General features: G+C 41.2%; 6 protein-coding genes across 8 annotated transcripts in view; 3 read left to right on the top strand and 3 right to left on the bottom strand.

Moving 5' to 3' along the window:
• LOC145397761 (uncharacterized) overlaps positions 1 to 12,333 on the top strand; it is a 21,068-nt gene extending 8,735 nt beyond the window's left edge. Inside the window, exons 3-9 of the mRNA XM_080270787.1 lie at positions 2,382 to 2,458; positions 3,214 to 3,336; positions 5,425 to 5,578; positions 6,693 to 6,801; positions 8,785 to 8,941; positions 9,487 to 9,702; positions 12,262 to 12,333. Of these exons, the coding sequence (XP_080126913.1) occupies positions 2,382 to 2,458; positions 3,214 to 3,336; positions 5,425 to 5,578; positions 6,693 to 6,801; positions 8,785 to 8,941; positions 9,487 to 9,702; positions 12,262 to 12,321 (896 nt within the window). The 3' untranslated portion in view covers positions 12,322 to 12,333. The remainder of the gene's footprint in view (positions 1 to 2,381; positions 2,459 to 3,213; positions 3,337 to 5,424; positions 5,579 to 6,692; positions 6,802 to 8,784; positions 8,942 to 9,486; positions 9,703 to 12,261) is intronic.
• A 49,070-nt stretch (positions 12,334 to 61,403) lies between these two features.
• On the bottom strand, positions 61,404 to 86,972 carry LOC145397869 (uncharacterized). Its single transcript, XM_080270902.1, has 7 exons — positions 86,927 to 86,972; positions 85,849 to 85,979; positions 83,127 to 83,158; positions 69,893 to 77,584; positions 68,840 to 68,931; positions 65,555 to 67,338; positions 61,404 to 65,488 (listed from the first exon to the last, which is right to left on the bottom strand). The coding sequence occupies exons 1-7, from the start codon at positions 86,970 to 86,972 to the stop codon at positions 61,691 to 61,693; spliced, it is 13,575 nt and encodes a 4,524-aa protein (XP_080127028.1). The 3' UTR covers positions 61,404 to 61,690.
• Positions 86,973 to 91,958: 4,986 nt separating this feature from the next.
• On the top strand, positions 91,959 to 109,566 carry Smug (Single-strand-selective monofunctional uracil-DNA glycosylase). 3 transcript variants are annotated; one of them, XM_080270783.1, is made up of 6 exons: positions 91,959 to 91,986; positions 94,471 to 94,821; positions 96,821 to 96,940; positions 101,938 to 102,081; positions 107,068 to 107,220; positions 109,029 to 109,566. In XM_080270783.1, the coding sequence occupies exons 2-6, from the start codon at positions 94,501 to 94,503 to the stop codon at positions 109,149 to 109,151; spliced, it is 861 nt and encodes a 286-aa protein (XP_080126909.1). In that variant the 5' UTR covers positions 91,959 to 91,986; positions 94,471 to 94,500; the 3' UTR covers positions 109,152 to 109,566. The 3 variants fall into 3 exon arrangements, with proteins under 3 accessions (XP_080126909.1, XP_080126908.1, XP_080126910.1); XM_080270782.1 differs by having other exon boundaries at positions 91,963 to 92,026; XM_080270784.1 differs by lacking the exon at positions 109,029 to 109,566 and adding an exon at positions 107,542 to 107,627 and having other exon boundaries at positions 91,963 to 92,026.
• A 20-nt stretch (positions 109,567 to 109,586) lies between these two features.
• Positions 109,587 to 110,231, top strand: LOC145397760 (tRNA-specific adenosine-34 deaminase catalytic subunit ADAT2). The gene has a single exon (XM_080270785.1). It carries the CDS (start codon positions 109,587 to 109,589, stop codon positions 110,094 to 110,096), a length of 510 nt encoding a protein of 169 aa, XP_080126911.1. The 3' UTR covers positions 110,097 to 110,231.
• Positions 110,232 to 120,985: 10,754 nt separating this feature from the next.
• HemK2 (HemK methyltransferase 2) lies at positions 120,986 to 122,360 on the bottom strand. The gene has a single exon (XM_080270780.1). The coding sequence runs from the start codon at positions 122,358 to 122,360 to the stop codon at positions 121,704 to 121,706; it is 657 nt and encodes a 218-aa protein (XP_080126906.1). The 3' UTR covers positions 120,986 to 121,703.
• A 390-nt stretch (positions 122,361 to 122,750) lies between these two features.
• Positions 122,751 to 126,312, bottom strand: Snapin (SNAP associated protein). Its single transcript, XM_080270781.1, has 3 exons — positions 126,167 to 126,312; positions 124,651 to 124,816; positions 122,751 to 122,864 (listed from the first exon to the last, which is right to left on the bottom strand). The coding sequence occupies exons 1-3, from the start codon at positions 126,310 to 126,312 to the stop codon at positions 122,751 to 122,753; spliced, it is 426 nt and encodes a 141-aa protein (XP_080126907.1).
• Between the last annotated feature and the right edge of the window lie 17,867 nt (positions 126,313 to 144,179).

Here is a 144,179-nt window from a genome sequence, read left to right as displayed (position 1 = left end):
GAATTGTTCATACCCAGTCAGTAGTTTGCTAAAAGTTTGGGCTCCCCAAAATGATTAGACAGCATTTGTGCTAGAGCTACTACCCAAAAGGTTTTAGCATACAACTTTTACTTAAAATAAAAAACATTTCATTGGCTGACTCAATTTAAAATTGCTAGAAACCATGTAAAAGCAGTAACAGATCTCGCAAAATCAAACTTTCTTCGCAACCAAGCATCCAGACAATTAAATAATCCTAATGACAAAAGAATATTTTGGTCAACTCTCAGTTCTTTCAGTAGCTAATAACTTTAACAAGTCATCAGCCATTCCCCACTAAAATCTTCAGTTGGTAACATTATAAATGACCCACATGGTAAAGCAAACATCCTTACCAATACATTTGCAGGAAATTTTACCTTAGAGGAAGTCGGCCAGAACATCCCAGTACTAGAACTTAATTCTCCCGAAATTGTTGCATGTAAGATACATATTAGATACTTAAAATCCATCTTTGACAATATGCCAACCAACAAGGCTCCAGGTCCAAATGAAATTCCATCAGTCAATTGAACAACATAGAGAAACTCATGCACTGGCCCTTGATATTTCTAAAGCTTATGACGAGCGTTGCACCGTTCCCTGCTATCCAAACTCACTTGCTATGGTCTACCATCTTTTGGTCCTCTGATTTCCTCGTATCTCAGCGACAGAAAGATAAGAGTAAAAGTAGGCAGTGTATACAGTATTCCAGTTTCCACATAATTAATGCTGACATGCCGCAAGGATCAGTCTTGGCTTCAACGCTATTCCTGATTCATATTAATGATTTATCTATCCCCCATAATCCCATTCACTCATATGCAGATGACTCAACACTTCACAGTTTCTTTACACTTATCATAAACACAAATTCACAAAGTTGATTATCTCTTACAACTTAGTACAGCAACCTTCATAAATCAGGACTTACGGTATCTGAGATCACTGAATGGGGACAAAATAATAGCCTAAAAACTCATTTAACTCTATAAAAACCAATTATATACAGTTTACCAATAGACAGATATTGTCTGATTCCTGTATTACCTTTAGTGCTACTAATAATCCTGTCTCTAAAAGTATTGAAATTCTCAGTGTTTCACTTAACAGTGCCCTCAGCTGGACCCATAATGTTAGATCTCATGCTAAAGTGCTTCAGAGAAACTCGGATTATTGTACAGAGTCCATAACTTTTTCAGTATCGAGCGGTTAGTTATAATTTACAAGAGTCATATACTCTCAGTCGGAATATTGCTCACCCTTGTGGTGTGGATGTGGAGAGGTTGCACTAAAACAACTGGACAAAATTCAGAAGAAAGCTTTTAGAATTATTAATAACCCTACTATTACAAATGAACTACCTCCAAAGGATTATTGCCTCCCATGCATTATTTTACAGATACTTTTATGGCAAATGCTCAAATGAAGTTGCGTTCATTGTGCCACCTCTCCATGCCTTCCTTTGCATTATATGGGCTTCTGGTAGTGCACATGACTGGACTGTCATACTGCCACATTGCAGAACATCAGCCCATCAGAATTCTTTCATTCCCCAAACTGCATCAATTTGGAGCTCGCTTCCACGGACAGTGTGGTTTCCCCTCATACTTCAACCTATGGCTGTTGAAGTCCAACTGTTACCGTACAGATTTTTTACGAATGGAGGACACCTGCAGTCTGGTGTATGGATTATTATTATTGTTTAAATTCAGTTCCTCTGTTCTGTTATTGTAAAAAAAAAAAAAAAAAAAAAAAAAAATGGTAAGTCTTTAGCATTAGCTTTGCTCTTATTTCTTCATTTATGGAACTGAACAGCTCAGAAAATGTCTTTCACGATTTACATTTTCGTCAACACAGGAACTCCAGCTTTTTAAACACAATGTGTCCAGGCATCTCAAAATGACCAGCTCTTGATTTTGGCTCTTTTGTTCATTTTTTTTACATGAGCACTTTTTTTTTTTTTTTTCCATCTTTGGTTATTTCTTTTTGCATAGAGAAAGAAGTTAGTGCAAAATATTCATTTCTACATGAAGATACTGATATTTAATCTGAATGCATCTTTTATGAGTAAGCTTCCTATAAGATTATTACCGTAGTAATGGAAATGGCACAGGATTAATACTTGTGCTTTGGTGTAAAGTTATGCATCCAGTTATGAAGTTGTGACCTCAGGCCTATGTGGATGTGAATTCAGTGGACTACAGGAAACTGGCCTCTTTAACTGGGTGCTTGCAATTTTATATATATATATATTGTTTGTGTTGTGAAAGTGAGGTGCGTGATTTAAGTAGTGATATAGTTTGAGGACTTTGCATTATTATGGAGGAGATGTTGTTTATGTTTCCTTGCCATCTCAATAGCCTCATGTGCGACAGCATTTGGTGAGGAGGAATGGGACTGGGTGATCAATGCTGCTGGGGAGACAAAAACTGGACAGGTGAGTGCACTCATTCATAGCTGCTTTGGCTTTACTGTGAACTGGCTAGTTTTAATTTTATTTTGGATAATGCCAGTCAGTTTTACTATGCATATCATACACATAGGGCACTGGTAATACTGAAAACTTAAAGTTTACAATTTTGTTGAGATAAAGAACTCTGTATTTTATTACACCTTACAATAGGTGATTTTCATCAGCTCATGGGAAGTCACTGGAGCCATTGGGGTAACCTATTCAGCCTAGGGATGTCTCTTTCATATTGTGTTTTCAGTGCACAGTATACAGTTTTTATTGCACTCTTGTCAGTATGTTATATTTTTGCAGTTATTTTTTTCATTATTTATTGTTAATACAGTGTGCACAATAAGTTTATTTTTATTGTAGTTTGTTGAATTAGCTTATTCATTGATAAAGTTTACAATGTGTGCGCCCTAATTATGTACGGTATGCATATCAGAGTACAGTATATACGATATGAAAATTTCGACCTTCTAAAATGAAATTCTTAGTAGCCCAGAACTGTGTTTGCCTGCGGCAACAACGCAACATGCACTCCTTTAGAGCTTTGTGGGAAGGCCTGGTCTCGGCCGTGGCCTTCCTTAGGGACTCGGGGGGCTGTATGACCAGACTGCCCTGGGAACAACTACTACTACTACTACTACTACAGCAACTTCATGTTTGCTGTATGTGCAGAGTTGTATTTGTATCATAAAATGAGTAACAAGTGTAACCATGCTATCTCTGGGCCACAGGTGGATGCTGTATATCATGAAGGCATAGTTCGACTATCCACCAACTGTGCCAATGAAGCTGCCAAGCGCAAGGTCAAAATCTACGTGGAAATTTCTGATGGTCACATGGGATCTGATGAAAAGGTATAGGACACTTGATAAGGTGTATTTATATGCAAGTTGTTTTTGTTGTTGTGGCCCCCTGGTTCAAGTAGACATAATCCAAATTTAATGCAGCAGATTAGGAAATGATAGCAACAAAAATATTTGATAAAATTTTACCACTGAGATGCACTGTTTCTGACTTTTTTTCTACATTTTTATGATCATAGAAGATTGTGGTAGGTGGGGGCGTTCAGCATCCACTCGCTCGATGTAGTGCTGCTGTCGGGTGTCTGCCATTTCCTCTCCTCCATCCATCTTCACTTCCATCCTCTTCTGTCTTCCTTTCCTTCATTCTTTCCTCTTCCTTCTGCCCGTGGGTGACTCTACACTGAGTGACAAGCCAAATGGTTTCTTGTACACCAGGAAACTATTTATTATGCTGGATGGTAATCATGTAACCAAATTTTGGCGCCTGGTGGTTTGGTTATTGCGCTCCAATCGGATTGAGCCGGTGAAGGTTTATATCCAAGGGGTGGTTGGGGTTGATTGCTCATGTAATGCCACTCAGGGATGAGTGAGGCTGGTCACTCTCATCTTAAATGTCAGGACCAACTGCTTAGCCCCGGGCTCCTACGCTCCTCATGTGGCAATGTAGGAGTGGATGATGGATGGATGGATGGAGGAAAGAAGTATTAGTAGCTGATATACATAGCGATACTTAACTGTTAATTAGACAAGAATAAGTGAACAGAAAAAAAAAAAAATAGAATATGTAAGTCAAGTGCTTAGTTGTCTTTTTGTGTGATGACATATTTTTGGTAGGTGGGGGCGCTCACCATCCACTCTTTTGTAGTGCTGCTCTTGGGTGTCTGCCATTTCCTCTCCATCCTTCTTTCCTTCCATCCTCTTGTGTCTTCCTTTCCTTCATTCTTTTCTCGTTCTTCTGCCCAAGGGTGAATTTACACTCCCTCTTCCTTCTTTCTTTCCTTCATTCTTTTCTCTTTCTTCTGCATGTGGGTGACTAGACACTGAGTGACAAGCCAAATGGTTTCCTGTCCACCAGGAAACCATTTACTATGCTGGGTAGTAACCATATAACCAAATTTTGGTGCCTGATGGTTTAGTGGATAATTATGGAGCTCCAGTTGGATTGAGCCGGTGCAGGTTTATATCCAAGGGGTGATTGGGGTTTATTGCTCATGTAATGCCACTGAGGGATGAGTGAGGCTGGTCAGTCATCTTAAATGTCAGGACCATCTTGCCTAGCCCCGGGCTCGTACACTTCTCATGGGGCAACGTAGGATTGATGATGAATAAAAAAATGACATGTTTTTGCATTTCATTTGTGCTATAACGAGTTAATATAGCCTTGGGAAGGCCTTGCATGGTTAAAGGGTTATTGGTGGTTATATCTAACAAGGACAAATCTCGAATTATTTTTGAAGTATTGCCCAAATCTTTTTTCAAAATAGTGGGGATTCAACATCCCCTTGCTCTAAGTCACCTAAGTAATGCTTGACAGCAAGGATGGTTTGTGTGAAAGGAATAAACATAACCAATAAAAGATTTTTTTTTTTCCATACACAGTACCTTAGTGTTATAAATCAGGGTGCCCGAGCAACACCCCTGGATCTGCCTGTGTCTAAACCTTTTGGTCCAGTAAGTCTCTCACATGCTGAATAAAATTGTCTGGAGGTAACAAGCATAACTTATGACTCTGGGGATGACTTCATTATATTTTTACCATCCTCTAATTATTTTCACGTTCTTAGGATATGTATATACCAGTATATATATTGATAGATTTTTTTTAGTAAGGTTTAAGACATTAAGTACAGCTGTGATAAATCATTCAGTATGAGATTCCTTTCCCAAGTTGAATAAAATCATCTGAAGGACACACTAAAAAAAAAAGATGTACCGGGTAACCCGGATTCAGTCAGTTAACCAAACACACTAAAATGGGTGTCACCTAGATTCAGTTATTCAGCCAAAAGAGTAGTGTTTTAAAAGGATGTCACCCAGATTCAGTTAGGTAACCAGACGAACATACTGAAAAGGTGTCCCCCAGATTCAGTGAGTTATCCAACAGGAATGCAGGCCAAAGGGTGTTTTTCTCTGATTCAGGTTGGGCACAAGGAGAGTGACGACTGCAGTCCCTGGACTGTAACTGCGAAGTGTAAGCATCAGGTGGAGAAGGAACTTAAGGGTATCCCCGGGCTTAACTGGATAGTTGTGCGTCCTGCTATTGTCTACGGACCTTCCGACAAGACTGGACTGAGTGAGTAGTGTGAGTGTGTGTGTGTGTGTGTGTGTGTGTGTGTGTGTGTGTGTGTGTGTGTGTGTGTGTGTTTATGAGACCTGAGGCTTGGTAACCTAGGTTTTTTCTCCAAGGTCTTTACCCCTGATGGGTTACTGTACTGGGGTAAGGCACTGTAACTGGATGTTGCTCTAAAGGGTTTACACATGAGGGATGGTTTGGGTTTATTGCTCACATTATGCCCCTTGGTTGAGCAACTGGTCATTGTTGTTGTAAATGTCTGGACTGAGTACCCTAACCCATGACCCTTACACTTGGATGGAATGTATTGCCACCATGTTTGTAGATTTTTATTATAAATACACGTTATCGTGGCGAGATGCATGTATGTCAGTGCTGAGTCTGAGTAGGCAAAAGCATTTCTGCCTGTTATTTTTGTACTTTAATGGTAGAGTTAAAGTGGATAAATTGGTAAGACCACTGTATGTATTCTAAATATTTTTTGGATGTGTTCTTTATTTCTGAATATACTCAGACATTCACCTCTTGCATCCTGAGGGTTGATTTGGTATCAGTTATGATAAAATAAAAAGACATTGGACAAAGGACAACTGGCACTATTTAAAGGTATTTTGTGTTTCTTATTATTCCTTTGGGTAGATATTATATTTATAATCTTTAGCCATATTAACCTCTTTAACCCAAATGCTTGTACATCATTTTTTATTTTTATTATTTTTTGTCGTGTTTAGGAAATGTTTATTCCATGTAAGAGAGATTTTTCAGACTGGATGGTTTCAGTGTACAGTATTGTAGCCATCGGTAACCCCTCCACTACAGTGTTGTACTTTGTTCACTTTAGTATGGCATAATTTTGCCATCTCTCCATCTTGAAAACTGAGCCGTAATAAGAGATATAATATTGGAATATGATGTTCGTCATGAGTATGTTCCATGGACAGAATGCGGAGCTGAAATGATTCCTTATTCTGCCATTGAGTCATGAAAGTATGCTGCAGAAAAAAAAGAAAAGAAAAAAAGAAGGAAATAAAAATACACAAAATTTAATGAACAAACAGCAGGACGCTCTGAGTCTGACTGAAGGAATTCACGTGCATCTTCCCACCCTCTTTAGCTCCCCGTCTGGTGCTGGGAGCCGTGTACCGCCACCTGAATGAAACAATGAAGATGCTGTGGGATGAAAGCCTCCTCATCAATACTGTTCATGTCACCGATGTTGCAAGGTCAGTTTGCACTCTGTTACAAGGTGAGAACTTTTGTTTTGGTGCTGGAATGAGATAAGATTTTAAAACTGTTGGGAACTGACCAGTGCAGAATGGGTACCAAGTAGTATAAAATTTAACATAGGAATAATTGTTATAAAGCATGGTACTTCAGGAACAATCAAGCCAGCCACTAAAGAAGAGTTAAGGCATATTATAGTTTTGTTTCATTTTGTTTCATTTTTGAAGGTTCTAACATGCTTGCATGTGTCGGCCTTGGTCACCTAATGGCAGCTGTCCTTGCTGCTCAGTCTCTGGCAGCCTTCCTGTTCGGTCCCTTAACCCTGAGGTCATACGTTAATGACCTCATCCCAGGTCTTTTTTGGTCAGTCCCTCGCATTGCTACCCTTAATATTAACGCTTCTCACTCTCTGCACCCAATTATCATCCCTGACCCTCTCCACATGCCTAAACCACCTCAGTCTACCTCTCCTCATCACAACACCAGTACACTCCAATCCCATCCTACCTCTCAACTCTTTCATCGTAAACCTAGCCCCCCCCCCCCAGGCCGTGCACTCAGGGATGCACTGCACATCCACCTGGTCATTGTCATTTCATTACGTTTGAGCCTGCAAATATCCTCTTCCTTCACTGCTTTGGTCTCTCTACCATACAGCATTGCACTCCTAACACATGCCGCATACAAAGATCCCTTTACACGTAGGGAGAGCCCTCTCAGTGTCAGTTGAGGCAACAGCTCCCTGAACTTCTTCCAACCTCTGCTCACCCTAGCCGCAGAGCTAGCTCCAACCCCACCTCTAGCACATAACATGTCTCCCAAATGACAAAACTTCCACACACTCAAGAGACTCACCAGCAAGTTCAGTCCTTTCACACCTGACAATCTCCACCTGCTCTCCCTGACACACTACATACATAAATTCAGCATTATCTCACCGTCTACCTCTAATACCGCTACATCTCCTATGCATCCACCTATCACAAACACTGCACAAGATGGAATTACTTCCCATGCCCTCATGGCAAATTACACCTGGTCACTCTCCCTCTTCTTTGCCAGCACTGTCACCAACCCTTGATAGCATCACTTTTGTCTTACCTGCATGTACTGTTAAGCCCTTCTTCCCCATACCATCTCCCCACATCCTAACTCTTTATTCATATACAGTAGAACAAGAAATGCCCATAAGATATCTTGAATGGGAAACCTTAGAAAATAGTTTATAACACAGGTAGATATTGCAAATGAACATGAAAGTGACTGTTGTACTGTTTATGAAAAATAGTCACACCAGGTCCCTGCTATTTTGTTTTGTAAGAGCAGAAGGGTTTGTAATTAAATTATGTTGAATTACCTGATATCTTTATTGCTCTGCTTTGCCTTCTAGTCATTGACTGGCAGTGGTGTTATCTTAGTTATTCATATTCAGTAAATGCCACCAATTGATATCTCAAAAAATGGCCTTCCACATATCCATTTCTCAGAAATGGCCCTTCCCAGAGAGACACTAATACCCCCAGCCAGACTCCAGTTTAGTCATCACCCTTTCTTGCTTTTGTACCATTGCAAAATACACCTCACAAATAATTCACTCTCCCCACACTGTAATGCAGCCCATTACACCACTACATACCTGTACTTACTCACCTCATACACCTCGCTTTCCCAACACAAAATCCATCAACATAATCTCAGTAAAAGATCTCTGGGAATGATTGGTTGAAGTAGCTGTCTTCCTGCAGTCCACTGGCTTCATATCCTAATGAGAATTCCCACCTCTCTGTCTTGAATGCTGAATTGTAACAGGAGATTAACACTGATATTGGTAATGAAGAAGTGCTCTGGAATGGATAGTCACAGCATTATCAATTTTTGTTAGTGAGTTATGCAAAATAACCTGCAAAAGGTTAAGAATCAGGGCCAGGTTAAAATGAAAGAACTTTCTTATGCACATTGTTCCTTTCTCATTGAATTTGCAGGGCTGTTGTGTGGCTGTGTGAGAGGGGTCGCACTGGTGAGATCTTCAACCTCGTAGACGATGGCAACACTAAACAGGGCTGCATCACAAACATTGTCTCAGACATCTTCAACATCAACCATGACTATTGGGGCAACACTCTTTCAAAAATTGCAAAGGTAACATATAGTCCACAACTGGCTGTGTTTTCCCACTAATAACATATAGTCCACAACTGGCTGTGTTTTCCCACTAATGTGTTTATAGCCAGACTCCTAAATCCCATAATGGGTGACCAACATTAGGATTTGTTATCCTGATGTCATATTAATAAATAATTAGTGTTACAAGTTTATTTTAATGCTAAATATATCTTTTGTAATGAAAGGTTTATTGTATTAGTTAAAGTTCTGAATTGTGGTATAGGATATTTGCACTCTCTTCCTGCTTGCCATTATCATTGGTTGGTGAAATGAAGTTAATGGCATTTTACATTGGAAACTTTCATCCTGACTTGAGAAGAGGATAGGGATGCTTTGAACAGCAAAGTCTGCATGAAAAGCCCGTTGGCTTGTCCATTTCATTAGGCATGTTGTTCATAGTTCTCTGGGTTTCATGTGTTCTTTTTCGGTGTTTCTGGATACTGCCTCGCCCCATCCATAGATGGGAAAAAACAGGTTTTGATGATGATGATGATGATGATGATTTTTTCCCCCCCTCCAAGACTGATACAGCTGGGTTAGTGAATGAAGTGAACGAAAAGCACCTCATTCCTTGGGCTGGCGTGTGTGGTGCTGGAGGTCTGGACAACACCCCCCTCACCCCCTATATTGACCAGGATGCAGTGCACCACAACCATCTTCATCTGGATGGATCAAAGCTGCGGAAAGAGGGATTCACCTACTCCATACCCAGGCCCACCCAGGAAAACTTGATGGAGGTATACTGGCTATAGGGATGCTGGAGAGAGAGAGAAAAGGAATTTCTCAGTACTGTACTTGGGAAAGCTGTATTTTTATGGTATACAAGTTGTGAGATTTGGGTTTACTTAGTTTTAGCGATGTTTTTAGTATCGGACAATATATTATCTTTTATGTTGTATTTGTTAGTTGGTACTTTCTGCTGTGGTAGGTGGGGGCGCTCACCATCCAGTTACTCGGTGTAGTGCTGCTTTGGGTGTGTGCCCTTTCCTCTCTTCCTTCCTTCCTATTCTGTCTTTTTTCCTTTATTCTTCCCTCCTCCTTATGCCTACGGGTGACTTTACACTCCTTCTGTCTTTCTTTCCTTCATTCTTTCCTCTTCCTTCTGCACTTGGTGGTTTATTGAGTAATTAAGGTGCTCCAGTCAGATTGAGATGATGCATGTTTCTATCCAGGGAGTGGTTGGGGTTTATTGCTCATGTAATGCCTAGCCCTGGGTTCCTATGCTCCTCACGGGGCAACAAAAGATTAGATGATGGATGGATGATACTTTGTAAACTGTGTGGGACTGAAGGATGAAAGCTACTTTGTAAACTGTGTAGGACTGAAGGATGAAAGGTACTTTGTAAACTGTGTGGGACTGAAGGATGAAAGCTACTTTGTAAACTGTGTAGGACTGAAGGATGAAAGCTACTTTGTAAACTGTGTGGGACTGAAGGATGATAGGCACTTTGTAAACTGTGTGGGACTGAAGGATGAAGGGCACTTTGTAAACTGTGCGGGACTGAAGGATGAAAGTTTATAATTATTATAACAGTTGATCTGGTAGTGATGCAATCTTAGATATTCCAGTTGTGTGTTTTAAGGATTTTATATTTTGAACATCATCATCATCCGGATCTCCTTTCCCACCGTAGGGCAGGATGAGTAGCAGCAGTGTCCAGACAGCCCAAATTTGCCCAGTCCAATGGGCCATGTTTCCATTCACTCATCATTTAAGCCATCTGAATCCTGGCTCTATTGGTTACTCCAAAAACATTCACCACGTTCTGTAGATTCACATAAACGTATCTGATTGAGTCAGTCCGGACACTGCCATGTTAAAAGGAGTGCCAAATCCCTGATCATGCACTTCTCACGACATTCATCCAGACAGCTCAATCTCTTGTCAGTTCCCTAGCCTCACCGACTTCCAACCCTCCCTTCCTCACGCACTTATCCACCATATCTCTCCACCTTCTTCTTGCTCTACCTCGCCTCCTTCCTTCTTCAAATTCGCTCAGATATACCTTTTTCACCACTCTATTGTTATCCATTCTCTCCACATGACCATGCCATCTCAGGACACTCTCTTTGATTCTGGTGTCCACCGACTTCCTCACTCCATATCTTTCACGAGTTTCCTATCCGCCCTCTGTACTCCACATACATTCCTCTGCAGTCTCATCTCCACTGCTCTTACTCTTGGCTTTTCATTTTCATGCCACACCATAGTCTCACATCCATATGTTAAAATTGGCACTGACACTCCTTCATGTAAGCCTCGTTCAGCAGCAACACTCAAGCCTCTGTTTCTTGGCAAGGCCTTTATTGCACCAGCTACTTTTCTTCCTTGTGTCACTCTGCTTTCAATTTCTTTTCATATTTTCCTTTCTATCACTGCACCCAGGTATTTGAACTCTCTCACCAATTCCAGTCTACTCTCCATTCACTGTAACATCACACTGTAAATAATCACTTCAATGAGTAGATGGTGTTACAAGTAGATTCGTAAAATTTATATTGCCATAATTAGATTAAAAAAATTGTGTATTATCCATTTTGAAAATTGAGACCAACTGTCTAGCCCCGGGCTCCTACGCTCCTCATGGGGCAATGTAGGATTGGATAATGGATTTTTTTTTTTTTTTTTTTTTTTTTTTTTTTTTTTTTTTTTTTAAATTACGTGTCCGACTCTGGGCAAAGGCATCAAGGCCTATTTCTCAGGGGGGCAGTGACCTATTCCAAGGCGCAGTAGTCCTACACCTCCACATGTCACCACTTTGGCACTAACACCCACCACCCATATGGAATACATGCTAGGGCTGTCTTATACAGGATTGGTGTGTTTATCCCATTATGAGAGGAAAAAATTACTGTGGACATGCCTACACGCATGGAAATCCAGTTGACTTCTCATGAATTGCCCATAGTGAGCAGATGATATGATAAATTTCCCATTGGATATTTCAAAACAATGGTTGATCTTAGGAGTTACCTCAGTGGGAGGAAGCAAGCTGTTGGTGAAAGCATATGATACTGCGTTACTCAGTATCATGAAATATAATGTCACTTGGTGTAAAGTTAAGTATGGCTTGGAGGTGGTTTATGTTTATGCTGTAGGTGTGAGGTGGAAACAGGTTTCTTGGGGCCTGAATAATATGTGAATGAGTGACTGGCCCATTTCACATTGCATGCTTTTAATAGTTCTCCATTTTATTTAGTACTTTGTTTCCTTATTTTATGAACCCTGTCCTTCACCATAGCATCCTTTTGTGGGAAAGAGAGATCAGGGTGATGACCCATTATTCTTTTTTCAGGTTCTACAAGATTTTATAGCCATGAAGATCTTCCCTGCCACTGCTCTTCCCTCACATTAATTTGCAGTGGACACACAGCAGAACAGGTAACTTACTTTTCTTTGGTAAGTTACATTTTGTAGTGACATTTGTTATGTAGCAAACGAAGTCATCACCACCAGAATGACATGGTTGCTGATATTGGTTCGTTATGTGACCTAATACATTATGATGCAGCTCATCACTGAGATTTCTGCATTAAGTTTAGGAGTATATTTTAAAAATGTTGGTAACAGTCATGTTGTTTTATATATAATTTTATTTCTCTTCTCAGACAGTGGAACCAAGGAGTGTGTTTCAGCTACAGAATAGTTATTAAAAATACAGTAATTACTTTTAGATAATAATATGTACATTAAAGGTAATTAAAGCCTCATTTCAGTACTAAAGATATTGGAGTGTTATCTACTAGCAACAGTAGTAATAGTTATGTTTGAGAAAGTTTATGGTGGTAAGAAGTACAGTTATACAGTGATCTGTCTTTGAGAATTTTTAACTGTTTGAACTATCAGATTAAGGTATGTTACAAGTTCTAGTTTGTGTAGTTATGGTATGATTCAATTTTGAGATGATTACAATCTATTCCCTAAGAATATTAAGCTGTTTCAACTATTGGATTAAGGAATGCTGCAAGTAACCAGTTTGGGTAGTTGTGACATGGCTTGATATCCAGATGATTAATCCCTGTAATCTGGTGCTGTATATATTTTATTCTTGCTATCTCCTGATAACTGTGTTCAGCTTAGGTCAGATTTTATACTGTAGGATTTGATAGTATTGATTGACCTCTTCAATATGAGAGGCCTTATCATCACCACCATCCAGACTTTTTTTTTTTTTTTTCTATAAATCCAAGGATGGGGTTAGGTGAGGCATGTTAACATGGGGCAGCAAGAATAGATGAGAAAGAACATCACACAGGTTCAGGGAGTTAAATGATGAACTTTGGATCCAGCTTATTAAGTTATCTGGTCATTGCAGCATATGTGGCTTACCATGGGCTGTGAATTATTAATTGTATCACACATTTTCACATACCGGTATGTCTTTGTATTTCATTGTGAACAGAGATAGTGAAAAGTTCCTTGCACCAGCTGAAGCACACTAATTCACCTTTAGCCAGTGAGGTATTGCTTCTCTGCAAATGTAGATGCTTGTGTCCTAAGCTTGGTTATATTGCTAAGTATTTGGAGTTGGAGTCACAGACAGATGAACTTACAGTTCCCTGTCCTAACCATTATTATATTATATTGTCATTAATTATTATTATTATTATTATTTTTTTAATTATTATTTTTTTTTTAGAACAAAGAGACATGGAAAGAATCTATTCCTTCCTTTCTTTTATCTTGCAGCAGTAACAAGTCATGGTTATGACAGGATATTTTATTGTGTGTTTGTGACTCGCAGCCCTATGCAGAATTTGATCAATTAAAAGTTAATTGAAGATCTTTTTTGGTAATTTCTTGCCATTATATCAAAGCACAGTGTGTATCAAAGGTAGAAGCTTATATACAGTATTAGCTTGTGATATAAAGGCCAGAATTGATGGTAGGGTGTCATGCAGTACATCATTGTATTTCACTCTTGAGATGAATGCTTGACAGGTTTTGGAAACATACTGTACTTAGGCATGTCTTTGAGTCTTTATAGAATGGTTCATAGTCTGGATGTGGTTCATTAAGAGATGTGTCTCAAAACAGTTATGCATTAATGATATTATTATTAATGATAGTTTTTCATAATGTCTCCATTCTTGTTCAAAATATTACCTGGAAATCTTGGTATACTGATTGTATGTTACCTGATGGCCATGTTATAATTTATTTTCTTTTATTTTTTTAAGGATTTTGAGAAGTAAGAATTAAAAGAGTTTGTGTTCATCTTACCAGGCTCATGTTGGCAGTTGGCTGTGGTTTGTTTTATGGGTTTGTGTGTTGATATGAGAACTAAGAAGCTTCTCTTCATCTGATTCCTCAGAAAGTTGTGATTTTGAGAAATATGCTCATCTGAGGAGTAGAGTTTGGTTTCTACTACCTTGGGATCATTTCGTGATGAGAGAACGTGATTTGAAATTATATATTCATATGCAGAACAGAGTTTGTTTCATAGAAGTATGTGTATTTGATGAGAAGGTGATTTTGCAATAGTTCTTTTTGTATCGAAGTTTGTGTAATATGCATACACCTGAAGACTGGAGATGTGTGATTTATTGGATTTTCGCACTTCTTTTGTAAAGAACAGGATGTGATTTGATGTATATTATGTTCTTTGTTGAACAGAAAATTTGTTTTTGAAGAAGTGTGTTCATCTTGGAGTGAGGGAAGTGTGAGTTGTAGGAGTTGATGATTTGGTGAGTGAGGGATGTCATTTACTTGATATGTTCATTTATCAACTGGATAATGTGATTTGGAAGGAGTTTGTATTAATGTAAGAAATAGTAGCCTGGTGGTCTAGTAGTTTAAGGTGTTCCATGTAGATGTGGCCCATGAAGGTTGAAATCTGAGAGTTGGTTGGGGCCTATTGCTCACTTATTGCTATCCATGTGTAAGTGGTTGGTTACTCACCTTGATTGTTAGGATTGAGTAGCCTAACCCAGGACCTTACACCCCTGATAGGGCAATAAATGATAAAGAATAAAGTCAAACATACAATGTACAGTATGATGATCAGTCTCATTTGTGCCAATATGAATGAAGTCAGGAAATTGCTTGTGATTTTTGAGTCAGGCACTGGCTTTTTAACTTATTATTTAAGCTACACTTTTTCGCTGAGTTAAAGTTGCTTGATGTTCTGAGTGGTAAATAGAAGTGTTCAAGATCCTTACCAGTACTTTTACCCCATTGCATCGATGACATCTTTCAAGCTTTATACTTGCACTAGACATTCATCCTACAGAAATTTTCTTTCCTAGCGAGACATGAATTCACCCAGCCAAACAACACAGGAGCTCTCACCAGTCTCTACCTCAGTGCTAACATAAAATACAACTTTCAGACAATCCATTATTTTGTTTCATTTCGTTTTATTCATAAAGACACCAGCATGCATACATGTGTTGGCCTTCATCATCTGATGGCAGCTGTCCAGGCTGCTCAGTCTTTAGCAGCGTCTCTCTTCAGTTCCTTATCCCTAAGGTCGCACAGTGTGACCACATCCCAGGTCTTTGCTTCTTGCAACCTTACCTTCACCATTCACACATCACCCTCAGCACCTAGTTGTCAACTTCCATCCATCTGCACTCATATGTAAGCCTTCATACCCTCCACGTGCCCAAACTTCGTTTTAATGCAGCCAGCCCTTTCGTACCACAAGTGTCAACTCATGCCCCTTCACAGTCACTCTCACAGCACAGACAGTATTTCAACAGAACCCCAGCAATAGATCTCTGGGAGCACCTGGCTGATGTGGCTGGTTTTGAGCAGTTCTTCAGGCTGATGTCCAAATGAGCCTGGAGCCTTGCAACATAAACATATTGATTCTTGCTGAAACCAGATGATTTTACTTTGCAGAAAAAACTGTGTAGACTGGAGAAGGTCAGATGTGGTCTTCATTATCCCCCTCACTGAAAGAGGTCTGCAATCAGATGAATAAAATTGTTTGGAGATGGCAAGAATAAATCTCCCAAAGATGTCATCGTACTGATTTTTTGTTTATTTATTTATTTTTTAAAGTTTATTTTTAATGGATAATTTCTTAGCTCGTGTCAGGTGTGTTTCGTTGCTTCCTTGCTGTTTAGTTGTACTTAATTTTTTTAATGCTGTGGGGAATTATGACCAACATTATTTGAACTTTTAGAATAGCTCTCCATTTTTTAGTATCATATTATGAACAGGAGAATGTTGCTCAAATTAATAATGATGTTAACACATAGTGGTTTTCCATATGGTGTTCATGTGTGGATATATACATATATATACTATATATCGCTTGAGGCTTCCGATGAAGTGCTTCCTTAATAATGTGTTCCCTATTACTGGTTTAATTTTAAATGATGTGTTGTTATCTAGTCCTCATGGATCATTGATAAGCCATATCATCTATATTATTCTATTTTATGAACTTTCAATACCTGTAGCAACCCATTGTTAATAATATAAGATCCTTTTGAATTCACCCACCTCGTATCATAGGTTGATTAAGATACGGTATTTAGCTACTGATAGATTGGTTTTGGTGTAGTGCCACAGAAGCAGAGTGAAAAGAAAGAATATGGTGAATGGGGTATTATTTAATCAGATTACTGCATAATGAATTAATAATTGCTGTAAGGCTGCAGTCAGCTCATATGCAGGTCACAAAAAATTGTAAATAGATAAAGTAAATATTATATTTAATATGATACCATTTGCAAAGCCTGCAGTCATGTACCGCATTCATTAGTAATAGATCAGTAACAGAAATGTTCTTACATTCCTTGGAAAATTCAGTTGTTGAAGTTGGGAGTAGTTGTCAGTGAGAAAGTTGTGTTCCTTTGGCCCTACAGATCAGGTGACCCTCAGGACCTGTAATATGGCCTGAACATGTATGCCAGAACTGCCTGCCCATGTCAGATGTTTTCAAGCTACCTGCTGTAGTACATATGTAGTAGTGTCGTTAGTTTGCAGTAGCAAAGATGGTCTTCTTTTGGAGACAGTAATGTACATGAGAGGTACCCTTTTTTTTTTTTTTTTTTTTTTTTTCCCAGCCTTCCTCTCTCTTGTTCATGGTTTTTGCCAAATCATTATACCAGAAATGAGCACACTAGTAGCAGGTTGTTAGCCTCACTGAAAACAGAAGTCTTAGTTAGTAGTGATACAAAGTAACTTTAGGAATGATGCATTTTTAAGTGACTACATCAACTCATCTTTTTGGAAACATTTCCTTTTTTTGGAGGGAAGGGGGGCAGTTTAGGTAATATCTTCATGTTCCTATGTGTTCCTGAATGGTGATGGTATCCTATGTCACTCAGGTTGGCTTGACTTTAAACAGTGTGTACTGTATTGTCACATAAGGTTATCAGAGTGTCTTAATTTCATGGTGCTGTTAAATATTCAGATGGGAGAATTTGACCGTCATATGGAAATGCTGTGCATTCAGAAGGTGAACAATTATTCCCTATGTGGTTATATTTCTAAGAAAATGGAGTGGACATATGGTGGTCTAGTAGGCTTAGTCACTCCATCTGGATGTGGCCCATGAAGGTTTAAATCCAAGGAATGGTAAATTGTTGTTCAGCAGCAAGCAGTTGCTCACTCTTGCCTTAAATGGATGAACTTATCTAGCCCCAGCTACTTGCATTCCTGATAGAGCAGTAAAGGATTATGTGATGGACGGCCATATCAGACCTTGCAGAATATTCCTAGATTAAGTTGGTGCTACATATAAACAAAACATTCAGGCAGTAACACTATTTCTGTATCAACCTGTGTGAGCATACTGTAGGATGGAACATTCTCAACATACGATGTTTCCTATTGATTACACTTTTGCACCTGTTCAAAAAGACAGTAACATGATTTCTGTCTTAACCTGGTTGCAAATACTGTTGAATGGAATGTGATCAGCTGGAAAAGAGGAGGTTTCCTATATGAATATAGATTTTTACGCTCGGAAAAAGGCAGTGACAATTTATCTAAGCCAGAATGACAATACTGTAGGGTGGCATATGATCAGCTAGAAAAGATTGAGTTTCCTATAGGAATGTAGATTTAAATCTGTACAGAACATACATGGCCAGAGTGTAGAGTTCTGTTTATGCCTTTAAATGCCATCTGCATCTCTGCCGCCGTTACTAACACTCGCTTGTAAATTAACCTCTTCAGTTTGGTGGCATACTTTTTCATGGTAATGCTAGATAATTAATTTAACTTAAGGGCGAGTGTCTGGCACTGAAGGGGTTCGTGGAAGCTATATTTAACCTCGGAAGGCAGTGAAGGGGTTAACCTGTTCCTAGCCAGAGCCTTGGTCGGCTTTTTGGCCCCCCAGTGCCAGGGGTTTGGGAGGCTGTGTGGCCCCCAGTGCCAGCCTTTTTTTTTTTTTTTTTTTTTTTTTTTTTTTTTTTTTTAAGAATAGACCTGAAAAGTAGTTAATATATGCCTAGAGATAGTAAAAGTGCTCACTTCTGCTGTTTCCTCCAGAAAACAGGTGTTTTGGTCCAGCATGCCCAGATTTGCATCAGATGGCTACTTTACCATCAGCAGCTGATGTGGATAGGTAGTCCATTTTGGTGTGGAATAGGTGGATGCATTGAGTACTTGTAGTCTGGAAAGGCAACCTAGTTTATATAATGCGGCCACAGTCAAAACTATAATGATGTGAATTTGGGGTTCCGTGCCAATTGTCATCATCATCCAGTCCTATGCCACCCCATGAGGAGCGTAGGAGCCCGGGGCTAGGCAGGTTGATCCTGACATTAAAGGTGAATGTGACCAGCCTCACTCATTTCTGAGTGGCATTACATGAGCAATAAACCCCAACCATCCCTTGGATATAAACCTGCACTGGCTCAATCCGATTGTCTATCTATCTGTCTATCTATTGCCAGACGCCAAGACGCCTCAATCCCGTTTGGGGTGGCCACAAACAAATCGCCTCCAAGTCGCCCTGTCCCCCGCCATTTCACTGCCCTGCTCCCAACTCACACCCCCCTCTCTCATATACCTCTCCACCCCATCCCTCCATCTCATCCTCGGCCTCCCCCTCCCTCTTCCCCCCTCCACCTCACTCACATACACTCTCTTTGTCAGTCTTTCACCCTCCATCCTCTCCACATGGCCAAACCACCTCAGTGTGTTCCTCATAACGCTTCCTATCACATCCACATCCATACCACAACGCTCCTCTTAAATAACTCATTTCCATTGCTCTCACTCTTGACTTGTGTCCGATTGGAGAGCCATAATTACTCACTAAACCACCAGGTGCCATAATTTGTTTATATGGTTACCACCCAGCATAGTACAGTAGGTAGTAGGTACGCACAGTACGCGAGTTTATGGGCAGCTGGGGAGGTCACTTACTAGGACTTTGTGTACTGTGAATACATAAACTTATGGGAAAAATTACACATGGGCAGCACCCCTCTTCATTGGTAACCCTTGAGACTCCTTTCAGACCTAAGTATTGTTCTCTACAGGGAAACTGTCTAAGACATATTACCTAAGATAATGTAAACCAACAAGATTATGGCTTTACTAAATCAACAAGGATATGGCTTAACTGCACCAACAAGAATATGGCTGCTCACTTTAACCCAAGAGGACAACAGGCTTGATGGACGTAAGAAGGGGATCCGAGGCAGAGTGAGGCACCTAGCATGCACCTCCTGCGCCACCCACCACACCACCTTCCTCACCACTCTCGTCACCAACACTTTTGACACATTCACTAGCTAATGCACTCACTTCGTTCATAAACCCTTCAAAGTCTATTTCTGATACCTCAGACATCACATCATCCTCTTGATCCTACTAGGAAATAACTCTTCTGATGTTGAAGGGAGTGATTCCTCACTTTCTTTTGGTTGCAGATAATGGGTGATGAGGGTTTGCTTCCTTTTGTTGACCTCCTGGGTGTGCCTGTCTGTGTAGTAGTGGAAGGTTCTGTCCAGTGAAGTCATCACTTCCTTCACTCGCAACTGAGTGTTTGGTGTCTTTGAATTTTTCGCTGAATTTATCTAGGGCACACAGTACCCGGCTGATCTCCATCATTGACAAATCTCCACTCTCCATCACTGGTGGTGCTAGCTGTTCTGCTGCGGTCTCCTGCTCTCAGCCCCGGATTTGGGCCACTCTTCGCTGCTGTCTTGCCTATTACGAGTTCAAATTTGCATACTATTAAAAAATACACTAAAATTCGGTAAAAAATAGGTCCTCACGAACAATGAGATTTACGCACTGTGAGCTCGCGTACTATGCGTACCTACTGTATATGGTTTCCTGGTGTACAGGAAACCAATTGGCTTTTCACCCTGTGTAGAGTCACACATACAGTAGGCAGAAGGAAGAGGAAAGAAAGATTGGCGAGGGAGCGTAAAGTCGTCCATAGGCAGAAGAAAGAGGAAAGAATGAAGGAAAGAAAGACAGAAGTGGAAGGAAGGAAGAGAGGAAAGGGCAGACACCCAAAGCAGCACTACATTGAGTGAGTGGATGGTGAGGTTCTGTGCTAATTTTACGTAATTTCCACGTTAATTTTTTTTTATGTTGGTATAAGGCACTATAAACACACATGCTTCATGCAGTCACTTTAGTTGCAGTAAATCACAAATTTCATTTGTTATTTTCCCTACATTACTTGATTTCATGGTTTACACACCATCCACTCACTTGATGTAGTGCTACTTTGAGTGTCTGCCCTTTCCTCTCCTTGCATCCTCTTCTGTCTTTCTTTCCTTCATTCTTTCCTCTTCCTTCAGCCTATAGGTGACTCTACACTGAGTGACAAGCCAAATGGTTTCCTGTACTCCAGGAAACCATTTAGTACGCTGGGTGGTAACCATATAACCAGATTATGGCGCCTAGTGGTTTAGCAGGTAGTTTAGGCGCTCCAATTGGATTGAGCCCATGTAGGATTATGTCCAAGAGGTGGGGTAGGTTTATTGCAATGTAATACCACACAGGGATGAGTAAGGCTGGTCACTCTCATCTCTGATGTCAGGACCAACTAACCTAGCCCTGGGCTCCAATGCTCCATGGGGTAACATAAGATTGTTTGGTGGATGGATGGACTTCTTTTTGCTTACATTTACTTATACTGTATTACATTCATTATATACACTGTTTGTGCATCTCTGTCATTTGGTTCATCACTAGGAAATTTTCCAACTTCGACTAGAAGTCAGGAGTAAGCACAATATCCTTGGCTGCGCGGCATGACCCAGATTTCCGTCAGATGGCTACTTTCAGATACCGTTAGCAGCTGATGTGGATATGTAGTCCATTTTGGTGTAGAGTGGGTAGATGCATGGAGTACTTGTAGTATGGAAATGCAACGTGGTATACATAATGCAGCCACAGTCGAAACTATGATGATGGGAAGTTGGGGTTCCAAGCAAGTTTTACGCATTTTTCTCTTTTTACTTTTCCCCCCTTAGGCTGCCGCGGGCTCTGAGCTATGTCATGCCCATTCACCTCATGTTTGTTTATAGTTAGACACAAAAAATAAAAGAAAAAGCACATGGATCAGAAGTCAACACCTTTCTTCTTACCGATGAGCGTGTTTGTGAAGAGGTAGAGTTTTTTACGACGTCGTGGGAAGAGGTTGAAGAGAGGTAATTTTTGGCTGTTTTTTCGGGTCGCTCTGAGTCCTTGGCCGCCTCATCACTCACCCTGCACGGTCGCCACCAGCCTCCCACCCAATTCTTGGTTGCGCCGGCTCACTTTACTCACCAATTATGTACACTTTCCTTTCCATGGTTATTTCACTTGTTACTTCAAAATCATGACTTTACACAAATATATAGAAAAATATTACTGGTATCTGATCATATACCATGAAAAATAACGTAATAGTGAATTTTGCTAAACTTACGTAAATAATACTAAACTCAACATGATAATTATATTTTCTTTCATTTTCTTTGTTATTTCACCTAGCACTTCAAAAACATAACTTTTCAGTCATAGTTGAATAACATTATGTGATCATATACCGTGAAAAATAACATAATAGTGAATATTGCTAAACTTAACATAGGTAATACAAAACTCAACATGATAATTATATTTTCTTTCATTTTCTTGGTATTTCACTTGGCACTTCAAAATCATAACTTTTCAGTCGTAATTGAATGATATTATGTGATCATAAACCGTGAAAAACAATGTAATAGTGAATGATGCTGAATTTAGGTACATCATACTGAACTGGACTTGATATTTATGTAGCTTACACCAGTAACTTTCATTTTATGTATTTTCTAGGCACTTACACGTACTTATTTTACACCAGCAGTGCCCAGTGATGCTGGGTGACTCAGAAAACCACTGTGTGGCAACTCTGTGCTTGGGAGGGCTGATATATACTGCATTCCTGCCGAAATCAAAGGCACAGAATGTGAAATCAAGGAGCGCCTTCTGAGAGGTCTGTAGCAGGCTATCGATAGGTCTGCCTCAGAGGCTCTTAGCAGCCAAGGGGTTAAAGGTGTAAGGCATGGGAGGGGAGGAGGGGGTGGCCATTGTCCCATTTTCTGTCACACTAAGGGCAGACTGGAATAATTTTGTCCATATGTGTACAAGCTCAGTATTTTGGGCCGCTATGAGTTAGTCTGTCTAATACGGACTCGACATTTTGGGCCACTGTAGATTTGTCCGTATACATACGAACACAGCATGGAAGGGGTTAATGGAAGTTGTACAGTATATGATCTCTCAGTTCGTAAAGTCTCTCATGAGGTGGATAATTGTGTGGTGGTTGGAAGAATAGCATGAAAAATACAGTATGTCATCGGTGAAGGGATTGAATAACAAAGAGTCTTTGTAAGCTAGCTTCTCCTCAGATAGGGTATTCAGGGTTCTGCTAGCCCATTGAGACCAGGGGTGTCGTGCAATTGTTTCTTCTCATCTGAAGATCTTATTCAGTTAAGGATTGACTTCTTGAGCTGGAGTGGTTAGATGTAGCCTGGATAAACCCATGTGAGACTTTTTCTAAACTGAATGTTATTTTCTGGTATTAGCACGAGTAAACTAAAAAGGACATCACCCTCATTTAAAAGGTAAAAGCCTGTTTAAGTTTGGTCTTCAGCTGGTGTTATTGGATCAAAAGTCAGAGAAAGGCTAGCATATATGTGGGTGTCTCCCTCAGGCAAGATACAGTACCAAGTCATAGTTTCTGCTCACTTTGTATCTCTGCTGCAGGCTGTAGGGGAGTTATTATGAGTGTTTGACAGCGAACGAAACTTGTTCCACATATTTTTGGTAACTGAACAGTTAATGATATTTTAGCAAATTCACGTACTTTTATTATTTTACCTGTTGTAAGATTTCAGTAGGATTGTCACATTTTCAAGATGATTTGAATTGATGCCTTTTAAACATCAGATTATTTTTAGGCCATGTCTCTTCATTGATAATGTGACCAGTTTCGTTTAACCATCCTGAGCTAATCCTTCATGCCAGCCCTATGAGAACCCCGTTATTTATGGCTCAGCGTTCTGGGAAAATAAATAAAATAATAGTCTAGACAGCACAAGTAACAGGTGTCATAGTAAACCATTCCTTATGCAGTTTAGCCAAATTTTGAACTGCCTTCATAACACAAGGTTGTAGGAATTTGGGGTGAAGTCATATTTACAGTTTGCCTCCAGTCCACACAGTCATACACTAAGTGGATTTGGAGATTTTAAAAAACCTTTTCCCTTGTGATTTATTTGCCCTTTGCGTCTCAAATTCCTCAGGTATATTATTGATGCAATCTGCGTTGGTTTTACAACAACATAAATAATATGCCAGTGAAAGTTAGGGTGTAAATGGAAAATCCATTGCTAAGGAAGAGGTGTTATGAAGCTTCCAGTGCCAGTAGAATTTGCCCACGGAAGTGGTTAAGGAATGAGCAGAATTAGGCTTACTAGAATATGTGTTATAATTCATGGAAAACAATATATTCATGCAGGTGGATGGCCATTTGTGCTATTAATTATTTCTGAGAATGAAATATCAGTCTAAGAATTGTTTGTGTTCAGATTGCTAGTAATGTCATACCCATATAAATTATATCATTGGTAGCTATATTGTTTTTTTGAGAACAGTTTATTGAAGATGGGCAAATTTGTTTTGAGGGTAGTTGGTGGTCTAGTGTTCAAAATGTTTGATTTGAGTGCTAGCTTTCCATAGGTTCAATCCCCTGGAGGTGACTGAAGACCCTTTTCATCATATAATGCGACCTAGGGAAGTTGGTTGGTCTCCTATCCTTAAATGTACTGGACCATAGTAGTGAAGTTTTAGGCCCTTGCATCTCAAAGGAAGTAAAATGGGATTGGCTACTTTCTCTTTAAGACTGATAAGTTGTCTTGTGCTGGAAAACACATAGATGGTAGGCAAGTGTTTGAAGTTGGTTAGTTTGTGTATGGAGACAGACATGTATCTTCAGCCAGTAACCAGACAAAATGTAGGTCTGCTCTCCGTCGTATCCCATCACTAATTGAAGGGAATCATAACCAGGGTATCTAACTAAATGCAGACCTGTTGTTGCCGACTTGAAACCTTTTGAGACTGCATGAGTTACTGCCATCTCAACTGTTCCTTGTGCAGCCTTGTGGGAAAGGAAAAAAAAAAAAAGAATGAATAACAAGTCTTCTTTCAGTGTGAAACCCACCACTGGTGTTAGAGGTTGAGGAGAAACTAGCTCAAGAGTGTACCAATATGTTGCTTTGGACTTTGAAATTCCATCATATTATTAAAAAGATTACTTTAGGGTTGATATATGAGGTGTCTAATAGTACAAGGGTGTATCACCCATAATCAAATAATGGTAGTTTTGCCCTTATACTACTGGGCATCATTTATATAGCCAAACAGTTAATTGTTGTGACCTCTGTCATATATAAAAGTTTATTTGGGCGTATTCCTGTATTGTAGAGACAAAGAAAAATGTGTAATGTTTCCATGACAGTGTTGTGCATTATGTTATGTAACTGTCAGCTATGTTAATGTTTCCAGCTTTGCAGTGTTGTATTGCCAAAATGTTACTAACCTCCTAAATCTAGGGGACATCCTTTGAAGTATATTCTTTCTGCTACCTGACAGTTTTATTCAGCTTAGGAAAGATATCTCATAAAGAGGTTTAAGAATGTTGTGTCATATCCCTCAAGTTTGAAAAATAAGATGTAAACCGAGTAAGATTATCAGGAGACGGCAAGAATATTATGAAGATTTCCCAGGGTTCAGTTGGTTAAAACATATTTTCCTGATTTACAACAAAACAAGAGCAATGTTTCCCAGAAGCTGTTGTTTTCAGTATAAAACTTACCTGGTAGATTAGTTATGGTGAGTGTTATCCCTTCATTATTTATGTTTTATACCATTTAGAAAAGTCTGTTAAATAGTTTTGTAGATCATGTATTATGCAGTAGAGCTTGTGGTATTCCCACCTTAACCATCCCTTAGTCTCAGCTGTTTTCATGTACAGTACTACATAAACAGACATCATCATGCATCCACTTAAGTGATCCCCATTTTGAGGTTGGCTGTGGCACAGCTGATGTTTTCTGTGGACCAGAAAGTAAACAGTTTGCCAAAATCAACTAATTACTTTCCCACAGCTTTTGGAAGCTGTTGAGAAAAAAATAAATAAATAAGATGGTTAATAAGATTTGTAAAGCTATTTGAGTCATAGCTTAGACTTTGACTGTGTTGCCCATATCCTGTATTGCACGATATATTTCCTTCATTTGATAAACCAGGACAACAAAAACTTGTAAAACAGCATATTTACAGAAATTTATCTTGCTTTTGTAGATAAAAGGTACGTAGATATTGTTCTAGAATGTATAGGAACTGTGATCTGAAATTTATATTTTATTGACAAAAAAACAGGAACACCACCAAATTTGAGAATTGGAACATGTATTACTGTAGTCATTTGTTCTTTAAGTGAAATATGCTGCACCACGTGCCTAAGTGCCATGGATGATTAAGGTCTCGAGTTGGAGGATAGTATGTGTTAATCTGCCACAGTTTGGATCCAAGAGGCATCTTAAAGCTTTTCTGTTGTCTAAATTTTTTTAGGGATGTACAATGATTTCTGTGACTTTAGTTGTCTCTGCTGTTGTAGCTTGACCTTGGGGCCCTCATTATCATTGGGCTCTCTTGCATCCCCAAGGTGACAATAAAGGATTGGTGGTTACTGTTTAATAATGAGTACTTGTTGCCAGTTTCAGCTTAAACCTTGGTATTCATTTACAGGTACCTCTGTTATGGCAACATGATTTAGTTGACGCTTATTATGTTAACTTTTTTTTTTTTCCTGGGTGGAATTACTGTACTCAACTGTCCACAACACTTAGTTTTCTACAGGGCTGTAGGGACAGGTTTTTGAGGCTAAAAAAGACTTTACTGCAGTTGTAATATGCCATCATGCAGGATGGATAAAGGACATTCCAAGATAACTGAGCTGTGCTACTAGTGATATACGGTAACTATTTGCTATGGTGTGATATTGTGTGCCATACATACATACAGTGACAACATTCCTCTGTGTGATAATTTGTTGTGCCTTTATATTCCTAACAGTGAGAATATTATATACATATACTGTCTTAACCCACTGAGTGTGGGCTTTTTGCTTCTTTACTCTATTCCTGCCATTACCAGGCAATTTCCTTTAATTTATGAGAGGCATCGTGTATTGAATGTAGTTATTAATACCATGTCTAACACCTCCAGCCCCAAAAGTCTGGCAAGAATAGAATGAAGAAGACATCCCAAGACTGAATGGGTTAATAGTAAGAAAAACATTGCTGTATTGTACCTTTCCAATCTTGTATATGTCCACATTCATTGTACTTAAACAGTAGTAGATATTGGTATGTACTTAGGTACAGTAAGTCCTTGTTATAAGCAGAGTTTTTGATGTTCTGTTTTTGCCATTCAGTCTACATTAAATTACCAGACAATTACAGTTTTAAAGTTCCATTGCCCAGTTTCTGTGTAGAAAGTTGTTAGATATTCTGCATCATATCTTTCACTTATAATGAGGACGCCCTGTATTTCCTACATTCATTGTGGCTTTGGATATTGGTCATCTGAAAGGGTTATCATTGTTAAAGTTGGCAGAATTTTACAGATGTTTTAATTTTCATTGTGCATGCCACATAACTGTTTTGATGGAGTTGTTGTGTGTGTGTCAGGTTGTTCATAGTAACCCCCTTGTGTTTGACCTCATATTTAAGCCTGTGGATTCTAAGAAATGAGCTCAGATGACAGATTCATGGACAGTCCATTTTATTCCTTCAAATTCAATATGACCATGAATATATTTTCAAATTGTAAAATATTATTTCCATACATCCCTTAAAACATGAGTGATTCATCATTGATAATTTTCAAATGTGTGGACTACGGCTCATAATAGAATTGTGAACATGGATTAAACAGTAGCTGTATGACATGATGTGAGAGTAAGATTAGCTGTGATTTTTTTCTTTCTTTAACATGTCTCAATTTATTTTTTATACAGTATAGATATTGTGAAGTGAGCAACTGATGCATGTATGATGTTTGTTCCTTAGAGAATCACTGTAGTTTTGCAATGCTGTACAGAAATCACCAGTTACATTAACAATTCCCCTAAAATTAGAACGTACATGCGTCAGAAGATTAAAAAGTAAACAGTACAGGTAGAGGTTGAAGATAATGGAAATGAAAATGATTTAGTAGTATAGAGTGACCGTTGGCCAATATTTGTGTTGATCTGTGTACGGTAAAACCTCGATATAACGGACTTCTACGGTAAAACCTCGATATAACGGACTTCAATAGACCGGAATTCGTTTTTATCAGAATCGAGGAGCTACCAGACTAAATTCTTATGTATCAGAAAAAGTCCGATACAGCCAGAAGCAGTCCGGACTGCCTGACCACTTCAGCTATGTTCACCACAATAAGGTAAATAAAAAACATGTTTATCAGTGTGCAGTACAGTATTATTACAGTATATACAGTACATTATACCATTTGATTAATGTAGTGAAGTACAGCAGTGGTAGTCAAAACAGTTAAAAAACCGTTCATGCGATCCAGACTAATGTATGATATATAAGAAAAAGTCTGGGTTAGCAGGGGGAAGTCCAGAGGTCGCTTTTATGGGAATTTTGCATTTTTCGGAATGGCTTGGGCCCCAATTAGTCCGTTATAATGAGGTGATACTGTAATTTAATTCCTTTCTTTGATTCATCTGTACAGTATACTAAGCATTGTGAAATACTGGTAGTCACAAACTGTCTTTCCTAAGTGAACTTCATTGTCGTCCAAGGAAGTTTTTTCTTAAGCAATACCAAAATTGATTGTGTGGTATTTAAAAGTATCTTTGGTGCAGAAGTTTTACTGTTTGTGATATGGTCAGAATTGATTGTGCAGTGATTATTGTCATAACAGAAGTGTTTAAGGGAACCAGAATCTCTGTCGTACGCACAGCACTGGATTCATGTTCGTGCCATTGCACTGGAAGCTCAAGGTAGCTAGTGTGTGATGAAAAATTTAAAGGGTACCACAGTCATAGCTTAAAAAAGTTCAGGATGCAGGATACTAACCCTATTTGTGTATATATATATATATATATATATATATATATATATATATATATATATATACACATACTTATATATACACGGTCTGATTTATTTACACTCACCTTTGCCTTTAATGACTGAAATATATACAGGCACACTCCGGTTTAACGATGCAATTGGTTAAGTAAATACCCGTCACTAGGCTCGGTATCGTATCTCGGTATAGATTTAACATGCAAAGTACTGTATAGGGATGCGTTTTTAAGCTGTGGGTTTCCCCCCCAACCAAGTCCTCAACCCACCCAAATGAATAAAAAAAAAAAAGGTTTAAAGCCAATCTAAATGGCCTAACAGCTGTAATAGAAACTAACCTAAGCCTAAAACCAGTGCCTGTGTTGCTTGTACTCAGTCAAGGTCGCTGGAGAATGTGATCTAGGACTCGTATTCAAACTTGGTAGAGAAGAAGCAGCATCATTTTATACAATCCCACCATCAGATGGTCCCGGGAGAATTAAATAAACATCTGTTATGCATAATAATAATGTATGAATGACGTAGAATCGTCCAAAGTGCGAATTGTTATGACGGAGAAGCGTTGATATTTTGATGGGGAATTCTCTTGACAGGGAATGCGATCAGGATAGCCATTTCAACGGTCCCTCTTTATGTCGTTTTAGCTACTGTTCTGGGTGCTGAGCTCCTTTATTTTATTTTCCCTTATTTTCCAACATTTATTAAGAAATTCCTTTGTATTTTCAAAGTATTTTTCCTTGAACAGCCAGAATGTAAACACATGATTTATCGATGTCACAGTTTTCGTTAATGCATGCAACAGATACTCTCTTTAAGGTTTTCATAATTATCATTATTTATTTTAAATTATAGTATTGTTATGTATGCCATGGTAGGTCAGATGACAATTCAGTGGTCTGACACGAAATATTCTTTGTTGAGTGGCCTAGATGTCCGTACTGTTTTGTACCTCATGTGACATGCGAGAATCTATACCCCAAGATCTAAGTCTAAAAACAGTTTATGAATCAGCCTAAACACAGGTTGACGAATGAAGAAGTGAAGGAACGTTGTGGGGTAGATGTGGATGTGGTTGAAAAGATTAGGAGAAATACACTGAGGTGGTTTGGACATGTGGAGAGAATGGAGAATGAAAGACTGGCTAAGAGGGTGTATGTAGGTGAGGTGGAGGGAGGGAGAGGGAGGGGTAGACCGAGGATGAGGTGGAGGGATGGAGTTGAGAGGTATATGAGGGAGGGGGGGGTGAGTTGGGGGGAGGGGAGTCAAATGGTGGGTGACAGAGTGACTTGGAGGCGTTTTGTCTGCGGCCACCCTTTTGCGGGATTAGGGCGTCGGGCTATAGATAGATAGATAGACTAAACACATAATTTAAGTCAAAAATATCATTAGGATCAGGGAGGGGGAATAAAACCCCATCGCAAAACTGGGAGTAGGCCTGGGATAGGTGGGGTAGGGTGGTATTTCTATCCCCATCACTATTCCGGGGTATTGCATCTAGGAGTATCGTAAATTGGGGTTTGCCTGTAGTCTGTCCCAAAACCCCTTACACTGTTGTTGGGGTGAAACAGTATTGGAGGATGGATGTTACTATATATACTATTGTATAAGCTAACCAGATGTATTAGACATTTCCCTATACTTCCCTTGTGAATAATTATCCCTAGAAATACTAGACCTCCTACAGTCAGAACTGTGCTGTGGTGGAGTCCTGAATGCAGGCGTGCCCTCTGTCTGCCAGGACAAGCTTCCATTGTCGACGATCTACACTGGACCGTACCTGTAGTCTCTTACTACATATTTCATTGTGCATCTGCTGCCTTCTGCTGTACTGTCCATCAAGCCAAATGCAACAGTTGGATGTCCTTTGTTTCTAGCATTTCGGCGGACACTCCTGTTGCAGCACTTTGGTCTCGTATCCGTACAATCTCTGGTAAGCATATCTCGCCTTGGGCTCCTGTTCTTTCTTTAGATGATCATTCTGTAGCTGATACTTCCATGGTTGCTGAAGTTTTAGGGAGTTATTTTAGTCATGTAAGCACAGGGTCCCACCTTTTTGCAGATTTTCACTGTTGTAAATCTTTTTCTGAATCTCCCAATTTCTTTTGCTTTGTCTGCCGAGGAAGCTGTGAATGCACTTTTCTCTGGCTGTAAGTTGTCGTCCATGCTTCGGTCGTGTAAGGATTTCAGCGAGGATTGTGATGGTATTCATTATAGTATGTTGAAACAACTTTCTTCTGATGCCCCATCTTTACTATTAGCCCTTTACAATAGGATTTGGTCCGAATGTTTCTTTCCTCCTGCTTGGTGTGTGGCGATCATTCTCACATTTTTTAAACCTGGTAAAACTGGTCACCTTCCTCAAGACTATTATCCCATTGCTCTGACCATTTGTTTATGTAAACCTCTTCATCCTATGATCAATCGTTGACTTATGTGACACCATGAATCCCGTTGTCTTCTTTTCCCCTACAGGTCAGATATTGAAAAGCTTGTAACACTTTAGATCCTATCCTTTGTCTGGAGTATTTTATTTGTTCTGCTTTCCCTTTGCTGGTCTGTCACTCCCATATTTTTTTATTTGGAAAAGGGAGACGGTACTACATGGCAATATCATGTTCTGCGTTGCCTTCATTCCCTAGGTCTTCACGGTAACATTTGTGTTTTTCTTCAAATTTCCCTTCCCTCCACACCTTCCATGTCCACCTCGGTGCCCATCTCTACTGTGCCTTCCCCCAGCATGAAGGTGTTCCCCAGGGCTGCATCCTTGGTACTACCCTTTTTCTCATTGCTGTTAACTACTGTAATGTCTCTTCCTTGCCTTCCGCTGTTTCCACCTCTCTGTATGTCGATGAGTTTGCTATTTACGCTGCGGATTCAGATCTCCTTCATCTCCATTATCACCTTCAGTCTTCCGTTACAGCAGCCTCCATTTTGGCCACCACTCAAGGTTTTAGTTTTTCTGCCTTCAAGTCTTATGCAGTGTCGTTTACCCATTCTCGATGTATACCTCAGCCACCTCTTGACCTGTATGACACCCTTCTTCCTTATCAATCTTCTGCAGTCTTTCTTGGTCTTGTCTTTGACTCTTAGTTAAACTGGAATGAGCATGTTTCTTCCCATCATTCTTCCACTACGGGTGTCAAGTCTGTTCATCTGCCTCTGCCCTTACTCTTTCAAAACTTGATTCCCTTCATCATACTGGTCTTCGTTTAGCCATTGGTGCCTTTTGGTCAACCCCGGCTGCATCGAATTGGGCATCCCCTCCCCCCCTCCTCTCCTCTCCTCTCCTTGATCTCTCCGTACAGTTCAGTCTTATGCACGTCCGCTTCAGCTTCATTTTAATAAATTGCACCGACCTCTTCCCACTTTTTGCCGTTCGTTTCAGTCCGCCTGTCATCTCCTCCTTCCGTTCTTCCTCTGTGTCCCTAATCTTCTTCAGTCTATTGGTTTCACCTTTCCACCCATTCTTTCCCTTCGTCCTGTTTCCTTACCCCCGTGACTTCTACCTCCTCCAGTGGTCTGTTCTTTTCTCCCTTGTTCTTGCTGTCTTCTTTCTCCTGTCACTCTTTGCTCCCTTTATCTTGAACACATGTCTTCGCATTCTTCTGCTACTCCTATCTTTAGTGATGGTTCCAAATCTCTTCATGGTGTTGGTTTTGCTGTCGTTTCCCCTGATTTTTCTTTTTCCAGTTCCCTTCCTTCTGTTGCGGGTGTTCTCACAGTGGAAGTTTATGCTATTTTTTTTTTCCTCTGAAGTCTCTGTTTCATTCCTCTTCGACCTCTTTTGTTATCTTCTCAGAGTCTCACAGTGCGCTTTCTTCTCTACAGGCCCTTTCTTCTCATCCCCTTGTCACCCAGATTCAGGAGTGGCTCTTCCAGTTTTCTATGCAGAAGAAGTCAGTTCAATTTTGCTGGGTCCCTCGTCATGTTGGGCTTACCGGTAGTGAATGTGCAGACCTGCTGGCTCGTTCTGCTGCTTTGGCTCTCATGTCATCTCCTCGACCCATTCCTGCTCTTATTTTCTTATTCTCATTCACCTCTTCTGTGACCTCTGGCAAACTTCCTAGGACTCCCAGGTCACCAGCAAGCTTCATCTTGTTAAACCATCTGTTCTTCCTTGGTCTTTTTCCACTCACCCCAATCGCTGATGGGAGACTGTCCTTGCTCATCTTCGTTTGGGTCACACCTGCCTCACTCACGGTCACTTAATGAGTGATGACCTCCTGCCACCTTGTGCACAGTGTAACTGCCCCTTGTTATCCGGAACCTTTTTCTTGGCCGCCCATTCGTACTTCGTAACCGTCACTATGCTTTCCCCTTCCTTTCATTACTGCCCTGCCCCTTGTTGCTTGCAGATTTCCTTGGTGATTATTCTACTTTTTCTGCTCTGCATGTTTTGCATCTAATTTAATTGTCCTTTATTTTTTGCTACCTTAGTGCCACATAGCCTCCCTGGGCTTGGTGCTAGTTTTTGTCACTGTTCATTCATTGTGAATAATTAGTTTTTGGAGTAAATTCACTGTATAAGAGTGTTAAATGTTTAGTATTGTAGCTTTTACCATGGATAACCTGTGACAAGGTAAGTATAACCATGTTTTGTTAGTTTACAGTATGACTATAAGACCCTCACAGGCTTACACTTCAGTGATAGTAGTAACTTGGCCACTTTAAATTGTACTCATTGATTAATTACTGCACTAATTAGTGTCAGACAAGTTAAACAACAGACAAGGTAAGAACATTAACTACTCAAACATTAACAAAAATGTTGTAATACATTCTAACATCAGCACCTAGGTGAAATAACTGTACCTCACAACAGTAAAAAGTTGATACTCTATACACCATCATTCTGTTTGGCCCGTAATTGCTCTTACTGCTGTTATTACAGCAAAGTACACTATGTACAGTAATATATTATCTAATTGCAATCATTATATAAATAAAATTTACCAAACATAGCCCTCAGTAGGGAGGTTGTATGTAGAAATTAAATGGTAACCTAACAATGATCTATACTTTGTCATAACCCATGGTAACAACATTCACCACAGAAATTTTGTATTAGGAGCACAAAATAACCCCCAGTTTTGTGAGGTAAAACTTGGAGCCTCAAAGGTTGTCTTATACACTATTGTATATGGTACAATACAAGGTTGCTACATGCTATACTGAAGTAAAATTTAAGTCGAGTGAGTCTTGTTTTCAGTATTTTCCATCAAGTATTCCAGTAGGCGTCTTTTTTACACCATTACCAGTAGCAGTTGCTTGAAATTACATAATCATTTGTATTCTGGAGCATTTTGGATTTTTGAGCTGTGACTGTACAAGACAGTATTTCTTTGTTAATGAGTTTAAGTGCTTGCCATGAAAGAGAAGAATTCCATGTATTGATCGTTGTTATGAATGGGACCTACAGACACAGTATGTTGCTGACCTTTGAAGAGTCATGGTCTGATTCATTCATCACGATGACATCATGAATACCGTACTACATTCGTACTGCTACCAGATTTTTTACTCAGATTAGATGTAGCCTTCATTAACCCCTATAATACAAATGGTCTCTTCTGAGGTCAGTAAAACTATCAAGAGGTAGCAAGACTAAAATAAGTTAGATATCATTGTATTTAAGGTGTTAAAAGGTATCTCATGCTTGTCCTGTTACCTGTAAGTTGCACTTAGACCCAGGGATTATCCTGTGGCCGTACAAAATAACGTGGTCAGAGCAGTATAACATGATAAAACCGGGTCTGGGTAGGATATCCAGAATTGTGTTGTACTATAATCCTTTATTTTTTATTTATTTATTTTTTTTGTACATCTGATGATAGAGTGCTGGTAAATGATAAGATAGGGATGGCTCTGATTGGGGTATATTGAGTTAGTCTGTAACCATTTCAGTCCCAAAGGATAAGGTTTCTTAAGTATTGTCACATTCTGAATATGATTTGAATTCATCTGTTTTAAGCTTATTCAGATTATTCTTAGACCATATTTCCTCATGGAAAATTTCACCAGTTTCAAATAACCATCTTGAGCTAATCCTTTGGACTAGCCATTTGAGAGTCATATGATTCAGAATTCAGTGGTCTGATTAAACTGATGGGGAAAGAAAGAGTCCCAGAGGATTTCCTGTGCTGTAGCTAAGTAAAATCATCTTGTGGTAGGTAGAACAACAGAATACAGTATTATATATACATCTGAAGAGGTATATGTGTATCATTTGGTGATATGATAAGTATTTTTACATTGCCATAAGTAGTTAATATGATATTGTAAAACTAATGCAGTTTTGTATGTCATACTACAGCAGCACATTGTAAAGTTGTATTTTTATCCTTCATTATGAGGGTTATTCTTCATATTGCCTTGCTATTATCACAAAATTCTTGTGCTTGTGTGTTGTAATTTTATATGATGGTCACAGTAGTACTGAAGCAGCTTTCTCCCTTCCTTTTGCTACCTTTGCTTTTTATTCTTTCCTTCTTTTCTGTTTCTGTTGCATTGCTTGTAATGTATCTTGGCTTTGAATTTGTGCCATTTGGTCCTTGATACCTAGCACTGGCACTAGGAATCCATTAATCAATTCAGTTCCCTCCCTTTGCTTACCCATCTTGTTCGTCATTCTTCAGCCTCTGTTGGTGGGGTTTGTAACACATTCATCTAGCAGCCCTCCTACTTGTGGGTGCACATACTAAGAAGTTGCAGTAGTATTCCCTTTTTCATGTGTTCTCATATGTTTACACCCAGTCGAGGTCCCTTCAGTAACGTGAACACACTTTTTTAAACTTAAACAGCCACTCAAAAACAGTTTCCACATGCACATTTCACCCTGCACTCCAAAAACCCTACACCTAATTCTCAGCCTACACTCCAAAAGCCTTAAAACTAATCTCATGGTTCCTGTGTGTGAAGCTTTGGGTAGGTGGGAGGAGGGTCAATTCTTAGTCTTAGACAGTGGTATTCCTCGCTCCTACAGATTGTTTGCTCTGAAGAACTTTAAAAATAAGGCTTAACTGTGTATAGTAAAACTGCCCATCCGTGTCAGGAATGTGCAAGTGGACTGTTACAGTACATACGTTCATTTGTTTATAAAGGCTCCAACATGCTTGCATGCATAGGCCTTGGTCACCTAACAGTGACTCTCCACGCTGCTTGATCTCTGGCAGCCTCCCTGTTCAATTCTTTATCCACGACGTCATTTTCAGTGACCTCGTCCCAGGTCTTTTTCAGTGCACAACATACATGCAGTACATACAGTTACATACATACAAACATTTTTCCATCTCTTTCCTGTTGATGGTACTGTGCTGGAAAGATATTCGGTAGCCATCCATATAAACCTAGTAGGACAAGCTGCTGGTAAAGTACCAGTTGTTACCTAACCCATTTCTGTACTCTCCACTTCTTTACCACCTTGATGGACACCTGAGTCAAGAAACTTCCAGTTACTGTAATTGTTTGGTGATCACTTTTCTGAGCCAGGGTGAGAAGCTAAAATCCACAAAAGGTTTCCTGGCAGATTTAATTCACTAGTGATGCAGCTTTTGCAAGAATCCATGTAGGCATGGTGTTTATTATTGTAAAGTTATTTCCCAACTTTTCAAAAATGCGTATTCATCCACCAAAGTATTAACTGCATTTTCATAAAATACACAAGACCAGTGTACCTATACATAGGTTTATGTTTATTATTACAGAAAAACTTCATAATTCAGCATGACTGGGACTTTAACTTTGCCTTAAAGTATATATATATATATATATATATATAGATAGATAGATAGATAGATAGATAGATAGATATATATATCCATCCATCATCCAATCCTACATTGCCCCATGAGGAGCGTAGGAGCCCCGGGCTAAGCAGTTGGTCCCGACATTTAAGATGAGAGTGATATATATATATACTGTATGTATGTATGTATGTATACAGTAAGACCTCACTATAACGGACTAATTGGGGCCCAAACCATTCCAAAAAATGTGAAATTCCAATAAAAGCAACATCCAGACTTCCCCCTGCTAATCCAGACTTTTTCCGAAATATCAGACATTGGTACGGGTTGTATGAACAGTTCTTAAACTGTTTTGGCTACTGTTACAGTACTGTACTGTGTTATAACTTCACTACATTAATCAAATGGTATAATAATACTGTACTGAACACTTATAAACATGTCTTTTATATACCTTATTGTGTGGTGAACATAACTGAAGTGGTCAGGCAGTCCGATCTGCTTCTGGCTTTATCGGACTTTTTCCGATATATAGGAATTTAATCCGGTAGCTCCAAGAGTCCGATAAAATCGAATTCCAGACCTTTTAAGTCCGTTATATTGAGGTTTTACCATATACATATATATATATATATATATATATATATATATATATAATATACGAGTATATATCATATTTGAAGAATCCTCCTCCTATATATCTGCATAATTTCAAGATATGTTGGGTACACCAGATGGCAAGCACTTCCCTTAAACCTTTATTTTTGTAGTAGCAGTTCTAGTATTATTTCAAAGCTGTAGAGAATGATTTAATGGCAAAAAAGTTTTAAGTATTTGCAAATCACTGTTTTTGTTCTTGAAGACATTATCATGGTATCGGTGCTTATATCAATTTTTTGCTAATTGTCAGCCTAATATCATCTGTTTCCTTGGGGTTTATGCCACAATATTAGTACAGTATTTAAGTCAGTTTCTCTTTGTTATCTCTGTAATGAACTCTCCTCAAAAGCATTCTGTTTATTTATTTATTTTTATGCTGGCTAGAATTTTTCAGCATTGGTATTTTTGGTGTAAGATTTTTAATTCACAAACCAAAGATGATGTAAAAAGATATTTTCAGAGTTTCCTTCCAGTAAAACAATACACAAATGAAAATCAGAAATACTGAATCCAAGAAAATGAGGGTCTGTTGCCTTATTATCATTACATTATTATTGTTTGTCGACTTAGTGGGCAGTACTAAAATATGAGCTGGTTAGGCAAATTGCTGGAATTGTTTTAATTATCAGCACATCATACTATAATTTTTAAGGATGGAAGTGTGACCAGGTTATAATTGTCTTGATAATTATAATAAACAGGTTACACTTAGCTGTATTGTTTTACCAGCTGAACCAAGGGATATCTTCTTTGTTCATTCTTTTGATCTACTGACTATTTGGCTTGAGATAGACTTTTTGAACTGGAAGGGTTAGATATAGCACTGATGAGCCCCTTCAGTATGAGGGGTCTTTCTTAAGTTGAATAGAGTAATCTGGTACAGGCAAGAGTAAATTATAACGAGTCACCCAGATTCAGGGGCTCATATTCTTGTCAGTTAAGGAAGCTTCCTAACACCACTTCCACAGCAGTTTATTTTGGGATATGGCTGATTAATATCCTTATTTACATTATTTATGCAGAGTATGGCAGTACTGTATTACAATGATTTAAGTAACACAGAAGAGGACAGCAAGGTGTAATAAGCAAAATTAATTGCTTAGGAATAGGTGTTAAGGAGCCTCCTTACCTGACAAGAATACAAGCCAAAGAATTAAACACCTTTATCTGAGCATATCACTTTCATTATATTCTTCATGCATTCAGTGTAGCGCATCACCTTATTACTGGAGGTGTTAATAAAAGTTGTTATTAATCTTTTCTTGAGCTGAAGGAAATTTTGTCTTCAGATAGAACAAAAATGTAATAAGTATTATAGTGAAGGAGTTTATTCCCTTCAATTGGATGGCATGTTTGCTATTCTGTTCTTGCTACCACCTGATGATTTTATTCAGTTTAGAGCACCCATGTAATGAAAGATGCAATGGAGACTTTTCACATCTTCAATTTGGCAGTTATCTCCTAAGCTGAATAAAATTCTTTGGAGATACGGAGGATAATACAAAGATTATTTCAACATGATGAAGTGAAGATGCCGAAGAGTACAGTACTGTCCTGTAGGGATGTTTTGGCATCCAGTAAACCTATGATTATTATTATTATTATATGTCAGTGTGGACTTGAGTATAAAATGCCCCAGTTGGAGGCAACGGTGACATCTGTTTTTATGCTACCGTGATTTTTTAAATGTAATCAGTCATTCAGTCAGTCAGTCATTTAGAGTGACGGTTATGACACATATATAGGTCCACTCCCCAAGTTTTTTTTTTTTTAAGGATCATATAATGGCACCAAGGGGAGTAAGGGTGGTTATCAACATGTAAATCTTAGACGTAGGTCTGTACACTACACCTGAGGGGGGTAATGTGTGATTGGCTGTTACTGTTTTTTAATGCATCAGGTTTGTTCACAGCATATTGAATAATTATTGATTATTATAGCTGCATGCATACTGAAATTTGTATTTCTTGCATTCCTACAATAATTACCATAACCCACTGAGCCGAGGGATGTTGTTCAATTTACTCTTGCCATCTCTTGATGATTTTTTTCTGCTTTGGATAAACTTTTTGAACTGGAGAGATTAGATATAGCATTAATAATCCTCTTCAGTACAGGAGGCCTTTCCTAAGTTGGTTAAAATCATCTGTTACTAGCAGGAACAAACCAAAAGGGACATCGCCTGGATCAGGTGGTCAGTGTTTTAGAAAGTTTTCACAAACTAGTGCCATTGTTGATTTTTAATATGTAGTGAACAGTGGACGTATATCATTATGCACTTTTCATCGAATCTGCATGCAAGACAGGTTCACATTAAAAATATTAATGAAAAATGCAGTTGCAGAATTCTTTGCTCATTTTTTTGTCCAGGGTACATATTAGTTGCTTGAGAATTCTGTGTTGCATTTGTAACTTTTCAGTATTTTGTTGTTTTCAGTACAGTACTTGATATTGTGTGTCTAGTCTTAAGCATTAGTGTTGCAGTTTTAATAAACTTCAGATGATAATTCCAAAGATTCGTTTACTTAATGATGATGACTTTTAGTTAATCCACAATTTTTTAGAACCATAACAGTTTTTCTTCATATTTTAATTATGCCTACAATAACTAGGCACTAAATCCACTTTTCTCTTAATTTTTGGCCTGTGGGGTGGAGGTAAGAATTTGGAGGCTTGAATGATGAGTGGGTGGGTGTTTGACCCATTTTACTTGAGCACCCTGTTGGTAGTTTTTCTAACTTCACCGTTTCTATTTCTGGATTCTTCCCATCTCAAATAAGTGGGAAAGAGGGTTATGGTGATGTTGATTGTTTTTGGATCCTTCCCATTCCATGTACAGTTAGTGGGAAACAGGGTTATTTTGATGATGATGATGATAATGATTTTGATGATGACCTGTATTATCATCAGTTTCTGTACAATATTATAACCCTTTCACAGCCATAGATGCTTTTGGGCATTTTATTCAGGTTAAACCAAACTATTTTACTCATTAATGGAGAGAGGGACGGCATTGGTGATGGATGAAATATCTCAAATTTGTCGTATGCTGATGACGCAGTACTACTTGCAAATACTGGACAAGAACTTGGTGGACTAGTGCAGAGTTTTGCTGATGTCTGTGAGCGTCATGCCTAGAGAGTAAATATGGAAAAGAGTAAAGTGATGGTTATTGAGAGAGAAGGTGACTCCCAGTGTGATGTTTCAATGAATGAAGAGAGACTGGAATTGGTGAAAGGGTTCAGATACCTGGGTACAGTGATAGAAGAGAGGAAAATGTGCAAAAGAACTGGAAAGTAGAGTGATGTTAGGAAGGTAAGTAGCTGGTGCAATGAAGGGTTTAATAAGAAACTGAGGCTAGAGTTTTGCAGCTGCACGAGGCTTACATGAAGAAGTGTTAGTGCCATCTTTAATGTATGGATGTAAGACTATGGTGTGGCATGAAAATGAAAAGTCAAGAGTGAGAGCAGTGGAGATGGGACTGCTGAGGAATGTATGTGGAGTACAGAGAGTGGATAGGTTACAAAATAATGTGATTCGTGAAAGATGCGGAGTGTGGAAGTCTGTGGGCCGAAGAGAGTGTACTGAGATGGTGTGGTTATGTTGAGAGAGTGGATAACAATAGAGTGGCGAAAAAGGTATATCTGAGTGAATTTGAAGGAGGGAGGAGGCCAAGGAGAAGGTGGAGGGATGTGGTGGATGAGTGTGTGAGGAAGAGAGGTATGGAAGTCGGTAAGGCTAGCGAACTGATGAGATCGAGCTGGCTGGATGAATGTTGTGAGAAGAAGTGCATGATCAGGGATTTGGCACCCCTTTCTAATGTGACTGCATCCGGATTGACTATTGGATACGTTTATGTGAAGCTGCAGAATTTGGTGTATCAGATAGAGCCAGGATTCAGGGGGCTAGACTGATAAGTGAATGGAAGCGTAGCCCGTTGGATTGGGCAAACTTGGGTTGTCTGGACGTTGCTACTCCTCACTCTGCCCTAAGGTGTGAATGGAGGTCTGGATGATGATGACGATGATGATGATGATGACGGAAATTTCAAACAGTCGAATGACTAATTGAGAGTTTTAAATCCTCTGACTGTTAGAATTCCCCACATCTGAGCAAAATCATAAGTAGCCTGAATGAAACAACAGATCATCCATAAAAGGTAAATGAGTTGTTTTCATTTTTATCTGTATTGCCATCATTCATTCACTTGATTGTGTTGCTGTCTGCAGGTGACCGCACAGCCAAATGATTTTTTAAAGCCTAGGAAACCATTTACTGAGTTTGAGTGGTAACCATATAGCGACCAAATAGATGTTTGGTGGTCTGATGGGTTAAGGTGCTCCAACTGGATATGGCTCAGGGATTTTTGGAGTTCCTAGGACACACAGTATTGCACAGGTGTGAGTAACCATACTCTTTCTACCCTAACTTGGCCTAAAATTGCCATCTCTCCCTGTTGCATGCCAAGTCATAATAATAGATGAACATTAGAATAAAATGCTAGTTTCGAAGAAGTGGTATGGAAAAGATGCTAAGCCTTTGCGTAATCGTTTTCTGGGACTGAGCATTCACTTACAGTCATGATTTACATTTTAAAGATGTCCTTAGTAAAATCACATGATCTCATTCAAATATCATTGAATGAGATGCAGGAACTGAGAGAACAAAGTGCTGAGTGTATTACTGGAAGGTAGGATGCTGATCTGAAATGTAGAGGATATTAATCAGTTCAGTCCAGTGAATTATCTTTTTATTTATGTCAGGTCAGACAGTGATCTGCTACTGGTACCATGTAATCCAGTACTACCTGTTCCATGATCACCCCCCCATTTCCTCGCTCGTTGTTGTCGTGGGGGGGCTTCGGAGACGTTGATTGGGTTTTGATGGGTGGGGAAGCTGTGGTGAGGTCTCTACTCTACCCTCTCCCCTCTCCTTGGGTCCCTGTCGCTGCCTCAACTAATTTTGCGAGGTTCTTTTCCTTATCCTAGTGCTTCTTCCTCTTCCCCTGTCATCACCAAATAGTGGAGGCCTTAGGTGATGATACTAGTCTCCGGCCCTTCTGTCATCTCGGGTGAGACTACTCCCTCCCCACGTGTTTGCCGTGCATGGCGACCCGTATATTCCCTGCGCCCCTCTGTCTGGGAGTTGAATCCATCATGGGGCAGGGTGTAGTTCCCTGTGATGGGCAACACACTCCTTTGGTAGGGGGGTTGGGGTAAGACGGGCGGTCCAGTGTGGCCCCGCTGGGCAAATCGGCTGGCCGTGTGTTGACTCAGTCAACCTCGGCTAGGGTCAAGCAGGCACTGTTTGGTGGGCACCGCATTGGTCCGTGGCTGCCACCCCACACCAACCCATGTCCGTGTATACCTCTCCCGCTATCCCTGGGGCTGTTGGGTGAGTTGAACTCAACATCAGCCTCTCCTCGTTGGGCTCCGTGGTGGGTGGGGGGTGGGGTGGTGAAGTCTACCAATTCACATTACATGGAAATAATTACTTCTCACCCGATTATGGTGATGACCCAGGACCCCCTTTCGACTATGGCCTCGATCTCCTTCCCTCCTCCTACACACTCGATTGTATTAAACACCTCATCCTCCTCGCCTACTGTGTCTTCCACTCCTCCAGCTTCTGCTCCGTCTACTTCAGTCACCGCTTCTACTATCGTCACACTTCAGCCTTACCTTCTTCCTTCACTTCCTGCCTCTAATCCTTCCATGTCCTCTGTTTCCCTCTCCCGATCTCGTCCTTCTTCCTACATCGCTGCCCCTTCCCTCACCTCCTCAATTTTCGGTACGCAGACATGGTCCAAATTTTTCAACGTATACGACACGACCGACGACCTCTCACTCCACCTCTATCTCCTTCGACAAGTAGGCAGGGATGTCACCTTCTCGGCCCGTCCGAATGGTTCCCGCCTCCTTGTTCACAGTGCTGCCCAAGCCGAGAAGGTTACATCCCTGGTCAATAATGCAGGACAACCCATCTCCGTGTCCCCAGACATCCAGCTCAATTCTACCACAGGCACTGTACGTTCACCATCTTCGATGTCCTTTGGCCAGAGGGCTTTCCGGATTGTACTAATGATATTGAACTAATCCTATCGGAACAACATCACCCAATACGATCAATTCATTGCTATACAATTCCTCCTCATGGATGACACCAAGAGCCGGCTAATATTGTTAAAATAGTTTTTGCCTCTCGCGATCTGCCTCCCACAGTCATCATTGGAGGCACTGTTCTCCCAGTACGCGAATATATTCCATCGCCTCATCAGTGCACATCTTGGTGCTTTGGCCATCCAGCCAAGTACTGCTGATCATCAGCAGTCTGCGCCAACTGTGCACTGGCCAGTCATACCACCTCAGACTGCATTTCTATCATCCCGATGCTGCCCAAATTGTCAAGGTGACCATTCTGCCTCCTACCGACATTGTCCTGCCTACCTCTTTGAAGCAGAAATGTCTAGCGTCCGCTGGAAAACTTGCCTTTCCCTTCGTGAGGCTCGTCGCAGAGTTCGCAGTCTTGGTCATCACGCTAATGTTACTTATGCACGTGTAGCCCGTCCTCCTCCCATAATAACTTCTAATCCCAGAACTATTTCTTCTTTCCCTTCTGCATCTGTCCCCTCTTCATCTCCTCTCTCCTCTCGCCTTCCCACCTCTGACTCTATACCTACTCCTGTAACTGTTGTCTCCTCTTCCCTTCGTCCTAGCACTCCTATTTACACCTCTCCCTCCTCTCTACCTAAACCGCTTTCTACCTCAATCCCCCCCTTACAGACTCCTCTTGTTCCTGTCTCTAATTCTTTCTGTGTTTTAGATTCCTCTACTCCTACCTCCTCTTCATCCCTTTCCTTACCTATTCCCTCTCCTCGTCCTTCCCCTCATTCCCAACCTCGTCCCTCCTCTCACTCCAATTTTGTCTCTCATACCGGCCTTTTGAAGCCTCAGGCCCAACGTACCATCCGACCCCCATCCTCCTCTAGTGGTAAGCGCAGACTACCCATTGTGTCAGACTCTGAAACCTTTCCTGTCCATCATCCTGCTTCTCCGGCTCGTAATGTTTTTGCGACAAATACCCGCCCCTCTCGATCGATACACTCTCCCGCGTCAAAGTCTACATCTCAGCAGTCTCCTCAGCCACGTCCCCGGACTAATCCACAGCCGGCAAATTGTTGCACAACACCTTCTGGAGATGAAGACAGTGAAACGATCCCCAAGATTATGGATTACATTTTAACTTCTACGTCAGATTCAGCAGACAATGCTGTACCCTCTCCTTCCACCCACTCTGTTGAAGTTCATCCTGTGCCACCCGACCTCCCTCCTACTCCTCTCCCTCCTTCAACTCCCCCTTCTTCACCTTCTGTCTCCTCCTCCTCTTTACCCCCCTCCTCTTCTACTTCCTGTAATCCATCCCCTCTATCTCTCCCCATGACTCCAGGCTATCGTAACGACTCGATGATTTATTTTTCTGTAATATATTTTACTTCCAGTGTACTATATTTTACTCCCAATGTAATTTATTTTATTTCCTATGTATTTATATTTTACTTCCTGTGTGTTATATTTTATATTTAGTATTAATTTCCTTTTATCTTTCCTAGACACTATTTCTCTTGTAGGCTTTACTTTTATTTCGTGTTTTAAAGGTTTAGTAACATATATAGTCGTACGGCCCACCGCAAACTTCCTGACCAGATCTCGTTCTACCAGTTATTAGTTTTTATTTTACACAGTGGCTTCCATCATACAATGGAATGTCCGCAGTTTTACTACACATCGGCCAGACCTGCTGTTTTTAATTTCACAATATAACCCCCCGATTCTCTGCCTACAAGAGATACGCCTCACCACTCCCCCTGCCCCCATTCCGTCTTATTCATATCTGAGTCTACCACATTCCCAGTATGACACCTGTCTTCTAATACATGTTGACGTTCCTTTTCAAACCCTTTTGATTACGACTACTATCAAATGTACCTTCGCCAGAGTGTTTCTATCTCGGTGGATTACAGTGGCCTCACTATATCTCTCCCCTTCAGTGCCCATCATATTTACTGACCTCGATCAACTTTTATCTGACCTTCCCCCTCCTATCCTGCTTTTAGGTGATTTTAACCGTCGGAACCCCCTCTGGGGTAACTCTGTTTTAACTGCACGTGGGTGCTCCTTGGAGGATTTCCTCCTTGCCCATGATTTATACATTTTCAACATTGATTCCCCAACCCATTTTGATAACCGTACACATACCTATCAGATCCACCTTCCATTGACCTGTCCCTCTGCACCCCAACGCTTTCCTTGGACTTCACTTGGTCAGTCTTGAATGATTACTGTGCCACGGACCATTTTCCTTTTCTCCTAAACCCCACATCATACTATCTGGTCCCCGGCCCTCCTCGATGGCGTTTTGATAGGGCAGATTGGACAACCTTTACATCCCAAGCTGTTCCTCCCACTCCTCTTCCGCTCTACCATGATCCAACTGCTATGCTTTCCTGTTTCCGTGCCTTTCTCCTTACGGTTGCCCGAGCCTCTATTCCGCGTACCTCCCGTCCCATGTCATCGAAATGTGTGCCATGGTGGAATAACCAATGCAATTCAGCCCTCCGGGTCAAGAGGGCCAGGTGGAAGAGCTTCCGTAGGAAATAGGGCACTGTGTTGGAGGTCCAAGCATTTATACTTTTTCTGCAAGCTAATGCTCTCCTTCGCCTCACAATCCGTCGAGCAAAAAAGGACAGCTGGATGTCTTATGTCTCTACTATTGTCTCAGACACACCCATTCCACGGATATGGTCCCGCATCAGGAAAATAGCGGGTAAACGGTCACGAACCCCGACTCCAGTCCTCACCACCAATGATGGAGCCATAGGCGATGTTTTTCAGGTTGCCGATCTTCTGGGTCACCATTTTAGTCTGATTAGCAGTGGGTCCCATCTCCCCTCTACATTTTTAACAACCAAAAGACGTTCAGAACGGACGCCCTTACAGTTCACAGTGTCGTCAGAGGCTGCGTACAATGCCCCTTTCTCCAGCTCGGAACTCAGCGGCTCTAACTGCCTGCGGTTCTACCTGTGAGGGACCTGATGGCGTACACTACAACATGATAAAACATCTGTCCCAGCCGGCCCTTCAATTTCTGCTTAGAATATATAATACTATATGGTCCTCTGGAAACTTCCCTAATGAATGGAGACAGGCCTACCTCCTACCATTCCTTAAACCTGGCAAATCTGGGTCATCACCTGGAGATTATCGCCCTATTGCTCTTGTCAGCTGTCTATGCAAACTGATGGAACGTATGGTAAACTCTCGCCTAAGGTGGCATTTAGAATCACGTGTTGCAATCTCGCCATTACAATATGGGTACCGCAAGGGGCGGAGTACCCTAGATCCCCTGATGAGGCTAGCAACCTTCGTCCAACAAACCTTCACTAACTCAAAGATAGTCATAGCAGTGTTTTTTGATCTCGAAAAGGCCTATGATACGGTCTGAAGGTATAACATTCTCCGTGTTCTACAACACTCCGGAATTAATGGCAATATGAGGGTCTTCTTACAGAACTCTTTGTAACCGGACCTTCCGTGTACGCCTTCAGAATGTCTTATCTCGGTCTTATATACAGCATGAGGGTGTCCCGCAGGGATGTGTGCTTAGCACTACTATTTTTATCCTTGCAATAAATGATATCGTTTCATCTCTCCCACATGGTGTTCGTGCTTCATTGTATGTAGATGATTTTGCTATGTATGCCACTGGAGCGGATGTCTTGGCCTTACGAGTCCTGCTTCAATCAGCTATAGATGCCGCTGAAGGGTGGGCCACAGATCATGGCTTTAAATTTTCCCCCACGAAATCCTGTGCTATAACTTTTACGAGCCGTCATTCAATCCCTCAACCCCCTCTTACACTGTATGGTACCCCCCTGCCATATCGATTATCAGCCCCTTTCCTTGGCCTTGTCTTTGATTCTCGACTGACTTGGTCCCCGCATCTCACTTCCCTTAAGACCTCTGTTTCCCTCAGACTTCGGTTATTACAAACTCTTAGTCATATGTCCTGGGGTGCACACCGTACAACTCTGCTCCGTCTCCATACTGTCTTAGTTTTGTCGAAGATTGATTATGGCTGTCAGGTTTATGCATCTGCCTCATCTTCCTCCCTTCAGCGCCTAGATTCTGTTCACCATCATGGTTTACGTCTGGCGTTGGGTGCTTTTCGCTCCACCCCGGTTACGAGCCTGTATGTTGAGTCGGGTATACCCACTCTGTCCTCCAGACGTGACAAGCTAACTCTCCGTTACCACATTCGCCTTCTTCAACACCCATCTGCAGGTTTCCCTTCCTCTGTTATGCGCCGCTCCCCTCCTTTTCTGCCCTCATTAGCTTCATCTTTTCCTTGTAGGGTCTCCAACTTACTTGCGTCCCTTTCTTTCCTTGCTATTTATGTTCTCCCACTGAAAGATTCTATGTTTCCGCCTTGCCTTCTTCCTCGCCCTATTGTTTGTGATGCCCTGCTCTCCCGCCCAAAGTCCTCTTCCACCCCACATGAACTCTGTCATCTTTTTATGGATCATATGTGTTGTCACTCCTCAGCGACCCCAGTGTACACAGACGGCTCTAAGTCTTCTGTGGGCTCGGGTTTTGCTGTTCTTTTCCCAGACCATACCTATCAGATCCGCCTTCCACCAGTTGCCAGTATTTTCCCTGCCGAACTGCTGGCCATTTTACTGGCCCTTCGTGTTATATACCGTTCCAGTTTACACACTTTTGTTATTTTCACAGATTCACTTAGTGCACTACATGGTATTCAGTCTGTCCCGGCCAGCAACCCGCTGTTGTTGGAGATACAAGAATGGTTGTTCCGTATTACCACCAGATTGAAGTCTGTCTCCTTCTGTTGGGTCCCAACCCACGTTGGGATACCGGGTAACGAGAGGGTTGATTGCCTGGCACGTACAGCTGTCACCTCTCGCTCTGTCACACCTCGGCCTATCCCAGCAACTGATTATTTCCCGATTGTTACCCGTCTCCTTGGCCAGCGGTGGCAAGCAGAATGGACATCTACAACTGATAACAAACTCCGCTCCATCACACATACTGTCACTCCCTGGCAGTCGCCCTCCCATCGCAACAGGCGTTGGGAAACAGCCCTAGCCCGTCTGCGCCTTGGTCACACGCGGATCACACATGGCTTTCTAATGTCAGGAGGCACTCCTCCAACCTGTCAATGTTGCCAGGTTCCACTCACGGTCCACCATCTTTTGCTTGATTGCCTTCGGTTCCACGCCGTGCGCAGACGGACTCTTCCGTTCCTTTACTCCCTTGGACGTCCTCCTACCTTAGCCGATCTTCTTCGTGAATCCCCTGTGTTTTCCATCACACACCTCATGCGCTTCCTATCTCAAACCCGTATCTTGCATCACATTTAGTGTCTTCCCTGCCTTCCCCTCTACCTTTATTCCAACATAGCATACCCGTCATTTTTATACATCGGTTTTAGTGCCATATAGTCTTCTTGGGCTTGGTGCTAGTTCTTATTACTTACTTACTTACTGTTCCATGATCAAATAATCAGTGACTAAACTGGCAACCCTGCTGGTATTGCCTGGTGAGGAGAATGACTAGACATCCAGCAGGACAAAAAACACGACCTGTCAATGGACAGTTGAGCTTCTTAATAAGCCGACAGCCACCTAGCAGGGTAGGAGGAGCTTCTAGGGCAGGTGGTGGTGTGCCCAGGGAACCCACACCCCTTTTCATAGGCTAGTGGTGAGCCCGTCCCTGACTGGGAGATTAGGAAAGGGCTTGCACTCCATTATTGTTAAAGCTGCTACCACTATGAGTAATAAAATAAGGAAAAGGGGTCAGTCAGCTGGTCTTAAACCACCTCTGACCCTGGTTTTTCACTAGGGGGGTTCCTCCTCATGGGCTCATGAGGCAGGTCTCTTGTCCTGGCCTGGTAAGGGCCCAATTGAGCTTGTAGAAGCTATGAAGGTTGTTGGGTAATGCTTTTGGCACTTCAGCTGCCAGATGGAAGTGGGGGAGGAGGAACCCCTAGTCCCCATGCTATTTTTAATCAGCATTTCAGTGATGCAGAGGACAGGAGCCTGCGCATGGGTTTAATGTTTTTAGGGCACTTTGAGTGGGGAATGGAAACTCTGTAAGTGTCTCAGAGGGGAATTAACTGCCTTTGTTGTTGAGAGTTGGAATGACTGTGGGTCAGCATAAATGCACACTTCTGACGCAGGTGAGATCAGCAGTTATGATTATGGTTTCTGGTTGTAACAGTGGTGCCTGTTTAAAAGGGTGTTGCAGTGGTGTTTTGTACTTAGTCTCTTCTGTTAATAGAATTACTCAGGTTGATGAGCATGTGTATGTTAAAGAGACTGAAGCACACTTCCTGTTGTGTATGCTCTGAGGTGAGTGATCATCAGGAGGAAGAGGTGTTCTGCACCAAATTCATTTGTAGACCAGTGCCTCTTGTGGAATAAATACACTGTTGGTCTTTTTTGAGTGACTTCCATGCAGTTATTGGCAATGACAGAGAATGCTTTGAGGAATGTATAGATCCCCATGGCTCAGGAAGCTGGAATCTCTAGTTCTTCCCATAAGAAGTTTTCAAAATCCCATACGGTGAGCTTAGTTGGATCCTGGCTCCAGCAGCCAAATCATCGCCACTGGACTAGGTATTGCAGTGTCGTAGGGGTTGCTAAGGGAATTCACCACACTGTTGTAAGTACTTGGTTGAGGATCCTTAAAACAGCAGGGTTCTCAGGAGTGCTGAGCTCTGGGCTAGTGATTACAGACCTCTTGTTACTACTCTGAAGCTGCAAATTAAAACTAAGAGAATTAGCAGGTGCCAAGTAGCATGGTTCCATTTAGAGAAACTCTGGGATTAAGAGTGTGCTCATGAGTATGCAGTGGCACTCACAAGAGATGCTGGCTACAATGCTGCCAGGCTTGCTGGGGACTGGGAGGAGCATAAACTTCTTTCTCGTTTTGTTTCGTTTTTGAAGGTTCCAACATGCTTGCATGCGTTGGCCTTGGTCATCTAATGGTGGTTCTCCATGCTGCTCAATCTCTGGGAGCTTCTATATTTAATCCCTTAGCCCTGAGGTCACAGTGACCATGTCTCAGATCTTTTTTGGTCAACCTCTTGCTACCCTGTCCCTAACATTAACACTTTTCAGTTTTTGCACCCAAGTATCATCCCTCATCCTCTCCACATGCCCAAACCATTTCAGTCAACCCCTCCTCATCACCCAATGCACTCCAGCCCCATCTTACCTCTCAACTCTTTTATCGTAAACCTAGCCCCCCACCCAGGCCTCACACTCAGGGACGCACTGCACATCCACCTAATCATTGGCATTTCTCTACTTTTGAGCCTGTGAATATCCTCTTCCTTTACTGCCCAGGTCTCACTACCATACAGCATTACACTCCTAATACATGCTGCATAGAAAGATCCCTTAGCACTGAGGGAGGGCCCCCTCAATGTTAGGAGAGGCAACAGCTCCCTGGACTTCTTCCAACCACTCTCCACTCTAGTCAGAGAGCTAGCTCCAGCCCCACCACCACCATATAACATGCTTTCCAAATAACAAAACTCTTCCACACAAACACAAGAGACTCATGTCCTCTGCATGTTCAATCCTTTCACACCTGGCAATCTCCACATGCTCTCTCTGATACACTGCATACGTGAAATCAATGTTATCTCGCAGGCTGCCTCTACTACCACTACATCTCTTATGCACCTACGTATCACAAACACTGCACAAGATGGAATTACTTCCCATGCCCTAGCAGCAAATCACACATGGCCACTCACCCTCTTTGACATTACTGCCCCCAGCTCTAGATACCACCACTTTTGTTTTATCTGCATTTACTCATAAACCCTTGTACCCCATACCATCTCTCCATTTCCTAAATCTTTGCTCCACCTCCCTTACATTCTCTGCAATCAACACCAATTCATCAGCATACAAAAACTCCCATGGGAGTCCATTTCTGAAGTCATGTGACAGAGCTTCAAGTACCATAATATACAACAAGGGGCTCAATACTTTCCCCTGATGCACACTAACATTCTTGGAAAACTCCTCACTCAAAACTCCATTCACCCTTACCTGGGTGTGAGCACCCACATACATGGCCATAACCATCCTAACCAGCCACTCCTCAATCCCAAGATTTCTCATTGCCCACTTCAGCACCTCTGAAGGGACTCTGTCAAAGGCCCTCTCCAAATCAACAAAAATATTTCTGAGAAGGAACAAGGAGAGGTATACTGGGGAAATCACTGAACACGGAGAAAGTCAGTTTTATGCAAATGGCCTTCAACCTGTGCTCTGTAGAAATTCTGCTTCAGGCTCATCTCTCAGTTTAATTCAGTTTGTACAGTAGATAAATGGCCTGTGTCAGAGATGAGTGAGTACCTGTAAAGGGCATCATTGACAGAGTACTTTGAGCAGCCTTAAATGGCAAAGTTCCCTAGTGAAGAGTTTAAGCTGGTGTGCAACTTCTGGCTGCTGTCTCAACAATTGACCGATACTTTGTCTTTTCTTGATGAAATCAGGAATGCAGTGGCCAAATTAAAAAGTGTTAGGATGGCTGGTGGTCGTGACATCCCCACAGATCTGGTCAGTGTTGAGGGCATGGATTACTACTTGGTAGACTGGTGTTATTCCTCTTGACTGGTCAAGGGATTTGAATGTCAATGTCTTGAAAGGACTTGGTGACCAAAAGATTGCAGAACCTCCTCCACCATAGTTTACAGTCCACAATGTACCAGGCAAGATTTTTGCTCGTGGGCTTCATCTGAAAATATGGGGCCAGTTGCTTAAATTATATATATCTAAGCAATCAGGATTTTCATCCAAGAATTTTACAGTTGACTGTACACTATCACTTTTGAGTCCATGTGAAATACCAGTGTGAGTTTCGGAAAGGGCTGCATGCATTCTGTATCAATCTCAAGAAGACATTTGATCTAGTAAACTTAAAGGCTCTATGGAAGATACTGCAACTCCATAGGAACTCCACAGCGGTTATCCAGCTCAACGTTGGCCTGTACTTTGGGAGAGGCAGTGGCTGAATTAGTAGAGAGGTGACCTGCCATCCTAATGGACCCAGGTTCGAATCCCGGCAAGGGCAGGCAACAGTTTAAGGATTCGAATTTCATTAATGCAGACTTTACTGATCTGCCAGAAGGCCCGCCGACATGTCATACCCCCGCAAATACCAGTACATCAGTCCTGTATGTGACAACACTGGCATGCATTCAGTATGGACGGCCCTAGTATGTATTCAATATGGACGGGGGGTGTTAACGCTGAAGTTGTGACATGTGGAGGTGTATGGAATGTGGGAGGACTGCTGGACCTTTAGAATGGGCTGTGCAGCCTATGCCCTAAGTCAGACAAAAAAAAAAAAAAAAAAAAACAGCTGTCAAGTTTCATTCATTCATTCATTGCCAGACGCCATGTATCCCAGACGGGGTGGCCAATGGCTTAGAGTTAATTGTTTTACAGGGAGGGGCACTAATCCTCCACCAACCCCACTTGACACGTAGGGATGCCAACAGCATCTGGTGTTCCCAGGCGGTCACCCATCCAAGTACTAACCAGACCCAAGCTGTCGAGTACGGAGGGAAAAAACATCCATTTGCCATTCAGTTTTGAAGTAGGGCAGGGATGTGTGCTTGACCTTTCACCTTCACCACATGCATGGACTTGGTAATGGACTGGGCTGTAAGTCATGAGTCACTTTGGAGTATCAATAGGCAGTGCAGTATTATGGAAACTTGGCTTGCTGATTATGTAGTTATGCTTGTGGAGTCACTGGAGGTACTCCTGAATGCTCTGAGGGGCATTTTACAAGGTGTTATTAATGGGACAAAGTTTGGACCAAGATTGGTCCAGTTATTTGGTGGTTGGCCTGTTGGATGAACCAATACAGTCTGTTCAGTTGAGCCATGTGATGAGAACATAAGAGATTTGCATATTTCAGCAGCATAGTCCATAACAGTGATGGCCCAGAGGGTGAGATTTTCTGTCAAAACAGGTCTCGAGTGCTATGGACTCACTTGAGTATTTGGCATTGTCACTATTAATGCAGAAAGACAAAGACTGACATCTTCAAGACACTGATATTTCCTGTCGTATGTAATGGGTGAGACATGGACATTAAATGGTACCTTGGAGTGACTAATTTCTTCAGAAGTCCCTTCTCGGGATTCTGGGGCAGTACTGGTATGACTAAGGAGCAGTTACTTCATGAGACCGAGGTAAAACCTAATACCTGCGTTGTACGTGAATACCAGCTTTAGCTACAGCATATGGTCTCATGGCATGTCTCCTCCAGGTTCGATCCTGCTTATAAAGTAGTTTGTAAAAGACACCTGGGAGTGGAAGGGACCAAAAGGAAGGCTGCCGAGCTCACGACTGGTGCAAATCGAGTGTTCCTGTCAGGAGTTTCTTGGGAGGGGAAGAGTTGCTGCTTGTAGGGTTACATAGAGGAACCCATGTGGATGAAATTGCAGGGTGAGTGAGGCTATGGGTTCCCACAGCATCTGCTTTGATCAAGTGTGTGAGTATCTTCCAGACAATTTTATTTACTTTAGAACATACTTGTCAGACCGGAAGGGTTAGATGTAAACTTCATAAACCTTCAGCACAAGAGGTAATTCGTAATGAAAAAAATTGTCAGGAGGTAGCAAAAATAAACAAGAAAAGTCATTTGAGTAAAGAGGCAAAGTAATGTACCAGCACACTCAGAGGGGAGGTAGGTTGGTGGAAAATTGGAGCCAAGAGAAAAAGTTGAAACTAATCAGTGAAGAATGCAACTTCCCCCAACCTTTCAAATAAAATGTAGCAGGAAGTAGTTTGATTGGATCAATGGGAAGATGTGATTAATGGAGGCATCTTTAGGTCTGATGCTGTTGTTTCCCCTGCAGTTTGTCAGCTTCTGATCAGTTTCTGCACCATGGCCTCTGCCAATATCAATGGCATGGTATGGAAATCGGTATAAGTTCTTGCTGTGTCACCCTTTTCATACTCTGTATGACTAAAAAAAAAAAAAAATCTGCTGCTTCAAAAACTGGCTTTCACCCCAATGTACATTACCATTTTTATGGAAAAAGTTGACATTTGCAATCTATCCCTCTTATGATGAGGACTGCCATCATGAGCCTGCAATTTACAAGAACCACACCTACCCACCTACCATTACGTTGATCTTACCAGCACACTCACACTGACAAACATCTGACCAGTATGGCCAACTGAGAACACCACCATCCCCTTTGTAGACTAGAACACATTATAACTGGTGTTTCATAACTTCCTCTCACCATGATTTGGGGGATCTTAAAGTAGAGAATGGTTTCTGCCAGATACATTTGGAGTAAGAGTTATGGACAGGTCTTGCAAACGCTTGGAAGAATTGAGCAGAGTGGCCAGGTAAGTTGGTTAATGTTGTCTGGTCAAACTCATCAGTTCTAATGCCAGCTAAGACTATGTTTTCACCAGTTATTTGCCCACCTTCACAGCGGAACCAGAAAGTGCATGATGGAGCAAATTGGTGTGTGGTGCAAATGAGGAGCATCTCTAGGTGCCTAAACCTGTTTGGTGGTGGAGAAATTTAATGTTTTTGTTGTTTTGGTGAGAAGTAGGTTAGGTGGTAATAGGTACTGAGGGCAGGTTGGCAGTTATAGGCACAGATCGTAACAGTACAGTTGTCAAAGTGTACTGCTGTGGAAATTATGCATCCAGTGCATATTCTTAATCCTGCACTGGGGTACTGAAGGAGTCAGGTAAGGAAAATGGTTATTGTTGATAGTAGTTCAGCTCCTTTGATTACAGGGAAGTTAGGGGATTAGACACTATATCTGAGCTTGCATAGTATGTGTGTGCTTCCATTAAGTGGGGACCTTGTGGATGTAGTGGGGTGGGATTAGGAAAACATGCCCTGGGGTGGAGGGGTGTTATAAAAAACAATAGTAGACATGTTGGGGGAGGTGATGATATAGAATATAATTGAGAAATAGGCATGAAGGGATGCAAGGGCTCCAGCCGTGAGGTGCAGTATCTCTCTCCTGGTAATGGGAACTTCATTGTGTCCTGTTTTGCCTCAGATGTTAATGGGAAGTAGGATGTAAGTTTAGAAGGTGTGGGATGTGATCTTGAGTAAGACAGGGATGTGGGAAACGGGGCTCAACTGCAACCGGATGATTATGAGCTGCACAAACTGCATCTTACTCATCTTGCAAGCACTGCTTTTTAGGACAGTGAAAGCTTGGATGGTGGATGAATAGAAGCACAAAACAGACTGCTCCAGGCAGCTCAGCACTACAGGTATACAAGTGATACTATGTGAGAGATGGAAGATGTGTAAACTTAACCTGTCATGTCAGATATATTGCCATAGCACTTTATATAGCTAGGTGGACTGAGCCACCTTGCTCAGGTGAGAAGTGGCAATAGATGCTAACAGCATGGACAAGATGTTACAATTATCTGATGTCAGAACTGAAGTTATAACAGGGAGTCATCATCGGATTCCAGTAAGTGCCTTCCAGACATAGTACTATCTTAATAAAGGCATATGTGAGTTGTGGGATGTTATTACCTAGACCCCCAAAGAAAAGGATACTGCATGGAGAATGATCTATACTAAGTTGTTATATATATCTGTGGTCTTTAAAAAAAAATGGGAACTTTCTATACAACTAGTACAATAAATTGGGAAGAAGTTCCAACCTGAGGCTCATCTGGATGTCAACCCATTGGACTGCAGGCTAAACTTGCTTTTTTTCATGCAGTTCACCATCATCTTTTCACTGGATAGGGAGTGAGTTGAGAGAGGTTTGTATTAACTGAGCAGCTGGGTCATATCAGTGCCATCCTTCTCCAGCAATGTAGATTGGGAAAACTGTCAAAGCAGCATTACAGGCAGCAGCAGAACTTAAATAGGCAATTCTGTAAATTAATATGGACTTTAAAAAGTTGGAAAAATTGTTACAAAAGGCAACATATGACAAGGCCTTTGTATTTCAAAAGGCTTGTTTGTAACTAAGCTACCGGCACTGCCAGGGAGTGGGGTGGCTCAATGGTAGAGCCCTCATCACAAACCATGTGAGATACGTTACCAGTGCTTTAGGCACATTAACAATGCCAGTAACATGAAACCTCAACACTTTTATTTAGGGAAATCGCCTCTACCTAGACAACACACATCAGTGAGAAAAGTTAAGATATAGCTCTTTGCATATAAGATAAATGTTCTTTAAGGTGCTGGAGAAGGACACCTTCCCATGGTGACACTGATATAACCTGGTTTTGTTGCTTATTTCTATACATGTCCCAGGGGCGTGGTGGCTTAGAGGTAGAGCATCGAACTTGTGGCCGGGAGGTCACGAGTTTGAGACTCTCACGGGCCGCCATGCCGGGAGTGGTAGTGCGCTCCTGTAACCTAGCAGGGCTATATGGCCATAGTTGCCTAGCTTGGGGATTATATCCCTTTTTATTTTATTTGTATACTCATGTCCCTAAACCCTTCCCTGTTCCCTGAAAGGAGGATGGTGGACTGCAGAAAGGCAGTTTCAACTTGTACTCCACGAAGTTCAGGTCCAGATTACCCTGGAGCCATGCTGATAGTACTGTATGTTTTCAAACATTATACATGTAGTGCTACACACTACTAAACTGCCCCAAAGTCAACATCAGTATCTGCAGTGTTATCATTGTTATTTTAATTTCACACTATAAACCAAATGAGCCAGAAACCACCACCACAGCATACAAACAATACATACGTTCAGTGATGAATTATGCAAGCCCTGCTTGAGCTTCTAACCTTACCAAAACACAGTACAACACTCTACAGACCATACAGAACAAGGCCCTAAAAATAATCACAGGCTGCACAGCTACTACACCCACAGACCACCAACATCAAGAAACCAAAGTCCTCAAAGTCAAGGATCACCTAGACATGAGAGGCACCCAGTTTCTTGCTGCAGCCTCCACAAACCCACAACATCCACTATATTACATGGCAGCACATCCACCCACACCAAGGAACATCAAAAAAACACCCAGCACACGATACCATACACATATAACGTCATCTCCTCCCTTGGCCACCTCAGACCAGGTTCCAGAAGCATATCCACACCCAGATCACTCCCCGCTCCATTCAGCCACTTAAAGACAACAAGCAGCTGCATGCATGGCCTCCTGACATCCACCCTTCTGAATCCTATTTCCCTTGTGATGACAGGGTCCACCTGGCCAGGCTGAGATGTGGGCACCATCCAGCCCTCTTAAGCTACCAGAAGAGACTGGATGACTCCGTCGCTGATGCCTGCCCAGGATGCAACACAGCACCACATACTATTAAGCATATTATGGAAGACTGCATTGCACACAATCACCTACGCCAACAACACAACATACACTCTTTGAGAGCTCTGTGGGAAAGCCCAGTCTCGGCCATGGCCTTCCTAAGGGACTCGGGGCTGTTCGGCAGACTGCCTAGGGAACAACTACTGCTACTACTACTACAAAAGAGCCATGTGATAACAAAACCAAAACAAAATTATAAATCATGCATCTCCATTTATTCTTATATTACTGTTTAGTACAAAAATTCTTTTTTATAAATTATATGAAAAGACAAACTTACACACAGCACAAATCTTACAAACTAAGTGACGGAAAAAGAGTAGCCAACAACGATGGTTGGGTAGTTATGCCTAAATACAGTACAGTACAAGAAAGAGGAAGGAACAAACAAAAATATATAACTGTAAATATGTGCTGTTTCCTATGTCAAGCAGAAAAATCTGAGTGAAACATCTCCCATGAAAGCATAACTGATGCACAAAATACATCTTTAAGTTTTGGGCACAGCAAATAATGCAGCACCTGAACTGCATGGGAGCCCCTCATATACACTGTACATGTTAAATCTGACTTGTTTTGAGATCAAGAGACATTTAGATACATTATCTAAAATAATTCCTACATAATCCCCCTTCACTCCAGTGACATTTTAAAATTTTATTATTCATAACTCTAGACACTTTAATTCAGCTCAGGAAAGACTTTTTGAACTGGAGGGGTCAGGTATAGCCTTAAAATATCACTTTAACCTGTGCATTCTTTTCTTGGTTGAATTAAATTGTCTGGAGTTTTATGAATATAAAGACATCCCTGCACTGAAGAGGTTAAGAAACTGCTACTTCTATGCAGCTCTCCATGAAATACAATAATACAGGATCCCAAGTGACAGCAGTGCACAGGCCTAAATGCACAGGTAATGCTGCCATGGTTCAGAAGGCCAGTAAATGGAATAACAGTCAGTCCTCGTTACAAGTCAGGGATGTGTGCCAAAATATCACAATTTCCTTCTTGTGCTGTAAATGGGGGAATAGACAAACCAACTTTCTAGGTATCAATGAAAACCATTACTGAGGAAATAACAGCAAAAATAAACATACAAAAAGACTACACATTATGGGGATTTAATGTACTGTATACGCCATGCCATCCAACTTGTCCATTGACACATATTCTGTCCTAACAATAAAAGTGTTCACGCGGAGTGTAAAATCTGCCAGATGCCACCAGAAACTGTTTTGTTTTTGTGTCTATGGGCTAAGGGGGTCTTAGCTAAACTTCAGTGTTATTTTTCTGATCAATAATTATGATACTGGTTAAGCAAATAGCTTTAAAACTGTAGATCCCTCTTACTTATGCTATTTCACCCAAAATATCGGAAGAAAAAAAAAAAAAAAAAAAAAAAAAAAGTATATTTATATACTCTTCCCTCAGAAGGCTAGGACACTGCCAATAAGATAGTTTTTGGACTGTAAAAAGTAAAAAAGGCATATGAATATTGACATTTGCATATAATCTGACTTGCACAAAAAATGGCACATGTGGTCTATCCATAATTTTTAATGTTACGGCATATGGAAGCCCAGCACTGCCAGACATATGAAACAAGCATAAACAGATCAGCTGATGGAGCAGATCAGTGAGTGAAAACAGTTGGCTGTTTTGGTTTGCTCGGAAAACTTGTTTTACGGGAAGCAGCATCTAAATATCAACAAGTTTTTGAAGTGAATTAAGTTTCATTCATACTCATGGGGTATTTAATTTGTTTGTATAAATTATAACTAACTTCTGTTATTGGTTTAAGATGGAAAGCAGAGTGACACAAGGAAGAAAAGTAGCTGGTGCAAAAAAGGCCTTGATAAGAAACAGAGGCTAGAGTGTTGCAGTTGCACAAGGCTTACATGAAGGAGTGTTAGTGCCAACTTTAACATATGGATGTGACATTATGGTGTGACATGAAAATGAAAAATCAAAAGTAAGCACAATGGAGACGGGACTGCTGAGGAACGTATCTGGAATACAGAAGGTGGATAGGATACGAAATAATGTGATTCGTGAAAGATGTAGAGTAAGGAAGTCTATGGACACCAGAATCCAAGAGAGTGTACCGAGATGTTATGGTTATGTGGAGAGACTGGATTACAACAGAGTGGTGAAAAAGGTATATCTGAATGAATCTGAAGGAGGGAGGAGGCGAGTAGGCCAAGGAGAAGGTGGAGAGGCATGGTGGATAAGTGTATGAGGAAGAGAGGTTTGGAAGTCCGTGAGGCTAGGGAACTGACAAGAGATCGAGCTGGGTGGATGAACTTTATGAGAAGTGCATGATCAGGGATTTGGCACCCCTTTTCAACATGGCAGCGTCCAGACTGACTCTATTGGATACGTCTATGTAAGGCTACAGAACGTGGTGAATGTTTTGACGTATCTGATAGAGCCAGGATTCCGGGGGCTAGAATGACGAGTGAATGGAAGTGTGGCCCATTGGACTGGGCAAATATGGGCTGTCTGGACACTGATACTCCTCATCCTGCTCTAGGGTGGGAAAGGAGGTCCCGATGATAATGATATACATTTCTATGGATGTATAAACCAGGCTGCAACCGCTGTGGGATATTTTTGTAATTATTTTTTTTCATGCTGCACTGACACAATACTGTTAAAAAAAAAAAAAAATAGAATATATATTTTTACAATGTGTAAGATGCATGGAAAACAACATTCAATTATTGCCTGACATGTGATTTTTTTTCCATTTGAAAAAATAAAATATTGGTGACATCTGGCATTTCTCCAGGCATGCGAACGCTGCTATTGCCTCTAATTGGCTAAGACAATTTCATCCAGACCTCCTTTCCTAACCCAAAGTAGGGCAAGGTAAGGTCCAGAGAGACAGAAAATAACTTGACTGAAAGAGATACTAATATACTTTTGAAAATAACAATGACCTTCCATGAGTCTCAAATGGTGGGGGAGAGAGTGCAACTCTATGGACAAGTTGGCTAGCATGACAAAAAAGCAACTGGTATATCAACTTAAGAGGTGCTGGTAGCAATTTTTCATGAGTTTACTGTGGACTTGATCCCTTCAGCCTGAGTACATCATTTTTACGATATTCTTGCTGCTAGAAAACAATTTTAATTAGCTATATGGCACCCTTGTCACGAAGATATAAATGAAGGCTATATCACACCCTTCCAGTTCAAAAAGTCTCTCCTAAGGTGAATAAAACTGTCTAGAAGATGCAAACTTACAAGTGAAATTAATGGACTGAGATGGAAGTAGTTAACAGCAACCAGAAAAAGGGAGCGGGAGGGGGCTCCAGTCTGAAAAGTCTCTTAAGGTGAATGAAATAGTTTGGAAACTGCAAAAATACAGATGATGATGAAATGATGATTCTGATAGAAGGGAGTTTGGAAAAAAAAAAGGGAGGGGGGGAGGGTAGGCAAACATGAATAGTGGGGAACAAATTCATCGGACAAGATAGGAAAAAAGGGTGGGGGGAAAGGGGGAGGCAAACATGAAAAGTGGAGAACAGAAATTAATCAGACAAGACAGGAATGGGGCAGGGTGGGGGGGAGGGACTTGCAATGAGGCCTTCCTGTAATGCAACCGTGTGAATACCCTCCACAAGAGTGCAACCATAAATAACACACAAACCTAACAGCTCGAGAATTCCTAGGGGTGTATTGAGATTTATAGTCTATTACACACAACACAAAATAAAAAAAATTGAATGTAAATCTGTCCATTGAAAAAAAAAAAAGTTAAAAAATAAATATAAAAAATTTAATGAAAACCTGTGAAGTAATAACATTACGCCTTATAATTAATATCTACATACATTCCTATATCAATAAATTAAGGTAAATTAGAATGTACTCTATCAAGAACCACAATGTATCTCCAGGGACAGTATTTATATATATATAAAAAAATCATTATAGACCAACACTACAACAATCCTATACCATACATTAACATAAATCCTGTCAGTCTACAATAAATATTTTGATTCTGTCCAAAAATAATTTCTCAACATTTATCATCCTGACCTCTTTTTCAACTGCATAAAACAAGCATAGACAAAACAAAAATTAACAAGTTGACTTTTTTTTTTTTTTTTTTTTTCACAATGCATAATCATTGTGGTCCATGATCACTGACTAAAAATTCACTTACAAATACGAAATGCCCACATATCAGTCCAAAGTTTTTACCATTTGCATATGTTACACTTTTACACAAGATTTTTACATAAATGTAAAAGAAATCAGTTACAAAGGAGTCACAACCATTCAAGAAACTACTGGTTTCATTACACTATCATTTTCAGTTTCTTGTCCCTGCTTCAAAAGTTTCTCTCATTGACTTGAGCATACGATTTTTTTCAATAGCACTGTCAGAGTCAGAAATTTCTTTCAACATTTCTTCCAGCAAGCTCACAGCTTTTAGAGCTTCTTGTTGTGAACCACTGATGCTCACATTACCAGTAGTTTGATACCGCTTCACTAAATTTTCTATGACTGAAAACATCCAACTGCAATGAGGAGAAGTTATAACCTCTTTCAGTTTTGCTACACTATTGTTTGAGGAAGAAGTGATTGTAGAACTCACATTTGTGGGCAGCTGGAGGGCAGTGTCAGGATTTAACCTAATGTGGTCTTGGTACACCACAGCAGAACTCACCATTGACCTCACTGTATCAGTACTAAAATTATAATGGGCTAGCAATGCACATACTTCTAGAACAATTTGCTGTTGGCAGCAAAAAGAAAACTTTTGCAGTAGTTGATGCTTGTTGGATGCATCTTTGTCAACAGTTTCACATCCACAAACAGAACAAACCTGATTGTCACTGACAGGAGAAAAGACCTCCTTCAATTCACCGTTTACAGGTCTTCCATTTACATGAGATTCTCTCTTTGACTTTGGGCTGCCAGCTGCACTTAACGACATTACTCTCTGAATGTAATCTAAACTTTTCATGTTGTCTGGTAATTTCCCATCACTTACACCTGTAATTTCTTTATCATTATGACTTAGTAAAACTTGTACAAAATTATCCCTCAACAGTGAGGCATGTGGCATATCCCCTTCCCCAGCAACATTCTCCTTACTGCACCGTCGCCCCTTCATTAGAGCCCTGCGTGTAGGAGAGTCACCACCAACGGCAGGATTCTTGTTGGTGCCAAGCTGCGCCAGTGTAACAGGAGGTGGCCCTGCATTTTTGGTATTTTTTTTCAGTGTTTTACCTTCAAGTCTACTGGGACCCTTTTTGTACTTGCCCATTCGACACGATATGGTATGTTTACGTTGGGTGCCCTTCAGTGCAAATGTTACCTGACAGTGTGGGCATTCATAGAGGTGATCTTCAGCTTGCATAAGACTCATCTCTAAGGCAATAGTGACACAGTCTTGTTGATGATCCTCTAGAGAGGCAACAGACCCAAACACTAATCCACAATCCGAGCACCTAAGTTCATTTGCATCTTTGTCACTTTCCTTGGTGTTATTAACACTTTTCCGTTTCTTTGCACTGTCGGATACTGGTACCTTTTGGGGAGTTATACCTAAGTTTTGAGGAGTCTGGCAAACATCTTTCATTGAAATGATCTTCTGATCCTCTGTTACAGGTGTTCCTGATGTTGAAGCAGCTCTTTTTCTTTTACCTGGCTTTTTCTGTGACTCAAATGTTCCACCTGATTTAAATTTCTCTACTGGTTCAAGTTGAGAAGCAACTGTTGGTACTGCTCCAGCAGTCCCTGCTTCATGGTGTGTGCCTGACAAACTCTCTAAATTCTGTGTTAATGGCACTGGTGGACTGGATACAGTATCTCTTGCTTTTGCTGCACCTTTACCCAATTCTTGAGCTTTACTTCCTTTCCTTCTTGACTGTACAGGCTTTGCAGGTTTATTTTTCAACAATTGCAGATGCTGAACACTTTGGTCAGTTTGATGATCTATGTCCAATTTTCTGGTCGTCTCTGGGAGCAAGTGTTTGTCTGTGTGATGAATGTTTAGCCGCATAACCTGATTGGACAACTGTGACTGAACTTCTTGCAGCTTTTCAGCTAAGGATCGACGTCGTTGAATATTTGCAGGTGACTGCTGATGCGATGAAGCAACTACATTAGCACCTCTTTTGACTACATCCAAGACCCCTCCATCTCCCAGCTTTTGTGCATTTATAGATTCCGATTCTAGTACAAGGGACACACCACTGTTATGTTTACTTTTACCAATTTTTGACACTTTCGCCATACTCTTCAAGCTGTCATCAGTCTGTTTATTTACTTGCTTTGGTTGAGCAACTGCTTTTCTCCTTTTACTAGCAGTTACTGGTACCTTAATTTCTTCTTGATTACTTAACAATTCTGGTAAATCACTGTGAGTCACATGTTGGTCTTCATCTAAAATAGCAGGAGAATGATTATCACTTGATACTGGAGTTACTGAAGTCTTCGCAGATATTCTTCCTGGTGAACACTTCATTTTAGGAACCTCTGTTTCTGAATCAGCTGATGTGTTATCAAAATGGGAGTCTTTACCAGTCTTTGTGGGAATTTTTGTCTTTGGTTTCTGTGCAGGTGATTTATCATCCTGAATGTTCTTAGTAGGGGGTGAAACACACTCTTCACAACTTACTGACACTGATTCTTGACCTTTACAAATATCCATAATTCTCTCACTCTTTGAGGACTGAGGTTTGTGTAAATTCTTAGCACAATGCAAGTTTTTGTAGGCACTGGAACTTTTAGATGCTTTTTTCCTTTTATGAACTAGAATTGAGAGGGGAACATCATCATCCTCTTCCTCAATTCTACCTCCGACATTGTCATGGCTCTCTGTGTCACTTTTACATTCTGGTAATTCTTGAGGTCTGCTAACACTCTTCTTTTCATATTTCTTTTTCTTACCAGGCAAACTGGATTTTTTTACATCACTGTTTTTATTGGGTGCCTTTGAAGTTTGGTCACTCACAAAGTTCTTTTCACTATCAATTAACTCAACTGAAGATTCAGCCAGATGTGGGTTTGTTTGGACTGGCTTCCCTATGTTTTCATTTTCAGCTGAATATTTACCAATATCAGAAGACTGAATCTTCTTACTGGTACCCAAAACATCCATCAAGTCTTCAGAGTTTTTCTGTGTTTTATCAGTACTTAGCGTTAAGGTCTTTTTCATCTTAACTGGTATCTTCTCTCCTGAGGCACTGGTTACTAAATCAGAGTTATCAGGGATGTCAACATGTTTCCTATCAATATCCGCCACTGATGAAGGTTTTGTTTCTATTTCAATATCCTCCATCAATGGAGGTTTAGTTTTTCTTTCAATATCCTCCTCTGACGAAGGTTTCACTTTGCTCTTTGGAGTATCTGAGGAACTATCTGGTAACCTTTGCTTTGTGTCAGAATCTGTGTTGCTCTCACCCAAGTCCCCATCATCATCTGGTTCACTAGCCAGATCCTCCAGCTTGGTAATACTCCTCCTCTTCCTCTGTACATTCCCAACTATTTCATTCACTTGTGCTTGGAATACCGAGCTAAGTTCCAGTCTCTCAAGTAGCGACCACCCTCTCCTCTTCTTAGGCTTCTCAGGTTTCTCTGTGTCAGGAGGGTTGGTCTGGGCTTTTACTTTGGTGGCAATCTTTTTCTTGGAATGTTTTGGCTGTTTTTCAGTTCTTGATTGTACTTTACCTTGACTAACACTGCTTGCTATAATTTCAGAGGACTTTTTCTGGCTGGATCCCTTTTCTTCAGTGTCAGTGTTTGTATCACTACTCTTCACAGACTCCACTCTGGTGGCTTTTCTTGCTTTCGCAGTTCTATATTCTGAAAAACTGCCTTTAGTTCCTGCCATTTCCTTATTATTATTCGCAATATTATCTTTCCAATTATCTTCTATATCTTCTGCATTGTTTGCTTTAGTGCTGGTTACTCTTGGTGCAGTTCCGTCCTTACTTGCAACTCTTGAAGACTTTCTGCTCCCAGGAAGCCAAGTCAACTCTTTTCCAATGACAGATGTCTCACTTTCTGAAAATTCATCCTCATCCTCATCAAGATCCGAGGAGCTCTCGTTGGGAACATAAGCACAGTCATCTTGGTTTTCATAGTTTGCTATTTTCCGCTTCCGCTTAGCTGATACTGGCTCTCCTACTATCTCATCATCATCCTCTTTTTCTGTATAGTCCACCTTTCTCTTGGGGAGTTTTATGCTTTCCCTATCTTCCTCCTCCTCCTCCTCTTCTTCTTCTTCTTCTTCTTCATCATCATCATCATCTTTCTTCTTGGCAGAGAAGCATGTACGGAATGAGTACCGTGTGTTCATGGGCCTTCTCTTGTGTCTCAGTCCCATCCGCCCACCACATCGTCTCCCACTACGGTAATTTCGAATCACCTCTGGCTCATATTCCTCCTCTGAGTCTATCTCATCCTCATCCTCATCCTCATCGTCATCATCATCATCATCATCATCATCGTCATCATCATCATCATCGTCATCCTCGCTCTCCTCTTCCTCACTGGAAGAGTAGTACTGCTGGTGTTGCTGCTGTTGCTTCCTATATTTTGGTCCTTTAATCTTACTGCTATCCAATGCTAAACTTGACTCCATCTCTTTAGATTTTGCAGTACCCTTAGCCTCACTTTCTCTGGACTTGTGCAAACTTTCAGTCTCTTTTTCTTTGTTCTTTATGGGACCATGCAATTCACTTTCTTTGGATTTTGTCATACTCTGAGTTTTTAACTGCTTCACCTTTGCCTGGGCTGCAAGTTTTGATGCACGTTCTTTACTTTTTCCATCTTCCTGCCCTCCTGCAGTTGCTATTAAATCTCCTTCATCACCAGATGATTTTTGGTGCTTAATATCAGCATCTTTGCTTTTAGTTCTTTGCACCTGCTTTTGGCATACTGAAGACTTAAGGAGACCATTTTCTGGAAAGTCAGCTTTAATTTTACTTAGTTTTTTGGTTTCCTTCGTACTGTTCTTTTTAGCAGACATTTTTTTATAATTATTGGTAGGATTTTGTTGTATCTTTGAACCACTGACCTTCTTGGTTAAGTTTACAACAAACTCTTTACTTGAAATCTTTTTCTTTTCATCAATTGTCAACCCTTTCATGATACTTTTATTACCAAATAATACACTATTTACAGTCTGGACTGCTTTGTTAGACTTATTGCTAGCTGGCTTGGTTGGCGATGGCTGAATTATCACTTGGCTGCCATCATCTACTTGCAATGTATTTTTAATATTCATAGCTTTTTTGGGCTTCTTACTCTTAACAAGGACACCATTCACTTTCCGTTCAGTTTTAGGTTTGTCGTCTTTGGGTATGTCCCTGTTACCAGTCTCTTCTTTTGACTTCTTGTCTTTGGCATCCATATTAACATCTTTGTCCTTTACCTTCTTTATGTTTGTTTTGTGCACATCCTTACCAACTAAGCCTCCACCTTCTTTAACTGTGGGCATTTCCACTTTCTTCTTATATTTTTTCTTTGGTTTCAGCTTTCCACCTTGGTCACCTTTGAGTCTGGCAGTCTTTGAGACATCAGTGTCTTCAGCAGCCTTAGCTGATGTGCTTCCTTTAGCTGCCTGTGCCTCCTCACTTTTAGGTGGGTTCTGCTGTTCACTGCTTTCAGCAGTTTTATTATCCTTGACACTTTTCTTCTCTTGCTGTTGTTGCTGATCTTTACCAGCAGTCTCCTTCACCCTGTCACTGTGCCGTGTCTTCCTCAGCTTCCTGTTTTCCAGTACCTTTTTTCTCAGCTTCATTTTGACACTGCGACGGATGGTTGCTCCCACTCCCCCACCCACACCCGTGGCTCGGGATCCCGTGATGATGGCCTTGAGTCGGTTTTTTAGTTCTACGTTGTCAATTGAGCCCACTGCCAGTTCCAAACGTCTCTTCACCCCACACGTGTGGACAGCTGCTGCAGCTGAGCGGTCATTGAGAGGTGTATTGAGGCCAGATGATCCTGTCAAGGAATACAGGTATCAGCTGATCGAAGGATATGAGATGAATGAATTAAATGGTAAACAAACGTAAGAGGTTTTCAGGTTCAAATGCAGTCAGGTTTCACTGCTTTAGGCAAAGGGACTTAAAGGAAGCCAGACAAAATGCCAGTTCTGAGAACTGTTCAGTTGCAAATGCCTGGAAGTTATATGAAGGGAAAAGCAGTAAGCTGGCAGAAAAGTTATCATCATCATCACCATCATCGTCATCCAATCCTGTGTTGCCCGATGAGAAGCATAGGAGCCCAGGGCTAGGCAAGTTGGTCCTGTCATTTAAGATGAGAAAGACCAGCCTCACTCATCCATGAATGGCATTATGTGAGCAATAAACCCTAACCACCTCTTGGATATAACATTGCACAAGCTCAGTCCGACTGAAGCACCTAAATTAACCACTAAACCACCAGGCACCATAATTTGGTTATATGGTTACCACCCAGCATAGTAAATGGTTTCCTAGTGTACAGGAAACCATTTGGCTTGTCACTCTGTGTACAGTCATCTACAGGCAGAAGGAAGAAGAATGAATGAAGGAAAAAAAAGAGAAGGAGTGTAGAGTCACTGTATGCAAAAGGAAGGGGAAAGAATGAAGGAAAAAAGACAGAAGAGGGAGTGTTGAGTCGCCGTAGGCATAAGAAAGAGGAAAGAATGAAGGAAAGACAGAAGAGGACAGAAGGAAAGAAAGAAAGAAAGAAGAGAGGAAAGGGCAGTCATCCGAGAGCAGCACTACATCGAGTGAGTGGATGATAAGCACCCCCACCTACCACTCCAACTGCATAAATGAAAGACTGCAAATACCAGTTACCGGTACCTCTTGCATCTGAAAGCTGAACAGGAGAAAGCTTTCTTCTAATCCTGAGCATATATGTTTTCTTTCAAAAATTTGATTGACTTGCTTATATGAGCAAAACAATTTTTGTACTAATGTACTAATCATTAAGTTTTCATAATTTCTTTAGTCTGCCTGTGATACCTACACATAATAAAAGAATAAACTGTTCCCAATTACCAGTTAAAATAATATATATACTACTAACAATAATCATAATTAAAAAAAAGATGTCCTCAAGATGAAGAGAATTTGTGGAAATAGTTACTAATTCCCTCATCATGTGGGGTCTCACTGAACTCTGATAACAAAATATACCTAGACATCTTTGGGCTGTACAGGATGAATCAGTGATGCTGAAAGCTGCCTGTAAATACCTCATACTGCCTGGGGAAAGACAGGGGGAACACAAGCAGAGCCTTATCAGATATTATAACCTTATATACCATACTGTGCTAAAGTGTAGTATAGACTTCACTATGAGATAGGAATTACTTCCCTTGATTATCAGTCAAATCAATCCTCTTATCTAGCTATACTTTCCCACCAACTGAACTGAAAGGGACTGAGAGCTTTGTCAGGGTTGAAAAAAATGTACTAGCCTATATGACTAGATTGGCGGGAACACTACTTACGGTCACCATTCTTAGCCTTGAGTGGGGTGCTGGGATGGGAAATGTTGCCATAGCGGTTGTTGGGAACACCTTGACCTTTCCTTCTCTTGAACCTACACAGGAAAAAAAAAGAGTATATTTATATTTCACAAACATCTCTTGAACTGGAACAGAGAAAAGGTAAAATTCACCATCAATCATGCTGCACTTTTTTCTCACCTGAGGATAGGATGAGGTACAAACCAGAAGCAAGAAAAGGGGCAATATGATAATGAGAAAACTATCACTGACATGCCCTGTGAAATGGGCCAAATGCTCATGCATATTTTATTTAAGTCCCTGAAATCTTGGCTTCACCTCAGATACCTAATCATCAACACATATTTTCTTTACATAGTTTTCTTTTTTTACTAACATGCTTCACATTACCATCATCATCCAACCTTTTCTTCAAAATGTGTGTGTGTGTGTGTGTGTGTGTGTGTGTGTGTGTGTGTGTGTGTGTGGTGTGTGTGTGTGGTGTGTGTGTGTGTGGTGTGTGTGTGTGTGTGTGTGTGTGTTGGGGGGGGTGCGTGCGTGTGCACTTCCATACATAATACATCCCTTCAACTCAGTCCTTTGTCAGTTCCTTTGCATCAACAGTTTCCATACCTCACCCTCTAATACACACATATACAATAGCCATCCACCTTCTTCGTCTACCACACCTCCCTCCACCTTCAACCTCACTCAAATACACCTTTTTCATCACCTTATCTACATCCATTATCTCCAGCAATAAATGAAGGGACAAATTCTACTGTACTGAATGTCCTTTAAGAACTTTTCCTAATTAAACACATTATTGCAAATACTATGCATCAATGCCTAATTACTGGATGATAACTTTTCTAAACAGGAAAGTCTGATACAGTGAGGGATTACCGTTATGTTAATGCTATTTTAAATTTCTAACAGTACAGTATTATGGTATCCTTACATCACTAAGGTTTGAACCACCCATCACTAACCCACTTCACAAATTTAAAAAAAAAAAAAAAAAAAAAAAGTACAAGCCATGTAGTTTAGTCTTACCTAAATCCTTTCTTGCTCTTTTTCTTCATGGCTGACAGAAGACTCAGGCCACCACAATCAACTAAGTGAGCATGGAAGCTGCTGACATCATCGAAGCTCAGGTGACAGCTGGTGCACACCCTCTCACTGCTGGCAAAGTGTTCATTGTTGGTGCGTGCAGTGGTGGCGGGTGTGGCCTGCAAAGGGTTGCTGGGGAGGGGCAGAATGCACGGCTGGGAAGTTGGGGGTCGGTACTGAAGGCAGAAGCTGGGTGGCACCCCATTTTGTCCCTGGATCATTGTGTGGGCACACCAAACTGATGGATGCATCTCCCATTTATGGTCCATGATGTCTGCCAGATTGAGATAGCCAGCACCACATGAACAACAAATGTACGTGTGCTCCTTGGACCACTCCCCATCCACTTTTGCACTCACTTCCACTACCGGTAGCTTTATTTTCTCCTCCTCCTCTGGCTTATCCTCCTGATCTCTACTTGTTATTTGCATGCCTGATCTGGTGCGTGTTAAGATGGGTGTGTCCAACCCCTCATTCTCACCCAAACTCTCAGCATCGGGTCTGGCTTTTATCTTTCTGTTGGGTGTTTGTAGACTACAGAACTCGACTCCTTCCTTTCTGGTAGAACTCCTTGACCTGAGTATGGTAATCCCCAAAGCTGCCAGCAGATCATCCTCTCGTCGGCTGCGCGAGCTGCCACCAACATTCCTGCGACTTCTTTTGCTCATTTTCCTGAGAAGATCCATTTGCATAGACAAACTGAAATTTTTCTGGGTTTCATCACCATCATCAATTGGCAACTTAATTGCTTTCTTGCACTTCAAATACTTTCCAATATCCTTTGCAGGGTCAAGTTTTGCTTCTTCAGGGACAACAGCGTCCTCTAAATCACATTTCAGAGGCAACTTAAGATAACTACGGTCAAGATTTGGGTCTTTCACTTTGAACTTTGTACTCAGGTGGAAATATTTACCATCCAAGTAATTAAGACTGTTATCATAAATATTCCAAGACAAGCTTAGTTTTTCTTCACTAGAACGAGTTACAACGGTTGAGGATGATGTGGCACACATCGGCTCTTCTGCTTCAAGATCTGACTCAGGTTTATGAAGGTTTAGATGCATAACCATATCTTCCTCTGATACAGTAGTTCTGCAGTCTTTACAACAGTTTTCTACAAAATGCATAGCTTGTACATGGATTGAGACCCCTTTCTTACACCCAAAATAATAATTGCACTTGTAACAATAAAAGTTACTTTCGTGTATTAATGAGGACCATTTATAGGACTCAAATGAATACTTCCTCTGAATGCAGTCACATGAAACACAACCTTTTCTTACTTGAAAGACTTCTTCATGGGAATTTAAGTGAAATCTTACGGCATCAATGCTTTTCGATGCAAAACTGCAAGATCTACAAACAAAGAAACTGCCAGAGTACTTATCCTCAGTTTCCATAAATGGGTTATCAGTCAAATCCTGCACTCTTTTTAGCATATGATATTTATATACTTGTGTTACCTTTGCATGGACAAAAGTGGTGCATATATGACAATCAGTTAAATGTATATCTAATGTTTCATCAAACATTATATGGCATAAAGGGCAAGGTGTACCAAGTATTTCAATGTCAAGAAAACTGTGATCATCCTTATTCTGGTCCGTTTTCATACTGGTATCTGGCAAAACACTCTTATCAACAGTCTTTTCGGAAAAACTATTATCCAGCACAAGTGTTTCTGGTTTTATATTATCTGACCCTGTTGGCATGACTGGGACTGATACCTTTACACTGTTTACTTCCTTTGATTTGGTAGCAGGATCTGATTCTACAACTTCCCTCTGAATCTGCAAGTCCTCTTGTTTAATACTTTCATCACAAAGCATATCTTCCGGTGATAATTTTTCTTGGCTGCCTGCTGGGTCTGAAACTGAAGGCTTCAACTGCTGGATATCTGCTCTGTCTGGCTCCACAATGTTATTATCTGCCTTGTTTAACTCCACAGTACTGGTATCCGCCTTGTCCAACTCCATTATAGATGCCTCTTCTGCACCACATTCTACTCCTCCACTTGTTACACTTGGTGGCTGGCTCTCATCGCCTTGGTTCTCCCCATTACCACGTGGACTCTTCAGCTGCTGGGGAGAACTGCTGACCAAACACTCATCACTAGAAACTGCAGAGTCTTCTTTACCTGCAGGATGTGTAGAGTCTTCAGTACCTGTATCCATTTCTTCTGAGGTGGATCTGGCTATCAATTGGTCTGCTCCACTCTCAGCATTACCTGATGATGTGTTGGCTTCATTTTTTGTTTCTGACTTCTGAATAAAATCTGCAAAATGATTACAAACAGCAGCAGTGATTTCATTTGGACAGTTTTTCATCACAACTTCAGCTGTTGAGAGTCCAATTTCATCTGCTGCTTTATCATTAACCTGAGTATCATTGCCAGTGACTTCCCCTCTCAGAGAACTCTGTGGCAAGTTTTGACATTCAGGTGCACATGGGGTCTCTGTCATCTTACTGGAAGACAAATCATTACCTTCTCCTTTAGTGTTAATAGTTTGTAGCTGCTGGTCTTCTTTGTGAAGGAATTCAGTACAAGGATGGCTGGCAGCACGTGTATGTTTTGCTGGTATATGATCCTTTTCTGGAGTGTTGCATAATTGTTCAGGCATGTCTGAAGAGTCATCATCACTACCACCCTCTATGACCTTTTCTGCACTGCTGCCCTCCTGTGCCACTGGGCTTTTAGGAGTAATATTTTGGCCTTCCTTTTCAGACATTTCTATACTGTCCTTGGGAGGGTTGTAAATTTTGCCCATTGGGGATGTTAACACTTGAGTTTCGAGATATTCTGTTGGTTCCAAATCATGTTCTGGTGTATTATGAACATCAATGGTCTGAGTTGCTGGAGATGCAGGTAAAGTACATGAGTCATATATTTCGTCCTGTGCTTTAGTATGAGGTTTATCTGTTGATGTATGGGTATCTGAGCAGGTTGATGATCTGTCTTCACAAATTTCTGTGGATACAGCCGAGGACTGACTGACTTCTGAGGCCTCAGCAATATTATGACCACAGGAAGAATGCAGGTTACTGAGATCAGTCTGATCTGGTTCAGAGTTAGTTGACTCACATGTTTCAGTGTCTCTGTTAACAAGTTTTACATTATCAGGTTCTGCCTGGACAGTTTTGAAGGATACTGAACCTGAATCATTTACCTGATGATTTTCCGTAGGGTCTAACACAGACTGACTGCTTTCATTTGCTTCGTTATGATTCTGATCAACTTCAGTTGATGAATGAAGAGATGAACTTGGCAATTCAGCACCAACAGCTGCTGGTGAAGATACAGGAGCTCTAACTACAGTACCAGTAGTTGGCATATATGAAAATGTGTCCTGAAATTTCTTCTCTTGGCTCTCAACTGACTCCAGTTGGATATGTGATTTTATGGTTTCATTTTCTTGTGTCATGGAAGTCTGTACTGTCTCATGTGCCAATGAAGGAGGACTGTCATCAGAGTCTATGCCTGAAAATTCTGTTTTTTTGTGACTGTCAGCATCAGCATCTTGAACTGCAAGCTCACATTCTCCAGCAGAGTTCTGATCTGACTCACTTTCAGTTGACCCTGGACCTTCATTACACATCTCAGAATTTACCTGGGTACACTCTCTTGTGGTTTCATCAGTTATATTATCACTCTGAATACTGTCTACAGCCACACTAACAGAAAGAGATGTAAATATATTCCCCTCAGACCGAGATTCACTTCCATGAGAAGACTGTTCCTCAGGCTCTAAGTCCTGGCAACACATCTCTCCTGAGTCTTCAGGAGCATTTACAGAGGTAGATTCTCCGGAAGGAAAGGCATTGTCTGAGGTAGCATGACTCAGAGACAAAACATCATCCGCATCAGTCTTTTCTTCAGCAGCTTTGTTATCTTCCTTCATTAAAACACCCTGGACAATAGGTACTGTTTCACTAGGAAGGTGAGTGGCTGAACCTGGACTTTCTTCAAGGTCTGCCACTGATAAAGATATATAATCTTCACTGTGAGGCACTTTAGGGATATTACTCTCCTTATTGCTAATGCTAGTAAACCCTGACTCTGATGATAGTTTAGAAGTATCATCTATCACATGCTGATAATCAATGATGTCAGGCTTGAGGGTAGGCCTCTCACAAAGAGGAGGATTGTCTTGCAATTGATTATGTTGGTCAAAGTTAGAGTCATCACCCACTTTTGCATCTGTGATAGCACAGTTTTCAGTAATTAACTCAGTTGCATCTTTAGGCAACTGAGACTGAGGGCCAGCTTCATTCTCTTGCTGTACATTCTCTGCCTCTGATGATGAAAGGATGTGTGTCATGGATGAATTATCTTCTTCCATGTCTTTCTCTGCAATCTCCCGTGCAGTTCCATGAACACTGGTGGGAATCCTAGTTGGGGAACTGGCAGTATTTCCAAGTAATCCAACAGATTCAAATGTAATTTCTGCTAAGCATTCTGTACCAGTACTGGCATCAGTGTTATGACTGTCTGCATCAGAAGTACAAGAATAAACAGAATCATGAGACTTAGAATATTCTGATGAAATTTGCATATCTATACTGTTTTTATCATCTGGTGGGGGAATGATATCAAGTTTGTGCTTCACACTGGCCACAGCATCAGTGCTTACATCTGGATTATTACTTTCACAACTTTCTGAGGGTACATCAGTCATTTCTGGGTCAAAATATTTTAAAGAAAAATCAGTTAATCCAGACTGTTCCTGAGACTCAATCTCTACTTGAGTGTCATCAACAGACTGTGATGACAGCACATTTGCAGGCACAGCAGCTTGTGGGGACTTGGACAACATATCATGAGGTGCATCTTCCTCTCTCTCACTCTCTTCTGTATTGCAATCTCTGGTATGACTAGAAATATTACAAGATCCTGAGACTAAGGTTTGGCATACATGGTTACCAGTAGGTGATAACAAACAACAAGAATTTGTGCTTATGCTTCCTACAAGTAAATGTGCAGGTATGTCAGAGAGTGGATGTGACAAAGAGGAGTCAGATGAAGACAAGACATCTCCTGGTGGACATGATGAATCAGCACTTGACCCACTGGCAGATTTGTCTTCCTCAAAATCTGCTGATGCAGAAAATTCCTGAGTAAGTTCATTAGGCTCTGAAGTAACCTGAGACATCTGTGATAGCTGTGTTCTCAAACTTTCATTTTTATTATTATTACATTCATTTGTGTTAAGTTGTCCTACACTTTCATCAGGAACTTCAAGACACTCTTTACCAGATTTCTCAATGCAAGTGTGTTTTGTGGAATGACCTGTATGAGACATGGATGCTGTGGTGCTATTCGGTGTTTGTTTCAGCTGTTCTTTAACTACCGGTACACTTTGCCCATGCAAAGAGGTTCTATCTGCAACAGATTCTGTCTCTGAAATACTGCCCTGTGAAGCATTTTCAACATTTTCAGCACAAGAACTCACATCAGGCTTATCAATCTCAGTGTTACTTTGCTGAGTTAACTTTTCAGATAATGAGTCACTGCTATTGTTATCCTTTGCACAATCTCTATCTAACTTTTCACAAATACTTTCTATTTTTTCACTTAGCTTCGCCCTCTGTAATATGGAGTTAAAGCCATCAACAGAGTTGGAGTTGCTTGCCAGTGGAGAGTCAGGGAGACTGTCATCAGATACATCGGAGAGAATGGCAGCCACAGCATCCGAGATCTTGACCATCAACGTACCACAGGAAGTGTCGGAGGGAGTGTCAGAGAACATGGGGGTGTTGGAGCTGCTCTGGATCCCTGACACTGATGAGATCCCCGACGACAAGTACGGTGCACATAACAAGGAGTTCTCATCATCAGATATCGGCTCCAAGTACTGTACCAGCCCACAGTCTGTATTTACATAAGAAGTGGATGAACTGTTATCTTGGACAGTGTCTTTTATACTTTTGGTCAACTCACTTTTATCCTTGCCATAAATGCCACTATCAAACTTGCTATCTTCATCATGTTTACTCACAGGTTTACTACATGTTTGTGATACTTCATCAATTTCAACATCACTTATATCAGAACATGCACCTTTCTCATAGAGTACCTCAATGTCGCTATCCCTAGTTTCACATTCAATAATTTCTACACTATCTCTTCCTCCACTTTCAACCTCCATGGCTGGGTTGGAGATACCAGTATTGCTACTGTCATCGCTCATATCTTTAGCTTCTTGCCGGGTCAAATGACTGCTGGAATTTTCACTATTTTCTTCCACATTTTCAGATGAATCACTCTGTGCACCACTTACACATGTATGATCTTTTACTTTCTGCAGATCAGTGTTACCAGCATCTTCTTCTGAGGGTCTTTTCTTAACTTCACACAAACTGGCATCGAGCACTTCACTTTGAGCATCATCATTCTTACCAGTACCATCACTTTCACTCTCTAACCTTTGGCCTGTCTCAAAGACATCCTCAGGACTAGTATCTTTCTGCAGTTCAGATAAAGAAGTATTTGTAACTTGCTCCACTAAAGTGTCTACACCACTTTTGTTGCAAGTATTTGTTTTACTGGTTGCAGTTTCATTATGATTGCAGTCATTTGGAGATTTTACTGGCACATTAGTACTCACACAATGTTTACCATATGATGTCTGAGGTGATCTATTAACGTCTAAAGTTTTATCACAAGATTTTGAAGATTTGTCAAAACTACAGACAGTTTCTAGGCCTTTAGTAAGCACAGTATCCTTCATGGAAGAATCACTACTTGGATGAGCATTATAAATATTGGCAGTGTTATTATCACAAATACTAACTGCAACCTGTCTACTTTCAGAAGACCTCAACTTTGGATTACTACAAGAGGATGACTCTGAATGTGCATCATGTTGCATTTTTTCCTGTGTTGCTCTAAAACTTAGAGAATTTTGTATGGGAGAACTATGTAAGCCATGCAACTTATTAACCATCTCCTCAAGAGAGGGCTTTCTTTTGCCTTTTGGGTTTTTTGAACCACTGGGTGTGATAATGGTTGCACTCCTACTAGAATTAGTTCCAAGGTTTGAGCCAGTTATGGGTACCTTAGGACTCACCAATGACTCTGACACAGAGCTCAGTTCAGTAGGTTCTCTGATGATTCCTGTCTCACTCATATTTCCTGGGTTTTCTCTATGAACACTTGCAACAGGAGTTAGCTGTTCAAAATGCTTCCCACAAATATTTGGCAGTGAGGGCATGGTAAGGTGAGATAAGATGGGAGCAGAATCAGTAGAGGCACCCACTGCTGGCTTCCAGAAGCCAGATGGGTACTGTGATGGTAGCTGTAGCCCACCCTCTCCACTGCCTTCTCTCACTGGGAATACACCACTCCACTCCTTACTAGATGTGTGTGGTGCCTGTAACATCCCATTATACAGTCCAACTTGTGACAGAAGCCCATTCAGCTGGCTATGGGATGGGTGGATACTGTGTGCCATATGCCAAGGCCCAACAGGCTGGCTTGGGAACACTGCACTGGAGGTGGTAGCTAAGCAATCAACAGCCTGGGTCTGATGATGGGCAGGTGGCAGCCCCGCACTCGCTCCATCCCCAGTGGGCATGTTGCTCCCAGTGCGCGGGGAGCACGCCCCACCTGGCTTCATCCTGGATATCACTGCATTCCTGAAAAAACATGCCAGGTTACAATCCCTACACTAAATCTATGCCACAAGAAATTCTTGTCATTTCAAACACTTCTGTATCCCACTCAAATTACAAAGCTACGGTATCTTACAAATTAAACAATGATGTACAAAATAAAGTAGCAAATGGGAATACCGTATATCACTATCATCAATGTTTTCCAGCATTTTCCAAAGCACACTTGAGCCATGGAAGAGACCAACTGCATACTGCTATCTTCCCTCATCCTCTCCACATGTATAATCATCATCATCATCCGGACCTCCTTTCCCACTCTAGGGCAGGGTGAGGAGTAGCAATGTCCAGACACCACCTTAACTTACTCCTATGCATGACGTAACTAGAAATTTTTAAAAACAAGAAGCCTATCTCAAAACTTTCTATACTTACTCTGTATACCAAGTCATAAGTCTGGGATGCATTTCAAAATATCTGTACTGTAACTTTTCCATACACCTTCTATCTATCTATCTATCTATCTATTGCCAGATGCCTTAATCCTGTTAGGGATGGCTACAAATGAATTGCCTCTATGTTGCCCTGTCCTCTGCCATTTGGCTGTCCTTTCTCCAACTCACAACCCTCTTTCATATCTCTCCACTCCATCCCTTCATCTTATCCTTGATTTTCCCCTCCTACTCCCTCACATAAACTGTTCTAGTCACTCCCATTCTGCATCCTCTCCACACGGCAAAACATACACCTTACACTGTAAATTATGGAAACCCACAAATCAAGTTTACAGATAGCAACAGCGGTTTTATAAATATTTATTCTGAATTTACTTGTCAAATCAACGGCCAAAAACAAGTGTCAATAAAGGCAAAATATAACAAAGAGTGAGGCAGGGGTTTTCAAGAAATTTGTCAGGTACACAAATGATGCAGTGGTGTTGGAGGCAAACTGTGCGATGTGAGAAATTTTAAAAGTGCAATATGTAGGGGTATCCATGCTATAGACAGCAGAATGTTAGGTGGTCTCTTGGGAGACAGCCACTTGGAATGAATGGCAGTTGCGCTACCTGAGAGACATGAAAGGGAGGAGCAGAGGCTTCCTCCATGCTAAGATGAGGAGATAGAAGAAATTTAGAGAATTATTTCCTCTCCTGATCAAGACCTTCTTCATGGCATGGGTGCTCTCTACAAAATGTATGAGATGTGTTATGCTGTATGGCACTGAGACTTGCAAGACAAGAGACATAAGAATGTTGAGATGGATAAATAACATTACTGAGAACAGTGTGCTTCAAAAGAAGTTTAGCATATGAAATAGGAGAGACATAAGACAAACCACCAGGTTGAGAAGGTCTGAGAATCCTGCAACATGGGAGGAGGACTGGCTAAGAAGGGTCATATGTGTGAATGTGGAGAGAACAGTATCCTGAGGCTCATTAAAACATGAAATGTGGTCCAACAAAGAGACTAGGAAGCTGAGCAAGGATATAGCTTGAATCACAATATATGAAGACTACCATCAAATGAAACGACCTACACATACTTGCATGGTCAATGGTCTCTATCATAAATGCCACCAGGAAATTATATTATCCCTTTTAACCCTTCTATAATTTTTAACCCTTCCAGCACCATGCTGTCTTTTTCATTCTGCTTTTGCTGTCTACAGATGTCACCAGAGATGAGCCTGGGTTTGCAATTACCTGTACTAACTACAGAAGACTTTATTCAGCTTGAGATTCCCCCCTCCCCCCCCCAAATGAATGTGCTTGATGTAGCTTTCATTAACCCCCCTTCACTATTGGAAAATTATTCTGATCTGAATAAAACTGTCTGGTGGCTGCAATAACAAAATAAAAAATTACATCCTTAAGATGAAGTTAAACAGTACTTGGCACTTGTAAGTAATATACCTGTAACATTTTTTGGCAATTATCATTACAAAAACTATTACAGTACTCATAATTAGTCAAGTTGTCATACCAAATACTATGAAAACAGTACTTTATCATTTCATGTTTTAAAAGATATCATACATAAAATAAAGTGTCCTACAGATCTCTCCATCCCACACATAACCTATGAGAAAGACGGTTACTGGCAGGTGGTAGGTGGTGGCGACCATCATCCACTCACTTAATGTAGTGCTGCCTACTTCTTCCTTCATCTTTATCATTCTTTTTCTGTGTCTGCCCTCCTCTCTTCTTCTTTCTCCTATCTTTCCTGTCACTTTTTATTACTCTTCTTTCCTTTACACGTGGTTTTACATTAAGTGACAAGTCTAATGATTTCCTGTAAGCTGGGAAACCATTTACAATGCTGGGTGATAACCATTTAACCAACTCATTCCTGTTCCCTACATGTCAAAAAGTGAGTTGGTGGATGGTTAGTGCCCCTCCCTGTAAAACAACTACAGTAACTCAGAGACAAACAGCCTCCTCTTAGAGGATTATGACATCTGGCTGCAGATACAGAGACAGATAGAAGTCATTAAATCCTGACAAATTAAATATATATTATTATATATTTGTCACCAGCAACCCTCTAAGTAGCATCATATTCCAGCTCATGCCAGATGATTTTACACAGCTGAATGACTAACAGGAGTCTGAAAAGTTAACACTGTCACCACTAACCCTATTAATTGTCAAAATAACTAGTCCAGTATTTTATTTCCACTAATGCCACAATATTTTATTCAACTGAGGAGAAATTCTACAAACTGGAGAGCTTTCATACAGCATTAGCAAAAGCAGAGTGAAGGGCATCACCCAGACTGAAAAGGTTAACACACAGTTTGCTTCTACCTTTACTGTCTTCCTCTGCTGTGAGCTAAAGCCACTCAGTCTTCTCTGCAGGCAATAACGACAGACCCGATGAACATGTACTAATTCTCCTTCAAAATCATCATTCCAACCTTTAACACCTCCGAGGACATCACTTTTCTATTATTGTTGCTATCATCTGATAATTTTACTTAGTTTAGGACTGAATTTTTTTTAATGGGTGCCATTTCTCTTTTAGTCTTGGTTTCTCATGATAATTTTTGTCAGCTTTGGACAGGATTTTTTAAACTGAATAAGTTAGGTAGCTACTGTGCAGCTTTCATTAACCCCATCACTACCACAGGGTGCTTCCAAGCTGAAGAAAAGTCTGCTATCAGCAAAAATAAATTATAGGAGAGAAGTCAGGTGAGGTCTTTCACTAAGACCCTATCCTAGCAGATCGTGCACAGAAATGGCTCAAGACCACGACATATATAGAGTTCCCTTCAGAAGAAGGAATCTACATGTAACCATAGCAAATGGTCTCAAAACATAGCAACCAAATATGCTAGTTGTGCAGCCGTATTCATGGGTATCAGCAGTAAATGCCAAATGTAACAAAACCTAATTCAACTGTGACAGCCACATAAATGTGCTTTGGTCCTAGCCTTGGCATCATTTGGCCCTAACTTTGGAAGGAAGAAAAAGCAGAGTACCGGTATTGTACCATATGTGGCTTTTAGTTAAGTTAGGTCTTGTTAGGTTTGGTTTGAATGTTGTTAATGTGGCTCCTGGCTCATCCAAATGTGAACTCGAGTACTGCAGACTGAAGTTGCCAGTCTCTTACAGTCCACCACCCTCCTTTCAGAGGACAGGGAAGATGAAGGATATCTGTATAACTGGGCAGCTCTGTTCCTCATTAAGGTATATCAGTGACACTGTGTGAAAGCTTCTCTCTTCATTATCTTGGTATAAATCCATGAATAGGAATGACCATATACTCTTAATAATTATACTGTTTTCTGCATTGGAATGTGATACAGTAATTATCATAATGTTATACAGTAATTATTACAATAATAAGCAAAAGACTAATATGGTTAATGCTTTTCCAGGTGGGATCAATAAGCTCAAAACAGCTAAACTGTACAGTACAATACACATAATATAAACGACTATTTGTTTGGCTGGAGTATTTTGCAAAGAAAACCTCAGATGACAAGCATTAACTATTTTTGTTTTAATTAGCCTATAATAACATTCCTGCTGCTTTCATATGATTTTTTTTTTTTTTTCCTGTTTACAAGAGCACTCCTGTGGTGAAAGATAATGTGGTAATTAATTGCTTCACTACAATGATGCATTTTATTATATTCTTGCCATCTTCAAACAATTTTATTCTGTATGGGAGAGCACCTATGCACTGGAAGACATAAGGAAGCTAAACATACAAGTAACTCCTCCAGTTCAATGCCTCTCCTTGGCTGAAAAAGCTGCCTGAATAGCAAGTATAAAGCAGTAAAATACATCACTGGACTGACAGGGTTAAACACATCTGCCCAATACCTAAGACACTTCATTAACACCTTTAATACGATGACATTTTCTTTTTGTCTGCTATTAGATTGCATTACCTAGTTTTAGGAAGACCTTTTGTACCACGTGGAAAGAAGGCTGTAACCCCCTATTTGACGAATCTATCCTAATGTTAAGAATGTCATCTGCTGACAAAAAGAATAAAATATGAATTACATTACTGAACTGAAAGGAATAATCTGCATGTATGTACTCCCCACAAAACAACTTATTCCAGTATACAGTGGGAAGCAAGGCTAGTTCTACATTCACTCATATTTACCATCATTTACATATTTTTACAATTGTTAAAATGTCCTCTGCATACTCTCAGCAATTCATGTCATATTCTCAAATTGCATAACCATACAAACACCTTGCTGGTAAACATACAGTCTGTCTTCATACCAGTGTTGTTCATCATTCATATGGAAAAATTATAGTATGTTCATATTCTGAAACATTTAATGGGCAGATACTCCCTAATAAACTACTTTTCCTAATGTGTGCATAATTCTTGAATCCAAAGTTTACCATCACCCTACTTACAATGGTGGTAAGCCTAACTTGTTCTTCCTTTCACTGCCTCAAAGTCTGGTGTTACAAGGGCATGGATGCAGTGAAGGGCATGACAGTAGCTGGTAATGTTATGTGGTGGTGGTAAACAATCAATAATACCTCAGACAGGATCACAGCCAACAAGCCTAACAATTGGAGGGTGGTTGGTGTCCGCCCGCACCCCGTCTCATGTTAGTGCCAGTCCTCCACCACCAAGATGCTGCTACCTCTGCCCACACCACGACTCCAGGGGCTCCAACAGGCTACGGCCACGGCGTCCTGATACGGCTGGCTGACCTAAGATTCCCTACTACCCAGGAGGGATGTTAAACCCAGGCTGGCCAGGGGGCTCCCACGGTCACCAACTTCACCATTTTGGATTGACTTTTTTAATTCGGTCTGAAAACATATTTCTCGAGATACAGTGTCATTCCCTAAATGTACTTATATATGTTCGTCCTTATCAATGCAGCCAAAATACGACTTCCTTCCTGAAAACCTTCCAAAAAAATAGATATAATCGACGCCAGCAGCATGCAATGCGCGAATTTTTAACCCAGCCAATGTTTCCGATTCCTAAGATTTCACTTCGATATTTCATTCAGGTGGTAGTGACGCCCACACCACCTCCATCCACCCTTAATACCTTCACCAACCCATAAAACTCACCTTCTACTTGTTTCTGCTCTGCCATCAAAACTCTGGAGAGGTAAAAGATAGAAGAAGTTAATGTTTACTATCTGACGCCAACAAAGGACAAGCGTATGGGATGTTTAAATCGTACATTCGCTAACTGGAACCCGCAGCGCCAACCACCAATCCCAACGCAGGACTTTGAGTACTACACGCAAGACATCAGCTTTGATTGGTCGATTTTACGAGACATCTCCAGAGAAAGCATATGGAAATTGGTGACGTTCGAGAAAGATTCATAAAATGTAAAAGCACGATCTTCTGCTCGAGATAAACAGTGCCTGTGCATCCTTAGTTGTTGGAGATATTTTTGTCGTTAACATGATTATGATACCATTGTATCTCAGTGTTCTTACATAAGAGTTATGTTGCATAACAGTAAGTATTTCTTTATATACCACAGTATCTCCGCTAATGATCACATAATAAGATATTTCGCTTTTTTCTCCTCTCTCTCGAATATGATAAACAGTCAATATCTTAAGACAATATTGAACAGAAACACTACTAAAAACATGCCTGAAGAGCGATGCTTGCAACTTTCGATCTTATGAAGAAAACAGTATACAGGGAACATTTTTCGTCTACGAACAGGTAGGTACCGTTAAGATGGCCCTCAGTAACGCTTTGTACATCTGCTTTGCATTACATTTTCAGAAGATGCTGAGAAGAATACAGAAGAAACTGCTAAGCAACTTGACTGAAGATCAACACATCATGCGAAGACGCGATAATTTTTCACAGTGTATAGTTGCGTTTATTCTTTAATCGTACACTTACTGATCGTTTCTCTAGTCTACATTTATATTAACTCTCCATATAAAAGTGTAAAATACGATTTTATTCATCTTAGAACCAGTGATAAAGTTTAATAATAGAGATATGGGCAGATGCAAACGAACGTGTACGTGACCGAAGTCGTGTCCCCACACTGGGAGGAAAGCCGTCGAGGAAATCAATGCCATTTTCCGTGAAACCTCTCCCAAGGCGTTCATTAATAAAACGGCTAGACTTTTCCAGCCAATTCGAAAAACTTCATTTCCTGCATGAAACCACATAATTCTGCGAGATATTCAATAGTTTATCGTTTAAGATAGTTCATGTTTAGACTGCAAAACCTGCGAATGTGAGGGATGCCACGGAAGCACACGTAAGCTGATTGCGGGACGCGTGCATGACGGCTGTTTGTTATTAGGTACTCATGCAATTATTGCATGGAGCCCGCAGACACGATATGTTACACTATTCAAATGCCGCTCTCTTATACGATTATATTCTGAGAGGGCTTTATTGGCACTCATCATCCGGCCATCATCATCATCAGCCTGATTCAGACTACTGCAGGACAAAGGCCTCTCCTGTCTTTTCTCCTCTCAGACCTATTGCCTGTTAGCTTGTTCCACTCCATCTAGTCTCAGTATATCTCCGAATTTCTCCACGCCATCTTGTTCTCTTCTTCTTTCATTCCATCTCTGGGTTGCCACTCGGTTACCCTTGTCCATCAGTTATCTCAATGACCTAGCCACATCTGTTTCATCTTTTTGACTGTGGTGATTACGTCCTTGACTCTCACCTCTTCTCTTATCCAGGAAGCTCTGTATTTAACTCGCCGTATAACACCTAACATAATTATCCTTTCCATTCTTAACTGAGCGCTCATGAATATTCCAGATATTTTTGTCACAGTGTACTGATAAAGTACTCACTAATGATTGTTGACATATTTCTTAGAACGTAATGTATTCATTCAGATAACTATTTTTGTAAATGAGATGTAGGCCTATGAGTGATTATTCGAAATATTTTGGACACATTTCTTGCTATCTAAAGTCAGAGCCTTAGGGAGCCATGGGGCACAGCATCTTGCAAAGCGCCCCTAAGTGTAATGTTGGTAGTACCTGTCCTATACAGTACACATAGCAGTGTCTGTTCTTTCCATTTTAGGGACATGAAATTTCTAAGAACAACATGCACAGTCTTTTTGTGGGCTTACCACAGGAATATAACCCCAGTAGACCCCGTCCCTCCTTAATCCGGTTCTGCCTAAAGTATTTATTAAAATGGTTTGTCCTTGTGGAGGGAACGGAGAAGTTTGACTAGGAGAGTGTACGTGAGTAAGGTGGAGGGGGAGACCGATTATGGGGTAGAGATATAGATATGGAAGAATGTTAGCTGCAGGGAGGGCAGCATGATAGTGAAAATGCTGAAGGTGGGGACAGACGTCATGGGGTGCTTAGCCACAGTGCTCATCTCCGTAACATAGGCCATTGAGCCTGTAGCAGCGCTAACCCATTATCTTGGGATACAAAGGCATTACTTCATCCAGGTTACAATACAGTAGTTACCTCGCCTGGTTATTACCCTAGGAAACCCAGAAAAGGCGGATAGATACTTGAGTCATGTGACACGAACTGCCCACACCATGATTCTTTACATTATCGCTACCGAGACGGATCCTGAGCGGGATTAAGGTGTCGAGCTATATATAGATACAAGCTGTACTGATTAATTGCTTATTGCCATCAAGAAATAATATCAAGTCAAGAACTAATGTTCTCGACATGTCCCACTTGTTTCATTACTCTTGTCTGTCTAGCTGTGCAGACTCTTGGACCACAGGCAAGTAATTGCTTCTGTTGGGCCGTCCTTACAGGTGCAGTAGGAATCCGCCTCCCCTTTGTGGTAGACAGCCCCTCACCAGGGTCAGACCAGGGTCCTTCCCACTGGGAGGTAGGTATGACTCCAAGGAGGACGCCGCAGCTGCTTCACCCAGGATGCACACCGTCACAGTGTGTGGGCTCCTCGTCAGCCCCAACGAGATGAGTCTAGCTGTGTAGGCAAAATTTCTAAGTTTTCAGAAGAACTCGGCTTCTTAGGCGGACACTGCAAACTGTCATTGCAAAGTACACGCACGCATACATCATCCAGTCCTCTTTTGTTCCGTCAGAAGTGTAGGGGCCCGTGGCTAGGATACTCAGTCCTGTAATTTAAGACAAGGGTGACCACCCTTGCTCCTTCCTGAGTGGTATTACCTTGCCGTGGACCTAATTTTCCTACATGGATTTTCCCTTCAAGGGTCTATTTTCTCCATGAACCTGTTTTCTTCCGTGGACCTACATTAATCCCCATGGGGACACATCAGATCCCAACATGGACCTATTTTCTCATGTATATGAGGGAGGGGGGAGTGAGCTGGGGGGAGGACAGTCAAATGGTGGGTGAAAGAGCGACTTGGAGGCGTTTTGTCTGCGGCCACCCTTTGCGGGATTAGGTCGTCGGGCTATAGATAGATAGATAGACCTTGTCTACCCATTGGAGCTATGTTTCCATTTGGCCAGTTGCCTCCAACGATATATCCCCATGAATCTATTCCAACTGTCGACCAATTACTCCATAGACCTATTCCCCGGTGGACTCCTATTTCTCCCATCTTTCCTGTCACTTCTTATTGCTTTTCTTTCCTTTACAGGTAGCTCTACATTGAGTGACAAGCCAAATGGTTTCCTGTAAGCCAAGAAACCATTTACAACGCTGGGTGGTAACCATATAACCAAACCATACGTGCTCCCTACGTGTCATCAAGTGGGTTGGTGGAGGGTTAGTGCCCCTCCCCGTAAAACAAAATAACTCAAAGTCAAATGGCCACCCCTTACGGGATTATGGCGTCTGGCAATAGATAGATAGATAGATAGACCTATTCCCCGTTGAACTTGTTTTCCCCCATTCACCCACCCACCAACCAGCCAAGCCGCCCACATACCTACTCACTCACCCACTTGCAGTAAGACCGTCTCTTGGGTTGTCCTCTGGGAAACCATACATCCACCCACTCATCACAAAAAAATATATATATATAAAGGAAAAAACACCTACATGCTCAACCCACCTAACCACCCCACCCCGGCCACCCATCCACCCAACCTTTCCTACCCATCCCACTCTGACCATCCACCACGCCCTACCCGCTCACCCCATTCACTTTCGCCCATCAGACCCACCCACTCCAGCCATCCCGCCTGTCCACTCACCTTATCTACATACTGCATTGACCCTAACTTACCCACTCACCCACCAAGCTTGGACCACTGGATGACTTGCAACTTTTCACACACACACACACACACACACACACACACACACACACACACACACACTACAGAAAAGAGAGGGATGGGTGGACAGTATCTATTTAGACTTTAAGAAAGCATTTGAGAGTACCCCACCAATGACTTTTATGGAAACTGCACCATCAAGGAATAATCCAAGGTAATCTTTACTGTTGGATGAAGGATTTTCTTAGAAAATGGTAAATGAGAACGGTACTAAGGGGTAATTACTCATCATGGAGGGAGGTGACTAGCGGAGTTCCATAGGACTCAGTGCTGGCACCAATTATGTTGTGAGTATACATAAATGATATAGACAGGAACACTGGAAATGGAAGCCATCTAAATATGTTTGCTGATGATGTAAAAATACAGTGGAGAATTACAAACACAGACTTTTGCAGAGAGCTACAAGAAGAATAAGCTTCATGAATGGGGGAAGAGATGGCAACTGGATTTCAGTGTGGACAAGTGTCTTGAACTTAAGTTTGGCAAGAGTGGAAAAAGACCAGATTGGGATTATAAGCTAGGAAGTTCAACCCTACACATATCAAAAAAGGAGAAGGACCTAGGAGTGATTATCAATAACAGACTATATCCGCCCGACCACATAAATGAGAAGGGACGGAACGTGCATACACTGCCTGCTAATATGAGAATAGCATTCCCATATATAAATGAAGACATGCTGAGAAAGATAATAACATCATTCATCAGACCAACCCTGGAATATTATTCAGTAGTCTGGAATCATCTATCTATCCATCTATTGCCAGACGCTTCAATCCCGTTTGGGGTGGCCACAAACAAATCGCCTCCAAGTCGCCCTGTCTCCCGCCATTTCACTGCCCTGCTCCCAACTTACACCTCCCTCTCTCATATACCTCTCCACCCCATCCCTCCATCTCCTCCTCGGCTTCCCCCTCCCTCTTCCCCCCTCCACCTCACTCACATACACTCTCTTCATCAGTCTCTCACCCTCCATCCTTTCCACATGGCCAAACCACCTCAGTGTGTTCCTCATAACGCTTCCTATCACATCCACATCCACACCACAACGCTCCTTTATATCCTCATTCGTCAGCCTGTCTCTTCATGTGACTCCACAGGCTCCTCTTAAATAATTCATTTCCACTGCTCTCACTCTTGACTTGTGTCCTTCCAACAACGTCCAAGCTTCACTTCCATACGTTAGAGTTGGTATCACAATACTGTCATGTAGTAACTTCTTCACTTCCATGCTCACTTCCCTGTTTCTTATCACTGCTTTCAAAGAACCAGCAACCTTTCTTCTCTGCTGTACCCTTTCAAGCACTTCACCCTCCAAACCTTCATCCATACTCATCACACTACCCAAGTACTTAAACGTACTCACATTTTCCAATTCCTCACCATCCAACCTCGCTGTACATTCACTGACTTCACCTCTCTCAAAGACCATCACTTTACTCTTCCCTACATTCACCTTTAGATTCCGTTTCTTACACACTCTCCCAAACTCATCCACCAAGCCCTGCAGCTCCCCTTCGTCTTCACTCAACAACACAGTATCATCTGCAAACAACAGTACAGGGAGTTTCCACACACTATCCTCTCTCACCAGGGCCACTCCAACATCCACTACCCTACTTGTACCTCTTTTATTACCCCATCCATGTACAGATTGAACAACCATGGAGAAATGACACATCCCTGTTTCAACCCAACTTTCAAAGAGAAAAATTCACTTAGTTCACCATCCACACGCACTGCAGCCTTCGCACCATCGTACATACTCTTCACAGCATTCAACAACGTCCCATCTACTCCATATATTCTTAACACTTTCCACAATCCTTGTCTATCCACCCTGTCATATGCTTTCTCCAAATCCATGAAAGCCGCATACAACTTCTTTCCCTTCTCTAGAAACTTTTCCACAAAAGATCTAAGAATGAATATCTGATCTACACAACCTCTTCCCTTCCTAAAGACTCCCTGTTCTTCTCCAACTAATTTCTCTGTTCTTTCTCTAACTCTGTCAATAAGTATCCTACCATACACTTTTCCTATTTATACTAAGAAGACAAATGCCCCTATGATTACCACACACTTCTTTTTCCCCTTTTCCTTTGTACAAGGGAATAATTATACTTGACTTCCAATCCTCCGGGACTCTACCTTCCTCCCAGGCCAATCTGCACATCTTCCACATCCATTCTACTACTATCTCTCCCCCATGCTTCAGCATTTCACCACACACTCCATCAATTCCTGGGGCTTTCCCCGATTTAACTTTCTTCATTGCTTCCACAACTTCTATCCTACTGATTTCTTCCTGTCTTCTCACCTCCCTCCTTCTCCCAGCCATTCCCCAGCCACTTATACTCTCATTACTTCTATCCTCTATGTTCAACAATTCCTTAAAGTGTTCTCTCCATCTGCTCACTTTTTCTCCCTTCTCCACTAGTAATCTACCATTTTTATCTTTCACTCCCCTGCTAACTTCACTTCCACCCTGTCTTACTCTTTTCACCTCTTTCCTTTCTTTCTACATATAACTCTCTCTTCCGTCTCTCAACTTCTTCCACGCCCCTATTTCTCATCCATTCATTGTATGCTTTCTTCTTTTGTGCCACAGCCTGTCTCACCTCTTCAGTCCACCACGCTGTTCCTGTTCCTTGCACCCCTCTCCGTCTTCTCTTCCTTCCACACACCACATCACATTCTGCACATATTTCTTCTGTAAATATCCTACACACACCGTCCACGTCTCCCATCTGCTCCAATTCATATTTGCCCAATCGTTCCTCCACTTCTCTCTTATACTCTGCCTTTTTCTCATCGTCTTGTAACCTTTCCACTCTCCTTGCAACTACTCCTTCCTCTCGTCTTTCCCTTCTTCTATTCCTCCATCTTACTTGAATCCTAATTCTGGCCACCACCAAGTAGTGGTCAGAAAGTCCACTCCCCCAACCTCTATAAGCTCTTGCATCCATTACACATCTTCGCATCCTTTCATCCACACACACATAATCAATCATTGCCTTCCTTTCATTCAGTTCACCACCCACCCTTCTCATCACTCGCCATGTATACCTGTGGATCATTTTATGCCTGAAGAGGGTATTGGCTATCACCAACCCCCTCCCAGCACAAATGTCCACTAACGCACTCCCATTCTCATCTATCTCAGCAGGCACACCCCACTCACCAACTATTCCATCCACCTTCACATTCTCAACTTTACCATTCATATCACCGATCAAAAACACTCTCTCATTCCTTCCAAACTTTTCCATGCACACTTCTACATTTGTAGTACAAAGGGCCCCTACAAGATGGGTACCAGGCTTAAAGGATATAAGTTATGAAGAAAGACTAGAAAAACTGAATTTACCAACATTACAAGAGAGAAGGAAAAGAGGAAACATGATTAAGCTGTATACTGTAAGTGCATCTCAGGGAAGGAAAAATTATATAACCTATGGCAGCGTTTCTTAACCTTTTCCGACCTCAGCACCCCCCTTGTAATAAGGTCTCAGTCCAGCACCCCTCTACATCTGGTTACTGGGACTGCAGTTGCTACACTACTGCAGGGTTAAAGTAAAGTGAAGTACTGCCTGACATTTTATTTTATACTGTCTCAAAAAAAAAAAAAAAAAAAATCAGGGATGCCAATACTAAGCAAATCCAGTAAGAAAAAATATAATGCAGCATTTTCCAGCATCCCCTAAAACTGATTTCAGCACCCCAGGTTAAGAAACGCTGACCTATGGGGAGGCATCAGCAAGAGGACTCTCTAAAAAACTGCATACAAAGAGATGATAAAGACGTATGGAAATTCAGTTTCCCACATAGGGAAACTGATCAGGGGATTGCACTACCGAATGAAATAGTGTGTGCCAAAACTATTCAAAAATTTAAGGCTATGTATGATAAAAATGGTTTAATACACGGGACAGTACGAGTTTGACTCATTCCTGCAAAGATACAAGTAGGTAAGAACAATTAAGTAGGTACACACACACACACACACACACCGCTCGCTGGTGCAGTGGTAACGCTCTCGCTTGCCAACTGGTGGACGAGAGTTCGCGCCCCGCTCAGGTTGCGAAAAAGTTTCACTGACGAAGTGGGTGGTTACTGTCCCCCTTGAGCAAGGGGACGGGTGTGTGCGTGTGTGAAGGTCACAGCCTTGCCCTTAGATCGGACTATATGAGCTCTCAGCTCCCTTCCGGGAGGGTAAAAGCTGACGATCACGACCATCAAGTGATCCTGACCGACCCGGTGAATTACACACAGGGATAGCTGCTTTTACAGCATACTGTAGACTGTGGTGCTGGAGAGGGGTGCCTTTCAGCGATGGCACCGATATAATAGACGAAGGAGTTGACTGGTTGTACAAATATCCTTCAGCTCCCTCCTTGTCTCCCGAAAGGAGGATCTGCAGGGGAAGGGCATTTTCAGCCATATCTAGATGAGCTTTCAGCGGGGTGCTACAACATTGAAATTTAGCGGGCTGAGTCCTTTTGTTTGTCATTAATGGTTCAGCCCATGATAAACTTATACCATAGAAGTAAAAGAAAAAAAGATATGGGTTTGTTGTGGTTTACTGATATAATGCCTACAGAAGTAAAAACTAATCGAAATCATGACGACTGAAGCCAAAGTATATAGCCACCATCATGGCAAACACGAACGCAGAAATGTTTACACACAGACTGAATCAGCTGTCGACTCGGCAGCGTGTTGGTTTGGTTGTTATGGGAATGAGTGTTGTGGTGAACAGTGTGTGCTAGAGCATTGTGGATGTGTTCAACATTGTATATTTTTTGCATATACTCTTTGGGTTGAAAAAGAATACTAACATTAAAGTAATACTCGTAGCGTGCTTGTTGTCAGGGTGGTATGTTTTGGAGTGAATTTTGTGGTAGTGATGTGGGTAAATTTTTGGAAATACACCCGGCTAACGGACACTGAAACTAATATGGTCGTTGCTGAATTTAAGCATTTCTAAGCATTTTCTCTTATATAAGCATTCGTAGCAAATGCTTTTCTTCGTACAGAAAAAAGGAGATAAGGGGTGGTCTCCAGCTCCTATCCCCGTTTTCCATTGCATATAACTTAACCTAACCTAACCTAATTTAATCTAGTCTGGAGGTAGATTCGGTAACAGGTGGAGCTATGAGCTGAACAACCCCCATTCCCACTCCTTATCTACTTAGTAATAAAGAGTGCATTTGCCATGAATGTATATAGATGAAAAATTTATCAAATTTGTATAAACTAAATGATGAGCATATGAATTTCCCTCTACGTTAGTTAGGTGTATTTCCAAAATGCTGTAACGTGTTGTTGAATGCGTTCCTTCATTCTTACGTATCCTTTACATTTACCGTTGGATTTGATGAGCATGCTAACACAACCAATTGTCCTAGTGTGTTGGTTGTCAAGGTAGTGTGGGGCTGTGGTAAATGTATTTGTGTGTGGTGTGGTGGGAGAGTTCATTGTTTCAAGTCCCATACATCTATTTTTTTTCTTTCAAGGAATAGCCCATACCAGCATTAGATAGTGCAACCATACCTGATCATCCACAAAAGAGGATTATTTACAAAGGACGGAAAGGGAGGAGGATGAACCAGTGAATATTAACTTACTTGTGAGTGTGTTAATGTGGTAAGGATTAGAGTACAGGGTAGCCTGCATGAAAATGTGGCCACTGTCATTGCCATAATTGCTGTACTTGATTGAGATTTTACACTGGTGGAGACATAGATGATAGCTCTGGAAAAGCACTTGATATTAGCCTGATTTCATTGTTCGTTATCTCAGTTGGGTTCATGTTGTTTCATTTTGTTTTTGAAGGCTCCAGCATGCTTGCATACCTTGGCCTTGGTCACCAAATGGCAGCTGTTCATGCTTCTTGATCTCTGGCAGCTTCCCTATCTAGTCCCCCATCCCTGAGGTCACACTCATTGACCTCATTCCAGATCTTTTTCGGTCTGCATCCTGCTACCCTATCCCCAACATTAACACCTCTCATTTTCATCACCCAATTATCATCCTTCATCCTCTCCACATGCCCAGACCATTTCAGTCTACTGCTCCTTATCATAACACCAATACACTTCAGTCCCATTCTACCTCTTAACTCTGCCATCATAAACTAGGTCCCCCCCAGACCTCGCACTCAGGGACACAATGCACATCCACCTAATCGTTGCCATTTCTGTACGTTTGAGCCTGCGAATACCTTCTTCCTTTACTGCCCAGGTCTCACTACCATACAGCATTACACTCGTAACATCTGCTGCATAGAAGGATCCCTTAGCATGGAGGGAGAGCCCTCTCCTTGTCAGGAGAGGCAACAGCTTCCTGAACTTTTTCCAACCATTCCTCACTCTAGCCACAGAGCTAGCTCCAGCCTTACCTCCAGCATATAATATGTCTCCCAAATGACAAAACTCCTCCACACACTCAAGACACCCACCACCAAGTTCAGTCCTTTCACACTTGGCAATCTCCACATGCTCTCCCCAACACACTGCACACATGAAATCAACATTATCTTTCAGTCTACCATTAATACTACTACATCTCTTAGGCACCTACATATCATAAGCACTGCACAAGGTTGAATTATTTCCCACGCCCTTGTGGCAAATTACACATGGCCACTCCCCTTCTTCTTTGACAGTACCGGTACTGCCCCCAGCCCCAGATACCATCACTTTTGTTTTATCTGCATTTACTCGCAAGCCCATGTGCCCCATACCATCTCTCTATTTCCTAAATGTTTCCTCTGCCTCCCTTTCATTCTCTGCAATCTACACCAATTCATCAGCATACCGGTACGTCTCCTACGGGAGTCCTTTTCTGAAGTCAGGTGAGAGGGCTTCAGGTACCCTAATAAACAACAAGACTGGCCCCTGATGCACACCAGCATTCACAGAAAATTCCTCACTCAAATCCCTGTTCACCCATACCTGGGTGTGAGCACCCACATACATGGCCATAACCACCCGAACCAGTCACTCATCAATCCCAAGCTTCTCATTGTCCACTCCTCCACCTCTCTGGGGTGTGGTATAATTAGGAAAATTTACCCCCCCCCCTTTTTTTTTTCCCAGTTGCAGTCCGTACGGCTTTCATTACTTTTATGGTACCAGTATATATTTTAAAATTTTCATCATGATACAGGTACACTACTGGTACTGTATTTTTTCTTTAAGAAACCTGATAGTGAACACTAAAATTCCAAAATGGACCCAAACTTTAAGAAACGAAAATTGAATGACAAAAATCAGAGTGAAGACAGTGATCAGGAAAATGCTAGCAACAGTGCCCACATACCACCAGTAGCTGAAGATACCTCACTTGTCCTTAAGTACCTTGACATTGAGAAAAAGCAGTGTGAGGAATTACTGAAGTTGAAGTATGGCCAAGGGAAGCTCCTGGTGTACAACCCTATCGACTACGCCTCTGAGATACATACAGACTTTGTATCCAAGTTCTGCCGAGGCCCCAAGAAAGTGCTGTTGCTGGGAATGAACCCCGGTCCATGGGGGATGGGACAGACTGGGGTTAGTGGATGTGGTGGTCAGTTTTTAGGACGGAACATTCATGGATATCATAGTTTTTAACAGCTGTTATGTAAATAACTAGCCAAAGACAAACTTTTATTCTATTCATTTCTCTTGCTAATTAGTAATAACCACAGTAATTAAATTCAACCTAACCAAACCTGTCTGGATATTGAGACAAATTATATCCTGTGTGTAGAACTCAAATGTAAGCGGGCACAAATACTGAAGGGAAATAATATTAAGACGCAAGAAATTTATCAGAGAAAGTGATTAATGCATTGTATTATTGGTAGATCGATACGTTGCACAAAATAAAAACTACAAAAGAAATGAATGTACTGTCCTTAAAATTTTCCAATAAGGCTCCTATAGTTTCTCCATCTTAACCTCTGCACCACAGTGACATCCTTTCCATTGCAGGATGTCCTTCCACCTGCAGACAATTGTATTAAACTTAGATATGTAATGTACTGGATGGGTTGGGTAAACTGTCATCCTCATTAATTAGAGCACTTGAATACTAGAGGCATTTCCTGAGTAGAGTCATCAAGAAGTAGCTAGAATGAACTGGAAAAAATTCACATATTTAAAAGATTAACTCAGAGATTGTCATTCTTTTGCAGCTTATTAATTTCTCATAGCACATTTGCAGAAAAAGTCATTATGGTGGTTCTACATTCTTTCCATAGCACTTCTTCATTACTAGCGTCATAATTATATTTGTGATTTTTTTTATGTATAGCTTAGCATCCAAGATGGAGGGAGAGTACAAGTTAATGCTTATGATCTCCAGTCTTTCAAATGAAGTGAGTCCAGGCATCTCGAAGAGAACATGGTCCTCTGTTATCTTGTTTTTGTTTTTCTTGGAGGGAACAGTCTTGTGGGCTCCTGACTTTTGGTTCCTTCTTTCTTGCCTTAAAAAAAAAAGAAAAAGAAAGGGATGAGGGGACAGAGTAAACTGTTGTTCATGCCTTCAACCTAGGGCTGTATGTATGGTACAAGACAATTTTATTCTGCTTCAGAGGACCCTGTCCTCCCTCATATTGAAGGAGTTAATGAAGGCTGTATGTAGCCTCTAGCCTGAAAAATGTCACTAAAGCTAGATAAGATTGTATGAAGGCAGCATGAATAAAATATAAATATGTAATTGTATTGAAGAAATTAAAGGGAATGAGTACTCCTGACTTAACTACCACATTGCATGATTTAATTGTTTTGTTATTGCCATTACTTATTATTCCCTTGTTCATTGATGTTATGATTAGCTAATGTTATTTCTGTTTTTATGTTTTCATTATTTTTTTACTTTTTCAGCCATTGATATTAAGTATTTGTTTTGACAATGCCTCACAGAGGCAAAAATATGTCACAGTATTATAAAGTTGGAAAGTTAAAACAAATGAGTGAAATGTGCGTAAAGTTTGTGGCATTTCAGGTGGTAGAGGTGGGTACTACAGTATGAATAATGGCTAAACAGTTGCTTTCTGTGCTGGCCATCTGTATTTCAGGTTGTTTATAATCATCACCAATGTTCTGTTTTCTGTTAAGCATAACATTTGAAAAACGAGATCTTATCTACAGCATATTTCTACCTTTGAGTAAAGGAGCAAACAAAATAGTAGCCTGCAGCCTTGCAGTAGTGCAGTTTTCTTCAACTCTTTAGCCTAAAGGAGAGGGCCTTTGATGTTTTGGTGACTTGTACTACCAGGTGATTTTAGTCAGCTGAGGCTTGCGCTTGCCTCTAAAGGGTTAATGCAGTACTGGAGGGTATTTTAATGTAAACTTTTTCAAAGTTTATCTAGGAATGATGTAAAAATGTGCCATAATTATTTGAAAATTTTTATTTTTAAATTTGATGCTGCAGTTATTCGCTATTTATATACATCCCTGTACATTGTATTCTACTTATGTTTGATACTGAACTGTACATTTATACTTCTGTTACTTTTAGATTGTACTTGAGTAGCCTACTTTGATATTGGAATTCTCTTTTCAGGTACCATTTGGACATATTGATTATACAAAAGATTGGTTATGTGTCAAGGGAGAGGTGACAAGGCCTTCAAATGAGCACCCAAAGAGACCCATCACAGGACTGAAATGTCCAAGGAAAGAGGTACTGTATATATTGTACAGTGCTGGTGCTGTAGATTAACTGGAAGTGGTAGTGTGCCATTATTAATTGTACTGGATGCTCTCAAACATTGGTGCAGGTACTTCAGTTTGTACAGTATTTTAGATTCTCTCTCTCTCTCTCTCTAGTTGCATGTGATTTATTATTTTTTTAGTATGCACAGTACACTTAATATTCAGTACAGTACATTTGCTCTTGTCTGTTATCCTGTGTTGAACACAGTACTTTAATGCTGTTTGATTTCTTAAAATATTTCCTTTGTACCTCCTCTATTTAAGGTGATGTTTGTAAGGTGTAAAACTTTCTTGTTAATGGGTGCTACAAGTGCCGATAAGGTTTATATGATGTGAGCTCATGTCCCAGTTGAATTTTCTCCATATTCAGTACAGTATTATTAAATGTCATTTTCTTGAGTTTACTCCCTCTTATATGGTACTTTATTCCAGCTAACCTCAGTTATTTTATTCAGCTTTGAGTGAGTTGTAGGGGCCTGAGATTGTTAATGGTGATATCATAAATCCTCTCTTTGTCAGAATAACATTTGCATTTTACTCTAGGTAGTAGTAGTAGTAGTTGTTCCCAAGGCAGTCTGGCCGAACAGCCCCGAGTCCCTTAGGAAGGCCATGCCCGAGACCGGGATTTCCCACAGCGCTCTCAAAGAGTGTATGTTGTGTTGTTGGCGTAGGTGATTGTGTGCAATGCAGTCTTCCATAATGTGCTTAATAGTATGGGGTGCTGTGTTGCATCCTGGACAGGCATCAGCGGCTGAGTCATCCAGCCTCTTCTGGTAGCTTAAGAGGGCTGGATGGTGCCCACATCTCAGCCTGGCCAGGTGGACCCCATTCCCACGAGGAAGATAGGATTCAGAAGGGTGGATGTCAGGAGGCCGCGCATGCAGCTGTGAGTTATCTTTAAGTGACTGAATCGAGCAGCGAGTGATCTGAGTGTGGATACGCTTCTGGAAGCTGGTCTGAGATGGGCGAGGGGGGAGAGATGACGGTATTTGTGTATGGTTTTGTGTGCTGGGTGTTGCTTTGATGTTCCTTGGTGTGGATGGATGTGCTGCCATGTACTTTAGTGGATGTTGTGGGTTTGTGGAGGCTGCAGCAAGAAACTAGGTGCCTCTCATGTCTAGGTGATCCTTGACTTTGAGGACTTTGGTTTCTTGATGTAGGTGGTCTGTGGGTGTAGTAGCTGTGCAGCCTGTGATTATTTTTAGGGCCTTGCTCTGTATGGTCTGTAGAGTGTTGTAGTGTGTTTTGGTGAGGTTAGAAGCCCAGGCAGGGCTTGCATAATTCATTACTGAACATATGTATTGTTTGTATACTGTGGTGGTAGTTTCTTTGTTGTGTCCGAATGGTGTATGGGCAAGTAACCTCAGAGCTTTGAGTCTTGGTGTTATTTTATTTTTAATGTTTGTGATGTGTTGTTTAAATGACATTGATGTATTATATGTTACACCAAGGATTTTGGGGGGGAGGGGTAGGGGAGTGTTGTTCATGGTGAGGTACGGGATGTGACTGCGCTCTGCTGTCCAGTCTGTGAGAAGAGTCACTGTAGATTTGGCTGGGGCTACCTTGAGCCTGTTTGTGGTGAACCACTCGTGTAGTGTGTTGAGGTAAGGTTGAATGACGTGTGCAGCTGTGTCTGCATTTTGGTGCGTGCATGTAAGTGTTATATCATCTGCATAGGAAGCTATGTGTATCTGTGGTGCGTGGGGCGTGGGTATGTCGTGCTTGTATAGGTTAAAGAGTGTAGGGGACAAAACAGATCCCTGGGGGATGCCGCTTGTGAAGTCTCTGATGCCAGAAGGCTGACCGGCAAATGTTACTTGTGCACATCTGCCTGCTAAGTAGTTTGCCAGCCATCTTTTTGTGTTACTGTGCTTGTTTGTGTTGAGTATTTTGTTTGTGAGGTTGTGGCGGGGGATGGCATCAAAAGCTTTGCCAATGTCTAGTGTGGTCAGGAGTGCTCTGTGTGGTGGCCTAACCGAATTCATGCCATTGAAAACTCTCTGTGTAAGGTCTGTAAGAAGGGTGTTTGTGGAGTGTAGCAGCCCAAAACCATGTTGTGACTGCACTAGGGGAATGTGAGGTGTGACCAGTTGTAGTACCAGTCGTTCAGCGACTTTAGAGGGGGTGCAGAGGAGTGCGATGGGGTGATGTGAGGAGGGCAACGTGGGGCCCCTGTTGGGTTTAGGGACAGTGATGATATTGCCATGCTTCCAGATGTTGGGTATTATGTTGTGTGAGCAGCTGCAGCTTGACATGCTGGCGAGTGCCTGCATGTCTTGTGGTCCCAGGTGTTTAAGGTGAATGTTCCCCATGTTGTCTGGTCCACAGGCAGATGAGCGCTTGAGGTTGCCAATGATGTGCTTCGTCTGGTTGTAAGTGAAAGGTGCGTAGTCTGGGTCTGTGGGGAACTGTCCTTCACGTCGGACGACATGTCGGTCTTCGGGATGGGGGCCCAGATTGCTGACCTGTGAAAAGTGATTGATGAGAGTGCTTGCTTGTTGTTTGCTTGAGGGCACGGTGTCTGTTGCTGTGATGGCAGTGTGTGACTGTGTGGTGTTGCTGTTGGAAAGTGTGACGCTGTTCAGTGTTTTGTAGAGCTTGCCTTGTGGTCAAGTGCTTGGAGGTAATTTTTCCAGTTTAGTGTTTTGCTGTTCTGATATTTTATTGTTTATCTCAGTGTTGAGTTCTTGTATTTGTTCTATGGTGTCTTGTGTATGGGGTGTTGGGGAGTGTCACAGTGTGTCCCGTTGTCTGATGAGGCCTTGAATTTCTGTTGTGAAGTTGGGGTTGTGTCTCTTTCTATTGCCTCTAGGGATGTGTCTTTTGTCTGCATTTTGTATAATTGTATTGAAAGTGTGCAGAGCGGTGTTGATGTTTGTGATGGGTGTACTGTTTAGTGTTTTACTCTAGGTAATGTCAGATGGTTAGACTCAGATGAGAGTGAGTCGCCGGAGCCTGTATTAAATTTAGCCTAGCCCACAGATTAGCTTTGGCATGGCATTCCCAGTTGTATAATCATTTGGAGAAAGCATATGACAGGGAGGATGGACAAGGAATGTGGAAAGTATGAAGAACATATGAAGTAAATGGCAACTTGTTGAATGCTGTGAAGAGTATGTATGAGGGTGCCAAGGCTGCAGTGTGTGTAGACAGTGAACTGAGTGAATATTTCTATTTGAAAGTTGGATTGAAACAGGGATGTGTCATGTCTCCATGGTTGTTCAGTCTGTATATGGATAGGGTTATAAAAGAGATACAAGGTAGGGCAGTGGATGTTGGAGCAGCCATAATGAAAGAGGGCAGTGTTTGGAAACTCCCTGTACTGTTGTTTGCAGATGATTGTGTGTTGTTAAGTGAAGATGAAGGGGAGCTGCAAGGCCAGGTGAATTAATTTGGAAGAGTGTGTAAGAAACAGAATCTAAAGGTGAATGTAGGGAAGAGTAAAGTTATGGTCTTAGAGAGAAATGAAGTCAGTGAATGTACAGTGAGGTTGGGTGAGGAGGAAGTGGAAAATATGAATACATTTAAGTACTTGGGTAGTGTGATGAGAAAGGATGGAATTTTACAGGATGAAGTGCTTGAAAAGGTACAACAAGGAAGAAAGGTTGCTGGTTCTTTGAAAGCAGTGATAAGGAACAAGGAAGTGAGCATGAAAGTAAAAAAGTCGCTGCATGACAGTATTGTAATACCAGCCCTAATGTATGAAAGTGAAGCTTGGACCTTGTTAGAGGGACACAAGTCAAGAGTGAGAGCAGTAGAAATGAGTCATTTGAGAGGAGCATGTGGTCACGTGGAGAGACAGACTGACAAGCCAGGAGGTGAAGGAGCATTGTGGTTTGGATGTGGATGCGATAGAAAATGTTAGGAGAAATACGTTGAGGTGGTTTGGCCATGTGGAGAGGATGGAGAACGAGAGACTGGCGAGGAGAGTGCATGTGAATGAGGTGGAGGGGGAAAAAAGGGAAGGGAAGGCCAAGGATGAGATGGAGGGATGGAGTGGAGAGGTATTGTATATGAGAGAGAGGGTGTGAGCTCGGAGCAGGGCAGTGTGATGGCAGGGGACAGGGCAACATGGAGGCGATTTGTTTGTTGCCACCCCTTATGGGATTAAGACATCTGGCAATAGCTAAATACATAGATATTCATTTGAATGGTAATACAGTATCTCTATCATATACTTTACTGATATATCATAAATGAGATGGAAAGGGAGGTTATCACCAAAATACAATAAAATATTTGTACTATCTTTTAGACTGTCATAAATAGTGAAAGTCTGCTGTACAGTTTGTGAAGTGTGTGTTTCAGGGCTTAGGTCTACAGAAGGAGCTAACAAGCTTAGTTGCAGTCATTGGTGAGAGTTTGCTTAGTCTTCCTCTTTGTCTTCATCCCACTAAAAGCATTTCCATCACTTACCTCCTGGACCCAGCATAGATCTGTCAAATAGAATCATCTATCAGCAGAGAAACATTCAAATTTCTCTCAGGATAGGAAGATTTAGTAGCAGCAGAAAGTTAGAAGTAGAAGAGATGAAGTATAAGGCCGGTTTGTCCCCTCAACCATATAATGTAACATGATAGCAGATCACAATAGTCTCAGTACTGTACATACTCCTACACAGCAGTGTACATGAAAATTATGTCATACTTCCTCATAAGGAATTCACTTATTGAAGTTGGCCATGGTACAGCTGATGTGTTTTATGGACTAGCAGCAAAACCAATTGCCAGAACCATTTAATTACTTCCCAACAGTTGGGAATTAAAAAACAAAAATTAAATGTGTAGTTAGGTTTTTATAGCAGTCTGATGAGTCAGCTCAGACTTTGACTCTTGTTGTGGCTGAGTTTCACTGTTTAAGAGTGATAATTGTGTTCGTAGTTGCCAAGTTTGCAGCTACTGTGGCCCTCATGTTAGTCAGCTCAATGTTAAATTAGCACAACTTTTTTTATGATAAACTTTGTAGGTGAGTGGTGATCGCATGTGGTCGCTCTTGAAGCAGTTGAGTGGGACACCTGAGACTCTCTTCACGCACGTTTTCCTCCACAACTACTGTCCACTTTTCTTCCTTAAGGACTCTGCTAAAAATGTTACCCCTCCTGAGCTGAAGGTAAGATACACTCTAAACCCCATGAACCTGAATGATCTTTTTTCTGTTTATTCCTGCAACTACCGTACCAGATACTTATATTCAGTTTCAAAAAGGCCTAATGTATTGAAGGGGTTTATAAATGGAATGTCCAACTAGTGTAATTCAAGAAGTATACCTGTACAGGTAATATAAACTGAATAAAACCATCAGGAGATGTCAGGAATAAAATGAAAAAGACATCCCTGAGATCAGTGGGCTTTTAATAATTGTTTTCATATTAATTGTATTTTTGTTCAGTATTGACAGTGGGTACTATACTCCTGATGTACTCTTAAATGGTATTTGATCTGTTTTTTTATTTTCACATTATCGTTTTGGTATTTGTTCATTCACTTATGTACTCTACCATAATCTCATGATTTACAAGTCTCAAGTTTTATTAAGTTAGGATATGTACTGAATGCAGTCTGCTGTTAAGATACGGTACCGGTACACGCTTATTCCACGTGTTGAAGCAAGCTGAGAATTACTGGTCCCAGGTTTTGGATGTACTGTACTGTCCAGTCAGGGAAAGTTCTGCATTACCCACTTCGATGCACTGGTGTGAGACAGGTGAATGTGAAGCAGCAGCCAGACCTCATATGTCTGGTAACTATGAGTGTGAAGGAAGGAGAGGCGGGGGATTGTGGGCAGAGGAGGGTTTAGTGATAGATTGGGAATCATGTGTTATGTATGACTTGGAAGGTGTGTTGGAATTAATTTAGTTAGGATAGATGACAATATGAAAAAAAAAATGTGCCTGTAGAACTAGTGTTGTCAGGAAAGTTATGGAAGTTTGCTGGGTTCAGACAGAGGTTTGAATGCTTTTATTCTTTCTCGTCTTTAACATGGGACAATTCGCTGGGAGATATTCATAATGATATACTGGTGTATTTATATTTTGTGTTGAAAACAAAACCACTATTATATATGTATGTATCTGTCTGTTTATATATATGTTTGTATTTATGTATATATGTAAATTTGTGTAAATTTATTCATTTATCCTCTGTCGTCCTACTGTAAACATCCGCCTGCAAACATTTTCATTGTTATTCTGGTAATTATTCATGTCAAACTTAGAGTCAAGGGTAGTGTGTAATAATAATCCAAAAAATATTAATATGAGCAATTAACAGGTTTTTTTGTTTTCCTATAGACAGAATGACATGGGCTTAGTACTGTACCAACTTAAATTCAGTCCATTTTTTCCTACAGTCCATATCCCCTCTGGCCCTATTCCTCACAGAACCACAAATCTCACTGTCTACTGAAATGTCCCCATATTGTTTTCCTGGTTACCATCTCCTCACAAACTTCCGTAATAAGGGTGGCACCTGTTGTTATATCAAATCCCAATATGGAGTTGACACCATTTTAAACTTCACTTCACGCAGTTTTGATTACTCGTTGTATAAACTAAACTGTCAAAATATTACCAAATATATCTGTGTAGTTTATCGCTCCCCCAATGCTTCTTCTGAACCCAGTGTATTTGATTCCATTTCCACACAGTTGAGTAACCTTAATCTTGCCCTTAACACCGAAATTACCATCTTGGGTGATTTTAACATACATAATGTTGAATGGTTATTGCACTCTGCCAGGACTGATGATGCTGGTTTAGAGTGCGAGCTGTTTGCAGAATCGTTTAGTCTCACACAACTAGTAAACCAACCAACCAGAATACCAGATAATCTTGACCATAATGCCCATCTTTTGGATCTGTTCCTGACAATTAATCCAGATCAGTACAGGATAGAAGTATTGTCTCCACTTGGATCCTCTGACCACAATCTCATCAAAGCCTCATTAGTTAGCCCCCCCAAACTTCACCATTCTGAACCTGTCTGGGTGACCCGATGGTACTTTGATAGGGGAAACTGGGATGAATTTAGAAATTATCTTGCTGACATTCCATGGCAGTCTTTCTTCTCTAGTGATGTCAATTCTACCCAGTCCCACATTTGCGATTTAACACTAGCTGGTATGGATTTATTCATACCAAGTCAACAGTTCACTAAAAGATCGAACTCTCCAAAATGGTTTGATAGCAACTGTGCCAGAGCAACAGCCTAAAAGTCATCAGCTTATAACTGTTACTTGAAATCAAAAACATATGAATCACTCTCTCAATTTAAAATTGCTAGAAACCATGCAAAAGCTGTAATAAATCTTGCTACAGTATATCAGACTTTCTTCAAAAGCAAGCATCAAAACTACTTAACAGCCCTAATGACAATAGAATATTCTGGTCAACTCTCAGTTCTTTCAATAATAACTTTAACAAGTCATCATCCATTCCCCCACTAAAATCTCCAGATGGCAATATTACAAATGACCCGCGTGGGAAAGCAGATATCTTTGCCGGTACATTTGCCAGAAATTCTACCTTAGAGGAAGCCAGCCAGAATGTCCCAGCACTAGAACTTGACTCTCCTGACATTGTTCCACTTAAAATACAGACAAGGTACATGAAATCCATCCTAGACAATTTACCTACCAACAAAGCTCCAGGCTCAGATGGAATTCCGCCAGTTGTTTTGAAAAAGTGTTCCCCAGAACTTGCCTCTGTTCTTGCAGAATTATTCAGACTATGCATACGTACTTCTTCATTCCCTAATTCATGGAAAGAAGCCAATATCCACCCAATTCCAAAGAAACGAAGTTCCTTTGACCCCTCTGATTACAGACCAATAGCTGTCACATCTTCTCTTGGTAAGGTTTTTGAGACTGTAATTAATAAGCACATAGTTAAACATCTTGAATCCAGCAACTTAATTAGTGATAGACAAAATGGTTTTCACCAAGAAAGATCCACCATTGACATACTCAATCTCCTGACTCATACCATCCATCAATCAGTTGACCTACATGGTGAAACTCATGCAGTAGCCCTGGATAATTCTAAAGCTTTCGACTGAGTGTGGCACCATTCCCTGTTGTCCAAACTCCCTTGCTATGGACTAAACTCTTTTGTTCCTTTGATTTCCTTATATCTCAGCAATAGAAAAATAAGAGTAAAAGTAGATGATGTATATTCCACTTTCCACTCAGTTAACGCCAGCGTGCCGCAGGGATCAGTTCTGGCACCAACCCTATTCCTCGTTCTCATTAATGATCTCGTATCTGTCACCCATAAACCCATCCATTCATATGCGGATGACTCAACACTTCATAGTTCATTCACACTCAGACATCCATTTACAAAGTCTGATATCTCTAACTCTCAACTCAGTACAGCCATCTCTTTAAATCAAGACTTATCCTCGATCAGTGAATGGGGAGAAAATAACCTTGTCTCATTTAATGCTAGTGTAAACTAAATATATACAATTTAGTAATTGACAGGTATTGCCAGAATCGTATATTACCTTCAATGCTACAAATATTCCCATTTCCAAAAGTATTGACATTCTCGGCGTCTCGCTTAACAATGCCCTCAGCTGGACCTCTCATGTTAGATCACTTGCTAAAACCACCTCAAGGAAACTTGGATTGTTGTACAGAGTCCGTAACTTCTTCACTGACAAGCAGTTAGTTATAATTTATAAGTCATATGCACTCTCAGCTTGAATACTGCTCACCCTTGTGGAGTGGATGTGGAAAGGTTGCATTAAAACAAGTGGACAAAATTCAGAACAAAGCTGTTAGAATTATTAATAACCCTGCTATTACTAATAAACTGTCTCCCCTACAAGTAAGAAGGAATATTGCCTCCCTTGCGTTATTTTACAGATATTCGTATAGCAAATGCTCAGACGAAGTTGCGTCCATGGTGCCACCTCTCCATGCCTTCCCTCATGCTACATAGGCAGCTGGCAGTGCTCATGACTGGAATGTCACTTAGCCATACTGCAGAACTTTTGTCTATCAGAAGTCTTTCATTCCCTGAATTGCATCTCTGTGGAATTCACTTCCCCAGAGTTGTTTCCCTCCAAACTTCAACTTACTGCTGCTCAAGTCTAACTGTTATAGATATTTTATGAACGGAAGACACCGGTAATCTGGTACATGGATTTGTTTTTGTTTTTTTCATTCACTTGTTTTTCCTTCCTCTGTTCTGTTATTTAAAAAAAATATATATATATCTCAGTCTCTGTAACTATCATTCCAATCGAACATTACAAAAACGAAGCCAAAGAAGCATACCATTGACAGTAAACATGTATTGATATTGTGACATGTGCAACTCTCCAAACCCTCCCACCCCCGGCCACCCTCCCGCCCAGTCACAGTTACCGGACATGTGGGGTCTGGCTGCTGCTTCGTGACTATCCGTCGACCACCAATATTCCAAACAGTGGGTAGTATTGAACTTTCCCTGACTGTACAATACCCTAATTTGTGAGATTCATGGATTTGGTGGGATGCCCTGGTGTAGAATTACATTTAGTATGGTACTGTATAGAACTTCAAGCACTGTTACCTATTAGTAGTGAATAAGAGCTTTGCTGATTGTTGTACAGTTTTATTAATGTCTCTGAGCATCATGCTCTGAAAATAAATGCTGATAAGAGTATTGAGATGGGCTTGAGTGATGTATGAATGATTGTCTAGCCTGTTTCAGTGGATGTGCTGTTGATCTCAGTTGTTTATTTGTACTTTGTCTTTATCTGTGTGTGGATCCTATCCCACCCCATCCATAGATGGGGAAACACCAGTAGTTCAGAATGATGATGAAACTGTCAGCTTATATTTGAGCTGTGTAATATTGGTGTCAACAAGTGGGTTGGTGGAGGATTAGTGCCCCGCCCCTTAAAACCACCAACTCAAAGACAAACAGCCACCTCTTATGGGATTATGGCATCTGGCTACAGATAGACAGATAGAATTTTGGCCGTCCTTTCACTATATTGTTTGTTGTGGTGTTAGTGGCAATAAGGGATTGGATTTTATTTATTTATTTATTGTCAAACTACAGCTTTTTCTCTTTTCCCTTTATATGGTATTTTCTTGGCCTAGGCAAGTGAGCGCAATGAGATGGAGCATGTATGTGACCAGGCATTGGTGGAAACTGTGAGGCTTCTTGGTATACAACACATTGTGGGGGTGGGGAACTACGCCACACAGAGAGCTCAGGCTGCACTCAGCAGGGAAGGCATAGAGGATGTTGAGGTTGGTATATAATTTGTTACACTGCTAACAGCCGTGTAATACCTAAGACCAAACAACAAAGTGATATTATACTGTACTTGACACCTTTAGTCTGATGATAAATTTTTCATTTATTCTTACCATCCAGGCAATTTCATTCTGCTTTAGAGAGATTTTTCAAACTGGAGAGGGTAAATGATTAACTCTTTCCTAGAAACAGGCCCTTCCTAAGTTGTATAAAAGTATCTTGAAGTAACAGAAAAGAAAAAAGTAGCTAATTGAATTCAAGGAGTTAACCCTTATTAAGCATCTATACTTTTATTTATTTATTATTATCCCTAGGGTGGGAAAGGAGGTCCAGATGATGATGATGATGATGATGTGCACCAGGAATCCATTTGAATTGCTGGGTGGTAATCATATAACCAAATTATGGCGCCTGGTGGTTTAGTGGGCAATTAAGTGAAGCTGGTCACTCTCATCTTAAATGTCAGGACCAACTTGCCTAGTCCTGGGCTTCTACATTCCTCATGGGGCAACTCAGGATTAAATGATGATGATGACTTTTCAGTGATAGTGTGGTAAGTTAAATGGTTAGATTTTATTCAGCCAGACAGCCAGTTTTAGAGTGATTATGCCAGTACAGAGTTTGCAGTAGTACATTCTTACAGCAGTAAAAGTTGAGGTTGCCCCGTCAGTCCATAGATAAATTTTTCATCATATCATCATCATTATTAAGATTTTCTTACTTTTTTCAAATTAAACAGATCATTTTATTAAGCTTGGGAGAGACCTTTTGTGCAGAAGGGTTAGAAGCACTCTCCTCTAACCCTTTCAGCCAGAGGACATCTGTTTGATTCTGTATTTAAAACCAAATTCACCTTAGAAGACATATCTCATGCTGAGAGGATTAATGTAGCTTTACATTAATGCACTTTTTCACAGTCACAGACCTGCATAAAATTTTTCACTTATATGTTTCCATTGGCTGAATCAAATTGTCAGTTATTAGCCCGAAGTGTTTGCAACAGTACATTTACCATGGAGAATTTTAATGCATTGATTAATCATTGTTGCTCCTCCTAGTATTATTGTTTGTGGTGCTTTTTGATGGAGGCTCACATTGACATAAACCTCAATTACTGTATAGTGACATAAAATATTATTTTCTGTTGTATTCTTGCTATGTGTACATGATATTTAGTTTAGAATGTTTTCATACTGGAAGATTTAGGTGAACCACTCAGTATGAGGACGTTCTGATCTGCACAAAATCGTCAGATTGCATAGGATTCAATGAAAATGATGTCCTGTAGCTGAAGGGCTTAGCATTGTTAGAAAAATCCCAGGTGTCTGTACATTTGTTATGCTTGTGTAAATTAGTTCTTTATTATCATCATCATCCCAACCCTAAATCTCACTTATTAATTGGGTAGAGGACTGAGTCAGTCAGTATAAGGTTATTTTAGAAATTTTGTATAATGATGCATTTATAAAGTGCTACTAATACTTATATAAACAGATGAAAATAGGCGCAAGAAACTTGTGGGTAGTTTTGGTACCTTGTGGTGTATTGTATTTCCTCACGGCTCTTATAACAATTTTTTTTGTGTGATACCTGTACTTAGATATACAGGTATACCACTGTCCATTCATGTCGCTATCCTCTGAATTAAAGTATAAAGTTCTTATTGAGAAAAAGGTTATAAAATAGAAAATGAAAAGATTTTTGGAGGAAAGGGCTATAGGTTAAATTAGATTCATGATGATATGTACACCATATTATTTTCATTGCTACTTTGACCTCCACTTCTTGTCCTCCATTGCAGGTGAGCACACTGATGCACCCAAGTCCAGTAAACCCAGCAGCAAACAAAGGTTGGGCAGAAATTGCAATCAAGCAGTTGACAGAAAGTAAAGTAATAGAGTATTTCAAGCCGAGTTTGGCATAAAAAGGATAAGTCAACAATAATAAGAACAATAAGTGACAGGAAAGATTCCCTTCTGAGACAAAACATATAGATTATTATAAGATAAAATCAGGTTTTCAAAGTACTGCACTGGGAACGTTATGAAACTGGTAAATGCACAGTTAGTAAAGACAAAAGTATGGCCATTGCTTAGTGCAATAATGAACTGTAATTTTTAAAAGTAGGCTGTGTTAGTAGGTACAGCTTGGGTACAGAATTGTGTTTGGTTTATTGTTTTTGGAATTAAAAGAATTTTCACTTGTTACCTGTACTTTACTTTAGCTTGGCTTATAATTATGTGTGCTGTATATTCTAGTCATGGCATTCTGTAGATCATAATTATGTCGTGTTAGTCGTTCAGTGTTCTGTGGAAAATATTTGATATAATTCAAATGCTGGTATTATAATGACCCCAAGATGACAGGCTCTGCAGATGACTTTATGCAGGAGGCCTTGGATCAGGCAAATGAGGCATTGAGGTGTGGTGAGGTGCCAGTAGGGTGTGTGCTAGTGTACGAGGGTAATGTGGTTGCACGGGGGAGAAATTCTGTCAATGCCACCCGCAACGCAACACGACACGCTGAGATGAACTGCATTGATCAGGTGCTGGAGTGGTGCCATGAGCAAGGACTGGACTACAGGACTGTGTTTCAAAAAGTGCATGTATATGTAACAGTAGAGCCTTGTGGAATGTGTGCTGATGCACTGGGTCAGTTACAGGTGGATAAAGTTACATTTGGCTGCTCGAATGACCGCTTTGGCGGTTGTGGCTCAGTCATTGATGTGCCCAAGGTCTATGGCTACCTGATTAACTTCGTGAAAGGTATACGAGCAGAGGAAGCTGTTGAACTTCTTAAGGAATTTTACAAGGGAGAGAATCCTCATGCTCCTGCAGGAAAAGCAAAGAGGAAGACTCCAAAAGACTGATTACCAGATAGCATGTTGTATAAATGTAACTGTATTCTTATCTGATTTATTGCTTCCTCCCGGAGATGGATCAGTGCATTCCGTGTAAGGGTGCTCACCATCCACTCACTTGATGTAGTGCTGCTCTCGGGTGACTGCCCATTCCTCTAGTCTTTCCTTCTGTCCTTCCTTCCTCTTTTGTCATTCTCTCCTCTTCCTTCTGTATATGGGTGACCCTAAACTCAGTGACAAACCAAATGGTTTCCCGTTTACCAGGAAACCATTTGCTATGCTGGGTGGTAACCATATAACCAAATTATGGCACCTGGTGGTTTAGTGGATAATTAAGGCGCTCCAGCCAGATTGAATCTGTGCAGGTTTATAACCAAGGGATGGTTGGGGTTTATTGCTCATGTAATGCCACTCCGGGATGAGCGAGGCTGGTCACTCTCATCTTAAATGGGGCGCTGAGTGGAATAACCTCTCGTGTGCCAAATATAGAAAATGGAGAAAAACGCTGTTAAAGTTTGTTTACTTTCAAAATGCCATATCTTTTCAACCGATAAAGATATTCTGGTGATTTTTTTTTTCAAATGTAGCTGAAAACATCTGCTTGCATGTTAGAGTATGAAAATCACTGGCATTTTGAAAGAACAATATATTAACAGCATCTTTCTCCTCTTTCCTGACAACAATGAACTGCATTTTCCCAAAAATGTGTTATTGCAAGCTGACCTTACGATGTATGCATGTACTTTTTACAATATCCATTAATATAGCACAAAACCAGCACAAAAAAATAAAATATAGCAAAGAAAATCTATCCGTGGTGGCCTGTGGTGCTTGAGTGGTTATTACTAGCATTCTGGGACTTCCCCCACATGGAGGTAACAACAGATGCGTGTCTGAACATGAATACATAAGAAAAATCGACCTTAACACCATTGGAATAATTGAGCTTGATGTTGGTTTCCAAGGTTCAGGACCTGGGGAAGACAATGCTAAGCCACAACAATTTTCTGAGTGGATTATTTAGGCAAAAATGGACCTAATGTCCACCTAGCAGAGTATAAACACCTTCGTGTGCAGCACGGTCAGTCAGTACCCTCTATAAAATGGGATTTTTGCCCTTGTTGGGGTCATTTTTTCACATGATTCGTTATTGTACAAGTAGAAGAGGGTTTGGGGATTATGATGGTGTACTTAACTCCAAAATAGCTGCTGTGGTGGACAAGAGGTTTTTCCATTCAGCGCCTCAATAATGTCAGGAACAACTTGCCTAGACCCGGACTCCTACGTTCTTCATGGGGCAACACTGGATTGGATGATGATGATGATAAAGAAGCAGCGATTTAAGTTGTAATGTTTAGATTTACTTCTGTATTTTGGTGTTCTTTCTTTGCATTACTCAGTGTACTGGCTGTTGAACTCAGCTAGGAAATGCTTACTCATGGGTAGTTGTACTGGATGGATGCATAATAGCTAATGGTAAACTACAGTTTAACTACAGTTTAGGTAGTTTTTTAATGCTCATGAATTTGCAAGTGGTCCACAGTGAAAGTGGATATGAGAGCAGCTAGTAAGGTTGAAGATAGGTGTGGATGACAGAGAAGATAGCTTGATAAATGAAATTATGAGGAAGTTAGGGATGACACTGAGGCAACAGACAAATTGGCAAAGACTTGGTTAAATGTATGCAGATGCCTATAACATGGGATGCTTTCTTTGTTAAACATGGCAATTAGTGAAATAGCTTTTATCCCACAGTCTAATAACTGAATGCATGCTTGGACCTTTCAGTGAACATATTTTTCTGTACTTAACACTTTATATAATTTAGTTTGGCTAGCCTTAGTGTTTCCACAGCATGACGCAGAGGGTAAATGAAAAGTCTCAAAACAACAGGGGACCTTATAGTGTGGGCAAGAAATACTGGAGGGAGGTCTCAGTCAGGGACCATAAACAAGAATGACAAACATTTTTTTTTTTTTTTTTTTTTTTTCTGGAGAAATGAAGATTCACAGATGGGTGGAATGGGAGTTATGGTTATTGAACATTGGTTTAACCCCTACACCGCGGGCATGTTTACCAATGTTTTGCGTGTGCCGCGGGGTTATTCGGGCTCCGACAGACTCTCAAAAAATATTTGTCAAAAATCAGTTATTAGTCCTAGAATATTAAAATTATATATGCTTATGGCACATACCTTCAGCTTTCTCCTGGAATGTTTGTTGAGCCTTCGTCAGTTACCGTAGGACTTGTGGAGACCTCTGAAGTTGGGTAACGAAGTCTCCACTTTACACTTCCCGACAACCCATAATATGATTACCACAGCCAGATATTAACACTATAAACACTACTCTATGATTTTCAAGTAGTTTGAGATCCATACACCCAAAAAACAAACACTGTGAAAGCAGTGAAAATTAAGAGCATTGAGACTGAATGTCACTTTCACCTTCACTCTCATAACTCATAGTATTCAGACATGCTAGAGTGAAACTTTCACTTTCATTACTCCTAGGGTATATACTTGTATTCTTATAATACTACTCATTTACATTTCTATTTATGTTCTCTATTTTATTTACGTTATTTACATTTCTATTTTATTTACACTGTGTTATGCACTGTTACTTGAAGTAACTTATAAAACTATTTTCCACTGTTCACGTATATTTACATTCATTACTTTCACTTGCTGTTTACACATTAATTACACATTATTTACAATTCCACTTGCACTGTTTTACTCAATAGAAAGATCGTAGTCACTCTTTTATCAATTGTCAGCCCTTTACATCTTTCCACACTAGGTTTAGTAGGGGGTAAAGGTCACAGGGCCCTTTGCATGGGGGTGAAAAGTCCCTGAAGCTAGCAAGAGCGAACAGACGTACCTCCACGTTGGAAGATGAGAGTGAACTGATAAGGGTGGGCCGGGGTGGTGGCCTACCTAGGGAAATTCATTACTGCCAACGTTAGCCTCTTGACACAGCTAATTTATAGCAGTGAAATGATTGGCAGGAAATGTAGACAATACATTATAAATTAGGTAGTTCCAGGTGAATGTAAATATCACTTAGGCTTCTCCCTTCCCTCCTTATATGTATATTTATTACGAAAATAGATTATACTGCATATTTCAAGGGGAAATAAACAGCGAAAATTAGCGAACGAGTGCACGTGAGGTGTTGTCAGGTGATAATTAGCCAATTCCAGGTGTATGGCACTCTCATTTACCTTATTTCTTTCTTGTATATATTATTTGGTATAAGGATAGGGCATAGGGCTTATTTCAATGGATGAAATCAGTGAAAAATTCCAGGGAAGATTTACTTAGCGTAGCACGGCCGGGCAGGCAAGAGGATAGGGTAATGGAGGGGGGGTAGGGAGGGGAGTCAAGAATGGGGGGAAATGGCTAAATTGTCAACAATGGATGGGAGTACAGATGAGATTAGGAGTGCTGACTAGTGTTGGACATTGGCAGTGCTGATAGATGATACAAACCCCCACTTGGAAGCCCGGGTGAATTCAAAATAACACAGAATCACAAAAGCGACGCCCCACGGTATGATCCCTTGCTCCCAAGCGTCACAAAAGTGACGCCCCGCGGTTAAGGGGTTAAATAGGGTGTTGGAGGTGAGGAGAGATTGGATATGAGACTGCTGGTCATGAAGTATCAGTTGATAGATTAAATTTGGTTGGTTAGAAGTTGTGGAAGCAATGAAGAAAGTCAAATTAGGGAAAGCCCCAGGAATTGATGGAGTGTGTGGTGAAATGCTGAAGCATGGGGGAGAGATAGTAGTAGAATGGATGTGGAAGATGTGCAGATTGGCCTGGGAGGAAGGTAGAGTCCCGGAGGATTGGAAGTCAGGTATAATTATGCTCCTGTACAAAGGAAAAGGGGAAAAAGAAGTGTGTGTTAGTCATAGGGGCATTTGTCTTCTTAGTGTACTAGGAAAAGTGTATGGTAGGATACTTATTGACAGAGTTAGGGAAAGAACAGGAATTAGTTGGAGAAGAACAGGGAGGCTTTAGGAAAGGAAGAGGTTGTGTAGATCAGATATTCATTCTTAGATCTTTAGTGGAAAAGTTTCTAGAGAAGGGAAAGATGTTGTATGCGGCTTTCATGGATTTGGAGACAGCATATGACAGGGTGGATAGACAAGGATTGTGGAAAGTATTAAGAATATATGGAGTAGATGGGAAGTTGTTGAATGCTGTGAAGAGTATGTATGATGGTGCTAAGGCTGCAGTGTGTGTGGATGGTGAACTGAGTGAATTTTTCTCTTTGAAGGTTGGGTTGAAACAGGGATGTGTCATGTCTCCATGGTTGTTCAGTCTGTACATGGATGGGGTAATAAAAGAGGTACAAGGTAGGGTAGTGGATGTTGGAGTGGCCCTGGTGAGAGAGGGTAGTGTTTGGAAACTCCCTGTACTGTTGTTTGCAGATGATACTGTGTTGTTGAATGAAGATGAAGGGGAGCTGCAAGGCTTGGTGGATGAGTTTGGGAGAGTGTGTAAGAAACGGAACCTAAAGGTGAATGTAGGGAAGAGTAAAGTGATGGTCTTTGAGAGAGGTGAAGTCAGTGACTGTACAGTGAGGCTGGATGGTGAGGAAATGGAAAATGTGAGTACAGTAGAACCTCTTTGGTCCGGACCCCGTTAATCCGGATTTCTGTTAATCTGGACAAAATTTAAAAATAATAAACTCCAAAAAATATGTTGAAAATAATTCTAAAGTCATTCTCAGTATCGGTGCAGAAAGCGATCGTCACTTGTTTAGTCTCAGATCATGCTAGGTCGTAACATGGGCGCCTGTTTAAACACACGCTAGCATTCATTCCATCATCTAGTTCACCGACCATTTATATTTTTATGCCGTATTTCAAAAGTTAATCCTCCTTACCATGCCCCCTAATGCAAGTGTAGCTTCTGCAATGAATAAAGGTGTTAAAAGGAAGCATGTAACACTAAGTATTGCAGGTAAAGTGAAAATACTGGATAAACTAGAGGCTGGTGTTCCTGCAGGAAAACTCATGAATGAGATTACCCTGATGGTCCGGACAATCTGCTAATTCGGACAACCCTTCCCCCCGTATAGTCCGAACTAGAGAGGTTCTACTTTTAAGTACTTGGGTAATGTGATGAGTAAGGATGGAAGTTTGGATGGTGAAGTGCTTGAAAGGGTACAACAAGGAAGAGAGGTTGCTGGTTCCTTGAAAGCATTGATAAGAAATAGGGAAGTGTGCATGGAAGTGATAAAGTTACTACATGAGAGTATTGTGATACCAACTTTAACGTATGGAAGTGAAGCTTGGGCGTTGTTGGAAGGACACAAGTCAGGAGTGAGAGCAGTGGAAATGAGTTTTTTAAGAGGAGCCTGTGGAGTCATATGGATAGACTGACTGACAAATGAGGATATAAAGGAGCGTTGTGGTGTGGATGTGGATGTGATAGGAAGCGTTAGGAGGAACATACTGAGGTAGTTTGGCCATGTGGAGAGGATGGAGGGTGAGAGACTGACAAGGAGAGTGTGAGTGAGGTGGAGGGGGGGAGAGGGAGGGGGAAGCCGAGGATGAGATGGAGGGATGGAGTGGAGAGGTATATGAGAGAGGGGGGTGTGAGTTGGGTGCAGGGCAGTGAAATGGCGGGGAACAGGGCGACGTGGAGGCAATTTGTTTGTGGCCACCCCGTACAGGATTGAGGCATCTGGCAATGGATAGATAGAATGATATATGGAAGAACACATGACAAGGATTTGGCACCCCCTGTTTAACTTCATGAGTCTTTAGATTGTCTGCCATGGTAGTTGAAGTGCATTTGTAAAGAAAATCACCAGAAGTAAATAAAGCATAAACAATTAGACCTTTGAGGTGGAGCCAGGTTTCCAGGTGTGAATGAGTGTCTGGACCATTTCACTGGGCATGCTGTTGATGGTTCTCCTGCTTTCATATTTTTTGCTGTTTTTTTTTTCATAGTTGGAGAAGAAGGTTAGGATGGTGGTGGTGGTGATGATGATCACAGTTAGTTGAAACATTGCAGGTCTGCAGACCAAAATGTGGAAAGAGTGTGCAGATGGACCAGCATGACCTGGTATGGGAGAACCTTAGGGTTAGGGGGCCTGCCTGGGATGGTTTGGGAGACCATGCAGCTGGGAGGGCAGCCATTAAGTGAGAGAGAGGAAAAAGAAGTCAGTCAGTGCAAGTGTGATCCCTAGGAGGACTGCTCATTTCTAGGGGACAAGCTGCCTAGTCTAAGGCCAGAGTCGAAGGGGGGGGGAATGCTGTACAAAATTTTTGTTATGTCCAGGTAGGTTTGTATGTTATCCATGTTAGAGGCTTGGAAACCCAAGTGTTTCATTAACTACAGGTAAAGTAGACACCAATTTAAAGTGGAGTGATGTCACTGTTCCGTATATTTAATGTTGATTAGCAAGTATGAATCATTTGTGAAGCTTTTCAAGCATTGCTTATTTTGCAAGAATGATATCAGTATTGTTTTTATGTACCTGTATTCATCATCTTGACCTGTTGTACTTAACAAACTACAGTATTTTAAAGTTTGTGTTGTGATTTATTGGTTTTTAAAATACTTGTGTCAGGGTGATGGTCCTGTCTTTGTTTAGTGGTTTACATCCTCCAGAGTGTACTGATTTTCTTTTTTTTTTCCTGTCAAATCACACAAAATGCTATCAGGAGTGCAAGTCAGTCTGCCTTCATATTCTGAACTAACCTTAGGCCCGTTGTCCTGGAGAACTCGTGGGAATGGCTGTTACCTGTGTTCCAGCCTGCATCAAATCAACAAGTTCAAAGTTTGTGTTGCTACCACTTCACAAGTGTCAGGACAGGAAGAAAAATATCTTAGCAAGGGTCTGTGTAATATTTTAAAACAGTTTTTAATGTACCGGTATGTGCCTGTTTATCATTGTGTGTGTATGTTCCTGTTTTTTCCCCTGTGACTATTTATGATGGTGACTTAAGCTGTTAGAATGTTGTGTCTGCAGTATTAAATGTATGATTTATTGCTGATAGTGGATATAACACCACATACATTTTTTTTTTTTTTTTTTCCTACATCAGATCAGTGTATTGTGCAATGATAACTGTTGATTTATTACCAATGTCTTAGGTACACCTGATTAAAGATGAAAGATTACGTAAGAGGTGATGTAGGTCCCAGAGCAAGGAAAAGAAAAGGGTATAATAGCAGAAGAAATAATCAGCAGCATACATGATGAAATGCGCCACACACCCACTCATTCACCATTCAAGCCTGGGAACCATAGATCCATCTCTTACTTACACCTTTCCACAAATCACCTCATAATTACCCACAGTATATTGTTCACATTACAATAATTTTTTCAGATTGAAGGGGGTAGATACAGTATAGCCTTCATTACCCCCCTGCATTACTAGAGTTTATGCTTAAGCTGAGTAACATGATGTGGAGGTAGTAAGAATAAATGATATAAAAACATTGCTGTAGGACTGAAGAGGCTATTTTCATCAGTCTCAGGACATCTGTTTTATTCTTGCTGTCACTAGACAAATTTATGTAGCTTGAGAGAACAACCTAGTGCAAGGAGTATCGTGGCATAAGTTTATTGAGTATGGTTGGGAAGGTATATGGAAGAATTATTATAAAGTAAGAGAGATGTCAGAAGTCCTAGTGTGTGATGAACAGGGTGACTTTAGGAGTGGCAGAGGATGTGTGGAGCAAATATTTGCAGTGAGACAGATAGCAGAGAAGGCTTGTGAGAAGGACCGTAAGGTGTTTATGGCATTCATGGATCTGGAAAAAGCATATGACAAAGTGGACAGAAAAGAATTGTGGAAAGTTTTGCACTTGTACGGTGTAGATGGTAAGCTGCTAGGTGCGGTCAAGAGCAAAGGGAGAGGCTAAATGAGGTGAAATTAATCCCTTCAGTACGACGACGATCTCTGCAGTTTTGTCTTTGTTTCCTCTCCTCCATCCTTCTTTCCATCTATCCTCGTCTGTCTTTCTTTCCTCGTCCTTCTGCCTATGGGTGACTTTACACTCCTTCTGTCTTTCTTTCCTTCATTCTTTACTCTTCTTTCTGTCTACAGGTGACTACACTGAGTGATAAGCCAAATGGTTTCCTGTAAACCAGGAAACCATATGCTATGCTGGGTGGTAACAATATAACCAAATTATGGCACCTGGTGGTTTAGTAGGTAATTAATTAAGGTGCTCCAATTGGATTGAGCCGGTGCAGGTTTATATCCAAGGTATGGTTGGGGTTTTTTGCTCACGTGATGGCACTCAGGGATGAATGAGGCTGGTCACTCTCTTCTTAAATATTAGGACCAACTTGCCTAGCCCCGGGCTTCTACGCTCCTCATGGGGCAACGTAGGAGTGGATGAATGGATGGAAATAAGAGAGATATCAGAAGTCCTAGTGAGTGATGAACAGGGTGGCTTTAGGAGTGGCAGAGGATGTGTGGATCAAATATTTGCAATGAGACATAGCGGAGAAGGCTTGTGAGAAGGACCATAAGATGTTTATGGCATTCTTGGATCTGGAAAAAGCATACAACAAAGTGGACAGAGAAGGATTGTGGAAAGTTTTGTGCATGTATGATGTATATGGTAAGCTGCTAGGTGCCGTCAAGAGTTTTTATGATGGTAATGAAGCATGTGTAAGGGTTATTGGGCAACTAAGTGAATGGTTCACGATCGGTGTGGGCCTGTGACAAGGTTGTGTGATGTCCCCATGGTTGTTCAGTTTATATATATGGATGGGGTGATGAGAGAAGTAAAAACACGAGTAATGGAGAGGGGGATGGCGTTGGTAATGAATGGTGATGGATGGAATATCTCAAATTTGTTGTATGCTGATGATGCAGTACTGCTTGCAAATACCGGACAAGAACTTGGTAGGCAAGCGCAGAGTTTTGTTGATGTCTGTGAGCGTTGTGCCTTGAGAGTAAATGTAGAAAAGAGTAAAGTGATGGTTATTGAGAGTGAAGGTGACTCCCAGTGCATTGTTACAGTGAATGGAGAGAGACTGGAGTTGGTGAGAGAGTTCAAATACAAGGGTACAGTGATGGAACAGAGAGGAAAATGTGCTAAAGAAGTGGAAAGTAGAGTGACTCATGGAAGGAAAGTAGCTGGTGCAATGAAGGCCTTGATAAGAAACAGAGGCTCAAGTGTTGCAGCTGCACGAGGCTTACATGAAGGAGTGTTAGTGCCAGCTTTAATATATGGATGTGAGACTATGGTGTGACATGAAAATGAAAAGTCGAGTGAGAGCAATGGAGATGGGACTGCCGAGGAATGTATGTGTAATGCAGAGAGTGGATAGGACACGAAATACAGTAATGTGATTCGTGAAAGATGTGGAATGAGGAAGTCTATGGACACCAGAATCAAAGAGAGTGTACTGAGATGGTATGGTCATGAGGAGATAATGGATAACAATAGAGTGGTGAAAAAAGTATATCTGAGAGAATTTGAAGGAGGGAGGAGGCGAGGTAGGCCAAGAAGGTGGAGAGATATGGTGGATGTGTGGGGAAGATTGGTTTGGAAGATGGTGAGGCTAGAGAACTGACGAGATCGAGCTAGCTGGATGAATATTGTGAGAAGTGCATGAACGGGGATTTGGCACACCTTTTTAATGTGACAGCATCCGGATTGACTCTATCGGATACGTTATGTGAAGCTACGGAATGTGGTGAATGTTTTTGGCGTATCCGATATGGCCAGGATTCCGGGGGCTTGAATGATGAGTGAATGGAACCATGGCCCATTGGACTGGGCAGATATGGGCTGTCTGGACATTGCTACTCCTCACCCTCCCCTAGGGTGGGAAAGGAGGTCCGGATGATGATGAACAACCTAGTAGTGGAGGGATTAATGAAGGCAATATTTTAACTACACCAGTTGGAAAAGTCTATACTAAGCAGAATAAAATCATCTGGAAGTAGCAAGAATAAACTTTAACATAACTCATTAGATGCAGGATGTTAACGAGCCTTTGTTGTGAGGCGTTTCAAACTTTCCCGGTGGAGAATCTGACTCGTGGATCAAAATGGCTATAAAGTAAATCCTCCTTACATCTTTATTTCATTTTTACTCTGAAATACTCAGTTAAAAAAAAAAAAAAAAAAATTACCTACTTTACTATGAGGGAGGGCAAAGCCCTCACGAGTCTCTCGTCAAGTACTGTAGTGGCATTTCCTCACGTGAGCAGCTTGACCTGGCCCAGCCTGATTCAGCCTGACCGTACCGCATTTGAGAAGCTTATACCACAGCAGTGACAGGGCCGATCACTGCGTGGTTTGCACCATATGAAAGCCCAATTCTTTAAGATTCGTTTTTGACAGGTTTCATTACACCTAGGCGGTGCACGTGGCACGTGACAGGCACCAAGTGCATGTCGAAAATCTTCAGAAGAGGGCCACAGGCCATACAGTTTCATAAAAGCATGAAACTTGGTAGGTAGATAGCCATCAATATACTCTAGGCATCCTCGGGGTTTAAGGCGACTTATCAATGCTTTCAGATTTAAAAGGCCTCACTCGTACCTCGCCGACAAAGGCGTTTTACTGGTTAAAATAGCTATAAGTAATATGCCAGTTCCCTTTACAACAGGTTTAAGAGAAGAAATTGTGATATTTCTGAATGCATCCCATAATTATACTGAAGGCAGCACACAGTTAATCCATTTTAACATGGCAGAAATATTTGTCCTTTTGCAGCTTATTTTCCACAGCTTAGCAGCTGAAAAGACAATTCTACAGTTCTGCCTCCTTTCCTTTGTCCTTAAACTAACATGTTTAGTATCGTAAATCCATGCTATATACCGCACTGTCAGTGATGGGCTATGGCAACTTACAATATACAATCACCCTGAACCAATCCATACTGTTATTTGAATGAAACACATTTACAGATTTTAAAGGTGTATTATATTTTGACATTTTCAGTCAAGATCATGAGGTTAAAATCTGAAGAAGTATAATCATATTGAAGAAGTATAATCATATTATATGATGTACAATATAGGTATTATGTATATAATAATACTGTAGTAGCTAACAATTAATGCCGATGAAGTAGGAATGTTCTTAGCAACATATTTAGTACACTCAGAATAAGGAATATATTATCACAATACGGTAGCTCACTTGTACAGTCATCCATGAAAAGAATGTTGTTGATCCCAGCCCATCATGAACCCAGTCATTGTTCAACAGTTCATTTGAAGCAGTAGAGGCAGCATTAGCTGGTGACAGTGTAAGTAGGTGGATATGTTAGAAAGGGCCTGAGGATGAGGAGGGATAGGTGTTCAGCAGTGGAAGTGGGGGGCTAGAATCACTGACATGGGACTGTACATAATCACTGAGTATCAGTAAATTCTAAGCTTCTAGTTTTGAGCCATGACATTCTCAATTACCATTAAATCTCTAGAATCCATACTATCACCTGTATAAACAATTAGACATAATAGTGCAGATACTTCTATTTGGATCAGTTTGCATCTCTATTACTTACTTTCATAATCTTCAGCACACTTTAAAGGGTAAAAATATAAAAACTATTCTACACACGTTTTTTTCTAAAGCCATTAATATCATGGAACATGTCAGAAGATACCTACTATCTTTGGCGACAGAATCTTAACACAGTCAGCTTTTCTGGTCCAGTCTGTCGAGCTAATACAGTAGTAGAGGAAAATCCAAGCTTCTTCATAACATCACAAATGTCATCAGGGTCATTCTCCTTCAAGACAAGCAGGTAAAATAAACCTTTTGGTGATAATAAGTAGTCAACATCAGGAAACAGTCGATCCATCACTTCCCGTCCCCTCTCCCCTCCTGCCCAAGTGTACTCCAGATCTCCCTTTCCCACTTCTTCGGATGGAGTCACCACATATGGAGGATTACAAAGCAGAATATCTACAGTCCCCTTCAAGCGATCCAAGACTCCAGACACCAAATCCGTACAAGTGGTGTGGATCTCCACACCATTTAGTTTTCCAGTGTCCCTGGTGATTCGACAAGCTCTGGGGTTGATGTCTGTGGCCTCATAGTGACACTGTGGTCCCAAAGCAGAGGCAATGGCTGTAATAACCACCCCAGAACCTGAGCCAACTTCCAGACACACTGATGGTTGATTTGTGCGGATCACTTGTAGATCTTTTTCCAGGGCATCGATGAGCAAAAAACTGTCTTCCGATGGCTCGTATATATGATCTAAATCTTCACAGGTGATGTGTGAGAATAAAGGAGTCTTTATTTTATCATCATCATTCATATTGCAAATCTATTGTTTTCAGTACAGTAATGCAAAGAGAAATAGGTTAGTCATGTATCTGACATTACATTAGAATAAATGATTTATGTAAACTGCTTAATGCAAAAAGGAAGACAGGTAGACTTAAAAACAAATGACTAGATGGAAAATAAATGCACCACACAATCCTGAATGTTCTAATTAACAGAAGACAGAATTACTTAAACTTATTATCTGTGAACATTTATATCACGGGATAGTGAGCCTAACCAAGTTTCATACCTAACTGTCACTGAACTGAAATGAGGTAAAACTAAACATTATTCAGAGAAAATATTAATATTTTTCTAGCAAATTATATTAAACAGCTTCCATTACATGATTCCTTAGTCCTTAGCTGCAGCAAAGTTTTCAAGGTGCATGAAGTGAGGTAGAAGGTGTTGATGAAGGGGAGGTGGTCTCTAGTAATGATCTACGGCGTGCATTTTCTTTGTTAACTTGATTATGCAGCTTATTTAAACGTTCCTGTAAAAAAAGAGGAGCTAATTACATTCTCAAAGTTAAGTTTGGTTATGTGTTTATCCATCCATCCATCATCTAATCCTACATTGCCCCATGAGGAGCGTAGGAGCCCGGGGCTAGGAAAGTTGGTCCTGGCATTTAAGATGAGAGTGACCAGCCTCACTCATCCCTGAGTGGCATTACATGAGCAATAAACCCCAACCACTCCTTGGATATAAACCTTCACTGGCTCAATCTGATTGGAGCACCTTTATTACCCACTGAACCACCAGGAGCCAAAATTTGGTTATATGGTTACCACCCAGCACAGTAAATGGTTTCCTGGTGTACGGGAAACCATTTGGCTTGTCACTCAGTGTAGAGTCACCCACAGGCAGAAGGAAGAGGAAAGAATGAAGGAAAGAAAGACACAAGAGGGAGTGTAAAGTCACCTGCAGGCAGAAGAAGAAAGAAAGAATGAAGGAAAGAAAGACAGAAGAGGACGGATGGAAAGAAGGATGGAGGAGAGGATGGGGCAGACACCCGAGAGCAGCACTACATCAAGTGAGTGGATGGTGAGTGCCCCCACCTATAAAGTTAAAAAATAGCTCAGAAATTAGCTACTACAAATCTCTCAGCCTGATGACATATTTGGGTACCTTATATACCGTACCATACTACTGTGTATTTTACTCTTATTAGTGGCAAACAACTTTATCCAACTAAGGCTAAATAACCCTTCAGGCCAAAAAGTCAGAAACAATCTCCATTATTTTTGTGGTTTATTCTGCTGTTACCAAGCAATTTTATTAAGTTTAAAGGGGGCACAGTGGCTCAGAGGTAGAGCATTGAGCTCGTGGGCGGGGGATCGTGAGTTTGAGCCTTGCCCGGGACTGCCGTGTCGGGAGTGGTAGCGTGCTCCTGTAACCTAGCGGGACTATATGGCCTTAGTTGCCTAGCTCGGGGATTAAATCCCTTATTAAGTTTAAGAGATATTCTAGCAGAAAAGTTAGCTATATTTGATCCCTTCATTTCAGAAAGGAATACACTGAGGTGGTCTGGCCATGGGGAGAGGATGGAGGGTGAAAGACTGACGAAGAGAGTGTATGCGAGTGAGGTGGAGGGGGAGGCCGAGGATGAGATGCAGGGATGGGGTGGAGAGGTATATGAGAGAGAGGGGGTGTGAGTTGGGAGCAGGGCAGTGAAATGGCGGGGGACAGGGCGACGTGGAGGCGATTTGTTTGTGGCCACCCCGAACGGGATTGAGGCGTCAGGCAATGGATGGATAGATAGATTTCAGAAAGTTTAACCTACAGTGAATGAAACTATGTAGAACATGAATAGCAGCAGTAGGTGCAGCTTCAGGTTCCTCTGAATGAGAACCCAGTTGACTGCATGCTGAAGTTGTCCTTCTCCCCCCAGCCCACCATCCTCCACTCGGGGGACTGGGAGGGAGCTGAGGGATGTTTGCATAATCAGGCAGTAAAGTTACCCAGTTCTATCAGTGCCACCATGGAAAAGGTTCCTCTCAAGCAACCAGAAAGAATAAAAATATAATGTACTCCATCAGACTGATGGAGTACACTCCTTTACCTACATATCATCATCATCCAGACAAATTATGTGCACTACTGTTTTTAAAGCCATATATATTTCACTCGGTTCAAGATAGACTTTGGGCAGGTGGGTTAGGATGAACAATATATTACCAATTAATTACCTTGTACTGTATTTAAGTAAAGTTTGGATGAAGTATGCAGAATGTAACTTATGGATGACTCTGCCTTGTTGATGAACTCTCCCTACACACCTGAATGTTTTGAAGAACGTTATTTACGACAACAACTCTCCTCTTGGCATTCTGCAGCTTCTTAATGTACGAGTCCAGGTCAAGTGGGCATTTGGTCTGGTCGTGTATGCGGGACAACTCTGCTGCAAGTCCTTCCAGCTGCTGATGGAGTTCACTCTGACTCACTCTGAAAATAAAGTATACACTTTATTTTTATTATTATTACTTTTAGTATTTATATTAGCTATTATTTTTATTTTGGTATTATTAATTTTGTAATCACTCTGAAAACACTGTATAGTACTGGTAAGTCCTTATATCCATTCCACATTCACCATTCTGATAGCTACCCTCATTGAGCTAGTCCTTGTTTTTTTTTTTTTTTCCCCATTCACAATGACAGTGAACATACATAATCCTTTTCTTTTACTCTTCCTACTTCTCCCTCTCCTGGTCACTCTTTATTACTCCTCTTTCCACTTCAGAAGGTCCTACACTGGGTAACAAGCATAATACGGTAGTTTCCTGTACCTCAGGAAACCATTTACAATGCTGGGTGGTACCCATATAACCAAATTACTGAGTGAGGTGGAGCCTACTATGGTGCCCCTATTAACTGGATTGAAAGATACAAATGCAGTTTCCACCCAGGAACCAAACATCTACATTATTTCCCAAGCCTCAATGATGTGACGAAGTGCTGTCAGCCACAAGGGAACACCAGATCGCTGCATGGGACAGTCCTGCAAGGGCTGATCCTTGCCTGCGAGTGATGGGTCTGCTTGGCATGACAGACTGGGGCTGATCAACAATAATAAGTCTTGTTATGTCGTCATTTTTCCTATTCTTCAATCTGGTGATGCCTTGTATTAGTTGGTTTAATCTTGCAACCTGTAAAATGATTCTACTTAGCTTTAAGATTGATTTCACACTGGTTAGGCTGGATCTATCTATCTACCTATTGCCAGACGCATCAATCCCGTTTGGGGTGGCCAAATTATCTGGTAGTAGTAAAAATATCATAGCAAATACCATACAGATGCTAGGTTATGATCAAGATAAGTTTGGTTTGGTATGGTTATTATTGACTTGTGAAAGAAATATATAAAATGTTATGTCTTCTGGCAAGTTATTCATGTATCTTGTAAAAAAATGGTGAAATCCATGAATGTATGGTCCTGCAGGTTTAACAAGAATCCCCCCCCCTCCTTATTTATTTACTATTAAATGAAGCATATGCAACAAAAGCCATAAAGGCCCCCAGTTCAATGTTAAAAATGCGTTTTTAAAATCGTGTCCAATTATATGGGATGTTAAAACTATTTTTACCGCTAAAACTTGACATTCATCTCTCTACCGCAACTTAAGTTCAAGCTTAAAATCTGCGTCACACTCAGGGTTTTCACATCTGTACTGCCGTCACAGGATGATTTTGATCAGCACAGAAAAAAAAAAAAATCGAAAAACTATCTGGGGCAATCGTCTACCACGACGATAATCGTGTCTTTGCTGTTTAGCTTTGCAATCAATGCCTCACCTAGTGGCACGAACCCGGTCATCCAGTTGATCTAAACACGGTTTCAACAGTCCTACAATGCCATCCACTAAGGCATCTCTAGTAGGTGACACCAAGTCCTCAGTGCGGTCGTCCACAGACGTACAGGTACTCTCAGTGTCCGCCATCTTTGTTTGGGTTTCTTTGGTATACCAGAACTTGGATGATACGGTTCGCCATATAATCATTGTCATTCATGGAATTTTTATGTAATTCAGAATATTTAAAACATAATAAGCTCTAGTTGCAGCTATCATTAGGCTATCAAAAAGTACATTTTAAATCCAGCTAGGGCCGAAGCGTAGATAACACCAGTCGACAGGAAACGACTAAGGCTATCAAACAGTACATTTTAAATCATGCTAAAGCCGCAGCGTGGATAACTCCCGTCGAAGGGAACCGACTAATCACTAAAATTATCATCATCATCATCATCATCATCATGTGAGGGGCAAACGCCGTGGGGAGCATAGCTTCACTCACCCTCCGACTCCACCCTCAAAGCGCCCTTCGTGCAACCTCGCAAGCAGCGACTTTTCCCACTCTAAGCATCTCTGGACATGAATCATCAATCTGCTCCAGCCATGAGTTTCATTGTCTTACCCTTGGTCTCCTCCCCGGGTTAGCTCAGAGGTCACCAAGTCGGCAAGGTCAGACTCAGGAAAACGGGTACGTACCCACACAACTGAACGAATTGACTCAGTCAGCAGTCGCTTGTTATGTACCCGGTCATACCAGCGATATACCATGACCCTGCGGAGGCATTTAATACCAAAGGAGTCAATTCGCCGCTTCAAGTTACTGTTTGATGTCCATGTCTCACGGCCGTAGAGTAAGAGAGAGCACCAGTGCCTGGAAGATGCGAATTTCCGTCCTTCTACACAAATAACGGCAACGTCAAGTACCAGAGTTGAGTAAATCCATATCCCTGTAGGCCAGACTGATGCGACAAGAAATCTCATAATCTGACCTACTGTTGTCATAATACACACAACCAAAATAGGTGAATCTTTCCAAGATCTCCACATTCTCACTACATGTTTGGACAGACTGAACTGCTTCATTCAACAAGCCACCAGATGCCTGGACCTTGGTCTTGGCCCAAGAGATCTTTAATACCAGTGACTTCGCATTCTCGTGAAATTCCTTGTGGACACTTAGTAGTATATCCAGCGTCTCCGCTAGGATAACTGAATCACCAGCAAAATCAAGGTCAGTAACTCTGAAATTGCTAACTGATATTCCTCAGGGACTTCGACTCACTGCCCGGCCGGGAGCAAGTTCGCATCCCTGTCTTCGTCCAGTATCTACTGGGAAGAAGTCAGATGTTCCCCCTCCAGTTTTGACAACACTCTGGGGGCAGGGTGGCTCAGTGGTAGAGCGTCGGACTCGGGATCGGGGGCTCGCGAGTTCGAGCCACGCTCGGTAGCTGCCATGCCCGGTGCGGTAGCGCCCTCCAGTCACCTAGCAGAGCTATATGATCTAATAAGGTCTAGCTCGGAGGAACATTTCCCTTTCCCCTTTTGACAGCACTCTCAGTGTTTAAATATAGGCCAGCAACCAGTCCGATTATCCCTGAGGGGATCCCACGGAGTCGCTGGAGTTACCATATAATACCTCCCAATTTACTTAGTTAAACGCCTTCTTGAGATCCACATACGCTAGTGGTTTCCAACCTTTTCTAATTCTCGCCCCTCCTCACTGGATGACGTTCCCTGCGCCCCCCTTCCTCAAATACTGTATTTTACTGGCATAGTTGGCACATGTCAATAAATATCATAGATTCTTAATCTTTGAAATTGTTTATATATTCAGATAACTAGATTTCTTATTCATATCTGAAATATTTTCTCCATATTTAGAAATTACTGAATTCCATCATAAATCATAGTTTTCATATATAATTGCCCTCTTTATCAAGCTTCCCCCCCCCCCCCCTCAAGCAGCCCTTTGTGCCTCCCTAGCGGGGCGCGCCCCACGGGTTGGAAACCACTGACATACGTTGTGAACAGACCTTGTCGATGCTCAAGGCCAAGGCTCAAGGCGGCGTTCCACGAGAACCCAAAGTGCTAGGATGCGGTCAACTGTAGACTTCTTGGATGTGAATCCGGAGTGCTCAGGTCACTAAAACTAAGCAAGTATTCCCGGATTCGCACCAGGAGAGTGAAGGCAAGAACATTGCCTGGCACACTGAGCCCTGTAGTACCACTGTACCTATTTCAGTCACGTTGGTCTCCATCCCTTTCCAGACAGGGGTGACCAGCCCCTTGCCCAGTCAGGTGGAATGATACCAGTCCACCAGATGACTTCTTAGTCTGCCAGATGGCTTCTATGACTGCATATTATGCCATGATCATGGCTTCACCCCCAGCTTTGATCACTTTGGCTGAGATACCACAAACACCAGCTTCGCTACCACTTTTCAACCTCTTCACTACCTTCCTGATTTCCTCTAAAGCAGGCCAGGTATCATCAGTTGGTGGGAGAGCAGTCACTGGTTGTACACCAGCCAATGGAAGCTCTTGCTTAGGAGGTTCAGTCAAATACAGCTGTTCAAAGTACTCAGCCCAACGAGCCATGTACCAACTTGCCTCCGACACAGGCAGTCCTTATTTTTATAGGTGCTTTGTCTGTTTATGTAGGGTAGCCCTGTATATTATTTTAGAGAACGGGAAGTGGGTCATATGAAAATAAAATACAGTATTACACTTAGCTGGGTATTTTTCCTCTTTTTCTTGCGAAGTTATAATTATCTGCTTCCTAATGTTTTAGTAACTATTTGAGTTAATTACCAAATATCTCTTTATAAACTGTTGTCATTATCATTAAAGCTAGGAAGCAGTAGGAGAAGTACATTGTGTTGGCATGGTAATGTGGAGAGGATGGAGAATGAGAGACCGACTAATTTACAGGAAAGTGTATGTAAGTGAGGGTAGAGTGGGAATGGACGGGGGAGACCGAGGATAAGAAAGAGGAATGGAGTGAAGGTAGGCTATATGAAAGAGGGGGTGTGAGTTGGAGAAAAAGATAGCCAGATAGCAGAGGACACGGTGACGTGGAGGTAAATCGTTTGTGGCCACTCCATTACTGACGAAATACGGACAGACCGACTGACAGAGAGACAGACAGATGCTTTCAGTCGATATCATTCAGTTTACGCAATTTGTTCTTTAAAAGAACAGATTTGATAGACATGGGTACAGCCACTGTGGAGGTGGAGCTTGGAGTTCCTGGTCTTTCCCCCTTTCATCATGTACAGTCACTGAAGTGCCAAAATGCCAAAATGTAGACATTTATTTATTGAATTATATTTGTATATCCTCATTTGGCGAGTAATCATTGATCCCTTGGTTGTTTATTTTACTCTTTAAAACGCAACGTAGTTTTTTATGAAGCTACATACTGCTGTAATATTTTCCAAGCATCTGTACCTCAGAAATAAAGACAACCAAAATTCAGTCCCCCCCCCCATATCAAAATAACCCTGGCTGCGGCCCTGTATACAGCCTTCACATTTCTCTTCAGTGTGATTTTTTTTTTTTCTTGTGAGAAGTCGATTCGTGTGGTCATAGCAAGAGTTAAATGATAATATGGTGCTGGAATGAAAGAGTTAATGTATGGTTCTCGAATGATGTATGGATGATTATATGTGATTGTGATTTTGAGAGGGGTTGAAAGGGTCTTGTTTTGTCATCACCAGGGAAAGATTTAACACAAAAGTGGAGGAAAAAATTATATGAGGGTTAGCAGAAGTAGCTATAGCACGTTTCTTCTCATCTAGCAGATCCCTCAACCTTTTCAGCTTAATTGATGGCCAAGGGTAGTCAGATCAGAGGGTTAACTCAAGTAGCACTAAAGGGCTCAGTCTTACTTCATAACTTAGGCTTATCAAATTCCATGCAACTGCCACCTGGTATTTTAGCAGTGGGAGTGATAGTTCCCTCAGACGAAAACAAACAATAGCACCCGGATTGCAAACCTACCTGCTGAGTAACTTGACTGACTCCACGGTCGTATTCTTAAAACTGAAATCGCGACGGGGAAAGAAGACACCCAGTTTTCCATGACAGTACCTGAATCACATGAAAGCAGAAAGTGTCTTGTGTCTACTGTACTGTATGTGACTGTACTTTGTGATGTGAGACTCAGGTTAATCAAATTAATAATTAATCATTGGCATCCTATAAACAACTGCTTAGTACTGGGGTCTTGGCTTCTTTGAGATGCAAATTTTATGCATACGGAAGTTCGTTTTAAGGCGCGTACTTGGCATGATTCAATATAAATGAGGCACTCTCGTGGCAGTTAACTCTCCCCTCAATTGCGTTGCGTCACCGCCACCAGTAGTTATATTCTTTCCACTTCAACTTTCCCTAACCTTGCGATGTCATTCTTGAGTGCTGACTTTGATCGTCAGACTTTAAAGGTAGAAAGGGTAAAGGTAGACGCAGACGCTATGACGTGCTTACCCCGTAATTTGGGCATTTGAGCCTGTGGGAGGATAACAGGCTATACTGCATCATCCAGGTGGCCACAGTTACCTCCTCCGAGTGTTACCCTAGGTACTCATGGGACACCTGAGGCGAGTTGTACCAGATTCATGCACCGAGATTTGAATCCTGTCGCTATTGGGCCGGCAGATCAGTAGCCAACAGCACTACCCACTTTATGTTAGCTCATAGATGAAACAAATACGAAAGAAGACGCAGCTATGAGAAACCGAATGCATTCTCTTCCCCTTGACAAAAGCCTGGGTCACTTGAAACAGTCCCTCACATGCCTCTCAGCTGTAATGTGATCTGTGTCCTCACTCACCACGCGTTGATACTCTATTAAGCATCCTACACCACTTCAGCTTAATGGATTTCAAAAGTACACAAGCTGCTATTACTGATAGGCTACTGTTGTTAATGGTATTTTAACTACTACTACTACTACTACTACTACCATCCACTGAGGAATTATATTGTGAAGATCAAACCAACCTTCCTAATACAGTTCACCATTTGGAGTTGTAATGTGAAGGTTAACACTAACCCTCATATTACAATTCGTTGGCCCCAAGCACGCCAACGGCTGTGGTTACCAACCATATACTATTACTATTATTATTTTATTTTATATTTATTGATATTACAATGTAAATAAAAACATTAAACTATTGGAGTCGCTGGTCTATGCGACTCTCGACCACAGTAGCTTCGTAATCCATATCCGCCAGAGAGACAGGCCTGAGGGCTGATGATCTTATGCTCCTGAGACATAGCAGAGCAGACCTCACAAGGAAGAATGACAGTTGACATCTCATCCAGGCCATAACAGAACTCTGCGGTTGACGTTTCTTCTCAGAAAGAACCTCTGCCAGTCTCGAGTAGAATCTCACCGCCTCTGGACCCATCTCACCTGATGTTGTGAACACAAGGAGAGTGAATCGACCGTGGTCCACATGTTGGATCCTTTCTTGATAATTTCTGTTCTTTTCTTGTTCATTCCTTTTGTGTGCAGCTTCGAGAGACAGTTCGCGATGACATGCATGGGATTAAATATCCTGATGTCGAAGAACGCCCTCTGCCCTCGTGTCCAGAAACCTCGAGCACTGACATCGACTACTACTACTGCTACTACTACCCTACTACCACCACCACCACCACTACTACCACCACCACTACGACTACTACTACTACTACTACTACTACTACTACTGATAATAATAAGAGTAATAATAATACCACCACCACCAGCGCCACTTACTACTACTACTACTACTACTACTACTGCTGTTGCTGCTGCTGCTGCTACTGCTACTACTACTACTACTACTACTACTACTACTACTATTTCTTCTGCCGGTACATAATACTGCTATATCCATCGATCTACCAGCCAATCCTTTTTTGTCTCATCATGAGCGTAGGTGCCTGGGGCTAGGCAACTTCGTCCCTACGCTGAAGGTGAGGGTGACCAGCCTCACTCTGCCCTGAGAGGCATCATGTATGCAATAAACTCCAGCGTTCCCTCAGGCCGTATCCGGCTGGAGTGCCGTAACCAACTAGACCACCACCAACCACCGTAGTAAATGGATTTCCTGGACTAGCCTACATTAAACCATCTGGATTGTCCCTCGCTGTAGAGTCACCTGAAGGCAACACTACATCCAGTGAATGGATGGTGGGTGTCTCCACCTACAACAAATACATTTAAGGCCTAAACAGTACTGAAACATCTTTAATTATATTTCTGACAGGTGCGCAAATGTTACGACAAAACTAACTTAACTGTTTCACGCAAAAAAGTCTCGTTCCTTTGTTTTTCATCATTTTAGATACAGTACTGTATATATAAAATACGATGAAAGTGATGAAGTGAAAGTAAAACCTCAGATAAATTAAATAATGTTGCTGGAACAGAATAGGAACCAACCGACCAGTCCGCCAGTGATGACAAAATAGATTATATCGCGCGGAAAACAAAAGAGTTTATTTTGATCGCGTCGATGTAGGATTAGATTGTAACAGGAGCCCGCGGTTACTCCCTGTCCCTTTGTTTATGACTTTATCTCGTTCCTGAGAGAGAGAGAGAGAGAGAGAGAGAGAGAGAGAGTTTGATTGTAAGTCTGTTCATGAATTTCAACCTTGTACAATGATCTCATACAGCCTCTTCCTGTGCCATTTATTTTGTTCATTGCATACTGCCCTTTTCTATGCTACTGATGCAAAGTATGGCAGTGTTTGGATTTTCTCTCACTCAGGGGTTTACTTCTTCAGTTCTCTGTAATCAGTTCGTGACAATAAATGGGGAAACTGAAAATAGCCAATATATGGGACATGTGATAGGAGAACTGAGCTAATTACAGTATGGTGCCTTTGACAGAACCAAGTCCCCGTTTTTCGTGTCCTCTGTGCTGGTCACACGTGTTGTGGTTCCAGGCTCATATGGACGTGAACCCGGTGGACTGCTGGTTGAATCTATCCTTGTGCATTTTACAGAAGGGCTCTTTGATTTCTTCGTGAACATGAATAAGAAGAGTAAGGATTTGATTTCTTTGTGGACATGAATGAGATGAGTAATAAAGCCCCAAATAATATGAACCCTTCTTGTTTGTGGGAAGCAAGAGAATTTTTCTAACAACACAAGTGCTGGGCGGTGGATTTGCAATATTCCTAGGTAAAAACAAAGAGGGGAAGTTTACAGCCGCCATCGCTCCCAACTCCATCCCTTTCACCCCATTTCCAACATGCAGGACAAACGTGGCAGAATCGTTCATTACTGTCCGCGGGGATAGAGCCATGTTCATATGAGAAATGCAGTGTACGCTTATTATTATAGTCGGTTTATTTTCACCTGAGGGAACTGGGCCACTCCTACACCTTGAATAATAAGTTGAGGTTGCATGGAATTCGATATTCCTTAGTCATGAAGTAGGAATGATTCGCCTTGGTTACTAGTCAGATCGACCCTCCAATCTGACAACACTTGACCATCGACTTTGCTGAAAGGGGTTAGGAAACTGTCAGGAAAAAAAAAAAAAAAAAAAAAAAAAACGCCCTAGTCAGATCAACTCTCCAAGCTGATAACACTTGGCCATCAACTGAGCTGGAAGGGGTTAGGGATCTTCGTCGGGCTATAACAAACAAGATATACTTTATGCTACCAGTCATTTGTATCGTAATCCCAAAGGTAAGTTTCAGTTTCTTAGCTCTCAGAATCACCTTTCAGTTACATCATCATGGGCGATGTGGGGTAATGGGCAGGGCAGGTGGCACCAATTGAGCAACGGCCAGATAAAAGTCAGGTGACTCCAGATTAAAGTGCAATTCACGATCATATTATATCCTTCCATCCATCCATCATCCAATGCTACATTGCCCCATGAGGAGCGTAGGAGCCCGAGGCTAGGCAGTTGGTCCCGACATTTAAGATGAGAGTGACCAGTCTCACTCATCCCTGAGTGGCATTACATGAGCAATCAACCCCAACCACCCCTTGGATATAAACCTTCACCGGCTCAATCCGATTGGAGTGCAATAATTACCCACTAAGCCACCAGGTGCCAAAATTTGGTTATATGGTTACCACCCAGAGTAGTAAATGGTTTCCTGATGTACAGCAAACCAGTTGGCTTGTCACTCAATGTAGAGTCACCCACAGGCAGAAGGAGGAGGAAAGAATGAAGGAAAGAAAGACAGAAAAGGGAGTGTAAAGTTACCCGTAGGCAGAAGGACAAGGAAAGAATGAAGGAAAGGAAGACAGAAGATGGAAGGAAAGAAGGATGGAGGGGAGGAAAGGGCAGACACCCGACAGCAGCACAACATCGAGAGTAAATGGTGAGCGCCACCACCTACCTACCACAATATATATATATATATATATATATATATATAGCTTAGGGAGGCTGGCTGTCACTATCTTTTTAATGTTATGATGTAAATACGTTATCAACAGCTTTTCAGGTTCACTACGTACAGGTATATATAATTATTTTTATTTATATATATAATTATATATATAACCGATACTACAACTATCTATAAATCCGGGTACATTGTCCTGGCGTAAGATTGGCCAAGAGGCTCAATAACATAACGATTTCGGCTCTGGTCTCAATTGCCGACCCAGAACCGAATTATCCTTGGGTGACAATCTGGTGTTATTTAACCTTTTACTCATGGTTTTGGCGGCTTATCAGTCAAGTATCAGTCGTTTGAGGGACAAGGTTAGTCTGATAGTGGGAACTGGTGATGCAGGCACCGTAGAGTATAACAGTTCCTTCAGTCTGACTATACTTTTTTTTTTTTTTTTTTTAATAGCTCTTCTCTTGTTGTTCCGAATGATTTTATATAGTTTTAGAGGGAGTATGGAACTGCAAGGGTTAGATACAATCTTGGTTAACTCCTTCACTGCTGGGGGATCTCCTAACCTGGATAAAATTGATGGCTGTGGCTAGATTAAACTGATAATAAACGTCATTAGATTGAGAATATCAGAGGATGTACATAAATAACCATCGATAACCTTTGTTCTTGTAGTCAGGACTTTTTAAAAATCTGTCAGTCAGTCAGCAGGCAAGAGTTGATTTGAGTTTTGTGGTTAGCCTTTCAAACAGCACCTGCATAATCTACGGTCAGTTTGTCAGCGGAAATTGGACGTGCACACACTTTAGAATTTAGATATTTACATGATCCTCCAAGAGTATGGGTATGGACGTGAGTTCTTGTGGGGATATAAACCATATACTTTAAGTCTTATCTGAACATTAATAAAACCCCGGAATATATAGTATTCTAACAAAGCGAAATCTTCCAGAACCGTAGAAAATTTGATATAAACCTATATATATATATATATATATATATATATATATATATATATATATATATATATATATATATATATATATTACAATTTGACATTCTTGTACGTCACTCGTGTCATTAAAAGACCGACTAGGTTTACGTTAATAAAATACATGAAAATACTGGCATGTAAAATTTAGATTAACTCGCTAAGGAAGATATATTACGTATTGTTCAAAGCTACATGAAATACGATCCCCATCAAGCTCGTTCCCACCTTTCATAAGCGTAAAGCCACCTTGACGTCACCCGGCTGTTGCCATGGCTACCCGTATCACCCAGAATTTACATACAATATACTGACGTGCATTATGAGACTGCCACTTGAAGGTCACGCGAAAACGGGTAAAGTTGAAGGTTATACTAAGAAGACGCTCTCTCTCTCTCTCTCTCTCTCTCTCTCTCTCTCTCAGAATGGAAAATTTCTGTACTCTTCCTTTTTTGTCCCTCCTGTAAAAGCAAATCTTAAGTTTGGAAAGGGAATTGATCGTTAAGTTTGTAAAAATATCATCCATTCTTATCAACACTCCGACCATCCGACAGAGTTATCAGTCACTATTGTCATTATTTAAACACATCTGTCCAACACTCATAATTAAATATAACATTTCATTGCTTACTTTATTCACAGACCCCATCCATTTATTTGTACCCAGAAGCCTTAATCCCGGAGGAAGTGGCCACGAACAAATCACAGCCATGTCGTCCTGTCCTCTGGTGTCAGGCTGCCCTATTTCCAACTCACAGCACTCTCATTCCTCTCCACCCTGTCCCTCTACCTCATCCTCGGTCTCCCTTTCTCCTACACACAGTAGCTGTGTGTATGATATATTGTAACGTTGCTCATTTTCTTTCTAGGCGCATCCTTGCTTCTAATTTGTAAATTTGCTCAGTTTCTTTTTACAGTCGTCAACTTTGTAGCATTTATCCATTTTCTTGTTGTAGAAGTGGATGATGGCACTGATATAATTGAACAGGTCCTCTGCTCGGTTATGGCACGTCCCTCAACTCCCACGCTATCCCCAGAAAGGAGGATGATGGACTGCAGTGCAGAATGAGGGAAACTTAAGCCTGTAGCCCACCAGCTTTAATTTCAGTTGAGCTTGGGGCTGCAGCAGCAACAGCAGCCTGCTGCTGCTGCTACTACTACCGCTGCTGCTGCTGCTGATACTACTACTACTGTACTACTAACTGCTGTACATATAAATGCATATCTTAAGTGTTTATTTTCATTTAGCAGTCGTCCTTGTTTATATTGTTTGCTTGTTTCTAATTCCCGTTATCATTTCTACGGAAGTAAATTAGTATCCAATGAGAGAACAGCATTATTCAGAAAAAGGTTGAGTGACAGACGTTGATTACCGCAGAATTAAAGGACTGGAATATATATATATATATATATATATATATATATAATATATTCCTTTTGTGGCCCCAAGGTCATCTGAAACGTGAACCCGGTGGAAAGTAGTTTTAAGTTTCCATTCTGTAGTCTACCATCCTTCTTTCGGGGACAGGGAGGTAGTTGGGAGCGTTTGTGTAACCAGGCATTGGAGCCGCCTGGTTATATCGGTGCCACCACATGGAGGCGTCCCTATCCAGCATCCCTCTAGAATTTAAGAATCATATATGGCTTCCCAAACACTTCACGTAGAAATGAAAGGGTAACATGCTGGGAACTCGGATTGATTTTCAGTCAGTGGAGAGCGAAGCAGTAGAGGTGATAGGACTTTTGCAGCTGCAACAATCGTGTAGGGGCGGTGAGGGATAAATCATTTGTGCAGTCTGAGCCGCAAGGCCGCACATCTTCACCCTGAAATGCAGGGACGGGCGAGATGAAGGCGACAGCAGAACGCGACCTTGCAGACTCGACGTGGGGGTGGTAAAGTTACATTGTTCATCCAATGACGTCTTTTTATATTTTTTACCTACTATAAAATATATTACTAAGCTTAAGTATGTGCTTCAGTTGTGATGAGATGAGTGAAGGCTGTATCTAACCCTTCCTCGGAACTGAATGAAATCGCCTGGAGATTAGTAAGAATGTAGACAAAAACGAGGTAATCGCGCTGGAGGGGTACGGGAATGTTTGTTAGAAATGACAAAAACAGTGTTATAATGTAAGGCATACTTAGATGTACTGTACATGGAAAGTGCGATTTTGTAGGATTGTTACATCTTTATTCATATGAAGAGACTACAGTAGGTTACATCGCTGAAGTTTGGGTTGTTTTTAGTTTAATAGCATCGACATCAAGATACTGAACTGAGTAACCAGATGCGTTACGGGAAGTGTAGGTAAGTGCTCAAATTAGGTTGCTAATTGCAAATTGCATATCAACAGTTGCAGTTGCAAGAAAATATGAATGAGTGGCTTCTCGTATACTGTACTCTGGGGCGCGTTGGGCTGTCTGGCAACAACAGAGTGGCGGTGTTTACGTACTAAGGGAGTGGGGTGTGGGGGGCAGAGTGGCAGACTGCTGCCTCAGTGTCGTAACAGACGTCAGAGGGGGAGGTTGTGTGACGCTCCAGTGAATTATAAGACTGGTGGCCGATGTTTGCCCACTGGTCGGTCATGCCCCTCCCTCTCGACAAAGTTTTACGTCCTAGTGTGTTAGTGATGCGTGTTTGTTAGTGTGTTTGCTGGCCGTTTGCGGTGTTTTTTTTTACGTGTCGTGGAAAACGTTGCCCTGATTTTTGCGCATTTTAGTTTCTACATGTGGACTGAAAGACTGGCAACAATGCGATACTGAAGACAGAGATGCAACGTGAAGATGGTATCGCAAGTGAGCGAGAGTGATCGTGTCGGGAAGGCAGAGTGAGAGGAAAATCGTGGGTAGCGGTGAATGTCAGTTGCCCTCCCCGTCCTACTTCTGGCAGTTATTTCATTGATCAACTGACGCCATCCCGAAAAAAATATATACACGTAACAATGGCGACTGTAGATGTCACTAGGGGTGAAAATAGGGATGGGAGTGAGAGGGTACCAGTGCCTTCTCCTTCTTCCGCGTGGTGCCCCCATCCTAACCAAAACAAACCCCGGGGCCAGACTAGGGGCGTATCCCACACAAGCCAACGCCTCTCTCAGCCATCCCTGCTGATCCTCCTCCTGTCGCTGCTGACGATAGCGTTTTTGCCCAGAGTTTCGTCTCTGCCCCCAGACAGGAGGAAGGACGGAGCGAGAGATAAGAGGGAACTGATCAACGATGAAACGGTAAGGTAAACACACTGTAAAGTACTGTGTAAACAAGTAGCATCAGTCACCGTAACAGTAACATCACTCGTTCCTCAGATGGGCTGTATTGTGGTATTGCGGATTCATAAGCAGTCTCATGAGTGTTGACCTTTTCTCTGTACTGATCGTAATGATTATGTTCTGACCTTTATACCTGTACTATGTAAAATAATTGAGGAAGATATGATGAAATATTTTGCTGAATGGCGACCATGTGGAGTGTTGGTGACTTTCATGTTTTTTAAGTTAAGCAAATTGAGTGCTGTACAGTAATTATAAGCAGTCGTGATTACTAAATATATATCGTAGTCATCAGTGCATAAGCATTTGCATCTTTACTATCGCATATGTTTTAACATCAGAAGTCCTTTACTGTCAGTCAAGGAAGATTAGTAATTCTGAGCAATCTAAATTTTTTCAAAGGTCATAGTCATCAGAGTTAATTGCACATGGATGACGTAGCGCAGAGTCAATAATTTGGCAGATGGAAGTAAATTCACAGGGGACTGAAAATTGCCGACCATTTTCTTTTTTTCGTGTGTAGATAATTTCCGTGCACCGGTATGTTTACTTTCTGTTTATTAGACATTTTGCATGTGTTTATGTTCTTTTTACATGTTCATAAACCCTCACCTTGTTCATGTGTTTTATAATTATTTTCATATGGTAAGCTATTCAGGATTTCTCTTTTGAAGACATTTGCGTGCCATTACGTATACATGGGGTAATTCTTATTGTTCATATTTCTTTATAATATTTCAAAATATTTCATATAGTTATGTTTTTCATTATTTTCGAAATCATGAATTGTCCTCATATGCACCGCATTTCGTGTAGCCCCACTCATTTTGTTTTCTCCAAATATTAAAAGAAATAAGAATCGTAGACTCACGTGTTAATTAGGCATCTGATACACTGTCAGGATTTCGGAAACTTTAGTGTTCCAGCAATTTATTATTTAGTCTGCCATACCACTTAGGCTATGCTTGGTTAGGCCTGGGAGTTAAGATTCCAGGGGTATGAATGGCGAGTGAATGAGTATGTGACCAGTTTCAATGGGATGTTGATTAGTTCGCCATTTTTTTTTCTTTTTTCTGGACCCTGCATCACATTTGAGTCAGGATTCCAGTGACTTGAATGGTGAGTGATTGTGACTCATTTCATAGGCAAGCTGTTGATTAGTTTTGCTGTCATGAATTCTTTTGTTCTCTCTCGACCCTATCCCACCCCACCTTGTTAGTGTCAAAAAAGAGGCTGATGATGATGATGAGAGTGATGGTATTGATGATTATATACAGGTTATTTTGTTCTCGTGTTCACGCCAACAAAGATTATTTACGCCCATCATATTCTTTTATTTACTTCTTAGGATTTCGTAACGTTCATTTTATGTATCGACAAAGACCCAATCAGTAAGCACCAGACATATTGCTTTCGTTTCCATATAAAGCATTTGGTAAATGTTTTTGTTTTTACATTTCATCTCAGCATTTATTTTCTCATGTTCACATAATTAGTACGGTAGCAAGGAACAAAACAGCCTGCGCCAGACACAGGACCGTTATAATGGCAGTGAGTGTTGGGTTAGGGCAGTTAGGGAGCATGTCGTCGACCCCGAAGAGTGGAGTGGGACGTCTGTATCATTTTCACATACATGGCTTACCTCGAGATGCCGTTTGTGTCAGTCTCGCTCTGCCTGTCTGTCTGTCCTCGTTTAAGTCCACCCTTTTTTTACGTTTTTATACTACCGTGTGTCTGTCTGTCGCTCTGCCTGTCTGCCTGTATAACGTCATGTGTCTCCCTCTTTTGACGTTTTTACAGTCCTGTGTATCTGTCGCTCTGCCTGTCTGTCTGTCTGTCCTCGTTTAAGTCCACCCTTCTTGATGTCTGTGTCGTTCTACTTGTCTTTCCTTATGTGTCCTCAGTTTTGACGCTCTTTATACCATATCGTGTTGAGATTTCCTTCAAAATCGAATTACTTCATTCATGAACCCTTCCAGCCAGTTTTGTTCGAATTCGATCAAAACTGAGTTCACCTTGCCCTGTGATCCTGACCTTTGTGTGACCTGTGACCCTGTGTCCTTGACCCTTGACTGACTTCTTAGAATTGATTCGTTTTATTCCTGCCTCATCTTGAACTTTTCCTTAATGTTTGGCCTAAATCGAATGAAACTTTGATTTTAACCTTCGTCCAGTTGTTCTTAAAAAAAAAAAAAAATGGGAAACCCTTCGTCAGATCCTCAGCATTTCCACCAAGTTTGGCCCAAATCAGATAAGATCGCTTAGGTACACCATATTTTGTTCACGCAGAGGCAAACTGGTCGAACTTTGACCTTGTCCTGTGACGTTGACTTTTGACTGGTTGTTCTCAGAATAAAATTTATTCATTCGTGCCTTAGCTGCCTTAAAGTTTGAACCCTGCCTCAAAGTTTGCTTTAGGCAAAATCGAAATAAAAATGTTTGTAGCAAAGTGAACTTTTGAACAGTTCTAAAAAAAAAAAAAAAAAGTCAACCCTTGGCTGACTATTTTCCTATCAAGCTTTTCTTCAAGCTTGGCCAAAATCGGGTGAAAATTTCGTGTTATATTGTTCCCAGACACACACAGCCACACCCAAACACACCAACCCCCTCCCCCCCACACACATCGATTAAGGCATAATACCCGCTTTCGCTTGCGCCGATGTAGACTTGATATCATGTCTTGTCCGAGCTAACAGATGGGTATAATTGATCCAGCTATGGGTACAAATATTACGAGTGTAGGAATGTAAATATCTACGGGGTACGCCGGGTATATTATTAGATTAGCTGCGGTACTGGACGTTAGTGCTTGTAAAGGGAAATGTAATGGTATGAGGTATTGGATGTAGTAACATTTTCTGCTAAAGTAAATTAACAAGAGTTTTAAAACCGAGACACCATATGCCTTACAGGTATCCTCTATAAACTAGGCAAATTGCGTATTACCGATATATCTGTGTGTTTGCAGCCTTTGTATCTAAAGGTATCTGTACACAAATATATATACCGGTATGTAGACAAGGCTATGCATGAAGTATGTATATAGGTGCTGTAGATGGTATAGTAAAATAATAAGAGTGAGCGCATATGGATGTGTTATACCGTTAGTACCGTAGTCTGACTAGCATACACATGACTATGTACTCTCTAAATACAGGCATATGCTTATTATACGGTATCTGTATGTTTACCCAAGGTTTGTAACTATTTTATACGGTAGGCATATAATGCCAGTATGTACTTATTGCACATGCGCTATATACTCGTATGTGTACTCGTACATGGTAGCTATAATACATGAACATGGAGCTACCAGTATACATAAAAAAAGTATACCATATGTACCTTGGAAGCCAATGCATTGGTGCCTTGTATTGATGCTGGTAGGTGGAGGCGCCCATCATCCAGTCACTGAATATAGTGCTGCCGTCAAGTGACTCGACACTGAGTGACAAGCCTAGTCGTTTCCTGTATCCCAGGAAGCCATTTACATCCTTGGGCGGTAACCATATAACCAAATGCCGGGGTGATGTGGAGGCTACTATGGTGCCCCTTTTAACTGGGTGGAGAGACGCAAATGCGGGATCCATCCGGGATCCATACCGGCACGTTCTCTGTGCCACACCATGGCGAGACGCTGTCGAGCGCAAGAAATCATCCGTTCACTGCACGGGACGGCCCTGCAGGAGCGGTTGCCTGCTTGCAGTTGATGGGTCTGCTCGGCCAAACAAACCAGGCTTACTGTACCACCGGTACTAAAAGTGATAGCTACCTATATGGATACATTCATCTTTTAGCAAGAGTACGGTTCATATCTTGATGCATAATCGTGTTTATACTCATATAAGTAGCCTGTACAGTGGTACAATATACACAAGCAAAATTTGTAATTTTGGGCAAGAAAGTGTCGATCCTAACCCAGACCATATGAAGAACAGTTGTAGACTTTGCTCTTATTTTGTATATACCGTGGTGCAGGCTCATTATATAGAGGTATAGCTTATTTTAGACAAGAGAAGAGTTGTGTGATGATACAGCAGTGGCCAGGCATAAAACCTAGGGTAACTGTTTCCTGACCAACGTGTTGGCAGTGTATTTTTTAACCCTTCCTTTGTTCTCATTGTCACACTTTTTTTTTTTTTTTTTTTTTTTATACCCGTGGACTATTTATCAGACTTTGTTTTAATCAGTTTCTCCATTGACGCTGATTTTTGTGAACTTTTCTTAGGTTTTCATTACGTTTACCATTTCCCAGTCGATTTTTAACTAATGACGCTTCATTCTGTGTCGATTTGGATACATTCCCTCGAGATTTATTGGATTATATTTGACTGGTTTCATTAATTACACAGCGACTGAGGGTCCTGATCCCTTGAGCAAATGGTAATAGTTTCTCACGTAAAATCCAGTTCTCTTGATTTAACACGAATAATGAACGTCGCCTTTACTTCTTCTCTAGCGATAACGTTCTCCAGAGTACAAGGTCATGTGCTGGATGACAAAGAAAATAAATAAATAAATAAAATACTCGTGTTTATGTGGACATTTGCTGGCAGTCTCTTCTCCATGCCCACCCAGAAAGGACGCAGAGAAACCCTCTTTTAGTTACCCCTTAAATAGAGCAGTTACGGGGATATTAGACACCACGAATGTTTGAGGCATTGCGTGGTGGTTTTATTGAGAGAGAGAGAGAGAGAGAGAGAGAGAGAGAGAGAGAGAGAGAGAGGAAATGTGTGACAGAAAATGATAAACTGAGACAGACGAGAGGAAATTGTGGGAAACGGAGAGAGAGAGAGAGAGAGAGAGAGAGAGAGAGAGAGAGAGAGAGAGAGAGAGAGAGAGAGAGAGAGAGATTGTATTACTGTTTAATGGCATTTTTTTTATTGCTGCATCTTTTGTGCAGATTATTTTCATTCAAGCCTTTCGTCCTTCCTTGTGTGTGTGTGTGTGTGTGTGTGTGTGTGTGTGTGTGTGTGTGTGTGTGTGTGTGTGTGCGCGCGCGCGCCTTTACACTGACGTCATTTGTTTTGTTACTAATTTCGTGTAGATGATATTAGGAAAAAGGGGTAGATCGAGATGAGATGAGAGTGGGGTGTTGGGATGGAGGAGGAGGAGGCGGAGGAGAAAAGAATAAAAGAAAATGAGAATAGGCTAGGATGTTTGGAAGAAACAAGAAAAAAAAAAAGAGCTTGGATGAAGTATAAGGAAGGGGATAAAAATAAAGAAATAGCTGTTTGGAAGGAGGAGGAAAAGAAGAAAGAGAAGGAGAGGAGAGAGAACGTAAGAACATGATAAAAGGAGGAGGGTAGACATGTTTGGGAGGAGAAGGAATACCGGTAGTTGAAAAATTAGAAAAAAAAAGAAAGAAAAAGAAAAGAGGTAGCTA

Source organism: Coenobita brevimanus, chromosome 43, assembly GCF_032717465.1.
Source record: "Coenobita brevimanus isolate Jiangsu-jjx chromosome 43, ASM3271746v2, whole genome shotgun sequence".
Classification (NCBI taxonomy): domain Eukaryota; kingdom Metazoa; phylum Arthropoda; class Malacostraca; order Decapoda; family Coenobitidae; genus Coenobita; species Coenobita brevimanus.
Note: the sequence above shows the minus strand (reverse complement) of the source record. Positions and strands in the feature narration are given on the sequence as shown.

What these genes read in the sequence shown, in the direction of transcription:
- Snapin (XM_080270781.1), bottom strand. Translation starts at nt 126,312, where the DNA reads ATGGCGGACACTGAGAGTACCTGTACGTCTGTGGACGACCGCACTGAG. An exon ending in GACCGGGTTCGTGCCACTAG is followed by an intron (nt 124,817 to 126,166) that starts GTGAGGCATTGA and finishes CTTTATTTTCAG; the next exon opens with AGTGAGTCAGAGTGAACTCC. An exon ending in ACGTTCTTCAAAACATTCAG is followed by an intron (nt 122,865 to 124,650) that starts GTGTGTAGGGAG and finishes CTTTTTTTACAG; the next exon opens with GAACGTTTAAATAAGCTGCA.
- Smug (XM_080270783.1), top strand. Translation starts at nt 94,501, where the DNA reads ATGGACCCAAACTTTAAGAAACGAAAATTGAATGACAAAAATCAGAGT. An exon ending in TGAAATGTCCAAGGAAAGAG is followed by an intron (nt 96,941 to 101,937) that starts GTACTGTATATA and finishes TAAACTTTGTAG; the next exon opens with GTGAGTGGTGATCGCATGTG. An exon ending in TTACCCCTCCTGAGCTGAAG is followed by an intron (nt 102,082 to 107,067) that starts GTAAGATACACT and finishes TTCTTGGCCTAG; the next exon opens with GCAAGTGAGCGCAATGAGAT.
- LOC145397869 (XM_080270902.1), bottom strand. Translation starts at nt 86,972, where the DNA reads ATGTATGGTTTCCCAGAGGACAACCCAAGAGACGGTCTTACTGCAA. An exon ending in AAGAGACGGTCTTACTGCAA is followed by an intron (nt 85,980 to 86,926) that starts GTGGGTGAGTGA and finishes TTGCCTACACAG; the next exon opens with CTAGACTCATCTCGTTGGGG. An exon ending in CAAGGCTAAGAATGGTGACC is followed by an intron (nt 67,339 to 68,839) that starts GTAAGTAGTGTT and finishes ATTCCTTGACAG; the next exon opens with GATCATCTGGCCTCAATACA.
- LOC145397760 (XM_080270785.1), top strand. Translation starts at nt 109,587, where the DNA reads ATGACAGGCTCTGCAGATGACTTTATGCAGGAGGCCTTGGATCAGGCA.
- HemK2 (XM_080270780.1), bottom strand. Translation starts at nt 122,360, where the DNA reads ATGAATGATGATGATAAAATAAAGACTCCTTTATTCTCACACATCACC.